The sequence below is a fragment of the Oryzias latipes genome, chromosome 6 (assembly GCF_053564925.1).
Source record: "Oryzias latipes strain Hd-rR chromosome 6, Olatipes_Hd-rR_3.1".
NCBI lineage: Eukaryota > Metazoa > Chordata > Actinopteri > Beloniformes > Adrianichthyidae > Oryzias > Oryzias latipes.
In genome coordinates this window covers 4,674,075-4,814,300 of record NC_136242.1, presented here as the reverse complement: position 1 = coordinate 4,814,300, position 140,226 = coordinate 4,674,075, and the positions used below count along the sequence as shown (strand labels likewise).

At 42.5% G+C, this 140,226-nt stretch overlaps 5 protein-coding genes and 1 long non-coding RNA gene across 20 annotated transcripts; 2 read left to right on the top strand and 4 right to left on the bottom strand.

The window, feature by feature from the left end:
* Nucleotides 1-7,646: 7,646 nt before the first annotated feature.
* On the bottom strand, nt 7,647-8,533 carry LOC144992388 (uncharacterized). The gene is made up of 2 exons (XR_013656293.1): nt 8,397-8,533; nt 7,647-8,092 (listed from the first exon to the last, which is right to left on the bottom strand). It is a non-coding gene; the product is annotated as an uncharacterized LOC144992388 (long non-coding RNA).
* A 16,244-nt stretch (nt 8,534-24,777) lies between these two features.
* LOC144992387 (uncharacterized) lies at nt 24,778-41,765 on the bottom strand. 6 transcript variants are annotated; one of them, XR_013656285.1, is made up of 10 exons: nt 40,544-40,676; nt 39,903-39,991; nt 31,050-31,257; nt 29,516-30,379; nt 28,390-29,446; nt 27,863-28,303; nt 27,455-27,779; nt 26,536-27,377; nt 26,384-26,433; nt 24,778-24,942 (listed from the first exon to the last, which is right to left on the bottom strand). XR_013656285.1 is itself a non-coding variant. In XM_078948287.1 (8 exons), exons 6-8 carry the CDS (start codon nt 27,018-27,020, stop codon nt 24,887-24,889), a joined length of 591 nt encoding a protein of 196 aa, XP_078804413.1. In that variant the 5' UTR covers nt 27,021-27,377; nt 27,455-27,779; nt 27,863-28,303; nt 28,390-29,446; nt 29,516-30,379; nt 31,050-31,577; the 3' UTR covers nt 24,778-24,886. The 6 variants fall into 6 exon arrangements, 1 of the variants encoding a protein (XP_078804413.1); XR_013656283.1 differs by lacking the exon at nt 39,903-39,991 and having other exon boundaries at nt 40,544-41,765; XR_013656284.1 differs by lacking the exon at nt 40,544-40,676 and having other exon boundaries at nt 39,903-40,038.
* Nucleotides 41,766-49,086: 7,321 nt separating this feature from the next.
* LOC101172140 (uncharacterized) lies at nt 49,087-50,455 on the bottom strand. 2 transcript variants are annotated; one of them, XM_078948282.1, is made up of 4 exons: nt 50,320-50,455; nt 50,172-50,235; nt 50,015-50,086; nt 49,087-49,907 (listed from the first exon to the last, which is right to left on the bottom strand). In XM_078948282.1, exons 2-4 carry the CDS (start codon nt 50,191-50,193, stop codon nt 49,108-49,110), a joined length of 894 nt encoding a protein of 297 aa, XP_078804408.1. In that variant the 5' UTR covers nt 50,194-50,235; nt 50,320-50,455; the 3' UTR covers nt 49,087-49,107. The 2 variants fall into 2 exon arrangements, with proteins under 2 accessions (XP_078804408.1, XP_078804409.1); XM_078948283.1 differs by having other exon boundaries at nt 49,087-49,880.
* A 16,072-nt stretch (nt 50,456-66,527) lies between these two features.
* cdhr5b (cadherin-related family member 5b) lies at nt 66,528-84,154 on the top strand. 2 transcript variants are annotated; one of them, XM_023955479.2, is made up of 15 exons: nt 66,528-66,682; nt 68,356-68,534; nt 68,625-68,681; nt 73,377-73,466; nt 73,551-73,640; nt 73,854-73,955; nt 74,040-74,225; nt 75,348-75,438; nt 75,520-75,617; nt 75,710-75,913; nt 77,312-77,422; nt 77,500-77,566; nt 77,957-78,064; nt 82,271-82,434; nt 82,651-84,154. In XM_023955479.2, exons 1-15 carry the CDS (start codon nt 66,592-66,594, stop codon nt 83,185-83,187), a joined length of 2,175 nt encoding a protein of 724 aa, XP_023811247.1. In that variant the 5' UTR covers nt 66,528-66,591; the 3' UTR covers nt 83,188-84,154. The 2 variants fall into 2 exon arrangements, with proteins under 2 accessions (XP_023811247.1, XP_023811248.1); XM_023955480.2 differs by lacking the exon at nt 77,957-78,064.
* Nucleotides 84,155-85,384: 1,230 nt separating this feature from the next.
* LOC101172882 (GRAM domain-containing protein 4) lies at nt 85,385-127,782 on the bottom strand. Of its 3 annotated transcripts, none has more exons than XM_004086264.5 (19): nt 127,640-127,782; nt 106,977-107,175; nt 106,802-106,907; nt 103,689-103,809; nt 103,521-103,588; nt 103,291-103,423; nt 98,751-98,776; nt 98,075-98,166; nt 97,905-97,996; nt 97,475-97,523; nt 97,194-97,265; nt 97,067-97,110; nt 96,870-96,979; nt 93,231-93,385; nt 91,686-91,830; nt 91,481-91,574; nt 89,993-90,083; nt 89,017-89,085; nt 85,385-88,825 (listed from the first exon to the last, which is right to left on the bottom strand). In XM_004086264.5, the coding sequence occupies exons 2-19, from the start codon at nt 107,151-107,153 to the stop codon at nt 88,718-88,720; spliced, it is 1,752 nt and encodes a 583-aa protein (XP_004086312.1). In that variant the 5' UTR covers nt 107,154-107,175; nt 127,640-127,782; the 3' UTR covers nt 85,385-88,717. The 3 variants fall into 3 exon arrangements, with proteins under 3 accessions (XP_004086312.1, XP_020557231.1, XP_078804404.1); XM_020701572.3 differs by having other exon boundaries at nt 93,267-93,385; XM_078948278.1 differs by lacking the exon at nt 106,802-106,907.
* Nucleotides 127,757-133,074, top strand: LOC101160882 (cytosolic 5'-nucleotidase 1B). Of its 6 annotated transcripts, none has more exons than XM_004086220.5 (7): nt 127,757-127,942; nt 128,034-128,076; nt 128,402-128,521; nt 129,446-129,581; nt 129,669-129,791; nt 131,259-131,401; nt 131,495-133,074. In XM_004086220.5, exons 2-7 carry the CDS (start codon nt 128,041-128,043, stop codon nt 131,729-131,731), a joined length of 795 nt encoding a protein of 264 aa, XP_004086268.1. In that variant the 5' UTR covers nt 127,757-127,942; nt 128,034-128,040; the 3' UTR covers nt 131,732-133,074. The 6 variants fall into 6 exon arrangements, with proteins under 6 accessions (XP_004086268.1, XP_078804411.1, XP_078804412.1 ...); XM_078948285.1 differs by having other exon boundaries at nt 127,808-127,942; nt 128,405-128,521; XM_078948286.1 differs by lacking the exon at nt 128,402-128,521 and having other exon boundaries at nt 127,808-127,942.
* The last annotated feature ends 7,152 nt before the right edge of the window (nt 133,075-140,226 follow it).

Genomic DNA, 140,226 nt, shown 5'->3' with positions numbered 1-140,226 from the left:
ACATCGAAGCTCCTCAGAATTTGTCTTTTGTATAAGGTTTGGTCTTCATTTTTTAGACATTTGATATAAATGTTTTAATATACATTTTTATATAAATGTCAGGACTCTTTTCCAGAACCTTTGAGTTACAGTGATGCATCTTTAGACAAAGAGAAGAACTGTTGAAGCAATCTTTAATTTAATGTCCAAATATCCTAAGTTTGACACGACTTTGTATGAATGTCTACTGGTTGTATTGTTTTGTGCATTACACTTGCTTTGATTGCTCGAAATAAACCATTTCAAATCAAATTAAAAAAAACTTTAGCGGCTCACATCTCTGTCTAAAGAGCAGCAGCTGTGGTTTGTTTGTCTCCTTCTATTTCTCACAGCCTTTTCATAACACAGCCCCTACTCAAAGCCCCAGACTCAGCGCTTTATTGACCAGTTTGACATGCTGGTGATGGTGAATCTCACATCAGAGTAACCCTTGTGCTATCCTAGGCACTTTAACATTGGGAGTGGGGTCATCTTGACCCACTAGACAGTGCTCTGAACCTTTTTTCTTCAATGATTTGTGATCTTCACTGGTGTCCATGGATTACATGAAATCTTTTCACCTTTATCCACCTTTGTCATGGTAGGGAGAACACGTCAATGGAAGGGGGGGGGGGGGGGGTAATCTCAGACAGCACAAGGGATAAGCCCAATGACCAGTGGCTCCCTCTACCAGACTTCCTGCTGTCAGGGAAATTTGGTCCATTTATGCAAAAGATTCGAGCAGTGAATGGATGTCACAAGAGATCAGTAAGGTTTTTTGAGTGCAAAGCCTCTAAGGCAGGGGTGTCAGTTTCACTGAGGGCCACATCAGCATAGTGGCTGTCCTCAAAGGGCCAGATATGACTTCTACATGTAACTAAATGTAATGAAAAATAAATGTAACTACTCCTTAATGTTAAATAACTCATTATTTATTTATTATAACTTTTTAAAGTGACAATTACAGTTGCATAGTAAACATATGTTTGCTTGTTACTCTGACGTAAATCCTTTTAAATTTGATTCTGTCAGGTTAGGTTATATGGTCAGTGTTTAAGACCTAATGCATAGTTGCCCAATCCGATATTTCAAGTCCGATTCCCCCTAGATATTAATAAATACACACCAATTTTTCATTTTTATTCTAACAAATTAAAAACTTTTATGCTCTCTGGGGCCACATAAAGTGACATGGCGGGCCACATTTGGCCCCCGGGCCTTGAGTTTGACACATGTGCTCTAAGCGAAGCTCCTGGCACCTGTCTGTGTGCAAGGTGTCTTTCTCTTAGCTTCTTCAATTATCTCAGACTGCCATTTCTTAAATACAGACATAAGATATACTGTATCCCTTGTTTAGGAATGTTGTGGTCATTTTGCGCTTTTTTGGAGATGCTGCACTGCAATGACTCTTCAGAAAGAGGTTTTTGGTCAGATGTGTTTCCATGCTTACCAGCTGCAATTCCATTATTCAAGCATAAGTGTTTTCTGAATCTGGGATATCTCATTTGTTGAGACGGCTCATTGCGCTACTGAAAAAAAACACAGACCAGCACTGTGCTCTTCCTTTTTAAAGTCCCAGCAGGGGCTCTGAGAAGCAAAGTTGCAGTTTGATTCATTTATAGAAAAGGAAATAAAACTTTCAGAGACGTTTTGACCCCATGTACTGGCAGGAATCCCCAGTAGCCTCTCTCAGCTGTGTGAGCCTAACATCAAGGTGCACAGATTACTTCCAGACTACATCATTTTAATTTACCAGTGTTTTCTGTAAAAATCTGAGGATATACCAAAAAACTGGCTTGTTGCAGCCTGCATGACACCCTGATCCAGATTAGTGTAAGGTCAGAGACTATGGGCTGCAGACAAATGTTTGTTCTGCATTTATGGTTTGTAGCTTAGGGCACCCAAGTGGAGATTGCTGACCTTTGCTGTGACGTTTATCTGGTTTCCTTTATAGCAAACTGAGTCTCCACAAGCACGACCCTACTATTAATGACCCAAGCTTGCAACAGAGAGGTAATTTAATCACAAGAACAAAATGTAAGTGAAGAAAAGCTCATTTGTTTGAGAAGTGCCAGGAAATAAAAATGATTTTTGGGCTCTTATCTTCTTCAGCTGAATGCAGGTGCCTACTTTTATATTTTTTTATTTATTTATTTTATTTCACAAAATTATTATCGATAACACACATATTGTTGGAATAATGTACATAAGTTATCTCATATTTGCTCTTGTTTGCAGAAATGTCTGTGTCCAAATCTGTTTCTCAGGGTTTATCCGTGTGAAAAGGTTTTGCAGGTCCAAAGATGCTGTGGGAACGCTGCAGAAGGCAGACATGTCGTAATTGATGTTTTATAATCCTGCTGCAGCTGTGCCTTCTTGTTTCCCCTCCTTAGAGCTCAGCGCATATGTAAAATAGGGAATCCCGACAAAGTTAATAAAATAGGAGGCAACAGAAATATTGCGCCAGAGCGGAGAGAGATTGTTACTGGGCATGATTCTTTGTTCGTTCTCCTCGTAAAAAGGTACCTTTGTCTTTTGTCTTTCTTTCATTCCTTCATGTTGTTATTCTGATGTTGGAGGTTGTTTTAACCCAACACATATGTTCAAAAACCTCTTTTAGCTGGTGCCATTTATGTTTTTGGATGTTCTTTTGAAACCCAGTTATAGTGTAGCTCAGAGTTTTCTCCAGAAAAATACAAACTCGGTTTGGAAAATGTTGTGAATAAAGGACAAGCCACTTGTTGCCTAAGGTGTGTGAAAAAACAACACAAAACACAAATGTGAAATGCAAAGGCATACATGTAATTCCTAAGAAAAATCTCAAGCTTGCCTATTTACCTTTTTGAAGCATGTAATTTAAAAAGACGATCAGTAGCTTAAATTTTTGTCAACAGTTGTTACAAAAAGTAGTCTGCCAGCTGGAAGTCCACTGGATGGAGCCATTCACCCTCACATGAAAGCAGGTTTGTTTGAAACTGAACGGTCTTTGACATTTAATGTCATATAAAAACGTTTCATGTTTAAAAATATATGTTTAATTCACAGGCGACAGATATATTATTGTTACATTCACCTCAAGAATTACATTGGAATTTAGTGCCTCTTTGTGTCTTTTCCTAATTGATTTAAAAAGAAATCATTATGATGCAGCGTTGCACAATTGCTAAACAACTGTTTTTTTTTTTTGTTGTTGTTTTTTTTTGACTTGTCCTGTCCAACAGCTAGGAAGGCAGATGAGAGCTGAGGGCCTCTTGTGTTGGACATATTTTACTTTAACAAGAGGGGTTATTAATCTTCAGACAAACCAAAGGTATGACTGAACGAACCCCTTTTGTAATTGAGGCCAAACTTTTATTCATTTCAACCATGATTGAAAATCTTTGGTGTTGGACCGGACGGAAAAGGAAAGAAGGGAAGAAGAGGGAGGGATGTCAGGGGGGGGGGGGGGGGGGGGGGTGATAGTGAGAGGGGGGGGTAAGACCATGAAGCAGCATAAAGCAGACAGGTTTACTGGTTGTTTATCATTACGGTACAGTTCAAATGTAGTACAAAAAGGGCGGGGCCTGTTCACACACACTCAAATATTATCAACACACCTGCTAGCTGCAAAAAAATGTTCACATGTCAACATGTACACAAAACAGATAGTGTTCACGAACGCATACTTATGCCTTTAAACCAACTAGTGTGAAATCTTTCATTCATTCAATCATGCAAACTCTAAGTGCAAAGTGAGCTAACACCTGTGCTCAGGTGAGTGTTTATGTTCTTCTAAAATGGATGGTGGAATGTGAAAAGAAGGAGGAGGAGCGCCCAGCCACCCCCACACCCAGACCCCCGCCACAGCAGCAGCGGCAGCCGGAATTCCCCCAACGCCACACGGGAACAGGCAGGGAGCGACCGCCCCCCGGGCGACCAAGACCGCCACCCAGGCCAGGGCCAGCTGGACCGCCACGAGGCCCCCATATCCAGAGAGCAGGGAGGCGCGGAGGGAAAGAAGGCGCCGCCCCAGCCCAGCCAGGAAAGCAGCCCCCCCGCCGCGCCGGAAGAGCCCAACGCAGGGCCCCACCGGAGAAGGACGCCCACAGCCCCAGATGAGCACCCCACCACCACCCAGGAGTTCCGGGCATCCCCCCGCCCCAACCCCAGGTACGAGCCAGGACCCCCCAAGGGAGACCCGCTCCGCACTCCAGGCAGCCACCCACCCGGCCCACGGTTGGTCCAGGGAGGAGCAAGGCAGGGGCCCGCCGCCCCCGCCCAGGAGGGGGGAACCCCGGGGAAAAAAGGTGGAAACCCTCGTCACGAGTGACGTCAGTTGGAAACTCGGATCCATCCACAGCAGCCCACCGGACCTCGTCATCCACGCTGACCGCGTTCGTACCTCCAGCCTCGCCACTAGCCACAGCTGCCTCTGAACCGACGTCAACGCCTCAGTTCTCCCAGGAATCAAAATAAACTTCTGCTTACCTGTCACTACCAGTCTCGCTCTCTCTGGGTTCCAGCATCTGGGTCCTCCCGCTTGGAAAACATGACAGAACGAACTGGCCCTACCCCGGACCCAGCTGACCCGGAAGGACTACGTTTCGCCGTCAGTCAACAGGGCATCGCCCTGGGCCGCCAAGCCGACGCCTTGTCCCAAATCGCTGCCGCCCAGCAGGAACTTTTTCGACGGCTAGACGGACTCACGCAAACTTTGATGGACGTTTCAGGGCAGTTAGCTCCGCCGGTTACCTCGGCATCACTTCCGGCCCCCGGTAACATCGTCACTTCCTTCTCCGGCTCGTCACCGGAGAACTTCCGCATACAGCCAGAGCCGTTTTTCGGCGACGTAGAGGCCTGTGGCGGATTCCTCCTCCAGTGCCGCCTTCTCTTCCAACAAGCGCCAAGGTACTATCAATCCGATCACTGCAAGATAACACTTATCGTTAACTCACTTCGTAACAAAGCCCTACAGTGGGCTCAGGCTTTCCTAGCGGTCAACCCCATCACTCACCTCACTTTCGAACGTTTCATTAATGAATTCCAACTGGCTTTTGACCAACCCAAGAAACAGGAGGAAGCTACACGTAAGCTACTAGCCTTAAAACAACGCAACCGTCCGGTTTCTGACCATATCATTGATTTCAGAAATTCTGGCGGTGGAAGCCGGGTGGTCAGATCCAGCGCTAAAGGGAGTGTTCTACCAGTCCCTCAACGAGAACATAAAGGATCATCTGTGTACGCAGCCCGAGACCAATACTTTTGAGGAGCTCGTCACAGCCGCCCTCCGCTCCGACGCTCGTCTGCGGGAACGACACCGCGAAAGACCCCCTCCATCTCGCAAGAGTCCGGCCCTGCCTACGCAGTATGCTTCACAGCAATTCGCTTCTGGTTCCCCTCCCGAGATCCGTCATAGCCAGATGGATGAACCGATGCAGGTGGGACACTCCAGGCTCACTCCTGAAGAACGTCAGAGACGTCGGGAAGAAGGTGCGTGTTTCTATTGCGGCAAGATCGGACACCAGGTTAATCAATGTAGGGCCCGGTTAAACCCCGGAGCCCCCCGCTAGAAGACAGGCCGCGGGTGGCTGATGTTGACTCTGATTCCAAAGCCTTCCTCCACTTACCTGTCAAGCTCGTTCACGTTACCGCAATCATAGAGTTACGGGCCTTAATCGACTCTGGGGCTGAACAAAGTTTAATAGATCACAGCCTTGTCTCTCGTCTAGGTCTATCCATGGAGAAACTTCAGGCCCCCGTTAAAGCTACCGGTTTGGGTGGTCAACTTCTGTCCATTATCACTCACTGCACCGAACCTGTTCAGCTTATCACTTCTGGCAACCATAGAGAGAACATTCGTTTTTTTGTTACTCACTCTCCTCAAAATTCCGTCGTGTTGGGGTCCTCTTGGCTTCAACAACACAACCCCCAATTCGATTGGAGCCGCCACACTCTATCTAAATGGAGTGATTATTGCCTTGCTAATTGCCTTAAATCGGCCGTTCCTACTATTGGCCAACACTCCGTTATAGACCTTTTTCGCAAAAACCGGAAGTACGTCATCAACGTGTAAACCTAGTTCCGGTTTGTGCTTCGCTGGCGGAGGAATGGCAGAGCCTAGAGTGTTTTCGAAGAGCCTGAGTTGTGTTCCGAAGTTCACCAGCACCGATGTGATGAAGAGTGTGAAGATGCAATCGTCCACTAAAGGAAACAAATTGGACATGGGATATAAATTCGTCCACGAAGAGTTTATCCACCATTACCAAGGTAAGCTTCAGCTAGCTTTAGCCATAGCCGCATCACCGGTAACTCTGTGTGTTTACGTCAACTGTAAATCCTGGTGTTATTAATTTGTAATATAAGGCATCGCAGTGAATATGTTGTGTGTATGTTTAAGTGAAAAGGCATGAGATTAACATAACACCCAAAAATTTGGTGAAGCTGTAAATAAGAAATGTTAAGTTGCCCGTATGCGTGTTCATTTTGCTGCGGTTGCGGCACTTTCTTCACTTACTAGTATTATTTTTCTGAAAGTATGGTGAGCAGAAGTCCTCTTTTCCTGGACATGTCCTCTCTTTTGATACTTATATAATAAAATAACATTGAACATAGATGAAATGTAATTATATTTGCTTCATGTATGCAGCTCTGAACACCAATTACTCTCGATGAAATATCTCACAAACTCACTTCACTCCTCTTTTTTACAAACTCAAATCTGGTCACCCTATTGACAGTTATAGTTTCATGTCATTCTGAACATTGATGTAGCAACATAAGTATGTCCTAATTTTAACCTATATAATTTATTGTGTCTAGATATCACTGGACGCAGAAAGTGCCAACCTGAAAGCTTTCGTCTGCAGTTGTGTGGCTGCTAAAAGATTTTGCAATCACATAGTTGCCATCCTGTTCCAGACCGCACATTATTCACAGCTGGGTCTGCAGGCTGCTCCACCCCCCTGGCCTGCACGAGTGGCTTGCAAAGATGGCACAGGTGGGTTTGTGATCATATTGTCATTATTTTTTAAGAACGTATGTGTATCCATAACAACTCTAAATTATTATAAAAACACCCCAAGTAGTTACTACAGACTTTAATTGCTTTCTGCCTTTTACTTATAAGGGAATCCATCCTGAACCGGTTAGTGAGCTGATGGTGCAAAAACCCAAAACAGTTGGCAGGGACGGTCAGAGGTCCACACTGTACAAGGCATACAGGTGATTAACTTTTTGTTGCTTTGTGAGCAAGTTAAGTTTTTTTTTTTTTAATCTTATGACTAACCAAATTATGGTTACAGCAGATATAATGAATTAAATTGAAATGTAGTTATGCACTTATGTCTAACTTTTGTGTGTTGTGTTTCTCTTGTGTAGGACCACAGCCAGATCCATATGATGGCATCTGGAAGCAGATTATGCCAGGTGCAGCCCCAACCTCTCATGGTTGTGTTGGATGGGTTTCTGAGATGGAATGAAAGAGAACTTGGATATATATTGTGGCAAATGCATGAATGCATACCTTAAATTACACTTATCTTGTCTTTAACAATCAGTTCAGCCTTCTGTCTTACTGTTGATCTGTAATGTTATTTTTTATTGTAAATGTTTGATGTTATTTGCATACCAAAAAATTAAACGAGGCACAATTTTGACCAAAATTGTTTTATTTGTTCATCTAATTTTTTTGTGTAGTCAGTCACATTTCAACAGAAAAATATTACGAATATAACAATTATATTTAATTAGATTTTAAGAATATGTGGAAACACTAAATTTTTCCATACTATTTGCACATTATACATTATTTACATACCAAACATTAATTCACTCTTCAAAACAAAAAAGTCCATGATAATTTGCCAAAATAATTAATAATAATAATTCTGAGGCGGGTGATGGCTGCGGTTTGTTCTGTTTCCTCCTTGCTGAATTGAGCTGAAAGCTTAAAAGGTGGAATAATGATCTTAGATCCAATGTCAGTTAGGAGGTCTTGAACGAGGAACTTTTGTCCGCCATGACATCGTCTCCTGGCTCCAGCAAAGGAACTTGGCTTCTAAGTCATGGATGTAATCCAAAGCCTCATCCAGAGCACCTGTGAAGATAAAGAAATTAAAAATCAGTCTTAATATATTAATGCTACCTTTCAACACAACACAGTAATCATGTTTTGAAAAGTATGTTAAGTATTTAATTACAAATACATTTCATTTATTTTTGTTAAGGAAATTACAAAATGACAAAATGCTCAAAAGTGATTAAATACATGTAATTAAAATAGGTGAGAGCATGAACATCTTTTATTATAAATATTAATTTGTTCAGGTAGAAATGCATGTATCCAATAACGGTACACATAGTTGACTAACGTTAACCAAACACATTATGAACAACCTTACCTGCAGGTGGGTGTGTCACGTAGTCGTGATCCATCTTTACTGTCTTAGCTTAGCCACCATGTCGCTAGTATCTTCACAGCTTAGCTGCATAGCCTGACGTTTGAGGTTCTGTCATATTCTGACTCCCTTCTCAAAGGATCAGTAAAGTTGTTCCAAGGGAAAATACTCGGGGCAACACCACTCTTCAGGCGACGAACGACGCAGCCGCACCACAATCCCGGAGCGAAGTTAGTAAGTGCCGGCAGCAGAGGGTGCTACCTGTGTTTACATTAAAACTATGCCCTTCATCTCTTCGGATCGCCTATATCCATTTGGGTTTCAGGTTTGGATCCACAGGAAAATAATGAAATGAAAGGTAAGGCTGTTTTTGGTTGGAAGACGAACAGCCTGGAACGCAACAGAGACTGCAACTCTTCGACTCTGCCATTCTTCATATCTGCTGCTACGCTAACAGGAAGTTGTTTTACACGTCATTGACGTATTTCCGGTCGAAAAATGCGGAAGTGTGAAAAAGGTCTATTGAGCCTGAGAAGGTAGACTTATCTCACGTACCCGAATGCTACCACGATTTACGTGCTGTTTTTAGCAAAGCTAAAGCTAACTCTCTGCCTCCTCACCGGCCGTACGACTGCTCCATCAATTTATTGGAGGGTGTCTCGCTTCCCAAAGGTAATCTGTTTAACCTCTCTGGTTCCGAGAAAGCAGCTATGGAGAGTTACATCCATGAGGCACTTTCTTCGGGACACATTGGACCTTCCTCCTCTCCCGTTGGCGCCGGTTTTTTCTTTGTTCAAAAGAAAGATAAGACCCTCGCCCGTGTATTGATTACCGTGGACTCAACCAGATCACCATCAAGGACAAATACTCCCTTCCTCTAATCTAGTCCATATTTGATTCCATTCAAGAAGCTCGTATTTTCTCCAAATTAGACTTGCGGAACGCTTACCACCGCGTCCGGGTCAAAGAAGGAGACAAGTGGAAAACCGCTTTCAATACTCCCTTGGGGCATTACGAGTACCTTGTGATGCCATTTGGGCTTACCAACGCCCCCGCTGTTTTTCAGCGCCTTGTGAATGACGTACTGCGTGACTTCATCAACCGCTTCGTATTCGTTTATCTCGATGATATCTTCATTTATTCCACAGACCCGGTTCAACATCAGGAACATGTCCGTCTGGTGCTTCAGAGACTTTCTGAAAATCAGTTATTCGTCAAAGCCGAGAAATGTCAATTCCACTCCTCTGTCATCCCCTTCCTTGGTTATATTTTCGGGGCAGGTTGTATTCGTCCCGATCCTCCTAAAATTGAGGCAGTTTCCTCATGGGAGCCACCCTCCTCTCGTAAAAAACTCCAGCAGTTCCTTGGTTTTGCCAATTTCTATCGAAGGTTTATCAGGAATTATAGTGCCATCGCGGCCCCCCTCACCCAACTCACGTCCACTACTAGGGCTTATGTTTGGAATGACGTGGCTCAGAGCGCTTTCGATACCCTCAAAAGACTGTTCGTGTCAGCCCCCATTCTCATCCAACCGGACTCTACCAGACAGTTTGTGGTCGAGGTGGATGCTTCAGACTCTGGCGTTGGGGCCGTGCTCTCGCAGCGTGAGGAAAAGACTGGCAAACTGAAACCATGCGCCTTCTTCTCAAAAAAACTCACGCCGGCAGAGCGCAACTATGACGTTGGCAACCGGGAACTCCTAGCAATCAAGTTGGCTATTGAAGAGTGGCGTCACTGGCTGGAGGGAGCGGTCCATCCCTTTATCGTCTGGACGGACCACAGGAACCTTGCGTACTTACGATCTGCCAAGAGACTGAATTCTCGCCAGGCTCGGTGGTGTCTGTTTTTTGATCGGTTCAACTTTGTCATAACCTACAGACCAGGAAGCCGCAACGTTAAGCCAGACGCCCTCTCCAGGATGTACTCTTCTACTGACAGTCAGGACACCACCTACACCAGCATCATCCCCGACACCTGCATCATAGGAAACTTAACTTTGGACATTGAAACCAAGGTACTGCAGGCTCAAGGTGAGGAACCCAACCATCCTGCCCCTCCCGCTGGGACCCTGTATGTACCTTCATCCCTCAGGTCTGAGGCTATAACTTGGGCTCATGCATCTCGAGTAGCGTGCCATGGAGGGATAGCGAGAACTCTCAGCCTACTCCGTCATCGTTTTTTCTGGCCCTCCATGGGTAAAGACGTCAAGGAATACGTCGCGGCCTGCTCTACCGGTGCTCGCTCCAAATCCTCATCTTCTCCGCCATCTGGTCTGCTCCATCCGCTGTCCACTGCTAGTCGCCCGTGGTCTCATATTGCGGTCGATTTCGTCACCGGACTACCCCCCTCTCAGGGTAATTCCGTCGTCCTTACTGTTATCGACCGTTTCTCTAAGTTTGTGCATTTCATCCCCCTGTCTCAGCTCCCCAGAAAACTGAAGCAGAAACTGCTGAGGTTCTGGTCCAGTTTGTCTTCCGCCACCATGGGATCCCTTCGGATATCGTGTCAGACCGAGGGCCCCAATTCGTGTCCCAAGTGTGGAAGGCCTTCTGTCCCGCCTTGGGTGCCACTGTCAGCCTCACCTCAGGGTACCACCCTCAATCGAATGGACAGGCTGAAAGGTCCAATCAGGAGCTTTAGACGTCCCTCCGTTGTCTGGCCGATCGGAACTCCATGGACTGGTCAAAATACCTTGTGTGGGTCGAATATGCTCATAACACCCATCCTTCCTCTGCCACAGGTCTTTCTCTGTTCGAGGCTGCCCTCGGGTACCCACCACCCTTGTTTCCATCCCATGAACTGGATCTGGCTGTACCCTCCGTGCAGGACCATCTCCGGAGGTGCCAGGATGTTTGGCAGCACACCAAGGCCTCCCTCCTTCGTGCTAAGGAGGTCTATTGCCAATCCGCCAATCGCCGCAGGGTGGTGGGACCCACCTACCAACCAGGTCAGAGGGTATGGTTGTCCTCACGGAATATTCCGATTCAGGCTACTTCTCGTAAACTGGCTCCTCGTTACATTGGGCCCTACGTCATAGATAAAATCATTAACCCCACCTGTGTCCGTCTTCGGCTCCCGGCGGCCCTCAAGGTCCACCCTTCGTTCCACGTCTGGCAGATCAAGCCAGTTATGGACAGCACGCTTTGCCCGCCTTCCACTTCCCCTCCGCCCGCCCGGCTCATCGACGGCGCCCCCGCCTACACGGCCTCTCGTGTCCTGGATGTCCGCCGCTGGGGTCGTGGCCATCAGTTCTTGGTGGATTGGGAGGGTTACGGTCCGGAGGAGCGCTCTTGGGTCTCCCGCTCCCTCATTCTGGAACGTTCCCTCATTGATGACTTCTTTCGCGCTCACCCGGATCGGCGTCCCGGACCGCCTGGGGGCGGTCGTTGAGGGGGGGTTACTGTCATGGTGCCTGTCGGACTCCTCCCCCTCCAACACTGCCAGCTATGCTCTTTCTAATCACCTCCAGCTGACACCACTCATCTCATCTACCTGCTGCTTAAAAGGAGACCCAACGCCTCAGTTCAATGCCAGTTCGTTAACCTCTATGGTGACTAGTCTGGTCTCATGTCATGCTAAGTCTCGCTACTGTCTTAGTCCTCGCTTTAACACTAACTCTGATCTCCTGCTCCAGGAAACCCTCGTCACGAGTGACGTCAGTTGGAACCTCGGATCCATCCACAGCAGCCCACCGGACCTCGTCATCCACGCTGACCGCGTTCGTACCTCCAGCCTCGCCACTAGCCACAGCTGCCTCTGAACCGACGTCAACGCCTCAGTTCTCCCAGGAATCAAAATAAACTTCTGCTTACCTGTCACTACCAGTCTCGCTCTCTCTGGGTTCCAGCATCTGGGTCCTCCCGCTTGGAAAACATGACAAGTTTACTTTTTTACTTTACTAAATACTTTGACTACTTTTACTTTTAAAGTTACGTTTAAAAATTAAAACCTTTTATTTTTCTTTGACTAGAACGCCACAATGGAGGGGTAAAAGAGCAATACGTGTCTTCGGAGCGGCATGTTGCATCTCCGTTTTAGATAAACATGGCGTCTAACTGAGGTGACCTGTCATGAGAAATGTATAGGTCTATAAATTAAGCAATCAGGAAAGTATTTTGTGCCTGTTTGTGACCTCCAAACTTTTTGCATGGCAACTAACTTTGACTAGATGAAAATGTACTTATGAACACTTGATAAGTGTGTCTTTTGTTCTTTCATGGTGTCTATACTCAGCTCAGAAGGACTACAATTGTGTTTGGACTGATCTTTTCATTTTCGTTTTAATAATGACACAGAATAAGCGGTTTTAAGTATAAAAGGAAAAAGCATTTTGAAATATTGCTTTTTCATTTGAATTTTGAGTCATTTCATGCAGCTTCATTTTGAAAATTAAAAAGCAATTCTGTTAATCCATTTTAATTGTCAAATTAGACATTTCTAAATGAATTATGCTACACATTTACCAGAGAACGTCTTGAAAATGAAATGTCAAATACCATTTTAATTTTAATTAAGTGACAGAATAAGCTGTGTTCAGGAAGGAAATGAAAAAGCATTTTGGTGGAATGCTTTTTCATTTTATTTTTGAGTCAAAAAATGCAGCTTCATTTTGAAAATGAAAAAGCATTTCTGGTTTTGACTTTGATTTTTATTTATGCTACAGAATCGCTTCCATATGATATGACTGCCATCAAACCGCCAAAAATATTTTCGCATCGCCAAAAATATTTTCCCATGCATTGTGTCGCATCTCTCTTTTTTACAATCTTTGATTTTGCTGACTACTCTGGACGCCAATCACAGAAGAGAAGGTCCACGCTGATTGGTCTAAATTCTATCCAATCAGGTGCTTCGCACTTAATTCGTCTCTAGGTAGACACAGACTACATGTTAAATTGTGGGACAGGAACGAACGGTAAGTATCGTTTAAAGTAACACTTTATGATAAATCATTATTACTTTCTTACTTTACTTTAAAATAATACTTAAAAAAAAGTTTTGTCAAGCTAGCTATGAACTATTGTCATTAGATTTTTGGGGGTGATTTTCAGAAGAAAAAAAAAAAAAACGCGGAAAATCATGGGAGATCATCATCATGAACATCATTCCAACAGCGAAAACACAGTGACACAACCATCTACTTGTCAGGTCAGCGATTATTTTATTTATTTATTTTTTGTGTGGAAAAAAATAGTTTTTAGTAATGCTTTTGAATGAACTATAAATATTACTTTTTTAGGAAAGCCACGTTATTACTAGCTTAAATCGGAGCAAGGGGCCTCATTTTGAAATTATGCTAAGGCTAACTTCATATTTGTACAACCCCTCAGTTATTGTGGTTTTGATTAATAAGTCTTCACTTTATGACTTAAACAACAAGGGTGTCGCTGGAGTGGAATCAGCAGCAAGACATCTCATTACCGTGTTGCTTAACACAATGGCTACAAATGGATCACCAAGGCCAGAAAGGAGACAGCCAGAGCCCCAAACTGTCTCTATCCAGCAAGAGATGACAAGGTTTGTCAATGCTATAAAACAATGGTTCCTTTAAAAAACATATGTCTATCTATTGAGAGAAATAAAGTTAACCTTTTTAATGATCTACCTAATATGTTTGATATTTTATCTCACAATTGTTGTTTATTTTCTTTCATCTTTATTTTTACAGATCTTTTCCAGGCTACTTTAAACCAGCACTTGCTCATGGAAAAAAGAGATGTTTGACACCTAAAGTTTACATAAATAAAACCGGCAAGACTTTATCATTTCGTTTTTATTTACTCGCCAAAAACATCTCCTACACACTGTTACCAACAGAGGAACTTGAACTCCTTCAAAGACAAACTGTGTGTCTCCCAGAGGACTCTAATCACTCGGAGGTACAGTTGTCAGTTTATTTTTGATTATCGCTAAGTTGTCTTTTTAATTTTTTTTTTTTTTAATATTCTCAATTCAATTTCTATTATTACTTTGTTATAAATAAAGATTTCAAAGTTACTGGTTGAAGCATTCCCAAAAATGGCAGATCTTTGTGGAGGATGGCTTTTGCATAAATCAGCAGGTTTGTGAAATAACTGTTGTTTTTCATTAGTTTGTTTCATCTATGATTTTGTGAAGTTATTTTACCTCTACAAAAAAATGAGTAATTCTTTTATGATATGTCATGTACAGGTCATTTATTTGTAAGATTCTGTAATCATGTTTCTGTTTACTCTCCCAATAAAGGGGGCAATGGTCTACGAAAGCTCATTTTAATTCCACCCGAAGCAGAAGGATATACTGCCAAAGCCCTCAAAGCTCAATCAGGTGGTGGAAAAACCACTTTATACATCATTCCTCTTCAAGAAACTTTAGACACTTCTCCTTTGCCTCTTGACTCACAACATTTTTCAAAGATGCCAAAGACAACTTGTTACCAGTGTAATGAAGTGATGCCTCTCCAGATGCTTGCAGTGCACATTCAAACATGCATTGGCAAATCTGTTTCAGATGAGACGGATGAGGATGAGGTAAGAAAGATTCTATGAAGTACAAAGTGAAGGTTTTGTTTAGTAAATATTTATTTATTCATTTTTAATTACAGGATTCTGACTTGTGCATTGTAGAGAACGAATGTAAGGTAAATAGAATATTAGTAGGATCCATGGTTAGTGTTTTTGGAACTACACTCGTGCTTTTTTACATTACCTGTCTTTTAATAGGTGGTGTGTCCAATTTGCTCCAAGAACTTTTCTGAGCAAGACATTGCAGTGCATGCTGGTCTGTGTGGAGAGAGATGAGATTTGTCTTTCCCCTTCATGCATGTAGGTGGGTTAAACTGTTTTTGATCAGATATGCCATCCTTATGTTGACTATACATAGCTTTGAGGGAGAAACACCTGCAGCAGGGGACCAAGACTCTTCTTTAGAGACTACAGTACATACACCACAAAGGTTAGTTTTTAATTAGGAAGATTATGGCCAAATTCAAACTCTTTCCCTACGGCTTCTCCCTACCCCTCCAATTGTAATTTTGAGATTTTGTGGTTGTCTGACCTTGTTTTTTTAAGGGGAAGGGGTAGGGACTTAGAGCTTTCTATCACTCTACCGTTAGGGTGATCTGTGTCACACTGTGATGTGTTGTGATGTGTGGATGTGCTCTGAAGCACAGAAGTTTACATTTCAGTAGCCACGGTTACATGTGCAAAATTTATTTGATCGGATCAAAGATCAGATTAAAATTCAACTGCTACATGGGCATACATCTGAATGACTCTGATCGGGGCAGAGTATTCCGAACGGCGTGTTCACATGACATTTTTATTCTGATCAGGCGTTCTTTCAATTACTTTTATCCATGTAAAAGCAGCTACTGTAAGCAATGATTTTTTTGAACCAACTCCCAATTGTTAAAGTGCCTAAAATAGCACAAGGGTTACAGTAGAAATTCAAGTTAGTTTTACTATAGTATATCCTACCAAACTACTGTTGTCTTTCTTCCATTTTCAAAACAATAAAATGGTTTTATTGTTACAGATATTTATGATTATATTTGGATGTGGTTTTGTCTCAAAGAACAGAAGATGTGTTGCATCACCTTGAGCAACAGGTCAACATGAATATGGAATTCCAACTGTGTGTGGACAGAGAGGGGCTTCCAGACAGAGGCATTCTGCAATGGCAAAGAAAAAAATCTTCATCTCCTGCTGGTACACTGAAGGTTGTGTACATTGGGGAGGCAGGAGTGGATACAGGAGCAGTGAAAAGAGAATTTTTGACAGGTGGTTTATCTACAACACCCATTGTAGCACAAACAAAAAGCTGTGTGCATAAACTGCAACTTGAGTCTCCCTGTTGTACACCAGATATGATTTCAGGTTGTTATGGTGCCTGTCAGTCTCCTCCCCCTCCTGCTCTGCTCCTGACTCCACCAGCTGGGACCAATTCACCTCGTCACTGCTTCTGCTTTTAAGGAGTTCCAGACCCATTAGCCAATGCCAGTTTGTTGCCCTTTATGGTGACTAAACCTGGTCTCAAGTCTAGCTCATGTTTCCTTGTTTAAGTCTGGCCTCGTGTTTAACTTGCCTCTCCCTGTCTCAGGATTCCAGCCTCCAAGTGTTCCCAGTGTGGATGTCAGTCCGAGTCCTCCTACAGTACGGTGGAAACCTCAAGCTCTGCCAAGCTGCGCTCTTACCTCCAGCCACGCCACAGGCCGCTGTCCTCTCCAGCTGCCCTCCAAGCCACACCAACTTTCCTGGAAGGAAAAAAATAAAGCTCTTTACTTACCGTTCACCTCCTTGTCCTCATTCTGGGTTTCAGCGTCTGGGTCTGTCAATCCTTCAAGTCATGACACAGGTATTGAGAACAGGTTCTTTGAAGGAGTTGAAGGCCAGGGTAAAAACCCCAAGTACTCACTGACAGACCTTGACAATGAATATTTCAGGTTAGACACAGAGTTCCTTCATATAATGGAATGTGAAACATACATTAACATTTGTGCATAATATATCTTTAATTTTTTTACCACAGGACTGTTGGTGAAATAATTGCGGTCAGCCTAGCCCAAGGTGGGCCAGCTCCAGCGTTCCTGAAAGAGTGGTGCTATGGATTCATTTGTACTGGAGACATGGATCTCTGCTCTTTGTCAAAGCAAGATGTGACAGACCAAGAATCGTCTCTCCTCATCACCAAAGTAGGAATCTGGTAGCATGTCAGAACTTTTACAATATTCCCCCTAAGTTTTGATTAAGAATTGAACATTTTCTATAGTCTCAAAAATGTTTATTTATCAAGATTTTTAATATTTTGGAAAAAAAGTTAAGAAGGGAGTTTGCTAACAGATCATTTTAGTCTGACTCACATGATCAAAGATCCAACTAGGATAAAAACCTGTTCACAAACAAGAATATATCTTTTTTCTTCTTCAAAGTATGCCAGAAAGAAAAACATACATTTTTAACTGGTTTCAAATCACAAAGCCATTTTTATTTCCAAAAAACTTACCAAAAAGCGTTTTAATAACAAAAACAATCACTCAAAACAAACAAATGTTTATACCAACTCCATATAATCTAAATTTAGAGGATGTTGATTAACAACAGATTCTAGTTTAGAAAGAAGCCTCTCCATCAATATCTGCCTCAATGCAGATATTGAGCTGCATGCGGCTCTCTGCCTTTTATTATAGTTTTATTTATACAGTACTTTCCCAAACATAAGGTGCAGTGACGTGCGGTCAATGGCTGGTGAGGAGATTTACAATTGCACTGAATATTTCACCGTTCATCCAACAGCAGCTATAACAGCTTATGAAATACACACAAGAAAATATTTGTCCTACATAGAATTTTTCTTGTATAGACATGGATATACCACTCTTCTTGTTTATAAATTATTCATGTGTACTGTAAACATATTAAAGTATTCAGATGTGTTCAGCATACATTTGACCCTCAGTAACTATTTCTGGTATTTTTCCAACTTCTAATTCTGGAGCTTTAATCATTTATCAAATGTTGTCTGTGAAAATGGTCGTAAAAATAAAATAAAGGATTTTACTTACAATTTTATCAACTTACTCCCATGTTATTTAAAACAAACAAACATTGAAAAACGTCTTTGGCCTTACTTTTTGAGTCCATGTGTCGCTCCTTCTCCACAAAAACTCTATGATCTGCTGGAAAAGTCTTCATTTTTCTTTATTCTTTATTTTATGAGACAGATGTTTTTAGTCTTTTTCTACGGCAGCAGTGTAGCTACAAAGCAGCCGTCAGCTCACATCTGCCCCCTGCTGGTGAGGCATGCCTCACCTGAAGCCGTTTCTGTGGGCGTGCAGCAGCGTTTTCACCGCACGTCTCTGTTATATGGTGTTAACATTGAGCCCTGCCGTCAGACATAAGGCACAGCGCTCCCCAGCCTCACCCGGAGATTCTGCTCCGTCTGAGATCGCAACACTCAAATTCGGCGATTTTAACCTCAGAAACTGTGGAAAATGTGCTGATTTGACTGAAAATGTATATTTAACACAGATCATTGGAAAATGATATTTACTTAATTTACCTTTTTCAATTTTATCACGATCATGACAGGTGAGGCTCTGATAAGGTGAAAGTCTTACATTTTCTCCAAAATGTACGGAGCGGCCCTAATGTGTTGTTGTGTGACTTCAGTAAAGAAGACCTAAGAGAGAACAGCACGGTACGGAGAGAGGTGAGGACGTGAAAGAAGACACCCCCCCCCCAATGTACAAAGGTGCAGATATGAGCATAATGCAGAACAACTTTGAATACTCTGGAAATGCAAAGAGACACGGATATGAAACTCAGTTTAAACTGCAAGCTATCAGCTACGCAGAAGAACACGGGAATAGAGCAGCTGCAGTTGGGTCCCTTGGCAGCGGCTCGCTGCATGTCTGCATTCACAGCTTGAAAAGAACAATTCTGATTAAAAGGCAAAAAAAAATCTTTTTTCTTTAGAAATGGATTTGTGGTTCACTCTGTGTTAATACAAAAGGATTGAGATACTTGCTGACACATTTGAACGGTTATCAGAAGAGTTATTGAGGCCGTGAAGATCTTAATACAATGAATAGGACATATGAATCCCTTGGAACATTTGATACATTTATTATTTTGATTTGATCCCTGACAATGAGAGAGGTCTCGTACACATGAGTGAATTGTTTTGGGAGAGATATGAGCTTTTGCAGGTGAACCATGGCGTTGTGCCGAACCATCCACATTATTTTGACAAAAGCACCAAGAGTGTTGAGAACGTCCGGTCTGATCAAGAAATGAGCCAAAGCAATTGAGAAAGATCTTTACCATTTTAGAAACAAACGTTCACATGGTCACACTTTCGGTCGGAATAAATCATTTGAGCATGCGCAGTAGTGTTGAAAATACCGTAGGCGGAAATGAGTCCCGTTGTAAACAAACTGCTGCCACATACATTAGATAGATAGATAGATAGATAGATAGATAGATAGATAGATAGATAGATAGATAGATAGATAGATAGATGACTTTATTAATCCCACAATGGGGAAATTTCATTTATCTTCATTTATCATTAATACAGCAGCTCGGTAATATACGAGACAATCTTTCAAACGTGCTTTTATTAATGTCATGAATATTATGAAGTGCCTGTTCGCTCATCATTTTATTTTTAATCTGTGTGGTCAGTGCTTTTGTTTGTGGAAGAACGGAGCTGGAAGAAGCCAGTGTTATCAAATCAAATCAAACTTTATTTATAAAGCACTTTTCATATAAAAATATAACACAAAGTGCTTTACATTAAAACACAACAAAATATAAAAACAAGCATTGACGAATTAGAAATAAATAAAATAAAAATAAATAAATAAATAGGACCCCCCTCCCCGTACCTAGCCCCCCACTCCTTTCACACCTCCCACCCCTTAAGTGATGGCAAGGACAATGAGAAATAGGCTGAGCACAAAAACAGGATGCTGGAAACGCTAATAATTGGAACCTCCCCCTCCGAGAACAGCCGCATAGACAGCCAAATGCAGCATCACAGGCGGGGACCGCTCCACCACAGCTAAGCAGTGATGCAGGTCCCCATCTTGAGCCGCTGTGGCTGAACAGCAGCCGACCCAGAGGGAGAGGTTCCAACTGATGAAGCACTGAAAATAAAATTGAATAAAAATGAGAATAAAAAAGTAAACATATTGATAAAAACAATAAAACATTAAAATAAGGTTAATTAAAATAACACGTTAAAAATCAGGTTCAAGTTCATAAAACAAAATAAAATGGATAGATAAATAAATAAAATAAAAATAAAAAGTACATATAAATAAATAACTGAATAAATAAATAAAAGTAGTAAAAAATTAGCTAAAATCCAGGTTAAAGAGATGGGTCTTGAGCCTTTTCTTAAAAGCATTTATGCTCTCTGCGGCTCTCAGGTCCTCTGGCAGACTGTTCCATAAGCGGGGGCCATAGTGCTGAAATGCAGCCTCCCCATAGGTTTTAGTTTTTACAGTTGGAATGGTTAACAGACCAGTGCCAGAGGATCTCAGGGTCCGCGAGGGTTCATACTTTACTAAAAGATCTGATAAATAACAAGGCGCAAGACCGTTAAGACATTTAAAAACGGTTAAAAGTATCTTAAAAAAAATCCTGAAGCATATGGGGAGCCAATGCAGGGATTTTAAAATTGGGGTGATGTGAGCCCGCCTCCTGGTCTTTGTAAGAACTCGTGCAGCAGAGTTCTGGAGAAGCTGAAGGTTCCTAATGTTTGTTTTTGGAAGACCGGCAAGCAGGGCGTTACAATAATCAACTTCACTCATGATAAAAGCATGCATTAGCATCTCCATATTAGCAAGAGAGAGCAGTAGGCGGACTCTAGCCAGATTTCTATGATAAAAACCAGTTTTAACCACCTGTTTTATATGGGGGATAAAAGTTTAAAAGCTTAGAGTCGAAGATAACGCCCAGGTTTCTGACTGTTTCTGAATGACTTAATGAAAGTTGCTGCAGCTTCAGAAAACTGTTTCTCTCTCTTGGCTTCAGGACCAATAACTAAAATTTCAGTTTTCTCCTGGTTGAGCTGCAAAAAATATTTGCCATCCATAATTTCACATCTAAAATACAGTTAAAAAGGGCTTCTATTGGTCTTGTGTCATCAGGAGACATAGCTATGTACAGCTGGGTATCATCAGCATAGCTATGAAAACTGATGTTGTGGCTTCTGATGACATTCCCCAGAGGAAGCATGTAAATGTTAAAAAGCAAGGGGCCAAGGATGGAACCTTGAGGCACACCACAATTAATTGACCCCAGAAAAGTGTGTGTCCATGCTTACTCTCTCCATGAGACACGATTCGAACCACTTGAGAACAGTCCCTGAAAGGCCAAGACTTTTAAGTCTGTTTATAAGGATCAGGTGATCAACAGTATCAAAAGCTGCACTTAGATCTAACAGAACTAGTACTGAGATCTGACCTGAATCCAAGGCACATCTGACATCATTAACGATTTTCAACAAGGCTGTCTCTGTGCTGTGGTTCGTTCTAAAACCAGACTGGTTTATCTCAAAAATGTTGTTTTGAGAGAGAAACTCATTCAGCTGAATAAAAACAAGTTTTTCTAGAACCTTACTTAAAAATGGCAAGTTGGACACAGGTCTGTAGTTGAAGGGTGTTAATACAAAATGATTGAGAGACTTGCTGTCACATTTGAACGTTTATCAGAAGAGTTATTGAAGCAGGAAGTCCGACTCTGTAAAGCTCTTTCTAACATTACCAAGTTCTCCGAATCCTGCACTCTGATTGGTTGACTCCGCCTCCTCTAACCCTCCCTGACACAGATCAGTTTAGACACAAGTTTCTCGCCAGGAATGTGTCAGAATTCAGAGCGCAGTTGTAGCGCACTTGTGATTTGGGCCAGCAGATTCCAGCACACGCAGAAGCACATTTGAGCAGTTGTAATCACAGATTTGAAGTTGTAACTCTAAATGAACACATGCAAATGGAAATTTGTCAGTTGACACCAGAAGATTATTACACACAGATGCAGATTTTTTTTGCACAAGTATTCACATTCTGTATTACAAGTTCTCAAATCAAATATACAAGCTCGTCCATTTTGGAACATTAATACCTTCATAGTATACTGTGATGCATAAAATTGGAGGGCTGTTAAAAACAAAGACGTGATGTTCAAAGCTGGGGTACTCATCCAATGTAATCTGCTTTACTGCAAAGGAGTTGGACATAATAGATGCAGTACCCCCACCCTTTTTGCCCTCCCTGGTTGAAAAAACAAAGCTAAAATTAGTTGGAGAGGCCTCTGTGAGAACAGTAGATGCATCCGTGCTCAGCCATGTTTCAGTTAAAAAGAGTCCATCAATATTACAATCATGGATAAAATCATTTATGATAAATGTTTTGTTGGACAACGACCGAATATTCAAAAGTGCCATGTTAAAAGGGGGGTAGAGTGGTTGTGGAAGCTGCTTCCTCAAGTTTTGGTGCTTCCTTTACTGGACGAAGGCAGTTAATGTTTGCTTTTCTCCCAGCACGTCCCCTCATGGAAGACCTGTCTGTAATAATGGTCTTAATGCGCTGTTCTCTCCGTCACGCAGCTGACCGGCTTTTCCAAACCCGTTGGTGATGGTGGATTTTTTCACGCTGCTTTTAACGATTGCTTTTAACTTGAAAGCTGCATCATATTGTAGTGGCGATCACGTGCACGTTGGGTCTAATGGCACTCTGCAGGCTGCAGCCAGGGCTTACTCAAGGATTCTGGGATGGGGCTGGGCATGCGTGTTTCTTTTTGTTGAACCATGACTGAAGTGTCTAAGACCTAAAGTCAAGTCCATGCTATTTGGCAGCTATGAAGTATGTTGAAAAACAAATGACTTGTTGCTTGGAGTTGATTCAAGCATTCAACCCATCCTCAGAGACCGCAAGTACATTCATGGCGGCCGCCACATAAATCTATAAATTAGCCGCGTTACTGAATAAGCCGCAGGGCTACGAGCGTAGGACAAGATTAGCGGCTAATAGTCCAGAAATTACGGTACCTTAAACCCTTGTGCTATCCTAGGCACTTTAACATTGGGAGTTGGGTCATCTAGACCCACTAGACAGTGCTCTGAACCTTTTTTCTTCAATGATTTGTGATCTTCACTGGTGTCCATGGATTACATGAAATCTTTCCACCTTTATCCACCTTTGTCATGGTAGGGAGAACACGTCAATGGAAGGGTGGGGTCATCTAAGATAGCACAAGGGTTAAATGCATTAATTATATGAACACATTTGCGAATTGATTGATAGATTCAAAGACATTCAGTAAAGGTGAGAATTATTTTTTCGTTGTTTTTGTGTTGTCTTTAAAAAAGCTCAATTTTCAGTTTGTTAATTTACTTATTCAAATATCGATTTGATCGATATGCTCTTCCTCATATGTGTCGAAAACACAATTTAATGTGTTATATTGGGAGAAAACAGGAACATATTCAATTTTATGTTGCTAATGTTCTAAACTAAAAATGGCGGATTTTAAAGTAGTTTCTAACCCACTAATTTCACCCAATTTCCATTCCGTTCCAGTAATTTATGAAAAACTGGTTATTTATTGCTGACTGTGGTTGTTTGCAGTCTTTTTCTCTGTGTGTTTGGACGGTCTGATGCAGACAGAAGCGGTCAAGCGCGGAGAAAAAGTCCAGTTAACTTGAGAATTTTATAAATTTATTCTTTAGGACCACAGCAGTTGTGCTAAAGCGGGGGTGTCAAACTCATTTTGGTTTGGGTGCCCCACCCCGTCTGACCCGTCTGATCTCAAGTGGGCTGCACCAGTAACGTAAAAGCAAAATAACAGCTTTGTTTATTGTTTTTTTACTCAGTTGGAAAAATGAAAAAAAATGAAAAAAAAAGTTGGAAAAAACATGGTAGCCTAATCACTTAGGGCCAATGGAGCTCAAATAAAATTAATTCCAATTAAAAAAAAGTTGATCTATTCAATTTTATACTGACTGAATATTTTAAATCTGAAACTTCAGCAATCCAGAAATTTTTCAGGTAATGCTTACTTTTACAGTACAGTACTTACAGTGTACTTAAGTGGTATTTACATGGTACTTATTGTGTAACTACTGGGTACTTACATGGTACTTTTTATGGAATTAACTGGGTACTTACAGTGTGTTTACATGGTACTTTCTGTGGGACTTCTATGGGATTAGGTACTTACATGGTACTTTTTGTGTCTACTCTGTACTTACATGGTACTTACTGTGTATTTATATGGTACTATTTGGTTCATACCTATGTGGTACATACTGCATCAACACAATCACATTATAATATTCTTACTGGGTATTTACATGTTGTGCAAAGGTGTCTTTTATGGTGCTTACCACATGTAAGAACAAGGTAAGTACAAATAAAGTACCTTGACCTTTAGGTCTGCACTCGCATGTTTCATAGTATTTACCATGAATTTACCACAGAAACTACCCCTTAAGTACAATGAAACTGGACTGTAAAAGAAAGTCAGCCCTATTTCCACTCAACTACATGGTACTTTCATTACTAAATACCGGGTATGTTCACTTGAATATTAATTGGTACTTACCCCTTAAGTACAATGAAACTGTACTGTAAAAGAAAGTCAGCCCTATTTCCATTCTATTACATGGTACTTTCAGTAGTAAATGCTGGGTATGTACACGTATTACCTTCCTGTCCAGTGTACATACACACTTGGTCTTCTGACCTCACCAAATGAGACAATGCTAACTTGTTGGTAAAGGTCAAGTAACTGCATTGTAAAAACATATTCTGGCCTGATTACTTCTTGTAACATGAGGCAAGTTTAAAGAGAAACAAGACAGCAGTGAAAACAAAAATCTTTAATATGATACATGTCTGCAGCATAAAAAGTGTCATCACAATAAAATTTGTTTTAAGTACAAAACAGTACAAAGGAGCATTCCAAAAAACACACTATTGGCCTGAGGGTCGTGCTTTTTGTCCGTCAGAATTCCTTCAGCAGAGTTTGGTAACGGTGCAGGACTTCTTCAGGGTTTGTAACTGCAAGAAAATTCACAATAAAAGCTCAAATTAACATAAAAAGCATAACGACTTTGATGAAGTAAAAAATACATTTTATTTATTTAATCATTTCTGTAATGAGTTTGATAAATCTCTGTGAATTATTTATTGCTTTGACTGCAATGCTTGAAATTAATCAAGATTTATCTTAACTGAAGCAAATAATTAAGTTAGATCAAAGTTAAAAAGTTTATCTTTCCAACATCCATATGTGGTCTTATCACCCTCTCATGGTGGAAAAAGTATTATCTGAGCTTCTTCATCCACTAAATCATCTTCAAATGGACACGCCATGCTGCTTCACCTCTCTGTAAACAAACTAACCTTCAACTAAACCTGCTCCAGACCAGGTTATGTTCGGAGCATGAGTTGCCATGGTAACTTGACCTACCCTGCAACATACCTCCATTTCTGGAACCGAAAGCTGAGGTTATCAACTTCCTTAGCCTCAAACTTATCGTGGGAGCTAGCATAACCTGCTTTCTGGAATACCCCCCTGGTTGACTCCAAGAAAAAAAGTGATAAAATAAAATTATGGATTTCTGTGGAGTTTGTTTGAACAATAATGAGTACTTGTGATGTTTTTGAGGTTATTTTTGGTAAGTTATTGAGAAACTGCTATTGTTTGTCTTGGGGGCATTTGGGTGTTCTTTATTTCTCTGTTTAGGGGGGGAGGGTTTTGGGGACCTTATTCATCTTGTACCTTTCACAAAGCTGTAAAATCGATGCATGCAGTGATTGCATGTATGTATTTATGGATGGATGGATGGATGGATTTATGTTTTTATTCTAAATTCCTGAAGTCGTCAAGGAGAATTTTAATTTTTCAGACGGCCCCTGAACGTCTCATACACCTCACCCTCTGCCTGTCTTAACTCTGGCGTCGAAGGTTCAGAGTCTCGGTTTCTGAATTCTGTGCTTCTTGTCCAACTTCCTCCAAACTACCTGAGTCCAAATAAAGGTGAGGAGAAGAATTATATTTTTTGAGTTACTCAGATGTGGCAATCAAGTTAAAAGAAATTGTGAAAAACTGTTTAGTTGGAATGAAAAACGCTCTAATCAAACCATGTTTGCTACATTACATAGTTTTAGTTTTTAGCTCGATTTCTCGTCATAAGCAGTTATAAGGTTGTTATCACGAGATGACAACTGTTTTCTAGAGATAACAACATAAATGTATAACTCATCACATCGAGAACACTGAATAAAAATGTATTATTTGGGGGAAATGTTTTTTATTGACGGTCAATAAAAGTTGCTAATGTTTGAAACTTAAAATGGCAGACATGAGAGTAGTTTCTGACCCACTAACTTTGCCCAGTTTCCACCAGTGTCAACTCACAAATGTAGTAATTAATGATAAATTGTATATTTATTGCTGACACATAGAGATGTGAAACTGTTGTGTAAAAGAATTCACCAGTCCATCGATCAGGAACGCCTTGAAGTATTTGGAGCTGGCAGACATCCCTGAGGGAACCGTGTAAACATCAGCAGTTAACTTTACAAATTTCTAATAAAGTCTAAGCTTCCACCAATTACCCCGTTAAACTAAACGGCATCTGCAGTTACCTGGGATGAACCGCTGGAGGTGGAGGTGGAAGGACTCCAGAGAGGTGGAGCCAACTGGAAGGCTGACCCCGCCCTTGGTCAGCCTGCACCCCCGGCCAGTCTTGGATGCAGCTAAGGTGCCGCCTCTGGGTGCTCCAGATCTCCTCAATGCGGAGAGCATCCAGCAACGGGATGTCCAGGGTGTCGCGTCCTGCCGGGCCACTGAAGGTGTCCAGAAGGTTTTGGATGAGGACTGCCGTCTCCTCAGCTCCACGTGTCCGACGACGACAGTGGAGCCTCCACTCCTCCTTGGAAACCCTCTGGATCACGTCCCCATCCGTCAGGCCAACCATCCCGTGTTTCCCCTCCAGCTCTGATCGCTTAGCCTGAGACAGACGGCAGGCATCTCCGGAGTCCACCTCGAAGATGCAGTGAGACAGCTGCCTCATAAAGGTAGGATAGAGCTGGTGGCTCTCAGTGGTGACACCTGAGGCAAAGCGGCGCATCCGGTGCCAGATGTCAAGCCGAACCACCAGCTGCCCCCACTCCTACAAGACAAACATCGAGAAACCTTTAGGACTGAACTGTGTGCAACAGTAGTGCAAACATAGTGAATCTGAAAACAAGGCGGCTGTCTTGGACACGCTTTCTCTGCTGCAGCAGTCGCGATCCACGTAGATGAGCTGGGGGGGAGGAACCTTGGCGAGTCCATACCGCCTCATCAGCCCGGCCGCCATCCTGGACAGACCCTCAGAGCCCTCAGAGCAGGTGAGGACGCTCATGAGGACGTGACTGTGCTTGTTACGAACGTTGGTGACCCAGGCGGCCGAGTCGGAGGCAGCTCCTGCGAGCTTCTTCGTCACCTGAACAGAGATGGGGGTTTTTTCAGAACAGACTCAGACTTCTGTTTGAGAATCCACAGGAGAAAACATTCCCAAACCTTCTTGGTGGAATTCATTTTCAAGATGGATTCAAAGGTGGACGTGATCCTGGCCTTGTACTCGTCCAGCCACGTCAGGACATCATAGCCGTACACCGTCAGCAGCCAGACGGGTGACGGAAGAGGAGGCATAGGTGAAGGTGGTGGAAACTGCCCCCCCACGCTGCTCAAGGCAAGGAGCCGCTCGCAGACGCCAAGGTAGTGGATCGCTCTCCGCATCCAGGAGTCCGAGTGCTGCTCCCGCAGGGTGTTGTACAGCCGGTTGGCACTGTTGCCCAACGTGCGAGACCTTAGCTGTGCAACCACCCTTTGGTCACAGGACAGCCTGCATCAACACAATCACAAGATGCCAACATGTAGACAAAGTTTCACACACAAATAAACACATGGTTCAATGTTGCCTCTTACTTGTACGTGAGTACAGCGGGAAACTGGCAGCTGCAGGTGGGAGCCAGCTGCCGTACGATCCCCTGTGACCACCCCCCGACCTTCTTCTTACACCGACGGCACTCCAGGTACCATGAGGTACCAGCCGTCGATGTCCAGGACCCTCCGGATGGTCCTGTACAGCCCAGCCTTCGTCAGTGGCCCGCCACACAAAGGCTGGGGAAATGTCAGCTGAAGACCCCAGATCCTGTGAGGCATCCACAGGAACAGCCGACATGCGAAGAACAGGTCAGGGGATGCGGGAGGTTGGTGGTAGATTGGGCGGGGTTGGGGAGGGTTCCACTACAGATTCAGCTCAGTGGTGAGCTTAGACCTCCCCGAGCTGTCTCTGGTGAACAGCACCCGCCTGATCCACTGCTGCTGCTCCACAGTGAGAGCTGCCAGCCAGGAGTCAGGCAGCAGCTGAAGAGACAAGATGCAGCAGCTTTAATGTATGACTGCTGTTAGTGAGACAGAGACACAAAAAGCTGCAGCTATTGTCGCATCACCTCTGCATCGCCAGCAGATGAAGATGGAGGGAGGACAGCTGGAGATGGCTGCTCCTCAGTCCCAGGTACGAGGAGAACCCTGTCCTGCTCGGCCCAGCAGAGATGCCACAGTCAGGGGAAGGAGGTGGAGCGTCAGGAACGAGAGGAACCTGTACTTCTGAGGCTAAAACGGAAGGAAGATATTTGGAAATTAAACAAAGAAACAAACCAAATAAGTGACTCAGGCGTGCTCAGCTAACTAAAAGTGAATGGGTGAAGTTTTAATACAGAAGTGAGAAGAGGTTGATTCATGAAAAGTTAATATCCTGCACTTAATGAAAGACGGATGCTGAAAGCAGAAAGAAGTGATTCAATAGGTGAGAGAGTGGTGTTGAGCTGCTGATCATCTAGTAGTTATGATGAAGCTGAAGTGGGTTGTGAGTGAGAAACAGCACTTAGACCCAGACAAAGTTTCAACCAAACACAAACTTACTGTTCTGTTTCCAGTTCATCTCCCATCAGAGAATTATTTTCAAATAGAAGAAAAACAGCAGTTAACATCAGCTGACACATCAACGTGTCCAACCTGACCTATGAATGTGTCTGTTCTGTTACTCAAACTCTATGTCAACTACAGCAGTGGTCCCCAACCACCGGGCCGCGGACCAGTACCGGGCCGCGGGACACTTGGCACCGGGCCGCGGGAAATTTTGGCACCGGGACGCACAGAAAGAAAAAACAATTTCCATTTTATTGTTTTTTTTTCGAAAAAAAAACGTTTTATTTTGAAAAGTGACCGGATTCTCTCTCAGTTAAAGCTAAAATTTCCCATCTGTTCATATGATGACTAACTGTATTACAACATGTGATCCTCTGTGATTAAGTACCGGATCTTCTTGGGGTCCTGAGACTCGTACAGGCTCTGCAGCGTCTCAAACTTAAAGTCCCCAAAGCCAACAAGGGCCTGTCCCTCCTGCCCAGGCTGAAGAGACCTCACCCGAGCCTCCTCAAATGCCTGGTGGAACCTGACTGCCTCCACAAAGTCAGGATAGGCTGAGGAGTAACGGATGAGGCCGTCCTGTAGGTCCAAAGGTTCTGTTACAGTATCACACCTGGAACTAAGACAAATGAACCTCAGACACCTCACCTTGTTGACCATAAGTGGGGACTGAGACGCTGTCCTCTCTTGCTCCTTCTGGTGGGAGGACACCAGGTTGATGGCGTAGCCCACGTCGTTTTCCAGCAGCCAGTGGAAAGTCTTGTCCTGGTATTTACCAAACTGGACCTTCCACCGGCTCAGCACCAGGGTGGGGTTATTGATATCCCCACCCTCACTGGTGACGTGGGCCCGTGCCTCCTTCTCCACCTCCTCCAGGGTTTTGGCCCTGTGGGTCTCCTTTTGGAGGCCAAGTTGCGCCTCATTTGAGGCTTTTAAAAGCAGCGTCCCATTGGGCGCTCGCCTGAACGCTGGATGTTCACTCTAAACAAAGCAAAGACAAGTAAACAACTCCAGAAATGTTGATGAGAAGTTAGAAAGATCGAATATGTCAGAGGAAATGTTAACTTACAGCCATTGTCTGCACAAAACAAAGTCACTCCAGTAGCAAAACAGAGGAAACTATCATTGCAGGTTCTGTTTTTTCCTTAGAAACTTTTAACTAGTTGTTAAATGAGAAAGGGCTCATGGATTACTTAGTAAGGAAGGTGCTTTGCGTTATAATCCGTTTACAATCAGCAGATGTTAATGATAATTATCCAGAACGTGATGCGCTAATGAGACGCCACAGAAAAGGGAGAAACGACGTTCCCACAAACATATCGATATCATAGCAGTAATTAAAACCATCGATTTCACTTAAAAAAAAAAGAAAAAACATTACTTACGTTTGATCGGGAAGACAGCAGTCGTAAAAGTAAAAGATGGGGGGCGGGATCTAGGAATCGGAACAAATCCGGCTCTCTGATTGGACGACCACAGTTTGATACTTGTAATCGGAACAAATGCTGCCATCTGATTGGTTGCGTAGTTGGAACGAAGTGTGAACAATTGGAACATTCAGAACAGAGAAAAGTGGGTTCAGGCGGGCGCAAGAATGACACGCAAATTCGTGAAGCGTTCCTCTTTTTCTCTTTTAAAAACCAATTTCACCCATGTCTGTGCCTTTATTTAGGGGAAAAACACTTAATGACAGAAAAAAGGATTCTATTGCTGAAAATGCTAATTAGGCTAACTATGCTAGTTATACTAAGGTGGCTAAAAGTGCTAGCTTAGCAATCAACATCATCAACTTCGCTCACTCAGAAAAACACATTGCTACATTGGGAAGAGGTACATGTTATAAGTTTAGAATAAATCCACTTTTGTCAAAATGGCGGCTTTTTGGTTGATTTTATCTCCATAGCAGTCTTTGCTATCACCCTTCCAATGACTGGATGTTCAGCTGGATGAGTACAAGGCCAGCATCACGTCCACCTTTGGATATATCCTAAAAATGGACTCTACCAAGAAGGTTTGGGAAGGTTTTTTTCCTGTGGATTCTCAAACAGAAGTTTGAGTCTGTTCTTAAAAAGAACTTCTCTTTTCAGATGACAAAGAAGCTTGCAGAAGCTGCCTTTGACTCTGCCGCCTGGGTTACAAACATCGGTAACAAGCATGGTCAGGTCCTCATGAGCGTCCTTACCAGCAGATGAGCTTAAGGATGTCTGCGTGGACCCTGACGCTCCGGACGAGGCTGCTGCTGTCACTGCTCTTCTAGAGGAGGCTGAAGACCCCATCATCTCTGGGTCGGACATCTCCTCTAGAACTGCAGCCCGGTTAGGTGACCCAGTTGGCACCAGCATGTCCTGAAGCTGGCCATGTCCCTGGTGGAGATCGGTCTGTCAGTGGTCCTGCAACAGCAGAGTGGCCAGTGTTGTCACACTCTGGGAACTTCATGCCTTTTTATATGATACTGGCACCAACGTGGCACAGAGTTTCAGTTCGGTACCCATGGGACAATGTCGGTAAATCAATTTCATTGAGAAAATGTTCTACAAGATGTGCAGTGTTGTCACACTCTGGGGAATAAAGATGTTCATAAAACTCTTTCATAATTTTACATATCATTTTGGATTCGAAATGTAAATTACCTCTTTCACCTCTAAGAGAAGGTATTGCATAGGACCCACTTCTCCCCTGAGCAAGTCGGGCTAGGAGGGATCCAGGTTTGTTTCCAGATTCAAAAAGTCTGTGTTTTGCATAAAACATTGTTGTTTCTGCTTTTTGGGTAATTAGTTGGTTCAAAGCAGACCTGGCTGCATCTTATTTCTTAAGCACAGATGGCGAGGAGGATTGTTTAAAGTCTCTCTCCAAAGTGCAAATTTGATGTTCCAGATCTAATTCTTTGGTGAGACTATTCTTCTTCTTTGCTGCTGTAAAAGAAATGATGGAACCCCTAAGAAACGCCTTGCCAGCTTCCCACAGAACAGATTCACTAACCTCTGGTGCAGGGGTGTCAAACATACGGCCCGCCAGGTGGTTAAGTCCGGCACACACATGAAGAGTAAAAATCATAAGGATGGTTAAAAAAGAAAGCAAGTTTCTAGTCCATTCCTGTGGCAAGTTATGATTTTTTAAAGAAATAACCGAAATGCGCAATTCCGCCACTAGGGGGACCAAAGGAAAAGCTTAACAGGTGAAACAACATAACTCTGCATGTGCCAAAAACGAAACCTAACAGCTCTGTGTCTGGGTAGGCGGTAGTTTGGTTCCCTGTGAGCCTCATCACTAGCTGCGTTTACATGGGCAAAAGTAATCGGAAAGAACGCCTAATCGGAAAGAAAATACGTCATGTAAACGCGCCATTTGGAATACTCTGCCCCGGTCAGACTCGTTCGGATCAAAATTTCTTTCCAATCGAGATAGGTGGGTTATACAGATCGTTTATCCGATCGTGGAGCATGTAAACGGTCATTCCGATCGTGTGTCACTACTGCTCTGGTTTACGTCACGCATAGACGGTGTTTCACTGTGAGAAAGCTTTGGAGCTCATACGGGACCAACCAGCTGCTCTGCGGACGCCCCGTGAAAAGCGCTGCGCCGCTCTCACCCCGCTGGCTCTCCCTTCTCTTTCACCCCTCACAAGGGAGATGCGGGGAAGGAGCGCTTGCCCCCCGACGCTCACTTGGTCTACTGGCACCCGAGTGAGCAAAACAGCTGGATTAATAACTTCGTGTCTGATGGGAGGAAGATGCTTTGTTACGTGTGCGTTTTTTTTGTTTTGTTATATGTGGGAGACTTCAGACTGCGGGCCGTCCCGCCGCTCTGGGTTAGCGGCTCCAGGACTCAGGAGAGCCGCCAGCACACGCAGCGAGTTTGGGGAAGCAGAAATAAATGTGGCTCAGTCCTTAGAATCGTTCAAACAATCCTATGGATTTGTGTTTCCAGTTGTGTCCCGACAAAATAAAGACTGATGTTATTCCCAGACATTTACGTGCAGCCAAGATGCAGATTGCAGCGTTTCATGGTCCTGGATTTTGTGTCCATCAGGCTAATGTTGTTAGCCTGTGTTTATAGCCTGTCCTAACCCTTCTTCCAGCACTGACCACATGGATTAAATAAAACGATGAGCGTACAGGCGCTTCATACTATTCATGACATTAATAAAAGCACGTTTGGAAGATCGTCTCGTATATTACCGAGCTGCTGCATAAAAGAAATGTCTGTGGCAGCTCTTTGTTTAGAATGGGACCTATTTCCTCATCCGGGAGTTTTTAACACTACTGCGCATGCCCAAATGATTCATTCCAACCGAAAGTGTGACCCATGTGAACGTTTGTTCTAATCGGAAAAAGTTTTTCCGATCCCATGTGCACAGGTGAATTTTAACCCGACCATTGATCCGATCAAGATATTCTGCCCATGTAACCGCGGCTACTGAAGGATGATCAGTAGTGACACCCTAATGACCAAAATGTTGTCAAAAAGAAAAAAAGATTGAAGTGAAGTCCTGAGCTTTCCAGGAAAATGGAAAGCGTTTTATTTGTTCACGGAGCTGAATGCAAACCTGCATGCTTGGTATGTCATCAACAGGTTCTCCAAATATATAACACTCAGCACCACTATGAGACTCACCATGAAGAAAAGTTTCACCATTTGCAGTTAAGAAAAAAAAAGATTTACCAACTATTAGCTGGACCGATAAATAACCATCTGGATTTACTGCAGCCGTGACATCAGTGATGGCAGTGACACCTAGCTACCTTATTGCAGAGAAATTGGAGCAAACATCCAATCCATTTTCTGATGGTGAACTTATTGAAAAATGCTGAAGGCTGCAGAAGTCTTGTTCCCAAAAAGCAGTCGACCTTAAACATGAATCTGTCAAGAATTACGATCAGATCCAACATCTCTGAGGAAACATGGGCAGCCATATGAAGGAATCCAGTCATTTATTGTATTTTCAGTCGCTATTGATGAAAACACCAACATCACAGATATGTACAGCTGTGCATATTTATTAAAGGTGTTGAAGAGACGTCACTCTGGAGTTTCTGGAGTTGATGGACACAACAACAACTGATGACATAGTCAGCTCTCTAGTTACTGTGCTGGACGATGTTGGAGTGAACTGGTCACATGAAGTAATTTTGGTCACTGATGGCACCCCATCAAAGGTCAGGAAGAAGGCAGGTGTTGCCACAAAATTCAGGCAGCAACCAGGAAAAGATTCTTATAATAATTAATGATAATAATAATGGACATTTCATTGTGTTTTGCACACTTGAATGACAGTAAATGTGTTGCTGCACAGGATTTAAATCCTGATATTGATGGTCTAGTGAAGTTTCAGGAGAGAAAGGAGGTTAACTCCAAACTCTTATGTTTACAAATGTTTGCAAGTTTAATTTAGTGTAATTCCAACATACAGGACGATCTAACACGCTGGACCAACCTGCCTTTGTCCCTTATGGGCAAGGTAGCCACGGTAAAAATGAAAATCTTACCCAAAGTTAATTATCTCTTCTCAATGATTTCCACACAACCGCCATTAAAATGGTTCAAAACATTAGACTCATCCATATCAAGCTTTCTATGGAACAATAAACCTGCAAGAATTAGTCTAAAAACTTTAAAATCCGCAAAAAGCTGTGGAGGATTAGAATTACCTAACTTCCACAATTACTTTCTTGCAAATAGATTACAATACATCTTAAAATGGTTAAAAAATAATCCAGAAACTAACTCATGGTTAGACCAGGAACAGGCGTTATGTGGAAAGATCAACCTGTCAGATCTTCCATTTATTAGCCAAATAGTTAAAAAACAGGATTGTTTCAAAAGTATTAATATAAATGCCACTTTAACAGCCTGGTGGGAATTTCTCAAAATATCAAAATCATCAATTCAACCGTGCAAAATGACACCCATCTGGAACAACCCAGACATCCTCATAAACAAAAAAATTATCCACTTCCCAGCTTGGCAAGCAGGGGGCATAAAACAACTAGAGCACATAATTATTGATAGAAGATTCATAACTCCCCAGGAACTTCAAGACAAACATGGAATATATAACTTCTTGGAATATCAGCAACTTAAATCAATTATTACTAAAAAGTTTAAATACAGAGACAACGATTTAAAGCTACCAGATGTAGTTGCCACTCTGATCAATTTCTCAATGAATAAAACTCTCTCCAAAATATACAAACTTTTATGCAATTTAGATAACAATATTTCACTTCCGACATCAAAATGGGATGCGGATTTGAGCATCAGCACAGATGAAAGTTTTTGGTCAGAACTTTGTCTAAACACCTTTAAAATGACAAAAAGTCAAAATCTGCAGCTAATCCATTTCAAAACTTTTCACAGAATTTACTACACTGGACAGAAGATGTTCAAGATGGGTCTCAGTAACTCAGACATTTGTCAGCACTGTGACAGTAATCTACCCGACAATTACATGCATGCACTATGGTTCTGCACGCCTGTCCAGGCTCTCTGGCTGCAGGTATGTGCCGATCTATCAGTCTGGCTTAAGGTTTCAATCACAGCTTCACCGTCACTTTGTGTGCTTGGTGACATGAGTGCCATCGATGTAGAAGGAGGATTAGGCTCTATCATTTTCATAACTCTTTGCATTGCTAAAAAAACTATTTTAATAAATTGGAAAAGCAAAAAAAATATAAATATAACTCAACACAGAAATCTGCTGCTTGATCATATCAGCTTGGAAAAAATGTCAGCCCAAAGTTCAAGTAACTTTGAAAGAATTCGGTCTCTCTGGTCTCCCATAGCTAACTCCGTGACTTAGGGGGTGGGGGGGGCCTGGTCGTCGCTGCTCCTTGCCCTTCTGCCGTGGGCCGGGGTGGGGGTCGGGGCCTCCGGTGCTTGGCGGGGGGTGGTGGGGGCTCCGTTGGTCGGGGGGTCGGGTCTGGCGCCTGGGTGGGGCGGGCTGGGGCGCTGCGTGGTCCTCTGTGCTTGGGTGTGGGGGTGCGTGGTGGGGGGGTGGGGTGGTGGTCTGGCTTGGCTTGGGGGGGTGGTCCCTTTGCCTGTGCTGGGGGGGGTTGGCGGGGGGCGCTGCTCGGGGGGGGGCCCAGCGGCGCTGGATGGGCTTCCCATCTACACCTGGGGCTGGGATCGGCCCTTCCCTGGCTCTGGGGCGGGACGGGACAACCCTCTTGGGGCCCCCGGTCGCTCTGGGTGTCATCCGCTTCGGCTGCGGGGTCTGGGGGGGGTGGGGTGGGGGGTCTTGTCGGCCCTGTCCTGTGGGGGGGCATTCTGGGGGAGGGGGGGGGCACTATTGGTACGGGGCAGGGGGGGTTGATGGGTCGGGGTCTCCGCTGAGGCAATCGGCGGTTTCCCCGGCCGGTTGGCTGCCTCGGTCCCGTCAAAGCCTGACCAGAGCTCTTCTAGGGCCGGCGTTTGGGGGTGGGGGCCTGGGCTTGCTCCGGGGGGGGGGCAGCGCTTTCTGGCTCCTCTCTCTCTGTGTGGGGGGAGGGTGCTGGGCTTGGGGTGTCGGCACCTCCGGGAGTGGGGCCCCTGGGCTGGGTGGGCCTGGCCCCCTTGCTGGGGGGGGCGGGCGGGGGGGGGGGGGGCCGTGTGACAGCTGTTTGACCACCGGGGGACAGTCTATCAGCTGTCCCCAACTTACCCCCTTCCTCATATAACCTCATAATAGGGTGAGGGGGTGGGGGGCTTAGCCTGCGATGAGCCTTGGGGGGGGGGGGGGTTTACTAGGCAGTGGCCCCCCTCCTATGGTTGCCGTATGGAGTGGGCCCCCCCTCTTTCGGTATTATTTGCACCTTAGACATGTAGGGCCCTTGGTAGGGGGGGTGCTTGGACATCACTGCCAGCAAGCAGCGGATGTCCTCCTAGCACCCTACCCGCCAATTTTAACTGCACCTTAGACATTTAGGGCCCCTTGGTGGGGAGGGTGAGGGGACGTCACTGTGAGTAATCAGGAGATGTCCCCTTAGTGCCCTACCCGCCAATTTTAACTGCACCCCCCTTAGTACACACACCCCTCCCCCCTCAATATATACATCCCAACATAAACACACACACATGCACACACACACCCTCTCAAACACACATACACGCACACACATATTGCAAGGAAGGTGGGACCTGGGTCCATCTGTCCCCTGCCTCTTCCCTGGTGGGGGGTACGGGCCCCTTTGCAACGGCGGCCGTGTCCCCGGGGTGCGGCTTCCTGGGCCCGGCGGTGCTCTCTCCGCGCGGTGGGGGGGTTCACATTACATCTGAGCCGGGGGTGTCTGGTCCCTGGGGGGTGGGTTCTGGTCCTTGCTCCTGAGTGCTGGGCCCCGCCAAATTTCCAACTGTGGCCGAGCCTGGTCGGGCCATATTTACAACACCCCTTGTGGGCCCTCTTTTTTTCCCCGGGGTTCCCCCCTCCTGGGCGGGGGCGGCGGGCCCCCTGCCTCGCTCCTCCCTGGACCAACCGTGGGCCGGGCGGATGGCTGCCTGGAGTGCGGAGCGGGTCTCCCTTGGGGGCTCCTGGCTCGTACCTGGGGTTGGGGCGGGGGGATGCCCGGAACTCCTGGGTGGTGGTGGGGTGCTTGTTTGGGGCTGTGGGCGTCCTTCTCCGGTGGGGCCCTGCGTTGGGTTCTCCCGGTGCGGCGGGGGGCTGCTCTCCTGGTTGGGCTGGGGCGGCGCTCTCTTTCCCTCCGTGCCTCCCTGGCCTCTGGCTCTGGGGGCCTTGCGGCGGCCCTGCTGGCCCTCGCCTGGGTGGCGGGCTTGGTCGCCCGGGCGGCGGTTGTTCCCTGCCGGTTCCCGTGTGGCGTTGGGGGGATTCCGGCTGCCGCTGCTGGTGCGGTGGGGGTCTTGGGTTGGGGATGGCTGGGCACTCTCCCTCCTTCTTTTCACGTTCCACCATCCATTTTAGAAGAACATAAACACTCACCTGAGCACTGGTGTTAGCTCACCTTTGCACTAACAGTTTGCATGACTGAATGACTGAAATATTTCACACTAGTTGGTTTTAAGGCATAAGTATGCGTGTGTGAACACTATCTGTTTTGTGTACATGTCGACAGGTGGACATTTTTGCAGCTAGCAGGTGTGTTTACAACATTTGAGTGTGTGTGTGGACGGGCCCCGCCCTTTTTGTACTGCATTTGAACCTTACCATAATGATTAACAACCAGTAAACTTGTTGCTGTATGCTGCTTCATGGTCTTATCCCACTTCCCCTCCTATTATCACCCCCCTACCCCCCCTCTCTCTAGCGTCCCTCTCTCCTCTTCCCCTCTTTCCTTTTCCGTCCGGTCCAACACCAAAGATTTTCAGAAATGATTGAAATTAATAAAGTTTGGCCTCAATTACAAAAGGGGTTTATTCAGACATACCTTTGGTTTGTCTGAAGATTATTAACCCCTCTTGTTAAAGTAAAATATGTCCAACACAAGAGGCCCTCAGCTCTCATCTGTCTGCCCAGCTGTTGGACAGGACAAGTTAAAAAAATAAATAAAATAAAAAAATAATAATAATAATAATTTAGTGTAATTTTGTCATCGTTTGGACGTTTACATTTTAGGAAGATGTTTCATTTTCTGTAGCCCCTCTTGAATTTATTATCAGGATTGCTTCAGTGTCAGATTTAAAATATTCAGGCTGTGTAAAATTGAATAAACCAATATTTTTTAAAGTGAAATTAATTTTATTTAAGATCCATTGGCCTCTGTGAATGAATGTGTAATAAGAAATGGTTAAGCTACCATGTTGGTTGAGGCATGTTTTCCAATTGGGTAAAAAATCAAGAATAAAGCTGTTATTGTGCTTTTACGCTACTGGTCCGGCCCACTTGAGGTCAGACGGGTTGAATGTGGCCCCCGAACCAAAATGAGTTTGACACCCCAGCTCTGGTGTATCATTTGTGGTGATATATAATTCCCATGGGTCTTCCAAATATTTTATAAATACAGGGTCACTTAGAAGAAATAGGTTCAAACGCCACTATCTTGATAAACGATCATAATAAGATGGTAATAACTCTATAAAGACCGAGGAGTGATCTGACAAGACACACAGATTAATAGAACATACAAGGGTATTATCCAGGATAGATCTGGAGACAAACAGAAAGTCAATTCTAGAAAAAGACTGATGAGGCCTAGAAAAGAAGTGAAATCCCTTACATTTGGATTACAAATCCTCCAGGCATCAAAGAGACCCAGATCATTACATAGCCCATTTGTTGCTTTTGCCATTTTAGAGGGTGGCTGGGTCTTAGGTGGGCTGTAGTCAGAGCTGGGCATCAAACCTGTGTTAAAATCTCCTCCTATTAGAACATGAGAGGGACAAATAGGTGAAACTTCTGCCAGAATTTTTGAATAAAATGCACTGTCATATACATTTGGAGCATCTACATTACCGAGCAATATTTGCTCGCCATACAAGATTCCAGTTACTGCTACGTAACGCCCCTCTCTATCTTTAACAATTTTTTCCACAGTACCTGCCCCACCCAGTCGCGCTGTAGTTTTGAGTGTTAATGGTCAGTTAGGTGAGTTTCCTGTAATAGGGCAATTTGCACCTTTTCTTTTTTAAGCAAAGTGAGAGTTTTACGCCTTTTGATAACGTGATTGATTCCCTTAACATTAAGGGTTAATATTTTTTTTAATATTTTTTTAATCACTAACAGTTTGCATGATTGAATGTTTTAAGGCATAAGTATGCGTGTGAACACTATCTGTTTTGTGTACATGTCGACAGGTGGACATTTTTGCAGCTAGCAGGTGTGTTTATAACATTTGAGTGTGTGTGTGGATAGGCCCCGCCCTTTTTGTACTACATTTGAACCTTACCATAATGATTAACAACCAGTAAACTTGTTGCTTTATGCTGCTTCATGGTCTTACCCCCCTTCCCCTCCTATTATCACCCTCCTACCCCCCCCTCTCTCTAACGTCCCTCTCTCTTCTTCCCCTCTTTCCTTTTCCGTCCGGTCCAACACCAAAGATTTTCAAACATGATTGAAATTAATAAAGTTTGGCCTCAATTACAAAAGGGGTTTATTCAGACATACCTTTGGTTTGTTTGAAGATTAATAACCCCTCTTGTTAAAGTAAAATATGTCCAACACAAGAGGCCCTCAGCTCTCATCTGTCTGCCTAGCTGTTGGACAGGACAGATTAAAAAAAAAAAAAAAAAAAAGGGTTAATATTTTTGTGTTACTCATTACACACAATCATCAGTCCAGCATGAAGTAAAGCACCATGAAAAGGAGAAAAGAAAACATTCTCAAAAAATAATACAGTATCTGGATCTGCTGTGCTGGCAAAAACACTACCATCAAACAGTGACGGCCAAAGAACAATTTCACACATCTCGAAAAACAAAAGAAGAAAAAAAAATACCAAAAAGGAGTGGTATAACGATTACAACTGTCAACTGTCCAAAGAAATAAAAAAATAAAAAAAACACTAAATTGAAATTGTAAGGAGACTCCCGATGCAGCCAAAAGTTGCTTCCGCTCCACAGGCAAAAAAACAGGTTTTAATCCCACTCCCGCTCCACCCACCTAAACATATTATGACCACCCTTAGCCATAAATAAAAAAAATAAGAACCCCCGTCATACCTGTGTGTGGAAGCACTCAGGTGACAAACACACTTGTGCATAATTTGTTTTTAATGTCTCTACGTTACTGTAAGAAAAGGCACTTACGTGGGCCATGTTGGTCAGTGAGTCCGTTATGTCCTCAGCCCAAAGTCTTAACAAAAGCCTCTGAATCTTTTGAAGAGAACTTGTGCTCAACACCATGGTGCTTCAGCGCAAGTGTGGCAGGGAAACGCATGTTGAAGCGGATTCCTCTCTCAATGAGCGCGCGATACACATCGGTGAAAGCGCGCCTCCTTTTGCGCACCGCTGGCCGTCGTACTCCAGCACTGGTGCCGCTTTCACCGCTGCCATGATCCGCTGCTTGTCACTTGAGTTGTGAAGCTTGATTATAAGCGGCCGCGAGGCTCCTGTGTGCCCGGTCCAGCTTGACGCGCGTGATCGCGTTTGGTCTCTTATCCAGACCGAGAAAGGAGGGCAACCAAGTTTCAAAAAACTGAATGGGGTTTGCACCCTCTATGCCTTCTTTCAGGTTGACAATTCGAATGTTGTCTCGTCTGCTTCTGTTCTCTAAATCAGTGTTTTTCAACCTTGTCTGAGCCGCGGCACACTTTAAGCTTAAAAAAAATCCCGCGGCACACCAGCATCCAAAAATGAAAAAAAAAGGAGAAACTCATAGTCTGTATTGATCTACAGCCCCTCCACAATCTCACATGCATTTTTGTGATAATTATTGCAGAAAAAGCTGGAAACTGCAGCTGTTTTTCTAAAAGATGCAATAAAAGTTAAGTTAGAAGATTTAAAAAAAGTTTGAAGTGTGTTCGTTGTTTTCAAGACGTTTAACAACAGAACTCCTTTTACGCTGTCACTCTCACAACCCAATGCATCATGGGAGATGTAGTGCATAAAAACGGCCGGCGGAGATCGCTTTTCGGAGCTTCATGGTTTTGTTCACTTGTTCCACGGTCTGATACCGGATTCTGTGGAAAGCTACACCGCTAAAGACGAGCTTTAGCTGGTATTTTTGTTAGAACTGAGCGACTTTACGAGCTAAATCGGGACAAGGAAGTGAAGACTTTAAGCACTTCTGATTGGGCAGACTGATGACATGTGATTAAGCCTTCAAGAATGATTGGTGGAGACAGGTAAAGGGGCGGGACTTTTCCTAAATACAGCCGGAGCTGCAGCTGAATCGCGCTGCCGTCATTCTTATCAAAATGTCTTTAATAAAATAAAATAAACGCAAAGAAAAAGTATTTTATGATCGTTTATATTCCTAACTCCTCAGTGTTTTATCAGGGCCTGTTTGGATGAACACAGAGCTGATATCCTGGAGATGGAAAATGTTTTTAGATCAGTTAATGAGGGCAATTTCTTACGGCACATTAGTGTGCCGTGGCACACGTGCTTGAAAAACACTGCTCTAAATCATCCACGCAGCTGATCAGAAGAGCGATTTTCTTTTCTGCGTCCAACAGCCGCTTCCCCAGTCCTGTAACTTCCTCCTCCACATCCGAAACCCGCTGCTCCACGGCTGTGATGCGTGTTGAATGGTCATCCAGTGTGGTGGAGATTTTGTCCAATGCCTTTGTTGCTCCAAAACTTTTGGAAATTTTCAATATTAGAGCCTCCACGTCTTCTGGGGCCTGAAGATGATGCAAATCATCCGCTAGCAAGCCTTCTTTGTGGCTATTGCTAGCACTAGCATGATGTGCCGTGCTCTTTTTAACTTGAAGTTTTGATTGTTTCGACATGGTTCTTTGTTCGTATATCCAATATGTCACTGAAAATTATTAAGACAACTCTTCGTACACCCACCTGAAGGCGATAATGGTGGTAGCGGTTATTAAATCTTTATAAGGGTTGGATGGGAGCAGGATCACAGCAAAAACACGTCTTCTAGGCTGCCATATTCACCGGAAGTCCCAAGTTCCTGCAGTTTAACAGAAAACTAGTTGTTGGCCTAGAGTCTGTCCTTGTGCACTTTAAGTCACCCATCTCCTTTTCCCTGTACCCCTGAGAGGAGGAGCAGGGACCTCAAATACAGGTTCCCACAAAAATAAGACCAAGCACAGGACATCTGAATGTTCTCCCTCTTCTTTCTGTTCAGAGGAACTGGACTGTCCCCGGGATAACCACTTGGTAAGGAGCTTGAACGGAATAAGCTCCTCGGACGAGCAGGTTCACGTTCCTTAAATGTTCATAGATCTAGACCAGTGGTTCTTAACCTGGGTTCGATCGAATCCTAGGGGTTCGGTGAGTCGGTCTCAGGGGTTCGGTGGAGCCTCTGCCATGGAGGTTAAGACTCACCGACTCATCATGTCTACACACAATGGTATGCCCTGCTTGGCCATCACTGGCTGCAAATGATCACGTGACATTGCTTGGCTAATCAGTGATGCGAGGAATTAAGCGCATTAAGGAGTGATCCAACGTGTGAATGATGTCGAAGTACATCGTGTAATTAATTTCTTCATATTTTAATCCATACAAACTATGTAGAGCAAAATAATGAAGGGGTCAGATGAATATGTACAATATGGATTCTCATGTATCACGGAACGGGATGGGAGTCAGCGTCCTATCTGCATGATTTGCAATGCCAAGTTGAGCAACTCCAGCCTCGCACTGGCAAAACTTAAGGAACACTTATAGAAGCTGCATGGAGATGGAGAATATAAGAACACAACGCTTGCAGAATTCAAGGGGAAGAGAGTCAGATTTGATGATAAGGCCACTCTGCCTGCTCTTGGATTTGTTCCCGTTAACAAACCGATCCTCACAGCATCATATGAACTTGCGTACCTCATCGCAAAGCAGGGCAAGCCACACACCATTGGTGAAACACTAGTAAAACTAGCTGCGTTAAAAATGGCGAATCTGATACTTGGAACAGCGGCCGAAGGTAAATTATCCCAAATTCCTCTTTCAAATGACACCATCAGCAACAGAATAGATGAGATGAGTAAAGACATCTTGGCTCAAGTAGTCGCAGATCTGATTTCAAGCCCGGCAAAATTCAGCCTTCAACTTGATGAGACCACAGACGTTGCTACTTGCTAACCTAAGCCAGCTTGCTGTTTTTGTGCGGTATGTGAAAGACGACATGATAAAAGAAGAGTTTTTATTTTGTTAGCCTCTTACAACCACAACTAAGGCAGCTGATGTGAAGAAGCTTGTGGATGACTTATTCAGAGACAATGATCTTTCGTGGGATATGGTCACTGCAGTTTGTACGGATGGAGCTCCAGTAATGCTGGGAGGAAAGTCTGGTTTTGGCGCGCTAGTAAAAGCCGGTGCACCACACATCATTGTCACACATTGTATTCTGCACAGGCATGCGTTGGCAACAAAAACCTTGCCTCCAAAAATGGCAGAAGTATTAAAAACTGTAGTGGAATGTGTGAACTATGTGCGAAATAGTGCTCTGAGGCACTGCATCTTCAGTGAGCGGTGCAAAGAAATGGGCGCTGAATTTGAGGTACTAATGTACCATTCTAATGTGCGGTGGTTATCCCGGGGACAGGTGCTGAATCGTGTTTTTGCCTTGCGTGTGGAATTAGCCTTGTTTTCGGAAGAGCACCAACATTGTCATGCAGATTGCTTCAAAAAATCTGAGTTCATTCTCATTTTAGCATACATGGCTGATATATTCGCAGCTCTCAATCACCTTAATCAGCAGATGCAGGGGGGTGGAGTCAACATCATGGAAGCAGAAGAAAACCTGAAGGCTTTTCAAAAAAAGCTACTATTATGGAAACGACAAACAGAACAATAATTTTTCAAACTTTCCCCTTCTTGACAACCTTGTAAGTAAGTCTCATTTAAAAGGTAATTGACTTTACTACAACTCTCAAGTCCATCAGAGAGTATTAAAAATAAATAATAAAAAAACCGCTGGGCAGTGTAAGTGTTTTGATTCTGCTCCTGACTCATAAGTGACCGCCAATAATTTGTCCCCAATGCCAGAAAAAATTACTAAACATTTGATGCGCGTGGAGACTTTTACCCTCATGTTCAAAATGGCTTAATTCAGATTATAAAGAGAAACACCGGACGTTTCTGGAAGAATGGGAAGATTCTTACTTTTTTACTGAACAGAATGGCAAGTAACTATGTTTATTATTATGACATTTTGGAAGCTGTACAATTGTTCATGGCAAAAAGAAGAACAAAACTTATCTCAGGGAAAATTAAAAACTCTTCCAAAAGTAGAACACATAAGTCCAGATCTGAGGTCTTTGCATTGGCTGTTGCTGGTTTATAAAGCTTTGAATGGTTTAGCACCAAAATACATGACTGACCTCCTGACCCAGGATGTACCAGCCAGACCTCTCCGGTCATTTGGATCCAGTCTTTGGTCAGTTCTATAGTCAGACAGACATAGAGAAGCTGCATCCAGCTTCTATTCTAGAAAAGACTTCCAGAAAGCCTTAGATCATCTGAAACACTCAGATTATTTAAATCCAGGTTAGAGACCCACCTGTTCATTACATCACCGGCAATTTCTCTGCTGTTTTCTTGGAGAAACTGATCAAATCTGGTTACATCTTCTTCAGAGTTTGGTGCTCCCGTCCACCTAACCAAACAAACCCAGGACCTACCTTTCATAGGCAGACGGCGACCACACCCAGTCCAGCTTCTCATTGTGTACCGGTTTGTTCTGTAAAGACTTGTCATAAATTCTTTTTTTTTTTTTTTTTTTTTTTTTTTTTTTTTTTTTTTTTACCTTGTCCTGTCCAACAGCTGGGCAAACAGATGAGAGCTGAGGGCCTCTTGTGTTGGACATATTTTACTTTAACAAGAGGGGTTATTAATCTTCAGACAAACCAAAGGTATGTCTGAATAAACCCCTTTTGTAATTGAGGCCAAACTTTATTAATTTCAAACATGTTTGAAGATCTTTGGTGTTGGACCGGACGGAAAAGGAAAGAGGGGAAGAAGAGAGAGGGACGTTAGAAAGAGGGGGGGAAGGAGGGTGATAGTAGGAGGGGAAGGGGGATAAGACCATGAAGCAGCATAGAGCAACAAGTTTACTGGTTGTTAATCACCATGGTAAGGCTCAAATGCAGTACAAAAAGGGCGGAGCCTGTCCACACACACACCCAAGTGTCAAACACACCTGCTAGTTGCAAAAATGTCCATCTGTCGACATGTACACAAAACAGATAGTGCTCACACGCATACTTATGCCTTAAAACCAACTAGTGTGAAACATTTCAGTCATTCAGTCACGCAAACCGCCAGTGCAAAGGTGAGCCAACACCCGTGCTCAGGTGAGTGCTCATGTTCTTCTAATATGGATGGTGGAATGTGTAAAGAAGGAAGGAGAGCGCCCAGCCATCCCCACCCCAAGACCCCCACCGCAGCAGCAGCGGCAGCCGGAATCCCCCCCACGCCACACGGAAACCGGCAGGGAACAACCGCCGCCCGGGCGACCAAGCCCGCCACCCAGGCCAGGGCCAGCAGGACCGCCGCAAGGCCCCCCAGAGCCAGAGAGCAGGGAGGCACAGAGGGAAAGAGAGGGCCGCCCCAGCCCAACCAGGAGAACAGCCCCCCCGCCGCGCCGGGAGAGCCCAACGCAGGGCCCCACCGGAGAGGGACGCCCACAGCCCCAGACGAGCACCCCACCACCACCCAGGAGTTCCGGGCATCCCCCCGCCCCAACCCCAGGTACGAGCCAGGACCCCCCAAGGGAGACCCGCCCCGCACTCCAGGCAGCCATCCGCCCGGCCCACGGTTGGTCCAGGGAGGAGCAAGGCAGGGGCCCGCCGCCCCCGCCCAGGAGGGGGGAACCCCGGGGAAAAAAGAGGGCCCACAAGGGGTGTTGTAAATATGGCCCGACCAGGCTCGGCCACAGTTGGAAGTTAGGCGGGGCCCAGCGCTCAGGAGCAAGGACCAGAACCCACCCCCCAGGGACACCAACACCCCCGGCTCAGATGTAATGTGAACCCCCCCACCGCGCGGAGAGAGCACCGCCGGGCCCAGGAAGCCGGCACCCCAGGGACACGGCCGCCGCTGCAAAGGGGCCCGTACCCCCCACCAGGGAAGAGGCAGGGGACAGATGGTCCTAGGTCCCACCTTCCTTGCAAAATGTGTGTGCGTATATGTGTGTTTAAGAGGGTGTGTGTGTGCATGTGTGTGTGTTTATGTTGGGATGTATATATTGAGGGGGGAGGGGTGTGTGTACTAAGGGGGGTGCAGTTAAAATTGGCGGGTAGGGCACTAAGGGGACATCTCCTGATTACTCACAGTGATGTCCCCTCACCCTCCCCACCAAGGGGCCCTAAATGTCTAAGGTGCGGTTAAAATTGGCGGGTAGGGTGCTAGGAGGACATCTGCTGCTTGCTGGCAGTGATGTCCAAGCACCCCCCCTACCAAGGGCCCTACATGTCTAAGGTGCAAATAAAACCGAAAGAGGGGGGGACCACTCCATACGGCAACCATAGGAGGGGACTTGTCATAAATTCTACTTTACTTTCTTCATAAATGGTCCTTTCCTGTTTCCAAACTTCTGCTTCCCGGTTAACCACGGGGTACGTTCGATTTTAACTCTGCATCCTCCAAGACAACGAGATGCAATGGCACTTAAACTGCAATTTTACAATTTATTTCGATTTTTAAGAAGTGAAAATCTAATCAATGGGAGTGTTTTTACAATGGAAACGTTGGTTTATGCCATATAAAATACATTTGAATCGCCAATCTAGTGAGCATCTAGTTTTTTGCAGAGACTTCTGGGAAATTTCCAGGGCACTGGATTGTGGGAAATGTAGATGGTTGGCACTACAAAATGGCAAACACACGACAGAGTGCTCTATATAGTTAGTTTTCGGACATTCCAATCCAGTTTTCAGACTTCAAAGCTAAAAACAAGAATTATTTAGAGACAGACAGTGGTAAGAAGAAAGTAGGAGGACTGGCGGTGTTTATTAACGAGAGATGGTGCAACCCGGCGCGCGTCTCTGTGAAGGAACAGCTTTGCTCCCGTGACATTGAGGTTCTCGCTGTGGGCATTCGGCCGTTTTGCATCCCGAGGGAGTTTTCGCATGTTATAGTTTTTAACGTGTACATCCCTCTATCGGCTGACGCGGAGGCAGCCTGCGAGCGACTCCACGGAGCGCTGACGCGTATGCAGACCCGGCACCCGCAGGCGCTGCTTCTAATCAGCGGGGACTTCAACCATGCCTCGCTCTCCTCCATTCTCCCCACTTTCACTCAGTATGTTAAGTGCCTCACTAGGGACAACAAGACGCTGGACTTACTGTATTCAAAGATTAAGGACTCATAGGAATCCAACCCTCTCCCCGCACTCGGTCGCTCTGATCACAACCTGGTGCACCTGCTCTCTGAATACAAACCCAGGGCAAGAAGAGAACCACCCCAGAAGAAGTCAGTGAGCGTGGACTGATGAGGCCAGTGAGAGATTGAGAGACTGTTTCCAGACCACGGACTGTGTGGTTCCGGTTCCTAAAATGGGGCACGCTAAGGAGCCAAATCACTACAGACCAGTAGCCCTGACCTCCCACTTAATGAAGACCATGTGTCCTCAGCCACCTTCGCTCAGTGGTCAGCACCGCGACGGATCCGCTACAGTTTGCCTACAGGCCGAACATCGGGGTGGATGACGCTGTCATCTACCTGCTGCACCGGGCGCTGACTCACCTGGAGGATGCCAGAACCGCTGTGAGGGTCATGTTCTGTGACTTCTCCAGCGCCTTCAACACCATCCGGCCAGCTCTGTTGAGAGAGAAGCTGGAAGGGGCTGGAGTGGACGGACGACTGGCTGCATGGACGACCTACTACCTCACCAGCAGGCCACAGTATGTGAGGCTACACAACTGTGTTTCGTAGGTGGTGGTTTCCAGCACCGGGGCTCCTCAGGGGACGGTGCTCTCAACCTTCCTCTTCACCCGTTATCTACAACACTGGCAGTTGTCACCTCCAGAAGTTCTGACAACTCAGCCATTGTTGGCTGTGTGCTGGGGGGGACGAGCTGGAGTACAGGTCAGTCAAGGACTTTTTGGACTGGTCTGAGCGTAATCACTTGAACACCAGTAAGACAAAGGAGATGGTGATTGACTTCCAGAGAAGAACACCACAATTCACACCGGTGAGCATCCAGGGCTCGGACATTGAGGTAGTGGACAGTTTTAAGTACCTGGGTGTTCACCTCAACAAGAAACTGGACTGACAACACCGATGCCCTGTATAAGGGCCAAAGTCGCCTCCACCTTCTGAAGAGACTGAGGTCCTTTGGAGTGTGCAGGCCTCTCTTAAGGACTTTGACTCTGTGGTAGCCACTGCCATCCACTACGCCTTGGTCTGTTGGGGAGCAGGCAGCACAGAAAGACTCAAGCTTGTCAGGAGGGCCAGTTCTGTCCTGGGCTGTCCACTGGACTTTGAGGAAGTGGGTGAAAGGAGGATGTTGCACATTTTAAATACCCATTTTTGCACCGAACTGCTGTAATTGAATTTGGGATCAAGAATCTTATGTTTCTAGTATCAATCTGACACTCATCTTTTTATCTGCAACCCAAGTCTCCGGAAAAGAAAAGCAGGACTGGACTTTACCGCTTACTTTTCCTGAGATGCAGCAATGTGGTCATGAAATTAGACTAATGCACGACATGAACCATTACAAGACAAAATGAAGAATCAACATTTTTTATTCAATCGGACACAGTCTGGTTGCTGGCGGCGTCGGACACAGTCTGGTTGCTGGCGGCGTCGGACACAGTCTGGTTGCTGGCGGCGTCGGACACAGTCTGGTTGCTGGCGGCGTCGGACACAGTCTGGTTGCTGGCGGCGTCGGACACAGTCTGGTTGCTGGCGGCGTCGGACACAGTCTGGTTGCTGGCGGCGTCGGACACAGTCTGGTTGCTGGCGGCGTCGGACACAGTCTGGTTGCTGGCGGCGTCGGACACAGTCTGGTTGCTGGCGGCGTCGGACACAGTCTGGTTGCTGGCGGCGTCGGACACAGTCTGGTTGCTGGCGGCGTCGGACACAGTCTGGTTGCTGGCGGCGTCGGACACAGTCTGGTTGCTGGCGGCGTCGGACACAGTCTGGTTGCTGGCGGCGTCGGACACAGTCTGGTTGCTGGCGGCGTCGGACACAGTCTGGTTGCTGGCGGCGTCGGACACAGTCTGGTTGCTGGCGGCGTCGGACACAGTCTGGTTGCTGGCGGCGTCGGACACAGTCTGGTTGCTGGCGGCGTCGGACACAGTCTGGTTGCTGGCGGCGTCGGACACAGTCTGGTTGCTGGCGGCGTCGGACACAGTCTGGTTGCTGGCGGCGTCGGACACAGTCTGGTTGCTGGCGGCGTCGGACACAGTCTGGTTGCTGGCGGCGTCGGACACAGTCTGGTTGCTGGCGGCGTCGGACACAGTCTGGTTGCTGGCTCCAAGGATAAATATTGTTTCCACCTCACTGGTTTCCAGTTGCACTAAAAAGAATAGAATTGAAATCACACCTGTAGAATTTATACCAATTTTACTTTTATTACAAGTATTTAGCTCATTAAGACACCAAACCACATATTTATCATTTTTCAAGTCTGCTCTTTTTCAGATAACTCACCTTCTTTAACAAGAGCTTTCAACCTGGAATCTACTGACTGTAGAAGCCCAAGGCTGTTCCTCAACTCCCCATCTTTAGAGGGAGAACAGTCAAGGAAAGAATAGACGCTTGAGCTCAATTGTTTGATTTAGATCATGTTTAGTGGTTTTTATCTCACCAGTCTCTTCCCAGCAGTTCATAATCTGCTTTCTGGTTTTGTCTTTCAATTGGTAAGCTTAAAGCTTTAAAGAAAGAGGAAATAAAAAGTTGGAATTTTTAGTACGCTACACTTTAGATCAAGAACAAAGAAATTACAAATATCATACCTTTTCCAAGGCAAACAGCCAGAACAAAAAGGGCCACCATTGACTCAGCTACCATCTTGCCAGACACCGAATGAGGAGCCAACAAACAAGATGAGTTTAAAAAGCTTCTCCTGCAGGTCACACAGCTGATGCTCATTACATCAAATTGTCTTTCTCCTCAGAGCAGCCAGACTCACAGTTTGACTCATATGATAAGGCATTACACAATGTATTGGTCCTGCCAACAACAAACTGACTTACTAAAAATAGCAGATTTTTAAGTGAATCACAATTATTTTAAATTTAGATTAATTTGTAACATTACAACGTGATAAAAAGTTGCTCTATCATTTTACCTTCAACAACTTTTTTAATCAGATCAGTGTGTTCCTAGTTGTCGTGCGCTGACAACAAAAAACATTGCGTGTACATTTTGTTCTAGGCACATTTTTAAATGACTGACCTCAGGCCAGTCATGGTTAGGAGTCTGACACTAAACACTCATGCCATTCTGAAGATGAGGAGGAAAGAAAACTCCACATCTGGTGCTCATTTGTTTTTTTGGCCTAATCTTTGAGACAAGATAAAGATAAAGATACCATAAAGATAAAGCTTTATTGTCATTGTACAGTCACACTTGGCTACGAAATTGCAAACTGTCCCACATTGGTGCAAAGAGAAAAACAACAATCATCTCACATACAAAAGAGTATATAAGAAATACATATACCTATATAAATATATACATATATATATATGTACACAAATATTTATACAAATATACAAATATGAAAATGCACACCAGGGGGGTATTCCAGAAAGCAGGTTATGCTAGTTCTCACGGTAAGTTTGAGGCTAAGGAAGTTGATAACCTCAGTTTTCGGTTCCAGAAATGGAGCTATGTTTCAGGGTAGGTCAAGTTGCCATGGCAACTCATGCTCTGAACATAACCTGGTCCGGAGCAGGTTTAGTTGAAGCTTAGTTTGTTTTCAGAGAGGTGAAGCAGCATGGCGTGTCCATTTGAAGATGATTTAGTGGATGAAGAAGCTCAGATAATACTTTTTCCACCATGAGAGGGTGATAAGACCACATATGGATGTTGGAAAGATAAACTTTTTACATTGATCTAACTTAATTATTTGCTTCAGTTAAGATAAATCATTTTTTGTTAGGTCACCTTAAAAATAACACGTACCAAGGGATTTTGGGATATCGTTCCCTATGCCTGTCTGGACGGATTTGGGTTTAAGTGTGGGTTTTTGACAAAATGTGTGTTTAATTGTTTAACTGTTTTAGCTGTTTTACTGTGGTTTGCCGAGTTATTTTGTCCTACTATGCTTACGTCTCTGCACCATAAGTGAGAGTGAAGGAGAGGATGATGAGTTTATATAGCACTCCTACCTCATTTGATTGCAATCACAATGCCGGTTAATTCTTTTATGACTTTATGCACTCCGTGCATTTTTTTCCCGTACTTTTAATTGTTATAAAAATGAGCATATCTGCCGGCTCAAACTTAGACATATGAGAGTTCAAGAATTACAATTAATTAAGATGGAAAAAAGATTAATTGAATTGGATTAATATGACATTTAGTTAAAAAATATGTAAATTTGAGTTTTAAAAAAATTACTAATTTTTATAGACGTAAGAAATTAGGTTGAATACATTTAACTCAATAATTTGTTACCAATAGAACTAATTCATGTAAGTTGGCAAAATTGGATAAGTTATATTTATATGCGTCACAGGAAAATGGAAATAAGATCAGAAACTCGTGCGTTTACTTTTTCTGTTCTTCTACTACAAGCAGAAACTCTTTCTTTTACTGATGCAGCAGTGTTACTTTATTGATGGACGTATAATCTTCATACGCCGTCATTAAAATCTCAGACTCCGCCTCACTGAAGTGTCGCGCTCTCTTTTTTTCTCCACGCGTTTCCATGGTGACTCCGTTAATCGGCGATCCATTGAGAATGTCTTTATGTACATGCCGCGCACGTGCATTAAACCAGGGTTACCAAGTCGCGCGTAATTACGCCAACTCATATCGGTCTTTTGGAACCGACATACCCCGAGTAAGGGGTATGTTAAACATGCTTCCTGGAATACCCCCCAGGTGTATATACGGGATCTACATTCGTCCTTCTCCTAGAGAGACTGAACCATGTGTGTGTTCATGAGGGCCGTTGCTCTGTTGTAAAAACTGTCTCTAAGTCTGTTAGTCCGTGACCTCAGCACCTTCAGTCTTTTTCCAGAGGGCAACCATTTAAACACCCGGTGTCCTGGGTGTGTGCAGTCTTTCGTGATGTTGCGTGCCCTCCCAAGACAGCGAGTGTTGTAGAGGTCCTTCAGTGAGGGCAGAGGGTAACCAATGATCTTTTGGGCAGTGTTTATGACCCTCTGTAGAACCTTCTTGTGTGCCATGGTGCAGCTTGAAAACCACATAGAGATGCAGTATCTCAGCGCACTCTCAATGGAGCAACGATAGAAGGCAACCAGCAACTCCCTCTTCAGGTTGACCCTCCTGAGGATCCTCAGGAAATGAAGACGCTGCTGTGCTTTTTTCACTACCTCTGTAGTGTTTGACCTCCATCGGAGGTCTTCATCAATGTGCACAACGAGGTACTTGAAGCTAGGCTCTCTCTTCACCCCCTCCCCATTAATGACAATGGGCTGCAGATCAGACTTCTTCCTCCCGAAGTCCACGATCACTTCTCTTGTTTTTGAGTTGTTTAGGACCAAATTGTTGTTTGCACACCACCCCACCAGCCTCTGGATCTTATCCCTGTATGCCGTCTCATCACCACCGGAAATAAGTCCCACCACCGTTGTGTCATCGGCGAACTTAATGACTGGGTGTGTGCTGACACAGTCATACGTGTACAGTGTGTACAGCAGAGGACTCAGTACACAGCCTTGTGGGGAGCCGGTGTTTAAATTCAGGGCTGTGGAGAGATGAAGACCCACTCTGACTCTCTGTACGCTATCAGAGAGAAAGTCTCTGATCCAACAGCAAGTGGTGGGAGGAAGTCCAATATCGAACAATTTTGCTGACAGTCTGTCCGGCAGTATTGTATTAAACACAGAGCCAAAGTCGACAAAGAGCAGCCTAGCATAACTCCCTTGTGTTTCCAGGTGGGAAATGGTGGGAAATGGAAATGGGGGGAAGGGTTAGACAAGCATATATTGGCAGGATCAACTAGGTATCCGGGGGAGCTGGAGCACAGGAAGGTGGTGGGGGATCCCCGCTACCCGCTCAGACTTTCTCAGGCGCGTGCTTTTGGACAAGACAGCTGCCTGAGTGGACCCGGATCCCCCAGTGGGTCCATGGACCCAGCAGCAGGGCCCGCAGAAGCATTTATTGAACCTGGGCCGGTCCACATGCCTCCTCAATTGAAAACGAGATAGGCGCTCAATGTAGTTATACATGCAGTGCAGTGACGTATGGATCAGAGAATGTTCGATTGGCCTTTCTCTATGTCACTCAAGTGATATACTTCACGGCGATGACGATAAGTTGTTTATGGCCATTTAATTTTTTTTAAATTATTTTTTGTTTATTTATTTTTGATGGCCAACGATCTACCAAGCTCATCCTTCGTGATCGACGTGATGAGCACCCCTGACATGGAACATAAAGAACTGGTTGAATATTCTAAAAGTATTTTTTTTTAAAAACAATAAAACTTGTTGTCTAACCAGCAAAGTATATTTTAACCATTGACTGTATATGAGAGCTGGGGGGTATTCCAGGAAGCATGTTTAAACTACCCTGACTTTAAGCCTGAACTCTGGCTGAAATCCGCCTGAACTTGCTTACTCTGGGTATGTTAGTTCCAAAAGACCGGATATGAGTTAGCGTAATTAAGCTCGACTTGGTAACCCTGGGTTAATGCACTTGCACAGCCACTACATAAAGACATTCTTAATGGATCGCAGATTTCCGGAGTTACCATGGAAACGCGTGGAGAAAAAAGAAAGCGCTATACTTTAGTGAGACAGAGTCTGAGATTTTAATGACGCAGTATGAAGATTATACGTCCATCAAAGAAGTAATACGGCTGCATCAGTAAAAGAAAGAGTTTCTGCTTGTAGTAGAAGAACAGACAAAGTAAACGCACAAATTTCTGATCTCATTTCCATTTTCATGTGACGCATATATATATAACTTATCCAATTTTGCCAACTTAAATGAATTACTTCTATTGGTAACAAGTAATTGAGTTAAATTTATTTAACGTAATTTCTTACGTCTATAAAACTCAATAATTGTTCATACAACTCAAATTTACATATTTATCTAACTAAATATCACATTACTCCAATTCAATTATTATTTTTTCCACCTTAATTTATTGTAATTCTTGAACTCTCATATGTCTAAGTTTGAGCCGGCAGATATACTCATTTGTATAACAATAAAAAGAACGAAACAATATGCACTCAGAGCATGCATTCATTTAGGAATTTTTCAACATTATCATTATAGCTATTGTAAGCAGTGGTACAATTTAAACTCATTATCCTCTTCCTCCCTCTCACTCATGGTGCAGAGACTTAAGCAAAGTGGGACAAATAACTAGACAAAACAGTAAAACAGCTAAACAACTAAACACATTTGGTCAAAAACCCACACTTAAACCCAAATCCGTCCAGACAGGCAAAGGGAATGATATCCCACAATCCCTTGCGGTGCCGATCTAACAGCAGCACCAAAGTTACACCTACTTAATTGAATTAATTTGAATGAAAGTAAAATATTTGTCTGATAACTACGTGTTATTTTTAAGCTGACTTAACTAAAAAAATTATTTATCTTAACTGAAGCAAATAATTAAGTTAGATCAAAGTATAAAGTTTATTTTTCCAACATCCATATGTGGTCTAATCACCCTCTCATGGTGGAAAAAGTATTATCTGAGTTTCTTCATCCACTAAATCATCTTCAAATGAACACGCCATGCTGCTTCACCTCTCTGAAAACAAACTAAGCTTCAACTAAACCTGCTCCAGACCAGGTTATGTTCAGATCATGAGTTGCTATGGCAACTTGACATACTCTGAAACATTCCTCTGTTTTTGGAACCGAAAGCTGAGGTTATCCGCTTCCTTAGCCTCAAACTTACCGTGGGAGGTAGCATAACCTGCTTTCTGGAATACCCCCCTGGACTGAGTTAGTGTGACGTCACCCAGAAAAAATGGTTTACTTCTGGCTCCAAGCAAATAAAGTCCATTCAGTTGCCATTTTTTGTGTCATGGTCACATGTTGGAGCCAAATGAAATCAGTAAGCAGTGATAGGTCTGAGTTGTCTAAGTCATCGTTCCTACGGCAACCACTCTCGCCAATCACGAGTGAGCTATTTGGAAGTTGAAAGTGGGCTTGGGAGAATCTGTTAATCCAATGTTTCAAACGTTGGACCCATTGAATGTATGGGAGAGCTGGACTGAGTGATTCCACTCTTGTTCCAAACAGGAAGTATAAAAGTAGGAAGTAGGCCTCTTGGAACTAGCGGGTGCGTTTGGAACATGAGGAGAAAGGGTTCACTCAGTCCAGTTCTCCCATACAGTCAATGGTTACATTCCCAAAACCTTCAGGGAAACACTCTTTTTAACTACTTCAGGTGATTTTAACCCTTGTGCTATCTTAGATGACCCCACCCTTACATTGACGTGTTCTCCCTACCATGACAAAGGTGGATAAAGGTGGAAAGATTTCATGTAATCCATGGACACCAGTGAAGATCACAAATCATTGAAGAAAAAAGGTTCAGAGCACTGTCTAGTGGGTCTAGATGACCCAAATCCCAATGTTAGGATAGCACAAGGGTTACTGTGACTCTGCCTCCTGCAAATAGGGGGAAACAACTGTTTTTCAACTAGATAAACATGATTAAAAAAATAAATGTTTCTGATTTCAATATCAGCTTTTTATTTTTCAGCTCAGTAAAGGGAACTAAGACAGGAGCACTGTTTCTTTAATTAAACTTTCAAATCATAGCAGTAGTACAACCAATCTGGTTTGAAAAGACATTTTTCTAAAACATCCTGTTATTTCTCAAACCTAAAGGTAACATCTTGATATTTCTGTGGTGCTTAACAAGTGAAAGTAATTCAGGATTTACAGACAGAGGAGGATCCTTGACTTCGAAACAAGCATCCTGAGGACGAAGCCAAATGAAAGGGAAGGAAAACATGTTTTCTGTGTGTGCCACACCACACAACAGTTCTGAGCTGACGCCGTTGATGCCGAAGCAGCCTCCTTTTCACTGGCGCAAAGGAGAATGAGATTCATTTTTAAAATCAAGCAAATTGGAACAATTAATTCAGGATGAAGTCATTTAACAGTGGAGAAATGAGCTGAAGACTGTTTGCCTGGAGCCTCATTGCTTTTAGTTACACTAATATCACTGGGCGTCCCACAGTTCTGACACCAACACTTTACAATGGCAATAAAATCAAGATCCTCAGCGGATGACTAGCATGACTAAGCCGACAGATGCCCTGTTTGCTTTAATAAAATAAAATCAGTTAGCGGATCAATAGTGCGTTCTGACGTGTGGGTGATTTCATGGGAACAAACAGCACACATCTCTCAGAGGTCATTAGGTCTCATTAGGGAAGTCGAAGCCCGTAAATTAGGGAAGTCAGCAAACTAACGTTGCTTGAAAATTTACACGGTAAATAATCATAGCAATGAAGATGTGCTGAGGGGTCGATATGTGAGAAAGTACAAAAGCAACTGGAAGGGTCCTGACAGGCATTCTGCAGCTCCGCAGTGCTTTTGAGAAAGGCATCAGAGCAGGTAAGTCTGGTACTTCTGCTGTCTTTAAGCTTTACTCCACACAGGTGCTGCTTCTTTGCGGTCAATGCTTGATGGTGGGATAATGCAGAACTGCATGATGTGGCTGTGGTGGATAACCATTTGTGGTTTGATTTCTTCCCACCTTGTATGAGTCAAACAGTACTAAAAAGTAAAGATTGAGCTGAACGCTGTGTTGTGTAGAACAGGAATGTTTTAGTTTTACCCGTGTAGAACCTCGGGTTCATTTAGCTCAGGTCACTGCTTAAAGTTTCCCATGGCGCTCCAGATTCTTTGGTATTTTGCTTGATTTTATCCTTAATTTGATTAACGAAACTATGTCTAAGTTGTCCCTTAGATGTGAATGAGAGAGTGTGTGTGTGGTTGTGTGTGAGTGTGTAGCCCTGCGGTGGACCGGCGAACCATCCAGGCTGTAGCCCGCCTTTGCCAACAGTGGCTGGGAGTGGCTCCAGCAACTAACTCAATGACCCCAAAAGGGATTGACCGGGTTTAGATAGATGAGTGGATGGATTTCATTAAAAACAAAAACAAAAACTTCTGAATCGAAAGCCCGACTAAGTACAACTAAGGACATTTGTCTCTTCAGGAAATCCTCCCCCTCTCAAATCACATGATGCCATCCATCAGAGCTCCTCAGGTGTTCCTGCTGCTGGCTTTCCTGCATCTCAGCACATCTCTTCCTGTCAGGTAACGTCGCATAAACTAATGGGATCACAGTTTGACATCAGATGACAGGATTTGCTGGAAAATATTGGTGAATGTTAGTGCAAAGTTGAGAACATCTTCTCTGTTGACAGCATTGGACACTCTTGTTAACATAGTTTTAAGAGAATAGAAGTCCTTAGTTTGCATTTACGGTAACCATTTCATGCATTAAACAACTTCAGCTTTTCATCCTTTTTGTTTTAAATATAAAAGCAATTAAACGGAAAATTTTCAAACAGATTCCAGATTCTTGTTTCAGTCAAAGGAGAGAAGCCTCTTTGTAGCTCAGATGTCCTATCAGCTTATTATAGATGTCTTAAAAGACATGTGTCAAACTAAAGGCCCGCAGGCCAAATGTGGCCCTCCATGTCATTTTATGTGGCGTGTGAGGGCATAAAAGTTTTTAATTTCTAACAATAAAAAATAAAAATTGGTGTGTATCTTACTTGATATATTGGATTGGGCAACTGTACATTAGGACTTAAATACTGTCCATATAACCTAACCTGACAGAATCAAATGTAAAAGGATTTATGCTAAAGTAACAAGCAAACATGTGTTTTCTATGAAACTGTAATTGTCACTTTAAAAAGTTATAATAAAAAATAATCAGTAATTAACATTAAGGAGTATTTACATTTACTTTTTTTTCATTTAGTTACATGTATAAGTTATATGTGGCCCTTTGAGGACAGCTTTATGCTGATGAGGCCCTCAGTGAAAATGAGTTTCACCTCTGTCTTAAAGGGATCATTTTTGGAAAGATAAGGCTGTAATACAGTAGAATGATTTTTATGGTTTTTCGACTTTCTTGTCTCGTTGCTGATTTCTGTCTGCTTCCTGTGAACCCTTTTCTTTCAATTTTCTCAAAAGGTCTTGACCTTTGCCAGGCCACAGTTAAAGATCACCATAGTGCTCTAAATCTGCCTTATCTTGAATAAATAAAGCTTAAATAGATAAAAAGAATGTCCAGGATAAAGGTTCTCAGACGATCATTGGTGATAATGGTTTTGTAACATATGAAAGGTGGAAGGAGGCCGTTGTTGTTGATGAAGCGACGCCACTTTTTTTCTTTTTTACCTTCACGTGTCCCACAGGGATGAAGATGAAGCACGTTTTTTGACACAAGTCAGACACCTGAATGCACTGTGGTCTTTGCCAGAAACAGCAGCAGAGCCTCTACTTGAGGCCACTTTCAGGTGCGTTCACACACACACACACACTGGTCTGCGACCTTCTGACCAAAAGGATTGAATGGATGCTTTCTCATTTACTAAACGATTAACATTTACTCATCTATTCACGATAAGAAGTCAGCAGAAAAAACTGTCAGTGTTGCAGGAGAACGTGTGACTCTCTTTCAAAGCTTAATGCTCAATAACTTTTGATTTTGAAGTTGTTCAATCTGTTTAGTACATTTTCAAACAGCTAAACGTTAACAACATAACCATTATAAAAGAGACTTCCAGTGTTTGATAACTACAGGTAACTTTTAGTGCAGCTGCTGAAGCTTTAAGCAAACAAGCAGTGATATCGTCTCTATCTGGATGCTGCAGAACTCCGGATCACACTGATCAAGGGGAATTTGCCTTTTTTTTTGGAAGCTTAAACCCAATAAAATGTTATATATTATTTGACACTGAAGAACCTTCAGGGTCAAATTTGGCCACTGTATTTTTTTTGTTTGTAAAAATATTAATTTTTAAATTAACTTATTTTTGGCTGTTGATAATTATTGCTACCCAACATTAACAACAACAACAAAAAAGTTAAATGAACTAAAAGAACCTTGATGAAACTTGCTCTTGGGTTCTTCAGAGTTGAAACATAGATATCAGAAACCCTTCAATGGCTGTAAGAAAAACCAAACTGAGACTGCATTTGGAAATATGATGCTCACTCATTCAGATCATCAATTTTTCTCTGCTTGTTTTTCAGGCAGCTTCTGTCCTTTGGTTTAGATCGCAGGAGGCAACTGGGAGACATTGAGTTCTCAAACCGATACTCTGAGTTTCTACGTTCTAAAGCCAAACACAGCTCCATCTGCGCCTTTCTGCGCCGCATGCAGGGAGTCAAACAGAGGTGTGAGATACTTTAGTTAACATTTCAGTCAAAACAACAGAGACAAGAGTTTAAAAGTACAGAATAAAAGTGACAGGTAGGACACTACTTATGGTCAAAATTCACTAAAAACGAGACATCGTTCGAAAAAAGATGTCCCTTGGGATCATTGTAAAGACCCATCACCATGAAAATGTTCCTGTGAGATTTTTCTGATGATAGAGGACATCTACAAAGAAAATCAAGCTTAAAGCTGTATTTTTGAGAATTTCTCTATGTATTTTGTTGTGAATCAGGAAACAGATGATAAAAAATAATATTTGTGATGTAGAAAATATGCTGGGCGGACCACAAATAGATTCATGAAGGTCTTTGTTTTCCTCGTCTGAGCTGGAATCTGGGGGGTATTCCAGGAAGCAGGTCATGCTAGCTCCCACGGTAAGTTTGAGGCTAAAGAAGTGTACAACCACCGCCTTCGGTTCCAAAAACAGAAGTATGTTTCAGGGTATTCTTAGTTCCCCTGGCAACTCATGCTCTGAACATAACCTGGTCTGGAGCAGGTTTAGTTGAAGGTTAGTTTGTTTTCAGAGAGGTGAAGTAGCATGGCGTGTCCATTTGAAGATGATTTAGTGGATGAAGAAGCTCAGATAATACTTTTTCCACCATGAGAGGGTGATAAAACCAGATAGGATGTTGGAAAAATAAACTTTTTTACTTTGATCTAACTTAATTATTTGCTTCAGTTAAGATAAATCAATTCTTTTTAGTTAAGTCAGCTTAAAAAATAAAACGTAGTTTTCAGACAGTTATTCTACTTTCATTCAAATAATTCAATTAAGTAGGTGTAACTTTGGTGCTGCTGTTAGATCGGCAAGGGATTGTGGGATACCATTCCCTTTGCCTGTCTGGACGGATTTGGGTTTAAGTGTGGGTTTTTGACCAAATGTGTTTAGTTGTTTAGCTGTTTTACTGTGTTTTGCCGAGATATATGTACTGTTATATTTAATTCTTTCTGCACCATGAGTGAGAGGGAGGGAGAGAGAGGATGATGAATTTATATAGCACCACTACTGTGCACTGGTATAATGACTTATGCAGAGATATGGTCTATGGTGACGTGATTCAAATCTGATTTGTTTCATTCATTTTATTGTTATAAAAATGAGTAAATCTGCCAGCTCAAACTTAGACATATGAGAGTTCAAGAATTATAATTCATTAAGACAGAAAAACTTTAATTGAATTGGAGTAATATGACATTACATAAATATGTAAATTTGAGTTGTAAAAAAAATATTGAGTTGGATAGACCCCTAAGAAATTAGGTTGAATAAATTTAACTCAAATACTAGTTGGATAAGTTATATATATATGCGTCACAATGAAAATGAGATAGAAACTCATGCGTTTACTTTGTCCGTTCTTTTTCTACAAGCAGAAACTCTTTTTTTTGCTGATGATGCAGCCGTGTTACTTTTTTGATGGGCGTATAATCTTCATACGCCGTCATTAAAATCTCAGACTCCGTCTCACTGAAGTATAGCGCTCTCTTTTTTCTCCATGCGTTTGGTGACTCCGGAAATCGGCGATCCATTGAGAATGTCTTTTTGTACTTGAATAGAAAGGGAAATGTAACTGTGACTTGAGTCTGATGCTTCTACAGCTCACACTTTACTTCACGTTGACCTCTGACCTCATGGAAACCTCTTTCCACAGTGGTGTTGGAGGAGACGTGGAGAAGGTGAACTTGCTGCTGAAACAGTACATGTGTCCCTCAGTCTACAACAACTGGCCCACAGACCTGTAGCAGCTGGAGGAAGAGCCAGAGGTTTTCTGACAGGATGAAGATGCTTTCAAATCCATCTCTGTACATTCGGTTATTGTCATATTTTCATGTAAAACATGTTTTTGTTGTTAAAACAAAATATGTCATGAGGAGTTTTAAAGTGGTGCGTGTGTGTGTATGTTTTTTCCCAAACAGCATTCAGACACACTGAGCATTTACATGTGTCAAAGGAAGTTAAAGAGCAGTGACTCCAGAATCGAATTTAAAATCGAGCTGGTTTCATAATTGGGCCTGAAGGTGCCATAATGAAATTTGCTTGTGCTCTGTGGAAACAGACATGGAAGGAGATGCAAACATGACTAGAACAATTGCATTAGCTGCGATAATGCAGGTAATGCTGCATGCTGACGCTGTTTGCTAAATGCTGTAACCCTTGTGCTATCCTAGGCACTTTAACATTGGGAGTTGGGTCATCTAGACCCACTAGACAGAGCTCTGAACCTTTTTTCTTCAATGATTTGTGATCTTCACTGGTGTCCATGGATTACATGAAATCTTTCCACCTTTATCCACCTTTGTCATGGTAGGGAGAACACGTCAAAGTAAGGGGGGGGGGGGTCATCTAAGATAGCACAAGGGGTAAAACAGCTAGACAGTTGAAGAAAACAGAGATGCAGTTTGGTTCCTGTTCAGACTGATCTGGTTTGATCAGCAAAACCATCCTATAAAGGAGCTTGTGTGTTCAGTACATTTAATAATTACTTGAGCTTCAAAGACGGTCTTGATAGGTGACGATCTGTTGAGGGAGGAAATTTCCTGGCAACTGAAACATTGAGGCAGTCTTCACTAGCACAGGAACCTTCTTTTAGGTGAAGCTTTGATTGAATAGGTGCAGCAGAATCCCACATAGCTGATCTGCACACACCTTCTGGACTGTGGGGCCAACACCACCTGGACCTACAGCCAGGTTTCTGTTCGGACTCTCCGATGTTTAGTAGATGCTGGCAGGCCGGAGGGGATGCATCAGAACTAAGATTAAGAATCTTTACTGAGTTGGAGTTCTTTACGGTGTGTATCTGTGTCTGACACACAGAATGTGGATGCCCCATTGATGATGGCATCATTTCTGAGTCACGTGTGTAGTTTGATGATCCCACACCAGTTCTTGTGTGGCCCTCATGGCAAACAGCTTCAGAACTCGCATTAAAAAACGCCCCCCCCCCCCCGACAAAGGTTACTCATTTCAGGAAACTTAATTCTAGGTGTGCAGCACGTGCGGGGTGGGGGTGGATGAGAAGGCACCGCAAATGCAAGGGCAGGACTTTAAAACACTAAACCAATAAGAAAAGTCCACACATTTATACACTCAAAAAAAGGAAATTACCAGCCAATAAACTTAAACTTGAACGAAAATTTAACTTGTCATTTCAACCAAAAAATGTCATGTTTGTAAATCACATGTCGATTGTACATAAAAATAACCTATTTAATAGTTACTCATTTCAATCATGTTGATCCAACATAAAACCATTACATTGGCTTATGCCTAGATATCCTCACGATATCACGAGATTATGCGAGATTCCTCAACTACACCTGGCTGCGGCCTGAGGAACGATCAATTTCACCGAATGCCTGAACGCTCCAGAATTTGAACCACGCCCACGTTGAGCCCATCTTCTTCGCATTTTACAAGTTTCTATGTGCAATATAGCCACCTCAGGGAGGTTAAAGAGGGCATAGTCTCATTTTGTTGAACCAACATCTTTCAAATTAGTTACAGCACTCCAAAAAGAGTATTTGGGCTGTAGTTGGAAAGATACACTTTTTTACAATGATCCAAGTTTATCATTTAGTTTGGTGAAAATAAATCATTTTTTTAGTTCATTTAACTTAAAAATAACACCTAGTTGTCTGACAGTTATTTTACTTTCAATCATCTTAATTCAATTAAGTTAGTGTAACTTTGGTGTGAAGCTGTCATGACGTCAGAACATAAGGCAGCGCAAGGGATTGTGGGATACAATTTTATATGCCTGTCTGGGCAGATTGGGGTTTAAGTGTGAGTTTTTGTCCATGTGTTTTGTTATCTAGCTGTTTCACTCTGTTTTGAATAGTAATTTAAACTGTTATGTTTATTTCTTTCTGCACCATGATTTAGAGTTTGGGAGAGGATGATGACCAACCCTCTTGTGCGGTAAAGCAGCGTTTGTCCCAATACTCATTACACATGAACTCATGCCTTGTTACATGACACATTGCTGGATCATTCATGTCTATGACATGGAGATCACAAGGCCTGTTGGTTGTTTCTTTACAAAAAAGAACAAAATTAAAGAAAAACGAAAAAGGTTTAAGTTTAAATCAATATGTGAAATTGAGTTGGATAGACGTAATAAATTAAGTTGAAAAAACGTAATTAAATTACGTGTTTTCAATTGAAGGGATTTAGGTTGAACCTAAATACATTCAGTTGACCCAACCTGGGTGCATTAAGTAGGACCAATATGATTCATTTTTGTTCAAGTAAAGCTATTAATCAGGTGGAAATCCTTTCCATAATTGTTTTATGTTCATTCAATGTGAAAGTTTTTGAGTGTATTCTTATGCTGTAACTCAGCTACTGAAGTTATGATCTACAGTATATCCTTGAACCCAGGATGGATCCCACTACAGAGGAGTTCAGCCATTTCACCTATTTATTTATAGTTTTATTACAGAGTTAAACAATAATGGCCATGGAACTAATTTTAGAGATATTTTAAGTCTTCAGCCTTGGCAATCACCCACCCTTGGCCTAATGGTAAGTCTGCACAACAGGGTGGAGAGGCGGAGCTGATGTGCTCGTCATCACAGCGCTTGGCTGCAATCGCCTTGCTGATGCTAGAGTAGTTCAGGAGTTTCATTACTGCTTCTGCATTCTTTGCTCACTTTTTTTTAGCCGCGTTCTAACATCCATTACTAGCAGTTTTGGAGTACAACAATACAGAGTCTGAAACGGAAACAAATTCTGTAAACTCTGCTTTCTTCTATCCTAAATCACTGCAACAGTCTAGCAGAATGTTGTAGAGGACTTCAGGATTCCTTCTGCTGAGGATCTGGATGGAGATGCAAACTCCATCTTCCAGCAGGACCTGGTCTCTGCCCAGACTATTGAAGAATTGAAGATGGACGAATCATTGGCAGCTGCAAAGTTCAGGACAAACAACGACTCAGCAAGATCGTCAGGACTGCTAGCAAGCTAGATCGTTGGGGCACCTCTCCCGATCCTGGAGGAGCTATACGAGCAGTGCTGCCTACGCAGAGCAAGCTCCATCATTAGGGACCCCCAGCACCCCTCTCATGGACTGTTCTCCCTCATGCCATCTGGGAGCATCAGCAGCAGATTGAGCCGGATGCTAAAAAGCTTCTTCCCACAGGCTGTGAGGCTGCTGAACGGACTGTCCCCCTCATGGATACATGGTCCCACATACTCCACTCTGCAAAAAGACCCAAAGGATTACCCCCAACCCCCCCCACACAACCCCAAGACATAATACATGGATACAGACTAACAGCCCCCCCATAAACAAGACTGCTGTTAAACGTACATAGTCACTTTAATCACACTGAATGCTGGTCTCTATTTGATTTTACTTTATTATATTTCATTTGTACTTATCCTATTTTGCTGCTATTTTATTCTTGGATTGTTATTTTATTGCTATTTTTTATTATTGCTTGCTTCTTTGCACTGGTCATGCTAGAAACAACATCTCGTCTCACCTGTGCATTTTGTAATGACAATAAATCTGGAATCTTGAATTGTGAAAGTACTTTATTTTGATTGATGTCATGTGATCATATTCTCTGTCTTCATATTCCTGCAAAAACTTAGAAGTAAAGAATGACTTCTCCACAGTTCTATCATTTTCTGAAATTCTGTTTTTGTGGGTTTTATGAGTTAGAACCCTAATTTATGTAAAAAAAATAGAAATGTTTGAAATCAATGAAATGGTGGTCCCTGAATCTTTATGCTAATAAAGTTTGGTTTTTTAAATATAATTGTGGAAATGAATCCACTTTTCCAGGATATTCTACATTTTTGGAAAAGGTCTGTACATCAAATATAATCTGGTTTTATTTGAATTACGTGGACTAAATTGAATTATACTGTTTGTGATTACCAGATATTTTTTGCTTTAGTTTAGCACTTTGAGACAACTGTGAACTGGTACTTTCAAAATAAAGTGTATTTGAATGAAGATAAAAGAAAAGGAACTGTCAAAGATGAACCAAAACTTTGCAAATGCACGATAAACCCTGAAAAGGCTTAGTGTGTGCGTGTGTGTGTGTGTGCGTGCGTGTGTGCGTGCATGCGTGCGTGTGTGCCTGAATGTACTTTGTTATGGAACTGAAAGGAGGCAGCAGGTCACATTTTTCCAAAACCACCAAACTGCTTGTGACTCTGAGGCAGATGGTCACTTCTGTTTAAAGGTCAACGTTTCTCTTCATTGCTGCTGCCCTTCTGCTCCATATTATGGTAACATAATACTGAAGGAGTAAATGAAAATATCAAGAAGTGCGTTGAAGAAAAAAATTCCTCTGCTGTTTTAGTGAATTGTCTTTTAGCTTCTCTTTGGTTTATTGCAACTTGCTTTCATTTTACAGCCCAGCCTGATGTCTGTTAGTTTTTATGTTAGGTGTGTCCCATGAAGGGCAAAGGACCAAAGAGCTGATGGCAGAACACAATATGAAAGTATTGTAATGTGCTTCTCATCAAACCCTTAAAAATAAAAGCCAATCAGTTAAGCTGATGCTGTATATGACTTCTCAGCAAACAGGTGCCCATGAGGGTTTTTATGATGGGTGAAAGTCCACTGCAGCTATAACATGATCACGGAAGCAGAGCGCAAACACACTGGATCACAGAACAGACATGGACAACACTTCTCCTCGCTTCGCTTTGCTCACGGCCTTCAGTTTGTGGTTCTTGATTTTTCAGTTTAAATCCACTGAAGCAGTTGATAGTAAGTTCAGTTTATTTTGCCTTTCCTGAAACTCTGTTTCGTTGTTTAGAAACCTACTGATGTATTTTGCAATAAATGGTGTGTAAGTGACAAAAAAAAAAAGATGTAAGATTTTTTTCATGTTCATTTTTATAGAAAAAATGTAATAGCAACACGATAAAGACTGACTTCAGGCATCTGCACCAGAACTGTTGAGTAAAAAAAGGTTGGAAAGTGAAGGAGCTTTCTAAAAAAACATCTGTGGATTAATTGAGCTAAAAGAGCTCGTGTTCTGCTGAAAGCTAGAAGGAGTAAAGCCTTAGTCATCGCCGCCGTTATGGGTGGATGAAGCATCGTAGTTTGGATGGGCGTGTGGTTTACATAAGCGGTCAGTAAGGAGTCAGTTCTCACACTTATGACTTGAGTGTGGCGTAATGGCACCGTACAACAGCTTCACCTGTACGTCAGAAGTGCGTGGAACTTCTTATAAATACTTCTCAATACACTTACCACACACATAACAATGTCTAATGTCTCTTGAGGTGACCATAGGAGCCTCAAGGGAACTGCAAGATACACTTCTCCTAAAGATGTGGCTGCTCCTCTCTACGTGTTGATTCAAACGATATTGTTTATACTGTTTAGTTTTTAGGAAATTATATTAGCTGAACAGTTGGGGAAAAAGGCTGTGACAGTTCAGCAACTAACAGGATTATTAACGTCTATAGGAATGGTAGATGCTATAGGAAGCTGCTTTTGTGCAACGTTGTTCACATCTGTTGTTTGATTATCAGTTTCTTCAGCCTCTTTATGTCATTTGTTCTGCCAAAGCATCAACAAATGATGGCGGATGTTGTTCCCTTTACTTTTGAAAGATCTAACAGATGATCATAACTTTGATGTGCCAGGAGGACTTGGTAGATCAGTAAAAGGTTGATTTCCTGCCTCTTGTTAAAAAACAAGTTATGTTTGATTTCTTCCATTGCAAATAAAACAGATGAACTAAACGCATCTGATAGCACCAACCCCCAATGCACAGAAGTAGAATTACGCTTTTTTTTCATCATGTTCTAATAAACGTTCCAAATGTCACTTGTGAGGACTCCTTTTGGGTGAATTTTCCAAATGACAGACCTCTGGAAGCTGTTTGGTTGCATATAGACCTTATATAAACAAGTGGAAAAGTAGTTATCCCTTCACAAACTCACTCAATGCATCTTAGATTTTCTTTGTTTTGTTTTTTTGGCCTGCTTCTTTTCATTAAGTGAAAATGTTTTGGATTGAGCGACACTTTTCTAAAGCTCTTTTCATGTAAAAGCCATATGCAGCTGTGTGAAGAGTTTGCTTTAACCTGAGATACCATGAACCAGGGTATTCCCATAAGTTAGCAGCTTGTCTTAGCTACAAAAACCAACTACCATCAAAGAAAAACATCATAAAAAAAGTTTTACTACTGTCAAAGATTTCAGGATTTTAAATCATAGCAATGCCACGTTGCAAACAATTGAATAATTACAAGGAAGCTGTGCTGTGAATTACAACAATAAAAACATCATTCTTGTCATTAATTATCTCATGAGTTGCATCATGACTAGAAAACATGGTCCTTTGAGAGGACTTTTCACTGGATTTTCTCTGTCGGGACAAAAGGAAAGATGAGTCTGTGACAGAGATAATGTCTTCTCTCCCAACAGTTTGCTCAGCTCCTTTTAGCATTCCATTTCCAGAAAACAACAAAGTGGACGATGTTGTGCTAACAATCACTGTCCAGCCAGATGTGACACTTGACTTTGCGCCACCTCCTGCAAACCCAGATAACCCGTTTAGACTTGATGGGAACCAGTTGAGAGCTGTCAGAGTCCTGGACTATGAGGTACTGTTTCTATATGACTGAAGTGAAGCTCCAAACTCATACACTGAGTAAAAAGTCAATGTGTCAATTTTTTTTGATTGTTTTTTTCAGACGGTGAAGAACTATGCGGTCCAGATTTCATGCACACAGACAAACACAGGTCTTTCGGTAAGACTCCATAAAGCAAATGTGTTTCCCAGCTACTCAATCATAATAAGCTCTAAAATAAAGTTTTAAATCAGAACTCGGACTATTTTATATTATCAATACATGGGAAAAAGCACAGCTTAGCTTAAGTAAGAACACAAATTACATGTTACATTTTTTCTGCGGGTTTTCAAGCAAATTTGCACGAGCATTGTGCAAGCTCATTTAACTAATTTGGCATTTAGCTATTTTATTTGCAATATGCTAGCTGTTTTATCTAGACATGAATTTAACCCTTTTACTAGGTTAATGTTTTTTGTGTGTTCTAGTTGTTTTTTAAGATGATTTGCTGCTGAACTGTTATTTTAACAATATGCTAGCTGTTTTGGCTATTTTAGACATTCTTCCAGTTTTTCTAATTATCCATAAACCTTTAATTTTGCATTTTCAGCTATTTTGGGCATTTTATTATTATTTAAGCTACTTTGAAACTTGTACCTAGCATTAAGCAGATTCCTTCACAGTTTTTAGCAAAAGTTTTTAGTTATCAAACATTTTTCTTAAGCAAACTTCCACTACTTCAATGACTTTGGTGTCAGGCAAATTGCTTTTGTATTTATTGCAATTAGCTTCAGCATCTTCAGCGACCGCAATCAGCTTATTTACACTTGCATAATCACAAGTAATACCATTAACAGTGGGGCAAAAAAGTATCTAGTCAGCCACTAATTGTGCAAGTTCTCCCACTTAAAAAGATGAGGGAGGTCTGTAACTTTCATCATATGTATAAAAATCCATAAATTACATTTTCTGATTTTTAAAAAATGTAATTATAAATTATAGTGGAAAATAAGTATTTGGTCAAAAGCAAAAAATCAATTCAATCCTTTGTTATATGCCCTTTGATGGCAAGACAGCTGTCAAACGTTTTCTGTAAGTCTTCAAGAGGTTTTCACAAACTGTTGCTGATATTTTGGCCCATTCCTCCATGCAGATCTCCTCTAGAGCGGTGATGTTTTGGCCCATTCCTCCATGCAGATCTCCTCTAGAGCGGTGATGTTTTGGTCCATTCCTCCATGCAGATCTCCTCTAGAGCAGTGATGTTTTGGTCCATTCCTCCATGCAGATCTCCTCTACAGCAGTGATGTTTTGCTCAATTCCTCCATGCAGATCTCCTCTAGAGCGGTGATGTTTTGGCCCATTCCTCCATGCAGATCTCCTCTAGAGCGGTGATGTTTTGGCCCATTCCTCCATGCAGATCTCCTCTAGAGCAGTGATGTTAAGGGCTGTTGCTGGGTAACACAGAATTTCAACTCCCTCCAAAGATTTTCTACGGGCTGAGATCTGGAGACTGGCTAGGCCTCTCCAGGATCTGCAAATGCTTCTTAGGAAGCCTGTCCTTCATTACGTGTTTGGGATGGTTGTCATGCTGAAAGACCCAGCCACGTTTCATCTTCAATGCCCTAGCTGATGGAAAGAGTTTTTTTACTCAAAATCTAACGATGCACTGCCCCATTCATTCCTTCCTTTACACGGATCAGTCGTCCTGGTTGCGTTGCTGAAAAAAAGCCCCGAAGCATGATGCTTCCACCCCCATTTATACAGTAGCTATGGTGTTCTTTGGATACAGCTCAGCATTCCTCCTCCTCCAAACACAAAAAGTAGATTTCTTTCCAAAAAGTTCTATTTTGGTTTCATCTGACCATGGGACATTCTCCCAATCCTTTTCTGGATCCTCCAAATGCTCTCTAGCAGACTGTAGACAGGCCTGCACATGTACTGGCTTTAGCAGGGGGACACGTCTGGCACTGCATGGTTTGAGTCCCTGGTGGTGTAGTGTGTTACTGATGGTAGCCTTTGTTACTTTGGTCCCACCTCTCCACAGGTCATTCTCTAGGTCTCCCGTGTGGTTCTGGGATTTTTGCTCAATGTTCTTGTGATCATTGTGACCCCATGGGGTGAGATCTTGGGGGAATCCCCAGATGGAGGGAGATTATCAGTGGTCTTGAATGTCTTCCATTTCCTAAAAATTGCTCTCACAGTTGATTTCTTCACATCAAGCTGCTTACCTGTTGCAGATTCAGTCTTCCAGCCTGGTGCAGGTCTACAATCTGGTTTCTGGTGTCCTTAGACAGCTCTTTGGTCACCATAGTGGAGTTTGGAGTGTGACTGTTTGAGGTTGTGGACAGGTGTCTTTTATATAGACAACCAGTATAAACAGGAGCCATTAATACAGAAGAAGTTACAGGTCTGTCAGAGCCAGAAATCTTGCTTGTTTGGAGGTGACCAAATACTTATTTTCCACCATGATTTACAAATGAAATCTTTACAAATCAGACAATGTGATTATCTGGATTTTCTTCCTCATTTTGTCTCTCATAGTTGAGGTTTACCTACGATGAACATTACAGGCCTCTCATCTTTTTAAGTGGGAGAACTGTAACAATCGTTTCCTGACTAAATGAATTTTGCCCCACTGTATAGTTAATTCAGAAATCTTGTTGTCTTTTAGTTTAAAACTGTATTATTCAAATTAATCCGTGATAAGAAAAATACTTTTTAATAACCATTCAAAGATATGAAATTAAAAAAAATAAGATAAGATAAAATAAAATTAATAAAATTAGCATCTAATGAGATGAAAAAACGTCAGAACCTGAAAGGTGAAATCCCAGGCTACACTGTTAATTAACATAACGCAAATCTTCGGAATACCATGCAAAACTGCATTTTATTTCAGGTGAAAACATTTTAAAAAGTTTAAAAAAGTCACTGAAAATATTTAGCATAACTGTATTGCAGTTTAATCATGACATTTGGACCCAAAATTTTCTTTCTTGAAACGTTTCATCCCTCTTCCATGTGGGTTCATCAGTCTGAGTGGGGATGAGTTCAAGCCATGCAGGCCCTTTTTAGACTGATGAGCAGTGAAAGTCCAGACGCCATGACTCAACAAGACCATACCAGAAACTGGAGGTGTAGGGCCCAATATGCAGGAGGATTGGTGGCAGAGACTCAAACATCAGTAAATAAGCCTAAACAATAAAATAACTCGTGGAGAAACAAAAATATGACAGAGCAGACGACGTGACAAGGAAGAACTGAAAACCAGACACTTTAAATACATTGAGGACATTTAACCAAGAGGGTTGTGAATTATTATCTATCAAACAGAACATGACCAAAACCAAGAACACAACTAAAAACAAAACAAACGAATGCGCACAATCTTCACAGACGACCTCAACTGGATGAATGAAACAAAATCAAGCATCAACTATCATGATCCATAGTTTGTGCAGCAATTAAACAATTAAAACTCTACATTAAGTCTCTTTTGCATATTCAATATGATGTTCACCATCTACTAAGCATGACATAGCTGCCCTGTTTATGTGGTAAATGGCGTATACTTATATCGCACTTTTCTACCTACAAGGCCCAAAGCGCTTTCCGGTCACTGACCCATTCACCCAGTCACTCACACAATATATAACTTGTATGGAGATCTGAAAGAAGCTCATAAAATACTGACAAAAAGGTTTATTTTAAAGGATCGATATCATACTTTTCTTAAGCCTTTCTATATCCATATTTTTGATAATACATCCTTTGGCACACTAAAGAACACATTTTCTATGAAATAGGAGTTATTTTTAGCAGCTCATCAACTCGATCTCTGAGGCACCGCCTTTTGCTCCATTTCATGACATCAACCTAGAGTTGTTCTTGGCAGCATGTCTGCATCTCTCCCACCAAAACAAACAATATCCGAACAAAGATGGATGTGCATATTGTGTATAATAAAGGAAAGGGCTTAGCCGATCACCTCCAGCTCAGCGTAGAAAGTGTGTGCGTTATTCTGGGGGCGGTGCTGGCAGCACAGACTCTTCCTGGAACGGACGGTTCCTCACTTTCTGATGTCATAATGCTTTTTCTCGTTTTTGTGGATTGGGAGGGTGCTCAGAGATGTGTGAATAGATCAAAATACCACTTTGGGGTTGTTTTCTATGAGGAATTAACATTATAATACATTTAGAAGCTCCAAAAGTTGATTTTGCATAGGCCCTTTAAACGAGATGGCAAAAGACATGAAATGACAACAGAAGCAACACAAGTCTATATGAGAAACGCTTCACCTGAACTCAAACAACTGCAAAGGTTGTTCAAAAAACGTGTTTTTCTTAACAGTGTTTTACACGTATATCTTTTCTGTTCAGACATTTTCAATCTTCTTTATTCATAGCTTGTGTTTTTACAGGCATATTGTGCCTTTTCTAACACATGAGGCCAAAGTAGGGAAGAAGTAGGTGAGGCGCAGGCAAGTCGTTCAGACTTTCAACCGCCCCCCCAAATGATGCGCTGCTCATGTGCTAAGCGCACGCTCCTTGTACGCATGTTACATGCTTGCAGCCCAGGCTGACTGGTAGACATTAAGACATCAGACTGTTGTTTGTGTGGTCATCCTACGGCCATCCTATAGATACTACGCATCACCTTTGTGCACGTTGAGTCAGGAGCCGGCACTCGCACCTCACTGACAACTAGAGTGTGTTGAAAGGACACTGTACAACAGCATCACCCTTACGTTATTAGTGTGTGTAGCTTACATTATCACTTACCACACACACACACACGACAACCTGTACGCGTCACCCCTGTACAAGCGTATGTGACTAAGGCATTAAGGGATGACATGTCTTGTGTTTTTTGAAGCTCCCTCTTACCTTCGTTGTCCTTGTGGAAAATGTGAATGACAACCCTCCAGTCTTTGACCAGAATCTGTATCTTGCTGACGTCGATGAGGTAGGAGGAGGATGAAGACACAAACCATTAGAAACCTTTAATGGGATGCATTGAAATCTGCCTCACACATCTTTCTCTTTTTAGCTGTCTCCCATAGGCTTTACCATTGGTCGCTTTGCTGCCACAGACCTCGACCAGCACCCTCAGCTCTACTACACCCTCACATCTGAACCTGTACGACTCCCTTCATCACTGGATGTTTGCTTTTCTCTGACGGTTTTAGAGAAACATCGATTGTCTTTGTTGGACTCGGCAGACATGACGCAATCAGTGAAGCATTGCAAATGCCTGCAAATTTGTTTCAATCCATAAAAATATGACTTCTGAATACATTCCGAATTTAACAGTAACATATAATCCTTGTTCGTTTTTTTTTTTTTTTTTTAGAGTGCATTTAAACTACAATCCCCTACAATTCCAGCAATAATGGTGGATGCAACTCTCAACTATGAAAAAGTCAGAGAATACCAGCTGAAGCTGGTAGTTCAGGTGAGTACTATCTGAGGATCACTTTATCTTTTCTTTCAGTTCTGGGAAAAAGATTTTTGTGTTTTCTTAAACATTGTATTTTAGGACACACCACTTGCCTCTGCACCTGTCGGGCCTTCATTCAGTGCCACCGCAACCATACAGATCAGCATATCTGATGGAGATAACAGACCCCCCTGGTTTCAACCATGCACAAAGTATGAAGTGGGGGGAGCTGTGATTTGTGAAAGTGCAGGATACACTGGAACGGTTAACCTGAATGAACAACAGGTAGGTGACCTGAAGGAAAGAGTAAACACTGATACTTGATTTCATGTTTTCTCACCATGAGTGTTCGTATTTTAACATCACAAATGATCGAGCCTAAAGAGAAAATTTGACCCTATAGAACCACTAATACCACTAGGATATGTGTTATACCCATTTTTGAGACCCCAATCTCATCAGCAGGATCCAACTTTTCCTTAAAAACTCATAAACAACTTGGTCCATGTTTTCCGTCCTGTGGTTCTTTATTATTCCACTAGGGGCAGTAGAAGGGCTTTTCCTGCTCATTTCAAGATTGCTGCCTCAGTGAACTCTCAAAAACACTTTAGGCAGGAAAAAGTTTAGCTAATTGTCAAAACTGGTGAGAATACCTAATGTATTGTAAAAAAAAAATTAAATGACTACTTGCTGTATTGAAAAAAAAAAGGTGAATTTGTTGATAATTAACTCTTTATAATACAATTATGGCATCTTAAAAATGTGTGGATCAAATGTGAGACAGTTGATAAATAGGGTGTTTTTTTCCTCAACAATCATGGCAATGTTTTTACATCTTAAACTAAGATTGTCGGGAACAAAACCTTACCAAATCAACCGACGGACCTGATATTATCTACATCTCATAAAATATATTGTATTTTTTTATGGATTGCTTTAAAAGGGTTTAAAGATATTTAAAAAATCTCAATAACAAAAAAGTCTGAATTTTCTGTCCATTTTTTTATGTAGTGGGCTTTACAGGGTTAATTCTCTCAACTTTGCACATGGAAAAGAGTCCATCAGAGGAACAGACCTTGGTAGATGTTCTGAAGATAAATGCATGGAAGCAGATGGTTTAGACGCGTTAAGAGGAGGAGTGATGATGTTGGGGAAAAAGTGCTAAGCTACAGGAAAGAGGAATAGAGGAAGATGATGTACATGGATGTAGAGATGGAGGGCATGAGGGTGTGACGGAAGAGAATAGGATAAGGAGGCAGACCCCTACAGGGAGGAACTGAAAGACAGAGGAGAACTTTGAAAGATGAAGACATTCCCTCCGTCTGATAAAGAGGTTAAAGCAGCTGTTAGCAAACCCAACAAGCTCTCTCTGAAGTGGACTTAAAAGAGCTCAAACATTCTCCTCAGACTGGAGCGTTATCTCTGAAACCAGGACCGGTACACGCCATTGATGGAGACACTGGAATAAATGAGGAGATAACATACACATTCCTGAGTGGTAAGCAGCGTATAAATAAAAAGTGCCTTTTACTATCACAGAAACCAAGTGTTGCTTCCTGACTGGTCGTCTGTTTTTCAGGGAATGACGAGGGTCTGTTTGCAATCAACCCAAGCACAGGTGACATCACAATGTTGAGGCCAGCTGACGTACTCGGAGAAATTAACCTGGTAGTTCTGGTGAGGGAAAAAACAAACTTCTCACTTATTTTGGAATTGTCAGAAGAACCTTTACCACTTCATCTTTTGACACAACATTCCTTCTACCAAAGGCTGCTCAGAAGATTAACGTGGATCAGTTCGCCACCACCCAGGTGGGGATTCGTGTTCAGGAGAAGAGCCTGCATCTACCACAGTTTCAAAGGCCTCTTTATGAAGGTCTCATCACATCAATGGGCTCAGTGGCACTAGACCTACAGGACGACAAAAGGGCTCTACGGATCCTGGCCACAGATGAAGACTATGCTGTCTTGGAGGTAAAACTTAGTTTTTCTGAAGAAATCATACAGAATAAATCATTTAGCATTTTGTTTTTTTATAAATAGTGCATTTTATGAACTGTAGTACTTTCTTGACAGGAAAATGAGACCCAAATCTGAAAAAAAGAAGATTATTTTAAAAAGTGCACAAACATTTTACTTCTTTACTTGTAAGTTTCTTAGGTGTCGCCTAAAAACCAAAAAACAAACCCTATTCCTTTTCCAATATTTATTTTGAGAAAGTGATAATAAAAGTCTAGGGTTAATAAACAGAGGTGGGTTACAAGTAGTTACATTTACATAGTTACATTTAATTGAGTAACCTTTTGTAAAATCGATTTTACTACACCATGCGTTTTACTTTTGCTTGAAAAGTATAAGAATAAAAAAAATGGTCTACAACCCAAAATACAGGAGACCAGGCTTGATGGCAGAAAAGAAACTCAAACCTCACAAAACTCATGGAAAAACAGAAGACAAAGCAGAAAACCAGACACTTCAATGGACTGTGGGTAACTAACTAAATGATGACAGCTGTGGACCGTGATTAACCTGGAAAAACTCAATGGAAAAACCAAACTAAACCACAGAACCCTTACACTCTTACTCTTATTCATTCTTTTTTTAACTTTTTCATCTCGGTAAAATGTGTTTCTTTTATTCTAGAGAGGCACAAAAGTATGAAGATTCATAACAATAAATTATTATTACCCCCTAATTTCATTATAACTGGAAAAAAGAAAGGACCCGATCCAACATCTGTAACAAAAGAAAAGTATATTTTAAAAACTAGATATTGATTATTGGCCTCATGCTAAATTATGACGCATGGTAATATGGATGAATGGATGGATAAACGGATACACGGACAGACAGATGGATGGATGGATTAACGGATCGATAGATGAATGAACTGACAGACAGAAAGACAAATAGTATTGTTGTGTATCACAAATGAAAGCCTTGTTGTCACCGCATAGGCTGTAAACAAGGGGATGCTACTTTTCTGTTAAATCAATTTTCATTTTATTTTCATTATCTGAAAAAATATTACAATTTACACAATAATTAACTAAATGTATATATTTCTAAACTGTTACTTAATCCTTGATTTCATTATTTTTAATAGTATGTTTTTGTCTCTTACTGGATTATTTATTTGGATAACTACCTTTTACTTTTATCTGAGTAATGTTGTTTCAAGGTAAAGCTACTCTGACCTGAGTAGAATTTTTAGACACTCTTCCTACCTGAGGTCATCAAAGAGTCAAACGGATAACAGTGTTTAGTGTCAGGAGGCTCAGCTATTGGTCAGACTTGATTTGTGGTTTCTTCAATGCTTGGATTTTTCTGTCTTTTTTTGTCGATTCTATAAATATTATTTGTACTTCACAGGGTATAAATCCTCACATCACGTATTCATTTGAAGAAAGCGAGGACTTTGTTATCATCAATGGATTCTTGTTCCTGGTCAATGATCTGACAGATGACACCTTTCGTTTGACTGTAAGGTTAAGAAAAATAGAACACCATAAACCTAGCTGGGATTTATCACTTATCTAATTCAATTTTTGGATTCTTAGGTTGTGGCAAAAGACACATCCAATGATGAAACAGCTACGGCCCAGCTGGTTGTGGAGGTAAAAGCAGGTAAGGGGTCTGTACACTTCATGGAAATATGGAAATATAAAAATGACAAAATCCACAGTGATGTACTGAAAAAATATATATTTTTCATGTCCTCTCTCCATGTACACCAATGGCATCAATATCAGCCAAGATACATCACCTCTACATGTCAGTTTTCATTCCATCAGTGAACTTTTTCAGTTCGATTTTCATGCTGCATTCCCTCTGGTCTGCACTCATGGCCTTCTTTGAACAAACTAGTTTCTGTTCATTAACAATTGATATGAAACCATGCTTCTGGGCCCATTTGAGTCCGTTATTTATTTCCAAACTCATAAGGTTGAAAATGCAGTTTTTGTTCCGAGTAAAACACCCGGAAACAACAACATAAAACCAAGATATTTCTCCCAGGTATCACCACCAGCGCTTTGCCTCAGAGCACTACAGACATACCGACAACCACGGGAGGCATCATCAACACCGGAACGACAATTTCAGCCAGCAGCCCCAGTTTAACAAGTGTGTGACCCTTCCTCATTCCTGATTAAGTAATGTCAGTTTCATTTTCATTTAACCCTTGTGCTATCCTATGGGATCAAGATGACCATTGACATGTTCTCCCTACCATGACAAAGGTTGATAAAGGTGGAAACATTTCATGTAATCCATGGACACCAGTGCAGATCACAAATCATTGACGAAAAAAAGTTCAGAGCACTGTCTAGTGCAGTGGTGGCTAACCCTGGTCCTCAAGAGCCTCAACCCTAATAAACTACCTTAATATGGCGGGGGAGGAGGGTTGTAGAGGGTAGGGTTATGGGGGGTGGCTGTGGGTGCGCGGCGATCTCTGGGATTCTCGGGCCGGGTGCCGGGGCTGGCTCGCGGGGGCAGGGGCGCCGGTTGGGTGGTCGGCCGCCCATGGATTCTCGGGGCCCTGGTGTCGTCCCTGGCCCTTGTCTCGGTGTCCGGCGCCCGGTGGCCCCCATGGCTGCCGCCTGGTACGGCCAAGCACTCCTATCCTGTGGCCTGGGGGCCAGACGCCGGGTTCGCTTACGCCTTTGGGCGTCGGGGGGGCCCCTGTAGGGGGGCATTCTCTGCGCTTGGCTGGGTGGGTGGGCGATCCCCTCCTCCCCCCGTCCCGGGCTGCCTGGGTCCGGTGCCTGGGGGGTTCCTGGCCTGGGGGTCTCTCCTCCCCTCTCCTGGTCTGGCTGTGTAGGATCTGGTTCCCCTTATGAACACACGGTTCACGTCGGCAGCATGCATGTATCTCCACCCCCACGTGCACACTGCCACACTGCTCCCTGTCTGCTTCATCCCTCCTCCTTACCTACAGTGTATTGATGGACAGATATTTTCCGCTCATCTTAGTGTCAGATTTTCACCTTTGATGTAACATTCGTCTTTCCAGCAGATCTGGTATAATTGTTACAGCTCAAAATAATAACTTATTCAAATCAGTGCTTGTATCCCCCACCTTTTCACCTTTCTTCCTTTTACTCTCTTCCACCCCCCCCCCCTCACATTCTTACCCTCTCCCTCCCCACACACACTAAATGTAACAAATAAGTAAAAAATAATACAACAAAAAGGGGTTTATACAAATTTACACCCTAGTTTCTCGAAGCTATATAACCTCTTTTTGTGATAGTAAAACCTGTCCAACACAAAAAGCCTTCAGCTCTAATCTGTTTGCTCAGCTGTTGGACAGAACAAGTAAAAAAAAAAAGAAAAAAAAGAGCCTCAACCCTGCTGGTTTTCCAGCTCTCCCTCACCAGCTTGCTGCTGATCAGCTGACTCAAGTGATTCCACATCCTGATTGACTGAACACACCTGATTTAGGTTATCAGCATCAAGCAGTCAAGGGGGGGATGGAAAACAGGCTCTTGAGGCTCTTGAGGGCCAGGGTTGGCCACCCCTGGTCTAGTGGGTCTAGATGACCCAACTCCCAATGTCAAAGTGCCTAGAATAGCACAAGGGTTAAAGGGTCTATACCATGCAAAACACTTTTTTTTTACCTTTCAAGTGTAAAAACAACCTCAAAGCAGTAATTTGTTCATTCGTTCAAGCATTTCTGAGTATTCCTCTAATAATCTGCTTTCTGAGCATCAGCCCCTCCTAACCGACGAAAATGAGCAGGTTCTCACATTGTGACATCACAAAGTGAGATCAGCCCCTTCCAGGCAGAGTCTGCGCTGCCAGTACCGCCCCCAGGCTAACACACACGCCCCCTTTCTCCATGGAGCTAGCGGTGATCGGATAAACGCTATCCTTTAAAATGCACAATATGCACATCCATCTATGCAAAAGTTCGGATGTTGTTTGTTTTTGTGGGAGAAACGCAGACCCGCTGCTGAGGTCGACTCTAGTATGACGTCATGAAATGGGCGGCACCCACGAGGAGAGAAAGGCGGAGCCTCAGATATCAAGTAGTTTTTTTCTGGGTAGGAAAAGAGCTCAGGAAAATAACTAATACTTGATAAAAATGTGTTCTTTCATGTACCAAAGGTAATATATTATCATACACATGGATATAGTTTACTGTAAAAGGCTTAATAATAGCATATTACATGCCCTTTAATTGACCAGCAGAAACTCTTATCTGACTGAGCTTTGCTCTGCTGATTAACTTCAGCCTCATCACCTCTTTCATGGACAGAGTTCAGACGGTCAAAGTTCCGGCTGCTATTGGTGGCTCTCAAGAAATGTGAAAGTGTATCAGAACAGCTTCCTTTATGGCACCAGAAATGCAACAAGAAGGCATTATCAGATTCCAAAAGCTGAGACGAGCTTTCTTAAAAAAATCTCAACTTTTAGAGCAATGACAGCTTGGAACACTTTTTAATGAGGTGTATTTCTGAGTAAAATTAAAATGAAATACACATTTTAAGTGTGTGACTAACTTAAAGCTTAAAGACTCGGGGTGCAGGAACTGTTTTTTTTTTTAACCCTTGTGCTATTCTATGACCCACCCGTACATTGACGTGTTCTCCCTACCATGACAAAGGTGGAAAGGTGGAAAGATTTCATGTAATCCATGGACACCAGTGAAGATCACAAATCATTGAAGAAAAAAGGTTCAGAGCACTGTCTAGTGGGTCTAGATGACCCAACTCCCAATGGTAAAGTGCCTAGGATAGAAAAAGGGTTACAGCATTTAGCAAACAGCGTCAGCATGCAGCATTACCTGCATTATCGCAGCTAATGCAATTGTTCTAGTCATGTTTGCATCTCCTTCTATGTCTGTAGCACAAGGGTTACACATTTAAAATGTGAATCTTATGTGTTTATATTATGTATATTTGGGAATACCAAAAAATGTCATTGATATTTATTATGACTATTGTTGTTGTATGACGTGTTTCTTATGATGGACCTCAGGAAGAGCAGCTCTCTGATAAGCACAGCTCATGGGGATCTAAATGATAAACTGTAGTCTGTCACTTCAAAAATGTTTCCAATAGAGTTCAAGCAAACAAAACTTTAAAGAATCACATTTTGGAGCCGTGGAAGTTTTGTTTTTGTCGTTAACCTTGTTGCTGTCCTTTTGTGACGGCGGTTTAAACAGCAGGACTTTTGATAGTGCACATGGGAACCTGTTGTCCTAATATGACTGCAAACCAAACTGAAGACTGAGGACTGAAGCCACGTTCGCAAAAAGCCAAAAATGTCCAACTTTAATACCATATCCAAATCTTAAACATTCCTGCTGCTAGAGACTACAAAACAATTAAATAAAGGATCATTCACTTTATGAGAACAATAACATTGAACCTATGTGCAAAAAGAAACACAAAGTGCTTTGTGCTTCACATCTTTCAAAATGAGGTTGCAGGTTTGTTACTGCAACTCTCAAGTCCTGCTCAGTATTGAGCCCAGCTCTGTTGGCAACAGTAGAAAATCTCCCAAAGATAGAACATACAATGGAAGCAGAATGCCCCCAGCCTTCTGCTCTGTGAGTGGATGCTCCGTCTCCACACCCAGCAGAATTCTGTGCTGTACCTCATCCTAAGGGTGGAGTCTGAGTGATTTCAATGAACTGATCCTCCTCAGCAGAGCACTAACCAGCAGCTGCTGCATTAAATGGATCTATCAGCCAGTCGTATCATTGAGCACTGTTGTCTGGGAAATATTTGAGAAAGAATCCTCGGAGGGAAGACATGTACAACGTAAATTATCCTTTATAAAATATAATTAAATAAATAAAGGGTCATTCACTTTGTATGTTCTCCAACTGTGGGGCGCTCCTTCCTGGGAGGGGGAATACGTTCTCTGACCGTGGTCGGAAGAAGCAGGGGAGATCTTCTCCAGGGCCGAAGGCTGTACTTTTGCACTTTTGTGAATTAAAAAGGACGCCATCCATGCGTCAATATCAAATCCAAGTTCCTTATGGGTCAAAGTTCAACGTGGTTTAACTTTCAGTGCGCGCTTTGTATGTAGAGCTCAGAAATGGTTGCACAGACTTATATAACGACGGATGAATGCAAGAGTTTTGAAGGCAGAAGCCCAAATCATGCATATACGCGCGTTTACATTGATTTTTCTCTGAAAGTGGTCACTTTAACGCGCATTGCTGAGAGTGCTGTGAATGTAGCTTTACAATGAGAGAGTGACTCACTGTGGCAAATCTGTGGCTTTTATAGATAGATTGCTGTCACTACACTCATTTTATGGTAAATATTGATCACCCTGGAGCACCAAACTGGTCTTTTGTTCTGGCATTGACAGTCCCTGCAGGAGGCTTCGGAGTGGAGGACATGGCAGCACTTGGGGCAACCTTGGGGGCCCTTCTCCTGGTGTGTCTGGTGGTCATTGGGGTTCTAGTCCATCGCATGCAAAAGGGAAAAGCCAACTGGAGGAAAATCTATGAGGCCAGCATGTTCAGGAGCTCAGTAAGTTTAAAAAGATGAATAAGTATCCAGAAAAAGAGCATGGTGTTGCTGTATTTTACATTTTTATTCTATAAAGTCAACAAAGTTCTTATGACAAGTTTAATTATAGTTATTTTTTACGTTTAAAGTCAAGGGGTATGCGTGAGAACCAGATTTGACTCTGGTGCAGTAGTTTCTGGAGATCATCAACGCAACATCTGGTTTTCTTCCTTCCAGCTGAGACAAGGCCCGAGTGACCAGAAAGAGGCCATCCAGTACACCAATGAGGCCTTCCAGATGGATGAGGGCGGGGATGGTGTGGACTCCGGTGGGCCAGCGGGGGGTCTGGGTGTGAAGGCTGGAGAACAACCAGCCCGTGACCAATACTATGGAAAGAAAAGTTCTGCACCTCTGCACAACCTTCTGCCTGAAGACACCAGTGACACAGACTCCAACAAGACCGACAGTGAAAAGGAGGTCAAACCCATCCTGACCAAGGAGCGGCGCGTGGAGGAGGGCTACAAGTCAGTGTGGTTTAAGGAGGACATCGACCCGAATGCCAAGGAGGAGGTGGTCATCATCCCAGACAACAACGACCACGACAGTGAGGATGAAGACAATAAACCAAATGCCAGAGAAGATGATGAAGAGGGCACTTCATACAAGAGAAAGATCGCCTTTGCTGACGCCGATTTGGACAGTGGACTGGAGTTGAAGATGGGGGATCAGGAAGATGACTCAGACAGCGGCAGAAGATCGAACACTAGCTTGTAAGAACGGCGATAAGAGGACAACACACCAGCAGCCATGTGGAAGTTTAACCATCAACAAACACGCCTATTTATACAAGTCAGAGGCGACACAGCCTGGAAGAAATGCATCAAAAGAAACCTGGAAACACAAATAATGAATTGAAATTATTCAACCTAAAGCTGTTTTTCTTTTCTGAAAAGCACTTTGTCTTACATATTAAAGCGCTATACTGATTAATCAAAGACTCAAGTAAGTAAATCAGTTAGTTTTTCTCTATATAAATGTAACTGTAAGAAAGTGATCGAAGGTAAAATGTCTTGATTTTTTACAGTTTTAAGAAAACCTCCCTTCATACAGGAATCATGGTCTGAGCTGCCGTGGAGCACGGGACAAACTGGCAAAGGTGGATGATCAAATGAGTGGCTGTCACCAGCACACTGGTTGATCATTAACCTGTATTGCTCAGAGCTGGCAGAACAAACATGCCTGATAAAAGTAGACCTGCAAACAGAACAGTCAAATAACTGAAAAGAGAAGTGTGTCATGATGCTGATAGTGTCAATAAATCCTTATCTGTTCATCACTTACCTCTCTGGGGCTGTACGGCAGATTAACAGAACGATTAAACCTTTAAATCGTTGATCAATAACCCACTGGAGAAACCTGAAAATGATGTCTTCCCTTACTGCCTAAAACCTCTAACCTCTAATCTCCAGCTGTCATAAATTAACAGCATTTAAAGTCCCACGTCCATCTTTTTTTAATCTTCGGTAAAAGCGTCCCAAGTGATCTTTTAAAGAAGATTAGCCAAAATCCAAAAACCTGTTTGTTTGTTTTCTAGAACAGATGATCTGAAAGGTCCACTAAAACGTTAACAATTGTATGGTCAGTTTCATTTGTATTGCTTTTTGTTAAGCTGCAGGAATCTTGACATTTTACACCTCATTTCTTTAAAACACAAATAAAATACAACCTTGTAACTTGAAAATCCTTTCAGCAGCAGAAGCTTCATTTTCTGTCACAGCCCACAGAAAGACGAACAGGAAAAACCTTTTCTTTTCAAAGATGTGATGACTCCTGTTGTTCACCCTAGTGTGACACGAGTTTGCTTCTGAGATCCAGTCTGGGTGGAATTGAGGAGAGACTCACTGAAAAAAAGCAATAAAAAAATTTAAAATATTTACTCATAGCAACTTTAAATTATTACTTTAGACCTCATATGGACGTGGAGGTTTAGTCTGTATAGCATCTGTTTGACGAAAACAAAGTCTGGATGTCTGCAACATACGAGCCATGTTCTCTGGTCTGATATCTAGTAACGGCCTGCTTCATTGTCAGTTTTCAGTTCTAAAATTGAATCTGCACGCTATTTCAATAAGGAGGGATCTCAGGAAAGCAAAAAAAGATTTATTTGTGACACAAATATGTGCATGAAATAGTCCATAGTCGTAAGTGGTTAGGCTCTGGAAGGATGATGTCTTTATCCTAGAGGGATAAGCTCGGACCATACATGGATAAACGCCAGAGTTTGGAGCGGGCTTCTTGCCATTCCAATACCTTTGGAGGAGACTGTCTGACAAACCACAAAGCTTTTGGGAGAATGTTTTCTGGACAGATGACAGAAACTGGAGCCTATTTAAAAGCAGCAGCTCTATGATCACCAAAACGAATAGTACCAAGAAAAGAAAACACAGTTGTGAAACACGGACGAGGCTCAATTATGATATGGGGCTTCTTCATTGTATACAGCAAAACTAATCATACATTCATCTGCCTATTTGCAGTTTTAAACTTGCTAGTTTTGAGGTACATTAAAGATCATTTCCTTTCTTACAGAAGCCACCTTGAAGAAACCCTTTTAGGGATTCATACAGATTTAGTAGCTGCTCTATCGCATCCAAGTTGCCATGAGAGCCGGCGTGAAGCTTGTTCAAAACCTGGCTTAATAGAAATCCCCAATCCTCCTGCTATGGTGTGAGCTCATCTCTACCATTTCAGAGCAGATGTCAAGACCAAAACCATTCATACTTCTGAAAAATGTATCCTTAGCCTGAACTCATTTGATGGGTCTTTTTATTTCATTTTCACAGATTCCTAGTGAAGCAGAAGTTGTAATATAACCCAAAATGTCATGTCTACGCAGGTCTCAGGAGGTTAAAGTTACTTTAATCAATCAGCCGACTTCTTATGGACAGGAAATGACACAGAAAACAGAAAATGCACTAAAGGTTTTATTGCAGGAACAGAATTATTTTCCATTAAAACAGAAAAAGAATGATTTTGGGCCTTACTGTGTGTTTGTGAACTGTACCAAACAGTCACCAAATCCAGAAAGAGCTGAGTCCTGCAGCACCTCAAAAAAACACTGGAAGCTGGTTTCACAAAGGAGCAATTTTCCATTTACGTACTTGTAAGAAAAAGTTTGGGTTTCACAACAAAAATAAACATTAGTCTCTAAATGTTTAGTCGGTAACCCTTGTGCTGTCTTAGATGACCCCCCCCTTCCATTGAGGTGTTCTCCCTACCATGACAAAGGTGGATAAAGGTGGAAAGATTTCATGTAATCCATGGACACCAGTGAAGATCATAAATCATTGAAGAAAAAAGGTTCAGAGCACTGTCTAGTGGGTCCAGATGACCCAACTCCCAATGTTGAAGTGCCTAAGATAGCACAAGGGTTAATGTTAAATCTCTATTAGATCGAGCATTAGTTGACCCAAAAGACACTTACTTTCCTTTGCTCCACCCAAATTGTGACTTAGGAACTTTGGGCAGACCTAACTCGAGTCCATGGGCCCCTAGTGCAGATCACACCAACGAATCACTTAACACAAAAACATGCTAAACACCACCCCATTAAAACAAATGCTAAACAAGTAATTAAAAAAAACAAAATTACATTTTAGAAATCGTAACACAATTCCAGAAGAAAACAAACAATAAAAAGGAAACGCCTCAGAAAACAAAAGCAATTTCTTGAAATCAAAATGGTAAAAAAATAAAACAAAATAAGAAGCTAGAAAAGGGAGATTACTGATTGAAAGAGGATGTCTGTTCACCTTAGGCTTGTGGCCACGCCCACTGGAAAAGTTCAGTGATCGATATATCAGCCCTTAAGCAGAACTTAAACCATCCAATCAGGGATGACCCATAATACCTACTTTACAGGTTTATTATTTAACATTTCATTTTGATTTTCTGAAAGGTTTTTATTTTATCTATTTTTTATTATGTTTTTTCTTTTTCTTGTCGTAGCGATCTTTTAAATGCTTTTGCGTCATGTTCTTTGTTGAAACAAGGACACACACCTTAAAGTCATCTCAAAGGTGACTTTTCTGTTGTATATATGTCTCTACAGTGCCAAACATAGCAGGAAAAAAGGGAATCAAAATGTATCGAACGTGTCAGAATAACTGCAAACGGGACAATGATTGTTGGATCAGACGGATTAAAAAACAATGTTAGCAATAACAAGGACAAAATAAAGAGTAATAACTGATCCAAAAGGCATTAGAGTGTCATCGCCATTCCAGAAATGACAACAAAAAGAACATTTACACAAAACCCAAAACACAATGAACACAGCAGATTATACATAGATTAGGATTAGCAGGGATTCTGTAGCTCCCTGATTATATTATTAAGTGTAGGGCTTCTCAGGTCCAAATGTGGTTCATTTTTCACAAACACTTGTCTAAATAGATTTTTAAAGGTTACAATGTCTAAATCGTTAGCAAACATGAACTGTTATGACAAGAAAGGCTGTTATTCAAAAACATGACACTTTACTCCCTAGGATCTCATCTTAATCCGGACAATCCTCAGAAATCAGAAACGCTCTTCTTAAATATTGAAGGCATCAACCGTATCCTGAATCCCGCGAATAACACTTTTCAAGCGTTGCGATGGTCTCCAGTGTTTTTAACCTGAAGGGCATCTTTGTCTTACACTTGCTGGGTTTGCAAACGTGCAGGTACACGATGAGGAGGAAGTGGTTCGTCCACCAAACAGAAGCAGGAAACACAGAGGCAGAACACAAATATTTTAAATAAAATTAAAAAGGGGCGAACTGCATTCTCTATAGTGCTGCAGGATATGAGATTAAAGATATAAGATCTATCTGTCCAGGTGTTTCTTAACTTCTTTAGTTAAGTTTTCATCATCTGGAGTGGTAAAAAAGACATTTTTCTGGACAGAGTGGGCTCCGTCATAAATTCAGCTTAAATGACACTACTGATGACATCATCGGGAATCACATTTCCCAGCGATCTGGGTGGTCCTGCGACCCCAGCCATTTCAAATCACTTTGAAATGCAAATGCTGTGCAGCTGCAGGTGAACAGCTAAACACGGAGTCAGGTTTCAAAGGCATCTCCGTCATCAAAGAGTCTAAAGTGAACACACCACCAAATGGATCATTTTGATCCAAATCTCAATTGAAAACAGACTAAAACTCGAGCAAATGCGCCCGTTATTTGTGCTTCTCGTTTTGTTAAAAAGACTTATTTGCAATTGAATGATGCTGCAGACATTCAGTGTTGGCTTACGGCAGTCAGCTGGGCCCAACGGTGTGAACACAGAGCAGATGCACGGCCCGGAGGACCGGGAAATACTATCAACCAACAAAACACCAGATTTACTGATGAAAAGACCCTGTTTCAGGTCTATAGAAATGCCCTGCAATATGTAAACCTAATGCTAAAAAACCTACAAAAATAAGATAAAATAGTAACTTTTGTCGTAGTCACATGTACCCGTACCGGGGGGTGGACCTGTATGGGTACTGTGGGTTTTTGGGTTGTCCACTTTAAGGGACGTCAGTAAAATGGAACGTACCATTGTTGTGCGTGTGGTAAGTGTACTGTGAAGTATTTGTAAGGATAATGTAAGTTAAACACACTTATGGCGTTCAGGTGATACGGTGCCCTTACATTGCACTCTAGTCGTTAGTAAAGGAGTGTGCACGTGATGTGTAAAAGCACACAGGACATCTGTAGGATGTCAACACAAACTACACTCCGATTGTCTAAATGTCTAATGTTAGTCAGCGCAAAGAGGCTCCTGCACAGACCGCGAGGTTTGCAGTGGTTGAAAGAAATCAGAATCCATTCAACGTGCCTGCGTCTCCTCAGTGGCCAGTAGCATACCTGTAGAAAAATATGCAGGAACGCCTTTTCTCTACGGACTCACCATGTGGTCCACCTTTTTAGATTTTTGTGTGGGCCGCTTGCGTGCCCCGAACAGGTTTACCTATGTTTTGCATGCCGACCCCTAAGGGCAGTTGTGAATGAGGCATTTGGTGAAGCTTCAAAATAAGAAATAAGTCTTTAGATGATCAGCAATTCAATAAGTGATAAATAATGTACTTTTCCTTAAAAAAATATGCCGTTCATGAGAGGATATGTTGATGAGCAAACAAAAGTGAGTTTTGCATAAAAACTAAGAAAGAGAAGTATTCTACCAGAGTACACCGAACAAAATACAATCCTAAATTCTCTGACTGGTGCCCGACAACAATCCCATTTGAGACAACCAATGCAGTGCATGACAGTCTACGTGTCTGTGTTGATGGATGCATCCTGACAAACAATCTTCATGTACTGAGAGAAAATGGCACCAAAGGCCTCATCTCTGTGGATCATCGCACCGAAAACCATTGGCTGCAAAAGAACACAGAGCAACGGGGTCAGCTTTTCTCCGTAACACAACAAGAAAGAACAATGATTGCATTCTTTTCTGACAAACATTGCTGTGTTTACCTCATCTTTAATACAGTGAATCGATTAAGTGCAAATGTATGTGTATATGTATAATGCTGGAACTAAGCGCTGCACTTGTGTACGGCCCTCACCTTTAGGGTGGATGGTGTTGCCACGGAGATGCCCATCCCTGATCCAGGCAGCACGGACAGCACTTTGTACTGTGTGAGGAGCAGAAAAGACATTTATAAGTGCACACGTCATTTCTTTTAACACAGTTAGAGTCTGTCTAGAACTGTCTAGAACCTAACCCTAACCCTGAATAACCCTTACAAGAACCATTCAGACAAATTCTTAAACGTGTAAACGTGTGGTTTATTCATTCAGACCAATCCTTACAGGTCATTCCCTTGTTGACAACTTTTTAAGCTTAAAAAACCTTTTTGGTGTTCCATTTTAAACCTAAATATTAAATTGTCAAAATATTTTAAGTATATAAACATTATATTGTAACCTGAAACCTTCAAAGAAACAAGAAAAGGCCATCCGGTCAACAGGAAGTAGAGTAGGATTTCCATTTTTCAGTCCAGATGGTGATCAACAGACAACCCTGACAGCCAAAGTCAAATGAAACTTTCCTTCAAGCTGCTTATAGCACTGATGGCAAAAATAACAACCGTACAGGTCAGAGGTCAGGGAGGAAATGAACTTTTCATTTTGTCAGACGTTTCCAGTCATTTTACAAGTAACACAAATGCAATTGAAAATAAGTTTTTGCCGTGTCTTGGTATTAATCACAAGGTGTTTCACTTTTTATTGCGCTGGTGAAACACCAGCTGGTAACAGGAACAACAGAAACTTGGCACATAGGTGGACAGACGTCTACAATTTATCACAACAGCAAGATCTCTGTCCTTCAACTGTCTCTATGATAAACATGACAGGATCTCTGTCATATTTTATCATCAACACCAATGTTTGATTTCAAATAGTTTGTTGTCTGTCTGTCAGTCTTGCTGACCTCAGTCTTTAAAAAACAGAATAAATATCTTAATTATCGGGACAGACGTTGAACTAGAATAAAACTGCAGCTGGTGAAGACACAAGAAGGATGCAGCGCAGACTTACTTTCTGGATATCGGTGATGTCTTTTAGTTTGATGACTTTGTTTCTCTTAGATGATCCAGATCTAGAACTGGAGCTCTCAAAACATAGATGACTGAAAAAAAAAACATTTTTTCAGTTTTTATTTCAAAAGAAAAGTCAGAAATGTCCACGTTGAAAACTTGCACATTAACGCAGAGCTATAGGGTACAAAACGGGCGTCCACTGAACGCGTGTTTCCAGTTAGCCCGAGTGTAAGTTTGAGAAGTCAGGGACTCAGATTAGGCAATGATGTATAAATTAGGGATGGGCCGTTATAATTTTCCTGGCCAACACGATAACCAATATTTCCCCTGCAACTGTGGCCGATAGTCGATATTTACTGATACCGATACTACAGTAACACAAAGTTTAGATTTCCTTTTTGTTTCTTTATTAGAAATCCACTTGAATGAGGTTGAATGAGAAGTGAATACGGAGTTAACATTTTAAAAACAAGTGAAATGATCCCATTCACTAGAAACACCGGGTTTTCCAAAGGGTATTGCGGTTCCCTGGGTTTTCATTTCTGTGGGAAACTGATCCAAATGGCTCTTTGAGTGGTAAATGTTGCCGACCCTTTCTGTAAACCATAAGCTTCCCATTGCCAGAGATCTATCAGGAGCAACATGTGTCCCTATCAAAAATTACATTTACCTGAAAATAGTCAATTACTGACTATGACTGTGAACAACAGAAGCTTCCCAATTAATTAGGAACAAGTATATATTTCAAAAATAAAGTGTTTCTGAAAGCAGTCAGAAGAATATCAGTAGATGTTTTAAGAAACCAACCAATACTGATAAACTCAAATTACGCAAATATCGACCGATACCGATTCTGGCACCGATATATCGCCCATCACTAGTATAGCTGGCATGTCTTCTGCTAATTATTAATTCACAGTAGTGCCAACTGTTTGAAAATTGATCATGAAGGAGATGTTAATAAATGACACCAATTCTGTCATGCATGTATGTTTGTAAATCTGACTCTTATTTGCCGGTAGGCCTCACCACACGTCACTGCTCTGATGATAGTTCTATCTCATCTGCATGCAGGTACTCCTGATCCCTTTATGTCAATGGAACAAACTCTTATACGCTTTTCTGGAACTGGAGATTCACAAGAGTTTTTCTGCTAAACAAAAGCAAACTCACTTTGAAGCATTTTCACCTTCTATTTGGGACAGACATCTACCGGTCGGTCGTCTTCATGTTCTGCAGGTCCTGCATGTTTCCCTACTTGAAACTTAGTGCATCAGCTCTGCAGCCTGAGTTTTTAGTTAGGTTTGTTAGAAACAACAAAACCCGAAGACTCAATGAAAATGATTGCCTTGCCTTTACAAAGGTCAACTCCTAAAACAGTGGATTATTAGCCATCTTTAGCACTTTCAGCAGCAAACTGAAGTGAATATCCAATGAAACAAGCACCAAATATCAGTGTTAGGCCGTCTGTGTTGTGCATATGTACCTCTCTGTGAGGTAAAGGACGCCATGGCGAATGTATTCTGTTGGGGATTTTCTGTCTCTGTTGATGAGGTAGCAGCGCCAGCCGTTCTCACACACTGAAATGACACAGCAGTGAATGAAATACTGTTCAGAACAGCAAAGTAAACACTGCCAACTGGGATTTTCTCTGATTAGCGACAATGACTATGAGGCAGCAGGTCCTTTACCTGCCAGAGGCCGCTCACTCTCTGGCAAGTTAAAAACTTCATGAAAAGGTTGTTTCTTTGAGTTGTGAAGCCGTCCTCCTTCCTCGTCTCGGCCGACGCCCTGGGGAACTCCTCCGGTGACAGGAGATCGCCTTCCTGTCAGAGCCTGAGCAGACGGACATGGATGAGTCAGGACTGCGTGAGCTCAAGCCAGAGGTTGGTTTTACAGTAAAGGAAAAACACAAAGAGTTTAGTCAAGAGTTCCCTTTGGGAAGAATTTGAAGACAGATTATAAAAGTTTTAGGAATCCTGAGGACATTTATTATTCGAGTGACAACAATCACAGAGCCACACCTTAGAGCAAAGGTCTGCAACATGCAGCTCCTTTATTCCTCTTTTGTGACTATTTGGCTTTGAATAAAAATGTAAATGATTTGAATGAATATTGGGTTGTAATTTTGGTTGATTTATTTTAGGCATGGAAGTCTTGTGTTTGGATTTTTAACGTATCATAAAACTAAATCAAAATGACGGTTAAATGTTTAATCTCCTGTCAGGGTGGATTTCTGATCTGCTGCATAACAGTGTCTAGCTGCTGCTCAGAGGCAATGTTCTTTAAGTAAATCACCGCATTTCTGTGTATAGGGCTTTTTTGAAATTGGATTCTTTGTCGCTGTCATATATATTTTTGATATGGTAAAAGAAGAAAAAGGATGACAGCGCACTAAAGTCATATCTGTAGAAAAAATAAAAGTTAATATTTAAAGATGAATATAACACTCTTATGATTTAATTGTACATTTTTAGAAGCTTGTTTGATAAACAAATGAGTTAAAAAAAAACAATGAAAATGGTGGTTTTTGTGTTTTTAACATGTCCTTTTGCGTTTTTCTCAGGATGGACAACATTTATAAAGAAAATTAAGATTAAAATTGCATTTGTGAGCATTTCTTCATCCAAATGTTGTGAATCTGGAGCAGATGATAAAAAGCTGCCTGAAAAAGATCATATTTGTTACATAGAAAATATGCTGGGCAGGTCTCAAGCTCCCTGCTCTGTTCTATTCTGATAGACTTGCAGACAAATAGATCAATGAACATCTTTGTTTTCCTTGTCCGAGCTGGAATCTGGATCTAAACTGTACGGCTCTCCATTTGTGATGGACCACAAATGTGCGGGGCTGCAAACTACGAATAAACTCCTCTGCAGAAACTATGTCCTAGATGGCCCTGCTCGGGGGGGGGGTTCCTAGAAAACATCACAGGTTTTTGGATTTTGGCTAAAAATGGCAGAATCAGGATTAAAAGACCACTGGGAACACTTTGAAAATAGATGAAAAGATGATTGGCGTGGGACTTGAGGAACTTCAAATACAGATAATTCTCAGATAAAATCTGCAGGTCAGTTATAGAGCCCATCAATATACAATGCAGATGATCTGAAGTGAACTGGATGATGATTTAGTTCTGTCTGATGGTTTTGCTTTGTGTGTCACGCTTTGAGGCAGCTGCGGTGTGATCTGGTGTCTTATGGATGTGCGAGTGCTTTTGAGCGCTTTAAACTAACCCGCTTGCTCCCTGGGAAGCTGCTGCGCTCCTTCACCTGAAGATCCGTTGGTAAATTGGTCCATATGATGTACGCAGTGTCGAAGCGCTGCCTCAGCTTTGGACAGCTCCTGAGGAGGAAGTCAATGAGGAAGAACTTGATACCTGCATACACACCTGAGTAGGAGAGAGACACTGATCAGTTCCACAGCACAGTCTTTAAAAAGGAAAATGTAAACAGACTGACTGCAAATATACATGAAAACTAAAATTCTACCAGCAATAATTAGCCATAAGAAAAGTAATAATGTGTCATTTGAAGGAATGGTTTATTAGATCTCATACTATAGGTTTACAGTGGTATGAGAAAGTTTGGGCACCTCTGATAATTTCTTTTTTCATAAATCATTGGTTGTTTGGATCATCAAGTTCAGTTAAATATGTCATATAGCAGATGAACACAGAGATATTTGAGAAGTGAAATGAAGTTTATTGGATTTAAAGAAACTGTGCAATGATTACTTAAACAAAAATAGACAGGTGTGTAAATTTGGACACCCCTGTTGTTTTATTGATTTGACCTTTAGCAATAATTGTTGGAACACAAACTTGTGTTATAAGCTCATTGACCCTTGACCAACATGGTCAACCTCAAAACACCTGTCAGATGACCTGAAAACAAAGATTGGTCAACATCATAGTTTAGGTGAAGGATCCAAAAAGCTTGCTAAGAGATTTCAGCTGTCAATTTCCACTGTGAGGAATAGAGTGAGAAAATGGAAGACAACAGGCACAGTTCAAGCAAAGGCCCGGAGTGGCCGGCCCAGAAAAACCTCAGATAGGCAGAGGTGAAGGATGGTGAGAACAATCAAACTCAACCCACAGACCAGCTCCAAAGACCTACAACGTGATCTGGCTGCAGATGGTGTCACTGTGCAACCATTTAAGGCACTTTGCACAAGGAGATGCTGTATGGAAGAGTCATGCGGAAGAAGCCTTTTCTGCGCACATGCCACAAACAGAGTGGCTTGAGGTGCTAAAGCACATTTGGATACCTTAAAATCCTTAAAAAACATTTTTCAGGTCTAATTGTTGGGACTATTGAAAAAAAAAGTCCAAAGGTCCATGGGACTTAACTGCTCTTTCAAAAACCTCCAAAACATTTCTCTAACTTTGTATGTTTGTTTGCAAACTCTTTCACCCCCTTGTGCATTCCTAAAAGCTACAAAAACCCATGGATGACAGACAAGATCTACCAGCAGCTCTGCCAGTCTTTCTGATACCTTCTGTGAGCAGAGCAGTCCTGTGGCTTTTACATGTTCTAGGGAAAAAATACAAAACATTTAGTCTAAGCTAAACTTCAGTCCTCTATCCATTTATAACAACTATTGAAATACTGTAAGTTCATCTCTGTGATGTGAAAGCTCAATGTCTGTCTAAAGCTTCCTCTGAGAAATACATTCTGTATTTGACAAATGGCTGTTATTTTAAACTTTTATGACAGTCTTAATCCAAGATATTTGACTTGTTTTATAGAGAACAATTGTTCATAAACTCAGTTTTGCATTATGGTTCTTTATTGTCATTACTGTAGATTTAATTGGTCTCCTTTTTTGTATATTAAATATTAACATGTGATGTTGGAATGTTGTCATGGATGCAGTGGAACTGCCCTTCTTTCAGGAGTGATGAGGCAGAACCAGCCTCCATGTAAAGGAGGATTTCTCTGTCTGTTTATCCAGAGTTGTAAAATAAAAATAAAAACATCTATTTAATGCCACTTCACTGCTTCAAATGAACCACAGTATACCATAGTCCAGGTCAATACTCAATTCTGATTGGCTGCAGGGTGTCCATTATAAAGTGGTGATGGACACGTAAAAAGAAGCTCCAGTCACTTGGCCTGAACGTTCGATGTTACTGTGCTGGCCAAAACGCCACAACAGAAACTGGGAACATATAGGTCATCTTTCTGTCTTGCCTATCTTATTGCTTGATACAGAGTGAATGTATGTTTATAAATAATTGCCAAATAATTAAAGAAATTGTTTGTTGATACACATTTGATGATGACAGTTAATGGAGGATTTCTTTAATCAAATTGATCAAGGAAACTTGTAGACCTTTGCTTTGAAACCTACCTTTGGCTACATCTGGACAAAAACAAGCTGTAAGAGATCAACTTTCCCTCGGAAATGATGCTTTGGATCGCTTAACATGCTGTTAAGCATATATACCACTTCCTAGCTGTTGCAACGACAAAGTGTCACACCACAAATTACATAGTCTGCTTCTTGTGAAAAATGATTTAAACACAAAAAACAACAAGAATAAAGAACTGAATATTTATTTATTCCATAAGTGACCATGGTATAAGAAGGATGATGCCATTACCAGAAATGAATGGATGATGCGTGAACCGTCTGACTCAAAGCGGTGGATGGTTGATGCCTAAATGCATCATCCATTAATGTTTATTAATAGACATTTATCCATCACTTAACTTATCAATCCTAGAAATGAGTTGATTTCTTAGCTTCACACTGTGATTTTTCCTCTGTGGTTGCTGAAGGTGGACTCTGCTTTAATGCTGCAGCTTAAAGTTTCAGACCAAACCTTTGGGGACGGAAAACACAGGCAGGAGATCTTTGTTTTCTATTTATGAAATACATTTTCCGAAAATGTAGCTCCTGCATTAAGGGAAGGCCTGGTATGAGTGAATGCTGTAGTAACAGTTGATGAATATGTGAGTTTGTGTGAGTTAGGTACCACCTGGTTCTTGTTCAATGTGATGCAGAAAAGAGTGTGGGAGTCTATGTGTGTCTCATCAATAGTTGTAGATGTACAGTAGATGTACAGTCAGCTCTAGAAAAGGTGAGAATGTGTTTGGAACCAGACTCGTCTGAGGCTTTGACGCTACAGTCATACTAAACACCATTTCCGTGTCAGGGGTGTCCAGTTTCAATTTAAGTCAAATTTAAGTCCTGCGGCGAGTTTTGGAACGGCGATCAGGCGTGCTGATCTAGCAGCAGTGCATCTCAGACGTAATAGCGGATTTTGGGTGTCACATCGCAAAGTTTTCAGAGTCTGAACTCTGGTAAAGAAGACGGGTCACGTCAACCAATTGGAGACTCAGCTTTGGCCAGTCACATGTTGATGATGTTATCAGTGGGTGGAGTCCAAAACCAAACTAGAGGAAAATCTCAATGTTCTTCTCCTTAACTTTAAGAGATTTTTCCTATGCATCCAGACAATAATAAAAAAAAATTCCTCTAATTTTATTCTTGTTTATATTTTTCCCTCCTAGGACTAATCATTTGTGTCTTCCATGCATTGAAAATGAGATAAACAGTCAATGCTTCCGAGCACTGAGGCTAAAAATGTTCAACAGTAGCGTCTCCCACATGTGTCTGGAGCCTCAAGTTTATTAACATACTTCTGGCAGAGCGTTGGGCAGCAAATTTGACGTGCGACAAAATACAGGCAGTGGATGCAGATTTGATGTGCAAATCACATTCGCTGTGGATGTAGCATAAGAATTTGTTCCTCTCCGGTTTGGTTCCTAAGAGGTTTTGGACCTGACCGATTACAATTACACATAGACCAACGGCTGCAGATTTAACACGCTCTTTAAACAAAGTCCATAAAGGTAAAGAAGTACCTATGAGGAATCCCAGCAGCGGATATGGCAGCAGGCACGAAGAGACAAAAGCCACCCACAGACCAACGTAGAGCTTCCGAGTCAACTCTGGCTGGACCCACATGAACAGACTTCACAAAGACAATTACAGTTTAACGGCCTGTCAATTACATCTCAGTCTGACATGGAAAAATACTGTATTTTGCAAACAAACCCACTTCTTAAATTTCTCCAGGATGTTGGCCATCTTTCCAAACAAATTCTGTGAGAATAAAATACTGATAAATAAAGGCAAATGGTGCTTTTGACGCAGTCTAATGGCTGGCCCCTCCTCCTTGATCGGACCTGAGCTTTCTGTGCAACATCCAGAACCAGCTGGAACTTCTCAGATACCGTCAGATCTTCCTTTGGAGGCTCCTGGAAAACATGGTAGTGCTGTAAACATTTGCATTAACAAAGAAGTTCAGTCACATACTTGACTCCTACGGGATAATAACCTTTTATATTGGTGGTTTGGAAACGGCAGTGCAGTCAAATTACAGGCTAACTTCTGCATTCCTTTAGGAGAGTTTCATTTGTTTGATTTTCCAAAGCATTTGTTGTGACAAGAAAAAGTAAACACTCACCACTGGCTCAGAGACTTCCGGAATGATGCTCCACGTGATCCTCCAGCCTCTGACAACACAGCATTACGAGACCATGCAGACATAATCAAAGTCTCAAGATGGTGCTATGAAATGATAAAAGGTCTGTGAGCTGTCTAAACTAGTCAGAGTCCTGAGGAAGTCCTTTCAGGATACAGATGGGATTCAGGGTTTAGGATTCAGATAAAAATGTCCTCAATGACTGCACAATCAGAAACAATCCTCAACGAAAAAGTACATAATGGGGTTTATTTTTTGTACAAATGGATCAAAATCACACACAAAAGCTAGAAAGATCTGTGGTTTATGGCCAAGTTTACTTAGAATAACAACTTGGTTGAGAGATCTACTGAGCCTCAGACAGCACATATTCAGATTTTTGTCTGGATCAGTCTCATCAAAAGTTACCAACCTAGAAATAAGATAATTCAGAGTGAGGCGCAGGATAGCGAGAAATAGAAGCATTGGGATGGTCCAGCCACGCCACACTGCATGCATGTAGATCTGTGGAGAAGACATACGGTGTGGGCAGGACTTCTGCTTTTAAGGAGACCTGCTTTCATTGATTATGCAACAACTTACAACAAAGGCAAAGGCTGATGTGTAGATGGAAGACCAGCAGGACAAAGCTGAGAGGCTTCTCTTGAAGTTGGTCAGGGGTCGGAATCCTCTTTCTAGAAAAGCCACAGCATTATATCCACCGAATCACAAATAAATATTGTTATAGGTCATTAAAGACCCACTCCAGTGAAAACAGTGATATTAAAATGTTTTTCTGAGGATGGAGAACATATATGACATACATATATAAAACTACATTTCTGAGTATTTCTTTACTCAATTGTTGTGAATCAGACTCATCATCAAAAATCATTTGTGACATAGGAAATACGCTGGGCGGGTGACAAGCTATTCATTTGATACCCATCTTATTGGTATCAAATAAGCTGGACACAGGAAAATAGTACTTTTTGTTCAAACTATGCTGATTTTTATTTTAATAACTGAAAATAAAAAAATGTAAACAATAATTGCATTTTTGGCTTCCCTGACCCCATAGAGTTTAGAAAATACTCAGTACTTCAGTAGTTTTGCCATTAGGTGCTGTTTTACTCAAATAATAATTTGGATGACTTATTTTAGTTCTACTCAAGTTATATTTGAAAGGAAAGCTACACTCAAGAACCTGGCCTCTGCTCAGTGATGTAAACCCCCTCCCTGTATAATGTATTCCAAATGAAATGTGACAAATACTCACTTAGCCGTCTCATGTTTTCAGTCAATCTGCAAATCAGACACCAGAGAAGTTTGCTTAAACCAAAGCATAGCCTTTATAGGTAAGGCAAGAACAATGCAAAACTGTTGCCTTTGAAGTTGGTTTCAAATTCAAAAACAAGTGACAGTGAAATAACAAATTAAAATTATTGAAGGTCATTTATGCATCCAAAGTATTTCTAAGTTAATGCCAAGAGTGTGCAAAGCAGTAATGAAGAACCTACAACATGACATACATTATTTTCAGCTGTTTCACACTTTTTGTTATGTATATAATTCCACATGTGTTAATTCACAGTTTTGATGCTTTCAATGTGAATCTACAATTTTCATCGTCATGAAAATAAAGAAAAGTCTTTGAATGTGAAGGTGTGTCCAAACGATTGGTCTTTACTGTTTGTGTTTTCTTGACACATTCGACGGGGTAAATCACACCAAACTTTTTATGAAAAGGAAAATTGAGGTGTAGCATGGTATATTCTAAGATTACTAGCCTTCTGGTATGCCCATCAGAAAAGTAGAGTTAGGTGGGGATCAGGTGTCTCTTCCCCGTTTGGTATGACCCATGGGGTAAGACAGGGAGGTGGTGTTTCATCCCCACTTCTTTTTAACTTGTACATAGATGACCTGTTGAAGGATCTGAATGCCTGTAATACTGGTTGCATGGTTGGTGGTTTTAGGGTAAATCATTAGATGTATGCAGATGATTTCGTAGTTTTTAGTTGAATTTGGTTTTAAAAATTATATCTTATCCAATTTCAGTAAAGGTGCTGTGACGATTTGTCGTACAAGGGATGATGTTGCATTGAATTTTCCTGCTTTTAAACTTTTTGATTCTGAGCTTGATGTCTGTAACAAAGTAAACTATCTTGGTCATATCATCAACAATAAACTTACAGATGACGATGATATCCACAGACAACGGTGTATTTTACAAGCTCAGGCAGGTTTTATTCATGCTCTGACAATGTCAAAATCCTCCTATTCAAAACTTATTGCACACCACTGTATACTGCCCACCTGTGGACAGATTATAGGGCATCCAGCATGAGGAGGCTACAGGTTGCCTATAATGATGCCCTAAAGATATTAATATCTTCTTCTTCTTTATCAGCAAAACAGATCATGGTAGATGTTTTGGAGATAAATGCAGGCAAGCAGATGGAGATGGTTTGGACACGTTGAGAGGAGGAACAATGAGGATGTTGATAAAAGGATTCTGTGGTTGGGGAAAGGGGTCTAGAGGAAGATCATGGAGGAGGACGCAGAGGACAGGTTAGAGGAAGACAGATGATGGTTGACCCCTAAAGGGACCAGCCGAAATGCAAATATGTGGAAACATTAAAATTTGGCTCTGCTAACCACGTTCACAGCATTGTTGCACACAGGCCATTTTCAGTGGAACAGAGGCTTCTGTTTGTGGCCACAGTGCTGCTGCCATCTTCTGGTAAAATATGAAATATTATTTTTGATTGGATGTTTGTTGTGTTTTTGTTAATGGTGCTGACAGGATATGAAAGTCTTTTTTTGAAAGTGTTTGCAAGTTGAAGGCTAGATCATGGACTATAATTGTTGATGCATCAATCTGCAGTGGTAGAAGAAAAAAGCACCAGACTTTTAGAATCCCTAATCTCTTCTTAACACAGTGTACTCATTTCATATGAATACAAATTTGACATACATGTATGATGTATTGTAATATATATATATATATATATATATATATATATATATATATATATATATATATATATATATATATATATATATATATATATATATATATATATATATATATATATATATATATATAGTATATATTTATGTGATATATTTTACTCATTCATTCATTCATCTTCTGCCGTTTTATCCCTTTTGGGGTCACGGGGCTGCCAGAGCCTGTCCCGGCCACTTGAGGATGAAGGCAGGGGACACCCTGGACAGGTCGCCAGTCTGTCGCAGGGCCACAATCACACACCCATGCACACTCACATTCACACCTAGGGACAATTTGGAGAGACCAATTGACCTATGAAGGATGTTTTTGGATGGTGGGAGGAGAAAACCCACGCATACACGGGGAGAACATACAAACTCCACACAGAAAGGTCCCCCATTGATGTTCTGGTTCAGCAGCTGGGCCTTCTTGCTGTGGGACAAGAGCGCTAACCACTGCGACACCGTGCAGCCTTTGTCTGTCTGTCCTAATCTACTAAAAAGGTTTTTGTTTTTCTTCAAACATACAACAGTATAATTATGTCCACATCTCCAAAACCATACCTCTAACCTCGGTCACACACTGATTGCTTCCCACACAGTTTGTTACAGACTCTTCCATTTCTCACCTGACTGGTTACTTGCTGAAACTTTTCTTATGTGGAGAGAACTTTATAGGCAACCCAGCTTTGTTTTTACCCCCAAAGCTTTCCTCTTCAAAGTAGTATGAACAATCAAAACCTTCATGTATGTTTCTGTTCAGGAAAAATAAACTGCATCCACTGCTGGCTGGTTAAAATATAATATTTGGGAGCTGTACTGGGATCAAAGTACATCCAAGCAGCTGCTGGTTATTCTTTCTAAGCAGCAGAAAACCCCTCCACATGTGAAAACTGAAAAAAACGGAACCTGTTTTTTCTGTACAGCCTCCATACTGTTAAAGATTTCCATAAATCGTGAATTTGGGCTAAGGCAGGGGACGGACAGTTTGCCAGTCTGTCGCACGGCCACAATCACACTCACACATTTATGGACAATTTAGATTTACCAATTGACCTATGAAGCATGTTTTTGGACGGTTGGAGGAGAAAACCCACGCATACACGGGGAGAACATGCAAACTCCACACAGAAATGTCCCCCATTGGTGTTCTGTTTCAGGTCACCCAGCCGGGAATTGAACCAGAGGACTTCTTGCTGTGAAGCAAAAGCGCTAACCACTGCGCCACCGTGCAGCCCATGTTATTCTATATTTTATTATGTCACCATTTTTTACTGGTTCTAGCTAGTTATGGATGAGTATTGGGTATTGAGTATTGAGCTGTGGGTATTAATGAAGCTGTTATACTTTCCCTCCTTCATCATTAATGTAGCTTCTGTTGTTAGATGTGGAGATCTGAGAGCATTTAAGGACAACACCAAAAGGCTGATCTAGCAGTGAAAGCTGGTCTCTATTTTATTGCTATTTTATTCTAATTGATTGGTATTTTATTGCTTTCTTTCTTTCCACTGTCATACTAGTAAGGAACAACATCTCGTCTCCCCTCTGTATTTCTTCGCAAATACTATATGTGAAATCACAATAAACAAATCTTGAATGTAGCATGAAGCTGATGTAGAAAGACACTAGAATAGCATGAGGTCTGGCATGAGCTGTGGTCTAGCATAAGGTTGGTGTAGTATGAGCTGTGGTGTAGCATAAGGTTGGTGTAGCCTTAGCTGTGGTCTGGCATGAGGCTGGTGAAGGATAAGGTTGGTGTAGCATGAGCTGTGGTGTAGCATAAGGTTGGTGTAGCATGAGCTGTGGTGTAGCATAAGGTTGGTGTAGCATGAGCTGTGGTCTGGCATGAGGCTGGTGAAGGATAAGGTTGGTGTAGCATGAGCTGTGGTCTGGCATGAGGCTGGTGAAGGATAAGGATGGTGTAGCATGAGCTGTGGTGTAGCATAAGGTTGGTGTAGCATGAGCTGTGGTCTGGCATGAGGCTGGTGAAGGATAAGGATGGTGTAGCATGAGCTGTGGTGTAGCATAAGGTTGGTGTAGCATGAGCTGTGGTCTGGCATGAGGCTGGTGAAGGATAAGGTTGGTGTAGCATGATCTGTGGTGTAGCATAAGGATGGTCTAGTATGAGGCTGGTGTAGCATCTCTTCTTGAGTTTTTTAGATTTTTCTTTTCAAGTTATAAATTACATTATCAATATGAATATTAGGCTACTCTTAATCTCCTCCTTTCCTGGATGTAAAGTCCTTTTCTGTATATTTCCATTTTTGAGCATTTTTGCTTAGGTTTTCCTTAAAGTAAATTAAAAGTAAAAAATAAAGATTGCATTGCAATACTCACACAGTCATATACTAATGTAAGGAATTATTTCTATAAAACGTGTAAGTAATCTGTAATGAAATAAAGTTGTGTAACATTATGTGTGAATCTGATTCAATCCAGACACACTTTTAGCTTTGAATGTTAAAGGTGCAACTCAGGTTTTAAGTTTCTGACCAGATTGTAGCATCCACATTTCTGCTTAGTATAATACTTCCAGAGTGTCCTCAAGGCTTACACATTTATCCTCATGTATACATACATTTTGGTGAACAGGGAAGTAAAGCTGTCTATACATTTTCAAGGACAACAATGACTTTGGGTTGTCTCTAGCAAAGGGAAAGTTTTCTTCCTTTTATAGAATGATCACCTGTTGTAGTGCACCTGATTCATATGTTTTATCCAAATAATCTTAATTTAGCGAGTATAAAAGTATTCATGTTTGTGATCATGCCTTAACTTCTACAGAGGCTTTTTTTACTCCACCGTACCTCCTGGCACTCAGTGGCTCCTCCGGCTCCACTGTCGTCTCTTCCGGCTGGATGCGAAAGTCTTCGATGGTGATGCCAAAACGATCATGGAGGAATTTCAGGATGCTGGTTGACAGGTTTACTATCTGCTTATCTGTTGGGAAGAAGAACGTTGCTCGAGGAAGAAGTAGAGAACTTTCAGAACTTTTCCTTTTGAGGTGAAACAGATTAAATAAGATGGTGAATCCCACCTGAACTGCAGTTTTCAAATGGAGGACCAGAAGGGGCTTTAGGTGATCGAGATGGAGAACACTCCTCTCTGTGCTCAGACAGAAATATGGGAATAACAGCAGTGAAGGTTGATGCTTCGCTTGTTCCCCCACAGGTTCCGGTTTTTCCATTTGCTTTTATTACTTCACCTGGAGTTCAGAACTTCAGTGGTCTTCTGCTCCAGCTCCATGCGCCGGCTGCGCTCCTTCTCTAACTCCTGCTTCAGTGCATCTTCATTACATTCTTCCTTTAGCTTCCTCAGCTCCTCTTCTGAAAACAGAGACAGGGCACAAAGTAGAAGTACTGTTATGCCTTAGTCTCTGCTGCCCTTTCAGGTGGATACTGGCTGGCTGTGGATGGAAACATGCAAACCTGTACGGGTCACACAACTAGTCCGGATGAAATTTTAAGATTGTCGACCCGGTGAGCCTGTAAGATGAAAATGTTCAGGCACATTTTTCTACGGGCATGCTCCAGGTGACAGGTTGTAACAAACACTTTAGCAACACGTAAGGATAAGTAAGATTGATGCATGGGAGATGTAGGCACATGAAACTCATTTTTCATCTTTTCAACCCCCCTGAACCCTGCTCACAGTCCAGGGAGCCTGTTAGTGTGGTTTAGGTGAACAGAGCGTGCTCCTTGTGTGCAACCTGACTGTTAGAAATTAGAAAATCATAGTGAAGCTCATAAGGAACACGGTCAGTAAGGAACCACTGCGCGCACCTCCAAATTATAAAGGCCACCAACAGCATCACCTGTACGTCGTGAGTGCGTGTAACTTACATTATCCTTCAAAATAAATAATAATAATGGATTGGATTTATCTGTGCTTTTCCAGACAGTCAAAGCGCTTACATTGTGTCCATTATTCATTCACTCCTCATTCATACTTGGTGATGGTAAGCTACGGTTGTAGCCACAGCTGCCCTGGGGCAGTGGCGTGGCTGCCAGTTCACACCTTAGGCCCCTCTGACCATCACCGGGACATTCATACACATTCACACACCAGTGGAGCCACACTGGAGGCAAGGAGGGTGAAGTGTCTTGCCCACGGACACAACGACATTTTGGCTGGTGGGAGCGGGGATCGAACCGCAAACCCTTCAATCATTGGACGACCCGCTCAACCGCCTGAGCCACTGTCGCCCACAAATATACTCCATATTTACAATATACTCCATGATGCGCTTACAACAAAAACAATAATGGTACGTTCCATTTTCATGATCTCCCATAAAGTAGCTGCATGAGCCTCAAGGGAACTGCAAGACACACCAGTACTCCTCTTAAGATATGACCAGGCCTGTCTACAACCCTTCACGGGCCCAGACAACCAAAAGAACTGCAGCATCCAAATGGATCAACCCCGTACATGTGACTAAGGCAGTGTTTTTCAACCAGTGTGCTGCGGGAGATGGTCAGGTGTGCTGTGGGAAATTGCCCTCAATAACTGATCTAAAAACATTTCCCATCTCCAGGATATCAGCTCTGTGTTCATCCAAACAGGCCCTGATAAACACTGAGAAGATGAAAGATCGTAAAATACTTTTTTCTTTGTGTTTATTTGATTCTATTAAAGACATTTTGATAAGAATGACGTAAGACGATTTAGCCGCAGCTATAACTGTTTTCAGAAAAGTCCCGCCCCTTTAACTGTCTCTACCAATCATTCTTGGAGGCTTAATCACATGTCATCAGTCTGACCAATCAGAAGTGGTTAAAGTCTTCACTTCCTTGTTCCGATTTAGCTCATAAAGTCTCTCAGTTCCAACAAAAATACCAGCTAAAGCTCGTCTTTAGCGGTGTAGCTTTCCACAGAATCCGGCATCAGACCGTGGAACAAGTGAACTAAACAATGAAGCTCAGAAACGCCAGTTTGTCTGCGTTCGGTGGCTGTTCGCACTACATCTCCCATGATGCATTGGGTTAAAGTGACAGCGTCTCAGCGCACAATAAGTCATCCTTGTTAAACGTCTTGAAACCACAACGAACACACATCAAACGGTTTTTCAATCTTCTAACTTAACTTTAATTACATCTTTTAGAAAAAAAAAGCTGCAACTTCCAGCTTTTTCTACCACAATTATCACAAAAATGCATGCGAGATTGCGAATGGGCTGGATATCAATACAGACTATGAGTTTCTCCTTTATTTATTTATTTTTTTGGATGCTGGTGTGCGGCGGGATTTTTGTCAAGGTTAAAGTGTGCCGTGGCTCAAAAAAGGTTGAAAAACACTGGACTAAGGCATTACCAGTTATCGGTTTAAACTCTACTCCAACTAAGTTTTATTTGAAACAGTGGTATTCTACGGAGCCTGTGTCCTGACATGGAAAAAATTAAATATCTAGTTCCCACAAATTTATATCTTGTTCCCACAAATTAGTATTTCATTCCCACGAAATTCTACTTCGTTCCCTCGAAATATTTAATTCGTGCGAACGAAATGATTATTCACGTCAAAACTCATTCATAAACATGGATATGCTCTCCGTCCTGCCGCAAAAGTCGCTTTCAGCGGTAACTTCCGTGTCTCTGTGAATATCCTACGATTTAGGATGCCCAAGCTTTGTGCTTCGCCACACATCATCCATGTCTTCAATGCAATGTAATGAGACACACACAGACAGAAATGTATAGGTATCTGCTGTAAATCCAAATATTGCTCAAATCCGTGTTTATGAAGCTAGGAGCTAAGTTCAGTAAGCGAAGCAGCAATGCGTGTTTATGAATTATTTATGACGTAAATAATTATTTCGTTCGCACAAATTAATTGATTCGTGGGAACGTAATATTTTTTTGTGGGAACAAGATACTATTTCGTTCGCACAACTTTATTAATTTGTGGGAACGCGATATATCTTATTTTTTCCATGTCAGGACACGGGCTCCGTAGAATCCAGATCTTTGAAGGGATTTGTGGTTTGTCCCTCCATGTCCAGAACCAAGAACCCAAATCTGTAGTGCTGCAGACATCAAGTGAATGAACAATGATCTGGGTGAAGCTATGGCAAAGTCTGAGGCTACTAATTCTAAAAAAAAATAATCCTATTGTTTTTGCCAAAATTAGTGACAGAGTTTAGATTTCTGGACACAATCAATTTTAAACAGGATGTAGATTGGAAACTGGAGGCAAAAGAAATTGGTGGCATTGAAAAGAGTCACTCTGATGAAGTTATCATGATTAAGTAGAAATCATTCAGTTAATTTCAATCAATATTTTCTGCTTAGCTTCCCAAACAAGAATTTTTAAACTCACGTAAAAAGTGTTTCTCTAACAAAGCAATTTCAAGGTGTCCTTTGATCTCATTTAAATCTGTCTTTGCATCATCTTGAAGAGAGGCTGAAGACGATCCTCGACTAGCCTGAGAGAAAGAGAAAGTACAGTCAGCATGCAACCCCCTTTTGGAGCATAAAGAGTAAATGTTCTGCACCTGGATCTCTGCTTGCTGCTCGCCCTCTGCTTCATCTGGCTCTCGGGATAATATCTGAGGTTTCAGGACAAGATCTTCGCTGCTCTCCACATCAGAATTGCAGGGTGAATCTGCCACATCCAGGAATTCATCCCGCCTCTGGCCTCGGAAGCGGATTTTGTCCAGACGCTTTCGCATGGTGGACGGAGAAGAGTCTTACCTGAAAATGAGTGATGGCAGGTCTTTAGAAGTATCAAATCCATAATTATTAATAAATTATTAAAATAATACATTCCCATTGTTCTTTTACATTATCTTTAGTTCTGAAGTAAGTCTGACGTTTTCAACTAAAAGCATATAAAAGTCAAAACCATTGACTGTATGTGAGAAATGGACTAAATAAGTGAGTGTTATGTCATCCATAGATAAATGTTTACCTCAAGTTCCAACAAAATGAAGTCAATTCAGTCGACATTTGTTGCGATACAGACGCCGTCATGTTGAAGCCAGACAGTTTCAGTAAGCAGTGATTGGTCCGAGTCAACAAATCTATGGCAACCACTCTAGCCAATCAGGAGTGAACTTGTTGCCAAACATTTTGAGTGCTGGACAAGAGACCACAACATGTTTTGAGGAACCTGATTAGTCAGTTTATAACTTGAATTACTTGAAGAAAAAATATCACAGAAAAATGAGGATTATCAAGAACATGTTAAAAAGAGATTTTAGAGAAAGAATAGTTATTCTGACCAATAGAATGACTGAGTAACAGCTGTTTATTTCTCTATAGAAGTCTATGGTACTTCCTTTGCAACGCCAGGGGGGAGGGGTCACTGAGTCCAGTTCTTATATGGCCATAACCTTAAACTGTCTGATCCAGAAAAAGCCAGGAAGACCTGACTGCAGAGATCAACGTTCAGAACCACACAGGAAGTCCCCCATATACCTTGAAATTATTTTTCTAACTAGGGACCCTTTTTTGTTGTTGTTTTTTCTTTTAAGCTTTAATAAATGCTTTCTCTAAAGTTCTGAACTCTTTTGTGTTGGGTTAGAGTAAATTTTTTTAATTTCTGCTTCCGGCAGATAACACCAGGCGCCATCTTGTTTGCAGCCAGGTCCCTCTCAAAAAAGAACAAACCACCAAATCACACTGACGTCAAAGACAGCTTCCATTTGTAGTAATCACAAATAAAGGTCAGACCTCTAAACATCATTTGCATTAGATAACATTTATAACAGTCATTGCCGTTTTATTCTTCGTTGTCTTTACTTGACTCCTCATTGCACATTATTTAATAGTTTGGGTTGGCCATCACCATTAGGCAGATGGCAATTTCACTGGTTACAGTTTATTTTTAAATGTATTTTTTTGACCTGCTCCTTATTTAAAAGAGTATTTGGTACCTTATACTTTACAAAATAACCTATGCCACATTCATCAGGTTTTTTTCTGTGCCAAGAATTAACAAACAGTCTGGCAAACATTTATTTTGTTTTAAGGTATCAAATGATTGGAACAACCTTCCTCAATGATTATGTTCCATAAGATCCTTCCCAGTTTCCAGAAAAGCTCCTTTGGTTCATCTTGAGCACACGTGCCACTGTTCTTAGTTTTATTACTTTATATTGACATAATTTTAAGGTGTGTTATTTTTGTGTTTGTGTCCCATTCATTAAATGGAAGCCACTATATATTGCTTTGTAAGCTTTTCTTAGAATCTGTTATGGAGGAGGACGGGTGTACATTGTGAGATAGTGTGTTGTGCATGAATGTGTGTGTGTCATCTGTTTTTGTCAAATTAGTTCTTTGCAGATTTTTGCTCTGCCGTACTCGTCTGAATTTGTTTATGTAGTGGAAAGGACCCACTTGAAAACTAAAAGTTTTATCTCAAGAGGCTATATCCTCCCATTTCTGATTGAAAATATCTAAATAAGTTTAAAAAAACCGAGGGCCGTAACCAGTGGGGGTTTCGGGGAGGAGCTTGATGAAGCTGCAGATGAAAACCAGAGATGGGAAATAAATGTTGTAATCATCTATACAGGCAATGCAGATTTCTGCCTAGACATCTAAAGCACTTCGTGCAGCCCTCTGCTGACCAGCTGTTATATTTTCCAGCAAGACCTGCTCACACTGCGAGAGGAATAAAATGGTGGTTCCTGAGGAAGAGGAGAGACAATAGCTCCAATAACCCAGACGATCTGAAAACAGTTATTTAAGAAGTGTAGGCTTCCATTACAGCTGCACAGTGCCACAGACTGATGGCCACCATGCCACAGAGCATTGAAGCAATAATGCATACAAAACTAGCACCAACAAAGTTGGAGAGCATGAGAATGAACATGGTCTTCAGACATTTGTGATGAAAACATCCTTTTCGCATTGGTCTGACATGATAGTTTACTTTTTTCCGACACCATGGATTTAGTTTCAGGACTATAGGCCATTCATTCATTCATCTTCTGAACCTGATTTGTCCCTTTTGGGATCACGGGTCTGCTGGAGCCCCTCGAGGCAGAAAGGTCCCCCATTAGGGTTCTGTTTCAGGTTCCCCAGCTGGGACTCGAACCCGGGGCCTTCTTGCTGTGCCAACCGTCAAGTTTCATGTACAAAAGATACCTTGTTTTTCCTCAGATGCTACTTTACATGATAATTTTTTTTGCCCCTATAGACCATCATTATCATCAAAATTTTTTAAAGCTTTATTTTTAAGCTTTTTAAACCAACAAAAAAAGTGAACTTTTTTCTCGTCACAGCTTTTTTAGCTGTACCTGATAAAATGTTTTCTGTGTTTAAAACATGAGATAAAGAGATTACAGGGCAAAGGCAAGAGGCCTCAGTGCCATAAATGAGGGGAAGTTTACTTTATACGTCATTCTGTTTGAGGACATGTTTGAATTGAACTTCATGTCAGATAAGCCACGGGTGGTTTTAAAATGCTCAGACCAGTCTTTCATCTCCACCCTTTAACACAAGAAAAGATGGATGTGAAAAAGAAAGAATCCTGAATGTGAGCAGAGAACCTGTTTAATAATACTGTTTAACAATATCTGAGCCAAACTACACAGCAGCAGGTTCATCCAGACATATGGAGGCTTCTGCCTCCTTAAGAAAGAGGACGCCTAGACAACAATGAGGACTTGAAAATCTTCTCCATCGAGTAAATGACAGAGACAAGACTTCAGGAACCTGTCAGCCAGGTCCATCTGAATGTTAATGTGTGCCATGTGTAATAAGGATTTCTAGAATAATTTAAAGATATATTCTGATGATAATCAATAAGCACTTCGTCTTTGTTACCTGATGAATGGTAAAGTAAAATTAGCTTTAAAAAGACTATGATAAATATGTAAATAAATAGTTGTGGGATTATAAATGTGGTTTTTCAATCCCTTTCAAGCAATTAAGCCAAATCTATTTGACAATCATAACATTTAATTGAATCATTGTGTCATGAACTATATGTACAAGTAAAATATATGTTGTATTTATGATTAGCAACAATGATAATGTTTAGGCCTGTACAATAAATCGCAAATTTATCGTTGTCACGATATCAAGCTGTGTAAGATGTATATTTCGCAAAAGACGGTGAAAATTGCGATAAATGGTTACCTTAAATGTGCCAAAACAATCTTATGGCAGCTTGAAGTATTTAACAAATCCAATAAATCTATTTAAGCATTTGACCAATCAGATGGACCCGTTGACATTGTTGACCAATTGGATGGAAACCCTTTCATTTTAGATGCTCGCCTCCTACATAGGCTTTTTTAGAGTTTCATTTAAGTTACGTTGACTTTTATCTAAATTCAAGTGTTGCAGTGAAATTAAAATTATATTTTTGGTTGTTTTGCTATTTGTTCATGTATCCCAGTGCTTCTCAAATGCGATGCCAGCGGGGGCGCGCAGTAGTAGTGGTTTTAAGCATAGGTAATACGGGCAATTGCCCGGGAGAAAAAATTTAACGGGGGTGTAGGTACCATAACCATCCGGCCTGCAATAACCGTTCGGGGTCCTTTCGACTAAGGATAACGTCAAACTACGGTAGCCCCACTTGGACAAACTACATAGCGTGGAGATCTCCTTGGGCTCTAAATATTTGCAATGCACTTAATAATAATCATAATATAAAAAGCAGGTTTAGAAGATTGTCTCACTCTATGTCGGAGCTCTGTTTGTTTACAACGGAATAATATCTTCTTCTATGGTAATACCGTATTTTGTCCAGACCAATCACTATCTGATACGTCATCGGAACAACGGACAGCCAATCACATAATGTGACGTCAGCACTAGTCGAAGGACCCCGAACGGTTGTTGCAGGCCGAATGGTTATGGTACCTACAGGGGCATTAGTGACAGTGTTTGGAAAAAAATCTGCGCCACTCATGGTTTCCTATTATCTGTTATATGACAGAGTTGGTAACAGCCTGAAACTGAACTGCCGTCCCTGCAGCTGCTCCTTTCACACGCGGCTCGGGTGTGGTAGAAGGAAAGGGGAGGGGTAGGAGGTAGGGTTGTGCCGATGGACGATATCATCGTCCATCGTGATGGGTGACTGACATCCCGATGGAGAGACCACCATCGTGATGCCACGCCCCCGCCACGTTGCGCGTCGACACCATAAGCCGCGGTTACATGTACAAAATATCTTGATGGGATCAATGGTCGGATTAGAATCCAACCGTGTAGATGGGCCCAGAAAAATGTTTTCAGAATATAAAAACGTTCACTAAGGTCACACTTTCCGTCGGAATAAATCATTCGCACATGCGCAGTATTCGCACATGCGCAGTTTGAAAACCGGAAGGGGATACAACTTCCGCCGAGCGGCTTTTTTTCCAAACTTTATTGAATGTAACAATTCAATACAAAACGATAACAGCACCGAGCGGCTATATATATTGACATGTCAGCTCGGTAAAATACGAGATGATCTTCTAAACGTGCTTTTAATAATGTTACGGTTATTATCAAACACCTGTTCGCTCATCATTTGAATTTTAATCCGTGTGGTCAGTGCTTTTTCTGTACGGAGCCAGGATTAGCAGTATGCTAACACGGGCTAACAACATTAGCTTTGGGTGGCGCTGCACGTAAACGTGTAAGAATAACATCAGCCTTTATTTAGTCGGGACACGACTGGAAACACAAATCCACGTGATTGTTTGAATGTTTTCCAAGGACTGAGCGACATTTCTGCTTTGATGCTCAAACCGCTGTGTGTGCTGACGATCCGAGCTGTGCTCAGACACACACTTTAGACCCGGTTCTGAGTTCGGTTGCTTGTACCCCTAGAGCTGCGGGACGGATCGCAGTCTTAAATCTCCCACACATACCGCTCATGTACCCCCCCCCCCCCCCCCTTCCCATCAAACACAAAGCTTTAAGTCCGCGCTCCGCCGGTCCACTTCACTAATTAAGTGCGGGAGCGACTACACTTCTTTTCTATCTTGCTTGTTACTTTTTCTGTTAAAGTCACTTCTCTCAGTTTATACTGGATCATCGCGGATTAACCATTAGTTGGGAAATAAAATGAAAAAAGCAAAATAACGAATAGCAGTTATATAAGAACGAAAAATGTAAAAATACCCCCCCCCCCGACGATGTCATCGTCCATCCCGATGGTTGACAGCAAACATCGTCAACGGCCAAATTAGGGGACATCGCCCAACCCTAGTAGGAGGCTCAGACTACGAGGTGGATCGTGCACACGGAGCGCTGCCTAGATTGCGCAACACCAGGATCATCTCGTGCCTTTAGATGACTCAGCTCATGCTAATAATGCCATTCTTTATGAACTATTGTAGACATTTTGATGACGTGTCTTTATTTTCCATAAATGTACTCTTTGTCCACCTGTCGTTTAGTTGGTGTCAGTATTTGACATGAAGACAAGGGGGGATGGAGGAGTAGGAAAGGGGACATTTTCTTTTTCCTAGGAGGGGCTTTGCAAAAAATAATTGAGAAGCACTGATGTATCCCAAGTTATATCGTCATCGCAATATTGATCAATAATTTTTCCTTATATCATGCAGCCCAAATAATGTTATTTATTTTGTAACCAGTTTCTTGTTGTTGTTTACCTTTTGGCATTTCCTTTAAGGGGTCGCCACAGTGAATCAGCTTTCACTGATTCGCACAGGTGGTTTGGAAGGGATTTTTATGCCGGATGCCTTTCCTGACACAACCCTGCACTTTATCTGGGCTGGGGATCGGCACAGGGAGACCCAGACTTGGACCCCTTTGTGGTTATTAAATATTGATAAATTAAACAGGCTTGATATATCTATATTTTGTAGGGCTGCACGATATGAGGAAAACTTGCGATATGCGATATTAGTGATCAATACTGCGATAACGATAAATTTGCGGTAAATAAACAAATAGAAAAATAAACAAAAACATCATTCCCATTTCATTGCAACAGTTTAAAAATTATACTCCAAATGACCCTCATCGACATGGGGGACAAACGTCAGGGTGGCTAACCCTGGTCCTCAAGAGCCTCAACCCTGTCTGTTTTCCAATTCTCCCTAGACTGCTCGATAATGATAACCAAAATCAGGTGTGTTCAGTCAATCAGGATGTGAAATCACTTGAGTCAGCCAATCAACAGCAAGCTGGTTAAGGAGAGCTGGAAAACAGGCAGGGTTGAGGCTCTTCAGGACCAGGGTAAACATAATTGGCCTCCATCTGATTGGTCAACAATGGGAAGGCGTCCATCTGATCAGTCAAAGCATAAAGGGATTTTATTTGATTCGTTAAATGCTTCAAGCTGCTAGCCAGAAGTTGAGGCAGGTCCTGGGTGGTCAGGATGAGCTTCCAGATGACTGGGAAACTACAGCAGAGATTATCAGGGAAACAGGTAGGAAGGTGCTAGGTGTGTCATCTGGAAAGAGGAAAGACGGTAAAGAGACTTGGTGGTGGAATGAGGAAGTACAGGAATGCGTCCAGAGGAAGAGGTTGGCTAAAAGGAAGTGGGATGTAGAAAGGACTGAGGAAGGTAGACAGGAGTACAAGGAAGCGCAGCGTAGAGTGAAGAGAGAGGTGGCAAAGGCCAAACAGAAAGCTTACGATGAGCTTTATGACAGGTTAGACACAAAGGAAGGAGAGAAGGACTTGTACAGGCTAGCCAGACAGAGAGACAGAGATGGGAAGGACGTGCAACAGATAAGGGCGATTAAGGACAGAGATGGAAAGGTGCTAACAACCCAAGAGAGTGTACAGAAAAGATGGAAGGAGTATTTTGAGGAGCTGATGAACGAGGAAAATGACAGGGAAAGAAGGGAGGAAGATGTGGTTGTTGTGGAGCAGGAAGTAGCAGAGATTGGAAAGGATGAGGTTAGGAAGGCTCTGAAAAGGATGAAGAGCGGAAAGGCCGTTGGTCCTGATGACGTACCTGTGGAGGTATGGAAGTGCCTAGGAGAGACAGCAGTGGAATTTCTAACAAGGTTGTTCAATAGGATTTTAGAGAGTGAGAAGATGCCTGAGGAATGGAGGAGAAGCGTCCTGGTCCCGATCTTTAAGAACAAGGGTGACACGCAGAACTGCAGCAACTATAGAGGAATAAAGTTGATGAGCCACACAATGAAGCTGTGGGAAAGAGTAGTGGAAGCCAGGCTTAGGAAGAAGGTGGAGATTTGTGAGCAGCAGTATGGTTTCATGCCCCGTAAGAGCACCACTGATGCCATTTTTGCTTTGAGAATGTTGATGGAAAAGTACAGAGAAGGTCAGAAGGAGCTGCATTGTGTGTTCGTAGATTTAGAGAAGGCGTATGACAGGGTGCCGAGGGAGGAGCTGTGGTACTGTATGAGGTCGTCTGGAGTGGCAGAGAAGTATGTCAGAGTAGTTCAGGACATGTATGAGAGAAGTATGACGGTGGTGAGATGTGCTGTAGGTCAGACAGAGGAGTTCAAGGTGGAGGTGGGACTACACCAAGGATCAGCTTTGAGTCCTTTTTTGTTTGCTATGCTGATGGACAGGCTGACAGACGAGGTAAGACAGGAATCTCCCTGGACAATGATGTTTGCGGATGACATTGTAACTTGCAGTGAGAGTAGAGAGCAGGTGGAGGAACAGCTAGAGAGGTGGAGGTTTGCTCTGGAAAGAAGAGGTATGAAGGTCAGTCGTAGTAAGACAGAATACATGTGTCTGAACGAGAGGGATCAAGGTAGAAGCGTTAGGTTACAGGGGACTGAGGTGAAGAAGGTGCAGGAGTTTAAGTACTTGGGGTCAACAGTTCAGTGTGATGGGGATTGTGGAAAAGAGGTGAAGAGGCGAGTGCAGGCAGGTTGGAGCGGTTGGAGGAAAGTGTCAGGAGTGTTGTGTGACAGAAGAGTGCCAGCAAGACTCAAAGGAAAGGTGTACAAGACAGTGGTGAGACCAGCTCTGCTCTATGGGTTAGAGACGGTAGCAGTGAGACAGAGACAAGAGGCTGAGATGGAGGTAGCGGAGATGAAGATGTTGAGGTTCTCCTTAGGAGTGACCAGGTTAGACAGGATAAGGAACGAGTACATCAGAGGGACGGCTCATGTTGCCTGTGTTAGCGACAAAGTCAGAGAAGCCAGACTGAGATGGTTTGGACATGTTCAGAGGAGGGATAGTGGATATATTGGTAGAAGGATGTTGGAGATGGAGCTGCCTGGCCGGAGGGCAAGAGGACGGCCAAAGAGGAGATATATGGATGTCTTAACAGAGGACATGAAGTTGGCTAACGTTAGGGTAGAAGATGTTCATGATAGAGTGAGGTGGAAAAGGATGATTCGCTGTGGCGACCCCTGATGGGAAAAGCCGAAAGAGAAAGAGAAATGCTTCAAGCTGCTAGAAGATTGTTTTAACACATTTTGAGTTTGCGATTTATTGCGATATTCGCCGTCTTTTGCGATATGCATATTGCAGAGCTGGATATTGCGATAACGATAAATTTGCGGTATATTGTGCAGGCCTAATATTTAGTTTTTTTGGGGGGGGGTCTTTTATCCTTTGTTTTAATTGGTTGAAAAAAAACAAAATAACTAACCAATAACTTAATAAAGCACTGATAGTCTTGTCTGTATTGTTGATAGCTACAAACTCAACTTTTAGCTTAGCCACACAAATCCTGCCTTTTTTAAATAAGACAAATAGATTTGAAGATATTTTTTGACGTTTTCAGTCTAAACAAAAAAATCAAAACAAAACAAAATATATTTTTAGCTTTAAAAATAAAGGAAGAAAAATCCTTTTGTTGAATGTTTCACAGACCTGAGTCACCAGAACAGGTTAGTTTAGAGGGCAAAAAGTGAAATGAAAAAGTTAATACTGCAGATGTAAGATCAGCTGACAGAACAGCGGAAGGGCGCCCACTGAGATTTCAGAGAGAAAAGTTCAACCCTCTGGCTTCTCTGCTGTCTCCATGCAAGTGGAGAAGATTTCACAGCACACTGCAGAGAAATGAGGGTGTGGTGGTCTTTGCCAGGGATAGGCTGTTTAACAGGTCCAACTGCATAGAAACAGACTCGAGCATGTTTGAACAAATCAATGTCAAGAGGTGCAAAGCAGAGGAAGACAGAGAATCAGTTCATTAATAGTCCTATCCAAGGCATGTCAAAGTGGGGAGTGGGGTCATTTGGAACCCACAAGACTGCACGCTGAAGGCTTTTTTTCAATGATTTTTGATTTTGACTGATGTCCATGGCAGACGTGAAATCCTGTCCACCTTTGTCATGAAACGGATAACACGTCGGTGTAAGAGTGGGGTTTAACAAGGGCTCAAACACACTTTAGTGCCTCCTGAACTGATCAGATTAGTCTGCTGTTCTGATTCCACCTCCTTCTGTCTCCTTCAGTGTTTCTTCAGGAGATATTCTGTTACAAAACAGATTCCCACCTTGCACGCCCATGAGTCGAAGTGTCCTTGGGCAAGACACTGAACCCCACCTTGCCTCTGGTGGGAGGTTGGCACCAGTGTTCGGCAGCGGAGCCGCCATCAGTGTGTGAATGTGTGTGTGAATGTGTGTGTGCATGGGTGAATGGGACTGTGACTGTAAAGCGCTTTGGGCCTTCGTAAGAAGGTAGAAAGCGCTATATAAGTATACGCCATTTACCAAAACCTCTATACCACGACCTTCAAGCTAAACTATTATCTCACTAAGGCAATATATTACCACCAGATGGAGGCCTGTTCTCCCCTTCAAACTCCAGTAAAAAGCCATGTTTGCCTAGAGGGCATTCAAAATTCACGATTTATGGAAATCTTTAACAGTATGGAGGCTGTACAGAAAAAACAGGTTCCGTTTTTTTCAGTTTTCACATGTGGAGATGTTTTCTGCTGCTTAGAAAGAATAACCAGCAGCTGCTTGGATGTATACCAATGCTTTGATCACAGTACAGCTATTTTAACCAGCCAGCAGTGGATGCAGTTTATTTTTCCTGAACAGAAACATACATGAAGATTTTGATTGTTCATACTACTTTGAAGAGGAAAGCTTTGGGGGGTAAACAAAGCTGGGTTTCCTATAACGTTTTCTCCACATAAAGAAAAGTTTCAGCAAGTAAGCAGTCAGGTGAGAAATGGGAGAGTCTGTAACAAACTGTGTGGGAAGCAATCAGTGTGTGACCGAGGTTAGAGGTATGGTTTTGGAGATGTGGACATAATCATACTGTTGTATGTTTGAAGAAAAACAAAAACCTTTTTAGTAGATTAGGACAGACAGACGGTGGTGCAGTGGTTAGCGCTCTTGCCTCACAGCAAGAACGCCCCTAGTTCAAGTCCCGGCTGGGGGACCTGAACCAGATCATCAATGGGGGACCCTTCTGTGTGGAGTTTGCATGTTCTCCCCGTGCATGTGTGGGTTCTCTCTGGGGACTCCGGCTTCCTCCCACCGTCATAGGTTAATTGGTCACTCCAAATTGTCTATAGGTGTGAATGTGAGTATGCATGGGTGTGTGATACGTGTGATCCTGTGACAGACTTGCGACCTGTCCAGGGTGTTACCTGCCTTCGCCCATAAGTGGCCGGTTATAGGCTCCAGCAGCCCTGTGACCCCAAAAGGGACAAACGGAAGAAAATGAATGAATGAAGAAAAAAAAGGACAGACAGCCTGTCATTGTAATATTTATCTGTTACAAAACTATATCAGACAAAGTCAATAGACTTCCAACAATATAAAACTATATCTATTTTCTGGATGTTGTTCTACATGTGTCAGGTATCACACCTTTGGTTGAACAAGGTTCTAACTCAACTTGTATTGTGGCTAAATTCGAACATTTCAAACAGAAGGAGTTGGTGAAGGGCCGCGGACGGGAACTGAGAGGCACGCATTACAGCGTTAATGACCAGTTCCCGGCAGAAATCCTCCGTAGAAGGAAGATCCTGTTCCCGCTGAGGAGGAAGCATCTTGCTGCTGGTTCGAGAGCGATTGTGGCCGTTGACAAACTTTACGTGGACGGCCGGCTGTTCCGGGACCCGGAGATCACCCCCTGGCTGTGCTGAAGGCTTTCAGATCCGCGCTGAGAACATCTGCGCTGCCCAGAAGAAACCCGCTAAACTTACTTCAATGAATGGAAAACCGGATCATCAATAATCCACACCTCGATCTCAGGAAAACAGTCTTTTTTTTTTTTTTTTCGTCACCTCAGTCCCACTGATGTTTCTATTGTTGTTTTGTTGTTGTTTTCGTTTTCCCTTCTATCTCTTTTTTTCTTTCCTTTACTCTCCCCCCCCCTCTCCCCCCTCATTATATGTAAATCACCTGGAAGCAACTCATCCTCGGTAAGTATTTATTTATGCACGGAACGGGCGCGCGCACACACAAGCGCACACAGGGGCGTGCACATGCGATCCCGCACACACACGCCGACATACTGCAATCACCTCACACAGGCTCTCATAGGACGCACGCGACACGCAGCTCACATAGCCAGAAAACGTTCACGCGCACAGCGCTTCTCAATGCGGGCATGCGCACACGGACTGGTACACAAGCACTACTTAGCTTTACACCTTTTCAGTCAGAGCAGTTATGAACAGTCTTAACATCGTTAGCTGGAATGTGCGTGGACTTGGCTCTGAGCCAAAGAGACTGAAAGTGTTAAATCACCTGGATGGTCTAAAAGCAGATATAGCTCTACTGCAGGAGACCCATTTATCAAATTCTTTGGATCACCTTATGTGCTGCTTACAATTTCCAGTTATATACTCTGCCAGTTACAACTCCAAACAACGAGGAGTTGCTGTTTTAATTAATAAAAATCTTAATTTTACTCATAAGGATACAGTTACTGACCCAGAAGGCAGATTTGTAATCATTAATATATCCATTCAGAATAAGGACTTTTGTATAGCGAGTGTCTATGGTCCTAATGTTGACGACTCTTCCTTCTTTCACAGATTCTTCACCTCACTCTCAGTTCACTCTGACTCCACAATCATTATAGGAGGAGACTTCAACCTTGTTTTGGACCCTGAACTTGACAGACTCAGCACAGCAGCAAATCAGCGTACATGGCGATCTGCAAGTATTCTAAAGCAGTACATGAATGATCTGGGTCTCTGCGACGCGTGGCGCTCATGTCACCCAAACACTAAAGGGTTCACCTTTTTTTCTCCAGTTCACTATTCACACTCCCGTTTAGACTATTTATTAATCAGTAACTCTCTTTTAAAAAATATTCAAAGCTCCAATATCCATCCAATTATTATCAGTGATCATGCACCAGTCTCTGTAAACATTTCTAGGGAAAAATCCACACCCTCTGGTACAACCTGGAGGTTTAATACGTCTCTGTTAAAGGACCAGGAATTTCTTGAATTCTTTAAAAAAGAGTGGGCAACCTTCTTAGACTTCAACAATACTCCAGACATCCCACCGTGCGTTCTTTGGGAAACAGCAAAGGCAGTCATGAGAGGGAAAATCATTTCTTATTCAACGCACAAAAAACGCAAAGAGAAAGCAGATTTATTAGAATTAGAAAATAAAATCAAAACCCTGGAGACTGCTTATGCTGCTTCTGCACAGGAACACATTCTGAGAGATCTGAAAAATTTAAAGCTGCAGTTAAATGACATCATTAATAAACAAACACAATTTCAAATACAAAGGCTACGACTTGAAAGATTTGAAAACTCTAATAAATCTGGCAAATTTCTGGCTAATCAGCTTAAAATTAACAGAGAAAAATCATCAATCACCTCTATTATGGACCAAACAGGAAATGTCACCCATGACCCGGTCAAAATTAATAACGCATTTGAAAACTTTTATAAAAACCTGTACACACCGCAGATCAATCCGTCAGAGCAAAGTATTGACTCATTTCTTAATAATGTAAACCTACCCAGGCTAAATGAGGATCAAATCACAAACTTAGATTCTCCGCTCTCGCCGTCTGAACTTAATGAAGCTCTGTTACTTATGCCCAATGGTAAAGCACCAGGGCCTGACGGCTTTCCTGCTGAGTTTTATAAAGAATTCTGGGAACAACTGGCACCAACATTTTATAAAACTGTCACATCTATTAATGAGAGCCAATCAATGCCACCTAACATGAACTCAGCCAACATAATTCTTCTTCTAAAACCAGACAAAGATCCCACTAGTCCTTCAAGCTATCGCCCTATTTCTCTAATCAATGCAGATGTAAAAATTATCTGCAAAGCACTAGCACAGAGAATAGAAAAAAATCACTCCTCACATAATTCACTTCGACCAGACTGGATTCATCAAAGGCAGACACTCTGATGATAATGTCCGTAGACTAGTTAATATAATAGACTTTGCCACCATTAAAAACCAGGAAATGACGGTACTATCGCTGGATGCTGAAAAAGCCTTTGACAGAGTTAATTGGAAGTTCCTTATTGCTGCCCTCCAGAAGTTTGGTTTTGGAGAAGCATTCATCAATTGGATCAAAATATTATATCACAACCCCAATGCATCAGTTAGAACTAATAAACAGACTTCAAACAGGTTTTTTCTTGGAAGAGGAACCAGACAGGGCTGCCCACTCTCTCCTTCTCTTTTTGCTATATTCATTGAGCCTTTAGCTGCAGCAATAAGACAGAATGAGAGCATTATAGGAATAAAAACCAAACACAGCCATCATAAAATTAGTCTTTATGCGGATGACATATTACTGTTTTTAAGGAATTTACATTCTGTAAATGAAACAGCAATGATCATAAATGAATTCTCCTCCATATCAGACTATTCCATTAATTGGAATAAGTCTGTTTTATTACCACTCAACAGGAATATGGAACAAAGACTCACAATTCCAGTTAAAACAGGAAATATCAAATATCTGGGTATCTACTTTTCCCCCAAACTATCAGAACTGGTGCAGCTAAACCACACCCCATTACTGAAAAGCATACAGGACGATCTAACACGCTGGACCAACCTGCCTTTGTCCCTTATGGGCAAGGTAGCCACGGTTAAAATGAAAATCTTACCCAAGGTTAATTATCTCTTCTCAATGATTTCCACACAACCGCCATTAAAATGGTTCAAAACATTAGACTCATCCATATCAAGCTTTCTATGGAACAACAAACCTGCAAGAATTAGTCTAAAAACTTTAAAATCTGCAAAAAACTGTGGAGGATTAGAATTACCTAACTTCCACAAATACTTTCTTGCAAATAGATTACAATACATCTTAAAATGGTTAAAAAATAATCCAGAAACCAACTCATGGTTAGACCAGGAACAGGCGTTATGTGGAAAGATCAACCTGTCACAGCTACCATTTATTAGCCAAACAGTTAAAAAACAGGATTGTTTCAAAAGCATTAATATAAATGCCACCTTAACAGCCTGGTGGGAATTTCTCAAAATATCAAAATCATCAATTCAACCGTGCAAAATGACACCCATCTGGAACAACCCGGACATCCTTATTAACAAAAAAATGATTCACTTCCCAGCTTGGCAAGCAGGGGGCATAAAACAACTAGAGCACGTAATTATTGATAGAAGATTCATAACCCCCCAGGAACTTCAAGACAAACATGGAATAAATAACTTCTTGGAATATCAGCAACTTAAATCAAGTATTACTAAAAAGTATAAAATTAAAGACGACGATTTAAAGCTACCAGATGTAGTTACCACTCTGATTAATTTTTCAATGAATAGAACTCTCTCCAAAATATACAAACTTTTATGTAATTTAGATAACAATATTGCCCTTCCAACAAAAAAATGGGATGCAGATTTGAGCATCAGCACAGATGAAAGCTTCTGGTCAGAACTTTGTCTAAACACCTTTAAACTGACAAAAAGTCCAAATCTGCAGCTAATCCATCTCAAAACTCTTCACAGAATTTACTACACTGGACAGAGGATGTTCAAGATGGGTCTCAGTAACTCAGACATTTGCGAGCACTGTGATAATAATCTACCCGACAGCTACATGCACGCACTGTGGTTCTGCACTCCTGTCCAGGCTCTCTGGCAGCAGGTATGTGCCGATTTATCAGTCTGGCTTAAGGTTTCAATCACTGCCTCACCGTCACTTTGTGTGCTTGGTGACATGAGTGCCATCGATATAGAAGAAGGATTAGCATCTATCATTTTCATAACTCTTTGTATTGCCAAAAAAACTATTTTAATAAATTGGAAAAACAAGAAAAATATAAACATAAGTCAACACAGAAATCTGCTGTTTGATCATATCAGCTTGGAAAAAATGTCAGCCCAAAGCTCAAGTAACTTTGAAAGAATTCAGTCTCTCTGGTCTCCTGTGGTTGACTCCATGACTTAGGGGGTGGGGGGCTTGGTCGTCGCTGCTCCTTGCCCTTCTGCCGTGGTCTGGGGTGGGGGTCGGGGCTTCCGGTGCCTGGCGGGGGCGGTGGGGGGCTACGTTGGTCGGGGGGTCGGGTCCGGTGCCTGGGTGGGGCGGGCTGGGGCGCTGCGTGGTCCTCTGGGCTTGGGTGTGGGGGTGCGTGGTGGGGGGGTGGGGTGGTGGTCTGGCTTGGGGGGGTGGTCCCTTTGCCTGTGCTGGGGGGGGTTGGCGGGGGGCCCTGCTCGGGTGGGGGGGGCCCAGCGGCGCCGGATGGGCTGCCCATCTGCACCTGGGGCTGGGATCGGCCCTTCCCTGGCTCTGGGACGGGACGGGACAACCCTCTCGGGGCCCCCGGTCGCTCTGGGTGTCACCCGCTTCGGCTGCGGGGTCTGGGGTGGGGTGGGGTGGGGGGCTTGTCGGCCCTGTCCTGTGGGGGGGCGTTCTGGGGGGGAGGGGGGGCCCATTATTAGTACGGGTCGGGGGGGCTAGCGGGTCGGGGTCTCCGCTGAGGCAATCAGTGGTTGCCTCGGCCGGTTGGCCTCCTCGGTCCCGTCGAGGCCTGACCAGAGCTCTTCTAGGGCCGGCGTCTGGGGGTGGGGGCCTGGGCTTGCTCCGGGGGGGGGGGCGACGCTTTCTGGCTCCTCTCTCTCTGTGTGGGGTGGGTGGTGCCGGGCCTGGGGTGTCGGCGCCTCCGGGGGTGGGCCCCTGGGCTGGGTGGCCCTGGCCCCTTTGCTGGGGGTGGGCTCGGGGACGGCTGTTTGACCACCGGGGGACAGTCTACCAGCTGTCCCCAACTTACCCCCTTCCTTATATAACCTCATATTAGGGTGAGGGGGTGGGGGGTCTAGCCTGCGATGCGCCTTGGGGGGGGGCTACTTGGGAGTGGCCCCCCTCCTATGGTTGCCGTATGGAGTGGGCCCCCCCTCTTTCGGTTTTATTTGCACCTTAGACATGTAGGGTCCTTGGTAGGGGGGGTGCTTGGACATCACTGCAAGCAAGCAGCAGATGTCCTCCTGGCACCCTACCCGCCAATTTTAACCGCACCTTAGACATTTAGGGCCCCTTGGTGTGGAGGGTGAGGGGACATCACTGTGAGTAATCAGGAGATGTCCCCTTAGTGCCCTACTCGCCAATTTTAACTGCACCCCCCTTAGTACACACACCCCTCCCCCTTCAATATATACATTCAAACATAAACACACACACATGCACACAAACACCCTCTCAAACACCCATACACGCACACACATTTTACAAGGAAGGTGGGACCTGGGTCCATCTGTCCCCTACCCCTTCCCTGGTGGGGGGTGCGGGCCCCTTGGCGATGGCGGCCGTGTCCCTTGGGTGCCGGCTCCCTGGGCCCGGCGGTGCTCTCTCCGCACGGTGGGGGGGTTCATATTACACCTGAGCCGGGGGTGTTCGTGTCCCTGGGGGGTGGGTCCTGGTCCTTGCCCCTGGGCGCTGGGCCCCGCCAAACTTCCAACATGGCCGAGCCTGGTCGGGCCATATTTATAACATCCCTTGTGGGCCGCCCTTTTTTCCCCGGGGTTCCCCCCTCCTGGGCGGGGGCGGCGGGCCCCTGCCTTGCTCCTGCCTGGACCAACCGTGGGCCGGTTGGGTGGCTGCCTGGAGTGCGGAGCGGGTCTCCCTTGGGGGGTCCTGGCTCGTACCTGGGGTCGGGGCGGGGGGATGCCCGGAACTCCTGGGTTGTGGTGGGGTGCTCGTCTGGGGCTGTGGGCGTCCCTCTCCGGTGGGGCCCTGCGTTGGGCTCTTCCGGCGCGGCGGGGGGCTGCTTTCCTGGCTGGGCTGGGGCGGCGCTCTCTTTCCCTCTGCGCCTCCCTGCTCTCTGGCTCTGGGGGCCTCGCGGCGGTCCGGCTGGCCCTGGCCTGGGTGGCGGTCTTGGTCGCCCGGGGGGCGGTTGTTCCCTGCCTGTTCCCGTGTGGCGTTGGGGGAATTCCGGCTGCCGCTGCTGCTGCGGCGGGGGTATGGGTGTGGGGGTGGCTGGGCGCTCCTCCTCCTTCTTTTCACATTCCACCATCCATTTTAGAAGAACATAAACACTCACCTGAGCACAGGTGTTAGCTCACCTTTGCACTAATAGTTTGCATGATTGAATGAATGAAAGATTTCACACTAGTTGGTTTAAAGGCATAGGTATGCGTTCGTGAACACTATCTGTTTTGTGTGCATGTTGACATGTGGACATTTTTGCGGCTAGCAGGTGTGTTGATAATATTTGAGTGTGTGTGAACAGGCCCCGCCCTTTTTGTACTACATTTGAACCGTACCGTAACGATAAACAACCAGTAAACCTGTCTGCTCTATGCTGCTTCATGGTCTTACCCCCCTTCCCCTCCTATTATCACCCTCCTACCCCCCCCTCTCTCTAACGTCCCTCTCTCTTCTTCCCCTCTTTCCTTTTCCGTCCGGTCCAACACCAAAGATTTTCAAACATGATTGAAATTAATAAATTTTGGCCTCAATTACAAAAGGGGTTTATTCAGACATACCTTTGGTTTGTCTGAAGATGAATAACCCCTCTTGTTAAAATAAAATATGTCCAACACAAGAGGCCCTCAGCTCTCATCTGTTTGCCTAGCTGTTGGACAGGACAAGTTAAAAAAAAAAAAAAAAAAAAAAAAAAACTTGTATTTTCCTCTCAGACAAACACAGAACAAACATTGATGCTTCTTACCAAGCATTTGAAAAAAAGAGACCGTCAAACTTTACAGGCTTTCACTGGTAAATCAGATGCTACGCAATTCAACATTTCAAGCAGATATGCAATGCAGAAAAGTTCAAAAGTGAACTGCTGATGGAAACAATTTATTGATCCAATACAGAATTTGTTTGAATAGGTCCTACATGAAAATGGAAGATGAAAAACTTCAGCTTCCACTCACTTTAGCGAACGCCAAAGAAAATCCGCTTCCATCCTCTCCTCTACATCCTCCTCCTTCATTCCAACCACCCTCATGTCCTCCTGTTCTACATCCATGATCCTCCTCTTTGATCTTCCTCTAGTCATCTTTCCTGTAGCTCAGCATCCTTTTACTATCATCATCACTGTTCCCCATCTTCATGAGTCTAAACCATCTCCATCTGTTTCCCTGCATTTATCTCCAAAACATCCAAGATGATCCTCTCATTCCTGGCTCAAAGCTGATCCTTGGTGTAGTCCCACCTCCACCTTCAACTCCTCTGCTTCACCTCCAGAACATCTCACCTGTGTCTTCCAGCTCTCATCCATGTCCTGAACAACTCCAACCTTCTTCACTGTCACTGCAAACCACAGCTGCTGTCTCTGGATCATCCTGTCATAGACTTTCTCTGGATCTACAAAGACACGATGCTGCTCCTTCTGATCTTCCCTGTTCTTCTCCAGAAACATCCTCAAAGCAAAGAAAGCATCTGTGCTTCTCTGCATGAAACCAAACTCTCCACAAATGTTCACCTCTAACCTCAACCTCCTTGACTTTTTCAGAAACTTAATTCAGTTTTATTCCTCTGTAGTTTCTCTGAACGTCTCCTTCTTTCTAAAAATGAAAGCTAATCATTCCTCATCATCCTCACTCTCCAAGATCTTGTTCAACAGTCCTGTCAGAATCTCTTCTGCCATCTCCCCTAACCTCTTCCAGACCTCCACAGGTATGTTTTCAGGACCAACTGTCTCTCCACTCGTCATCCTCTTCTTCACTTGCTGCTTCTTGCTCCTCAGCATCCTCCTCTTCTCCTCTGTGCTCTCTGACACGTTCCTCCTTCATCAGCTCCTCAAAGTTCTCCTTTCATCTTTCCATCACATTTGTAGAGGCCGTCAACACATTTCCATCTCTGTTCTTGATCCAGCTAACCTGCTCCTTCCATCTCCGTTCCTCTCTCACCTGTGCAGATCCGCCTCTTCCTCCTTTGTGTTCAGCTTCACTGTGTGCTGCATCCCCCCGTCTACGTTTTCATTTCTGGTCTTTTAGCAAAGTCCACACCATCTGTCCTGAACACTAAACATCTCCATCATTTCTTCATCACCTGCTGCATATCCTGCCTCATCAGAGGCTTCATTTCTTCCTGAATCGCTCCTCACATGATGCCATCCTTTCCTCCTGCTTTCAGCCCTACACCTTACATTGGATGCCCTTCCTGACAGACTTGGGATGGCACATGAAAGTATTGGATTGGCCCGCTTATGGCGAAGAGGGTCTAAGGGCAGGGATGCCCAGCTTAGTTTAGTCTGTTTAGTTAGTTCATTTTAGAATTCTCCTATGAATTTTATGTATTTATGATCCTTGTGATTCTATGTTTACTTTTATAATTACCGGTACACAATGAGACGACAGATAAAATTGAATTGAATTGAATTCCACCAAAGACCACAGGAGGCAGGCCAGTTAAGGAATAAAGGAACAAGTCTCATTTTCTGCTTTTAGACTTAAAGTAGAAAATTGCATCTGGTTTTAAGGACATTTTCAGTGTTTAATTTCCTATTCATAATAACCGAGAGGGATGAATTTATAATAATGTTGTGTTTGACTCAAGTCCCCCTCTGATCATCTTTTGATCGATTATAAAATCGTTTCCGTGGTTATCACTGAATGTCAACATCTGAAAGTTTGAAAGTTTTCAGCTTTCAAAGAACTAAAGTCTCGTAAATAGTTCAACATTCTGTGTCTTCGGTACACAGAAGGTAGTTTGCTAAAACAAACCGTCAACGTAACAATAAAGGAGTTGAAACAAAAGGTGGATTACACTTCAATACTTTAATTGTGCGCGTGCACGCAGTATGTAATCACAGTTGCCGCTTCACCCGAAAACCTCCTACCTGTGGCTCCTTCAGGGACTCGAAGGAACCGGAGCTCCTGACTGGACCCAAACACACCAACACCAACGATGCAGCGGAGAGGAAGACCATTCTCACCTTACAGAGGAAGGAGCCTTTTCTTCTTCTGCTGCTGCTGTCAGAGGTTCAAACCCCGGAAATGGCTTTGAGGCCGGAACCCAACCTCTCTACACCCGAACCGAACCTCTCTGGGGATGTTTCTACCATCTAACCCGACGGCGAACCCAGTCCTGAGAGTTCCTCTACCTGACACAACGCTCACTGATGTGGGCGGGGCCGCTGGGCGTGCGCGTGCAGCTGCCGCAAGGAACGGAAGTGACGTCGCTGGGTCTGAAGAGAAGTGTCGGGGATCAGGAAACAACAAGGGAATTGCTCTGTGAGGTAGAAAAGCCCCACTAAAACGTTTTTTTCAGGCACTGGTTGGATTTGTGCCGCTTTTCTGGTCTAACAGACTCCGTTCTGTACACTAAAGGAACAGCATGGTCTCCGTGGTCCTGAACACGGATGTGAAGCAGGTAAGACTTCGTTTAAAACATAAACTTCCACATCTGTGACTCCAAGCAAGCAAAGCAGCAGTGAGACATGATTTAGCTCTGGTGCACCTCGCTCTCTCTCTCTCTCTCTCTCTCTCGTGAACTGAAGCTTTAACATGTAAGTAGTGATGAACAAACACTGGACCTGCAGTCTGCTGTACGGAAAAGACTGTTACTGTTACGGGTAAAGATGAAGGGCAGGGGGTTACAAACCCTCCTCCTCACACTGGAACATGACCACCATGATTGTTTTTATGGTCAGCGTCCTCCAAAGGGACGTGACCATGGTGGGTGTGTCCTCTGACAGCAGGAGGATGCTGGTAATGCGGTGGTTGTCGCGGTGACCTCCCGCGCTCTCTTTGAATCAGGACTGGAGGATGATGATGCTGGAGTCTGGAAACTCAGCCTGGCTTTTCCGCTGCTGCAGGTCAGAACCCGGCTTAACCCTGTCTGATAACGGGGATTAATCAAGATGATCTATTCTAATATTTTTTCAAATGTTGTGATGTGATTTATGTAAAGGTGCTCAATAGCCCTGAGCACAGTGATGCTATTGTCACTAAATGTTCTGTACTGACTCATCATGACTCTGTTGTCCTGCTACAGCAAAGATGATTTTCCTGCAGACGCTGCATGTCTGCATTTAAAGCACGAAGAGATCATTTCTCATTCAAATGCAGGAAGAAGAAAAAAATTAGTAGTTCACAAAACAAAACGACTGAAATACTTGCTGTCACATTTGAACGTTTATCAGAAGAGTTATTGAGGCTTCAAGTCAGAATCTGTGAAGACCTTTCTAACTTTACCAAGTCCTCTGAGTCCTGCACTCTGGTTGACTCCCCTCTCCTCTACCCCCCCTCTACCCCCCCCCCCCCCCCCGTTCCATTATCGGACACAGATCAGTTTTGACACAAGTTTCTTGCAAGGAATGTGTCAACAGTCCGAGCACAGTTGTAGCGTAGTTGTGGTTTGCGCCAGCACACGCAGAAGCACATTTGAGCAGTTGTGATCACAGATTGGAGGTCGTAACGCTAAATGAACACAAATGGGAATTTGTCAGTTGTGATTTTGTTTGTCAGACTTTACAGCAGAAGATTTTCACACACAGATGCAGATTTTTTGCTGTGTAAGTTCTCACATCAAATCTACAAGTGCGTCCCTTTTGGAACATGTTTACCTTCATACGCCCCCCCTACATTTGGAGAAAATGTAAGACTTTTAAGTGTGCCTTATGGTCGTGAAAATACGGTAATTAGAGCTGATCTTGGATCCCTAAACAGGAGAGTCACACTCTGATAAACAGATCTACCGTACATGAAATAATGACACCTTTTTCTGTTGCTGTCCTCAGGCAGTTCAAAAAGTGAATGATTGTCTGCTGGAAAAAAACCCAGCTGAATCTTTGCTCCTGGACGTCCTCCTAATCACCACGGACAGCCAGCATCAGAAGCTCAGTTCTCTCCTCATCAGCAGCACCAAGCATCATGGTAATCTGAGGTGACGGTGTGCAGCCGCTTGCCTCCGTCTGCCGCTGTGCTGCTACATTTGTCTCAGTCTTTATTCCTCTGCTTCAGGTCTTGGAGTTGGAAAGTTTTGTTTTGCCAGTGAGGAAACTTTTGTCGACTCTCTCCTGGAGAATAATGTTCAGCTGTTTCTGTCCACAAACAAGGATGAAGTGCAGACGGCATCCCAGAAAGGTGATTTTAACACTTAAAAATCCCAATTTACCATAAGGATTAAATCATTTTTAGTACATCAAAGTAGCTTCAGGTATTTGTTTAGTCACTGTGCTGACAGAACACTCACAAATGACCACTAACGTCGTCAAATGGGCTTTTAGTCCATGGCGTTCACACCGGATAAGCAGGAAGGGGCTTCTTTTCTTCTTCTGTTTCTACTGCTTACTAGTGCATGTCCACCACCTGCAGTTGGAAGAGGCTTGGTGTGAAATGTTGAAGCGGTGCAAATCTCACGATTTGGACACAAAATGGAAACGGTCTGGTTTATTGCTAGCACCGCTGCAATGGCGGATAAGGATCAGCATAATGTCAGGAGAGTGGTCTTGGTTTGTCTTTAATTGAAAACCAAACGCAGATGTCATCAGGCTCGTCGCTGTGCCTTGGTTCACCGGATGAACCAGCTACGCTCTGAGATAGGTGAGTTTCACCACCTGCTCCAGGTCCTGCGTCTGGATGACTGCCCCTTCCAGCGGTACTGCCGTCTCTTCTGGGCCCAGTCCAGTCCAATCCACGTGTCTCTACTGAATCCAAGTCCCTGACTGGTCAAAGTTTGACCTGGTTTAGCTGGCAACAGGCATTCAGTAGCCATGGGTTCTGTACATAGCACCAGAAAGCGGTCATAGAAACGTAGCCACACGGTAATGCGTCCACACGCGTTTACGTAGACCTTTCATTGGAAGAGGTCACCTAAACGTAAAATGTAGCTTTAGACTGAAACAAAGGGAGATGTTCATGTAGAGCCTTTAGTGTGCTACTAAAGGCTCTACATGAACATCTCCATCTCGTCAGAGTCACACATTCAAACTGAAACAAAGACTTGAGTTTTTTTGCCTCCTAACATTATAGTTTATTTCTTCAAAAAAGCCTGATTCAAAATTATAGTTCATTGTGTTGGTGGTGCTCGTAGCTAGAAAAAGTAAATTGATCAACCCACAGTAGCCCATATGTTTACTCTTCTAGGCCTTCAAAATAAAAGCCCAGGGTAAAGAGCTTAACCCTTTAGCTCCAGTGTTTGCATTCTTTTGACTACTGTAACTCTTTAAGTTTTTACACAATTAACGTAATTACTGTGGATTTTTAAGTGGCAAAAGGCATCCTTGTGCTGATACACAACAGGAGTGAAGTATTTACAAAAGAGACATGAATCAGCTGATTCTGACGTAGAGTTTGACGTCGTTTCTGCGCAGCAGAATCTGTTGATTCCCGGTTGAAGAGTTACGGTATGTGGCATCTGTTATTTTGATGTCGCTGGCGACATCTCTGGTGTTAAAGGGTTAAACTGGTCCCCTGGCATGATGCTTATTTAGACATTTGCAACCAGATTTTCCGACCTCTTTTCCTACAAACTGAAGCTCATGTGCTGCTTGGGTTTTGACAGAAGTTCAGGAGAAGGTGAAGTCTTCATGTTTACCTGTGTTGGTTCAGGTGTTCCTTCAGCAATGCTGGAAGCTAGAAAGAAGGATTCATCCGTTTCCTGTCAAAGAGAAGACCTCAGAGTGTGGCTTGATGAAGATTTGATCTCACTGCGGGATTCTGCCTCAGAACCTGGAAGCAGACACTCTCCTCAGGTACGGTGGCTGCTTGGTCCTCTCATCTTTGGTTCTTCCCAAGTTTGAAACACTAAAAGAAAAACCTCAGGATCCGTTTTTCCTCCTTCATAGAGATTTTTGGCCAAACTGGGCGAGATTCGACAGAGGTTCAGCGTGTCTGACAGCCCGCTCTGGATTTCCCTGGTGATCCTACATGGGAGCAGAGAAAACTGTGGCAAACGTCTGAAGACTCTGCGGTCTCTTGGCGTCAGCGTGGATGACGTGTACTGCCTCGCTGGTGCACCCTCTGAGCCGCTCCTGTCTGTGCTGCAACCGCACTTCAGGTTTAACTGCTGCTTCATGGACTAGAGGGACTAACATGATGAAGACACCACGAGACCGTCTGTGGAGCAAACTCAGATCATGAACTTTGTATTTGAATGGGGGTTTAAGCCATTTTCCTCTTTGAATGGGGTCAGTTGAAGTTTTGTCACTGCACTTTAACACCTGCTGTTTTCCTTCCTCAGTGCTGCAAAATAAAGACTGCAGGCCTCAACATACAGTGAAACCTTACTGACTAAATATATGTTCATATGCCCCCCTCTCCTCAAACATTTGTAAGTGTGGATCATTTAGTCTTTTTGATGACAAGTTCAAGTTTCTTTTTTAACCACTGACTATATGAGAACTGGACTGAGTGATTCCTCCCACTGGCATTCCAAACAGGACGTTCCAACCAAGAATCCAAAATCCCATAGACTTCTTTACAGAGATAAACAGCTGTTATTCATTCATTCTATTGGTCAGAATAACCATTCTTGCTCTGATACTTTCTTTAACATGTTTTCTTGATAGTATTAATTTGAAAAAATTAGTTTTTCTTTATTCTAAGTTATTCAAGTTATAAACTGATGCCTATATAAAAGTAGGTGGTTCGTGCTGGCCCCCATGGTGAACGTTCTGGACATTTGATTGACAGATTCTCCTGAGTCTACTTTAAAGTGGTAGAGGTGCGGACTTCCAACAAGTTCAAGATCAATCGCTATCTAATGACATCATCTAGCTCCTACATGGAAGCGTCCATATTGGGAATAAATGGCGACTGAATTGACTTCATTTGGTTGGAACCAGAACTAAACCATTTTCTATGGATGACATCACACTACCTGAGTCCAGGACTCGCATACAGTCAATGACTTTTATGATTGCACCAAGCTAGCATCAACCATGTAGCCAGGATTCAGCTAAACTCGTCCATAATTTCCTGGAAGTAAAAATGTGAAGATCAAACATAAAAACAAGATTATTTAATCCTAGATAAATTTAGCCCAAACTCGGCTGCTAATAAAACAAATGAAACTGGTTTGATTTAGATCAACAAGGAGTTATTGCATAATGTTAATCTGGTCCTGCAGTTTATTTACTGATAAATATGCTGAAGAAATACTACAACACAATAAGTGCAGTCCTGTGTTAAACTTGTTTGGTAAAAAAAACATTTTATAAAAATGATCAAAAACTGATGCTATTTTGTCAAACTAAATTAATTCAAAAGAATTATAATTTCCTTCATTTCAATAGAGTTTGAGAGTATTATCTCAAAAATATCAAATCTCTGGGATTAATGTTAGCAGTGCGTCAAAATAATGCAACAGCAGTCACTAAACTATCTGAAATATTTGAGTTCAAACAATAAATGTTGTTTTACTGTCTCTTCAGTTCTCTGACTTATTGTCGCCATCTTAATTTCCCCATTTTATTCAGCATATGTGTTCATGTTTGAAAGAAACTGCATTTTGCCTTGAAGTCAAAGTTGTCATTGAGTTCCCCCAACAGTTTTTTAGAGACTGAGTCTTAAGTTAACTCTAAGTTCCTACGATTTAGCCTCCCTGCTTGACACTCCGCATTAAGGGGCTGGGTTGGGGGGTTAAACCACCAAACGGTTCCTGACCGTGGCTGTGTCTGCAGCTACCAGTCAAGTGTGGAGAACAAATTTGACACACACATGTGTGTGTGTCAACTCATTCAACTATCAAATTGTTCAGCTTCTTAATCTGTTTAAATAACGCTTTTTAAATTCCCATTAAATTGGTTTACAGAATCTTCAAATGCCCCTTTTTCAACTAAACCTGTCAGCTCTACAAAACAATAGAACTCAAGAAGACTTTCAACTACAGAAACCATTCAACTTTTAAGCTACTCAGCAGACTTTGGGCTCTTGAACTTGTATTTTTATTTTGAAATTTCTCTATGGTTATTAAGATATTGCAGGGCAAAGTCGACACGTCATCTTTGAGTCAGTTTTCAGTTATGAGTGTCTAGTGTAAATGGACAGTCCTCTCATTGCACTCGAGTCAGCTACGGAGTCCCACAGGGCTCAGTTTTAGGACCCATCCTGTTTATGATTTACATGCTACTCTTAGGAAACATAATCAGGAAACACAGCATTAATTTTCACTGTTTTGCAGATGAGTTGTATTTATTCATGAAATACTCGACTCGCACCCCCAGCCGTCCCCCGACTCCGTCTGGATGAAGCTCGTCTGCTGGACTTTAAATATGTAGTTGTAGTGTTAGATAAGTTAATTATTCTTTAAGAGTTCTAGTAAATCGCCTGTCCGTCCTGGGGGAGGATTCCCTCCTTCATGTAGACACCCCTGAGGTTTCTTCATTTTTTCCGGAATCCAGTTTTTTAGGAGTTTTTCCTTACCGCAAAGGGGGGTCTAAGGGCAGGGATGCCAGTATAGCTTAGTCAGTTTGTTAGTTTAATTTAGTATTTTTCCCATTGAACTCTATGTATTCATGATCCTTTTGATTTTATGTTTTACCTTTTCAATAACCGATACAAAACCCATCGAGACGACTGTTGTTGTGAATTTGGGCTATACAAATAAAACTGAATTGAATTGAATTGAATTTTTATTTTTGCTCTAATTATATTATTTTTTTCTCAGTGTTCTTAATGCACCATAACTTTCTATTCTATATTACTCTATTCAGAATGTTCTGAAATAAGAAGATTGGGACAAACGATTTAAATCAGTGGGATCCAGAAGGACTGTCTTAACTGTACCTAAAGTGTTATCTCAATAACTTCACACATCTTCTTTCTGCCTGTGCTAACAGAGTAAGGACCATGGTAAGAGTTGTTGGGATGAGTTGTGTGCCTGCACTTCCTCACCAGATTTGTCTGAAAACAGAGTTAGTCTGAGGTGTTTTCTGCAGCCCGAGTTTTCCCATTGAAGAGGGTTGATTTGGTTTTGGGGGAAAAACATAGCTGGAGGAAAGGTTTGCCCTTTCCTTGAAGTGCCCATTGAAACAACTGAATTACATCCTGGTGTCTATGCTGAGCCTGACCTCATGAATTGGTTTTCTCTTCCCTTAATTTCATCAGCAGATCGAGTCTATTTTTACCTGTCTTTGGGCGAAGTGCTCGCTGTTTGACTTAGAGCTGCATTGATGACACTGCCCTCATCTTGGGACATGTAGCCGTATTCTCACCAATACACTCATTTTCTATGTGCGCTCTGTCAGTACCAAGTAGAACCATGTTCTGAAAGGCTGTAAAAGTCCTCTCAGAATGGGAAACTGTTCCAATATTGAAAAATCAATGTTTTAAATAGTCATCCATAACAAAACTTACATAAAGGCACACTGATCTATAAATCTATGTTAAATAAAGATAACTTCTCATTTACTGTAGAAGATGACAGCAGCCAGTGACACCAACTTTTCTGCTCTGCAATGCACAGTTTTGACACAAGGTGTCAGAAACGAGCTCCTAAATTAAACTTCATGAGAGGAGCTCTGTAAGGGGACAGGGCAGCCGTAAGACCCTGGTTCTTATCCTGCTGGGACCTTTCTGTGGGAAATTTGCATGTTCTCCTTGTGCATGTGTGGCTTTTCCCCCAGGTGCTCTGGCTTCCTCCCACAGTCAGAAAAACAGACTTTAAAGGTTCATTAGTATCTCTTAATGGGGTAGAACAGCTGACCCCAGGACGGGAGATTGCACCCCACGCACTCATGGGCTTTAGTGTCCTTGAGCAAGACACTGAATCCTGCATTGCTCCTGATGGTTACAGGTTGGCGGTGTTTGGCAGCAGAGCTGTCATCAGTGTGTGAATGAGTTTGTGAATAGATGAATAGGACTGTGACTGTAAAGTATACACCATTTACCATTCAAATTGCCCCTGAGTGTGAAAGTGAGTGTGTGGGCCTTCAACAGGCTGGCGACCTGTTCAGCTCCCAAAAGGGATTCAGTAGGTTCTGAGGATGAATGGATGGATGGAAGTCTTGACACCCCCACAGGTTTTGTGATGGGAAAACAAGTCTTTAAAGTTACACTCCCATCATCTGTTGATCTATTTTCAAAGTTTTCCCAGTGGTCTTTAAATATTGTTATGCTGTTTTTAGACATAATTTTAAAAATCTGTCATTTTCTAGGACATAGTTTCTGCAGAGCAGCAGGACTTCATCAGAAATTCACCTTGGAGTTGTGATCCTTTACTCATTTCCCATTATGCTTTTTTTTACAATCTTTCCGGCTAAGTCACACCCCCAATTTAACATTAGCGATGCAACAAAAGCAGTGAGCAGTATCAGAGCTGTCCAGCTGTACAGTTTTTTTTTTAACTTGTCCTGTCCAACAGCTGAGCAGACGGATGAGAGCTGAAGGCCTGTTGTGTTAGACATGTTTTACTGTTTCAACATGGGGTTATGAGTCTTTTAAAACACCAGATGTATATTTGAATAAACCTCTTTTTTATTTATTTATTTATTATATTTGTAACATTCTTTTGTTGGACCGGACGGGAAAAAAAGAGGAAAGAAGAGAGAGGAGTGTTAGAGAGAGGGGGGGGTAGAAGGAAGGATGATTATAGAAAGGGGGTTAAACCATGAAGTAGCATAAAGCAACAAGTTGCTGGATGTTTATATTCTTTATGGTGAGGTTCAGATACAAGACAAATTCAGAAGGGGCGGGGTCTGTCCACACACACACACTCAAATGTTATAAACACACCTGTTGGCTCCAAAAATGTCCACATACAAACATGTACACAATACAACTAATGTTCACACGCATACTTATGCCTTCAGACCAACACATGTCAAACATTTCATTTCAAATAGTTGGCCTAGATCCCAATTTTGGAGAAGGCCAGCCTCGAGGGTAAGGACCAGAACCCACACCACAGGGACACGGACACCCCCAGCTCAGAAGTGGTGTGATCCCCGGTTCTTGGTCTTACCGGAGACCACATGGAACCCTCTCCCTGCATGAAGAGAGGGCCGCTGGGCCCAGGATGCCAGCACCCAAGGGACACGGCCGCCATTGCCGAGGGCCTGGTTCCCCCCGCCAGGGATGGGGTAGGGGACAGGTGGTCCAAGGTCCCACCTTCCTTATGAAATGTATCCAGCCATACAGTTTAGATCCAGATTCCAGCTCAGGCGAAGAAAACAAAGACGTTCATAGATCTATTTTCTGACAGTGGAAGCATTGGAATAGAGAGGAGCGGAGCTTTAGAAACACAATTTTAAATGTAATTTTATTTATATATGTCCTCCATCATCAGAAAGATACCTCAGGAACATGTTAAAATCACCCAAAACACCATTTTCATTGGAGTGGATCTATAAATAGACAGGTGTACTGGTAAGAATGGTAAGCAGACAGCACATTCAGGACACATACCTGACCATGAGGTCACATATTTAAAAAAAACTAAACCATTTTCACCAAAGAACTGCTTTACAAACAGAAATGCAAGAATTTCTTGAGGCTTTGGTGTAACATTTATTTAAATTTTAAAATTGTTCAAAAATCCCCTTCCGCCAAAATGTTAATAAAAGACAAAAACAACATTTTCACCGGTGAAAACATTTAACAGATTTGAACACAATCCCATTTTCCTTTACAGACTATTATGACTTATGCTATTTTGGAAATGTTGTGATTGTTGTTTTTACTTGTTTGTCATTGTGTTCAGCAGAATTGGGTTGTAGTTCAGCTTTCAGCATTTCCCTTCAGGGGTCGCCACAGTGAATCAGCTTTCATTGATTCACACATGTGGTTTAGGCAGAGAAGCCCTTCCTGACACAACCCTGTGTTTTATCCGGGCTGGGGACTGGCACAGGGACACCCAGACTTGGATCCTGTCAAGGTTAACTGCCGGTAAATAACGAGACGGGCGTCAGAGCACAATTTCCCTGGAAGAGAGCCAAGAAAGACAAAATTTAGAAACCCTGCCAAGCAGCTGTGAGACTCTCCTGCAACAACCACCTCTTTAAATGGAGTTTTGGGAAGCCCTTAAATACAAAAGGGAGGGGTAAGTCTAAGGTCTGCACAATTTATGTGGGGTTAGAACATTTGTCATTCTTAGTTTGGGCTGTTTGGGCTGGGAAACTGCTAAACAATTGTCAACTTGAGTAACAACTGCGCTGCATACGTTTGCTGTGCATTTCCTTTCTCAGGACAGCGCTTGAGCTATAATCTCAGAGTGGTGCGTGGGAAGTTTTCTGTGCGCAGAGGGGACTCCTTCAATCTCAGCATATAGTTCACACGGAATTTAAACACAGTATAAAAGAAAAAGCAGTTACAATGATAATTAAGTATATAGTTTCTTCAACAGGCCCCTTGTGGCAACATTGTTAGGCAGTGGATGAAGCTCATTGTGCCCCCCGGGAATTGAACCCTTATTTCCCAATAACTTTTATGTGTGTGAGAAAGAGGCCAGACACAGCTGCTGCAGGAGCAGAGAACAAAAAGACTTGATGCTATTTGAATTTTCTGATGCAGTCACAAACCCATCTTTTTTAGCTGAGTCGGCACACCTGTTGACAACTGGGCATTCTGGTCTGAGGCTTAAAAATGTGTACAGCTTTGACTTTTTTTATTAGGAGGCAAGCAGGAAAAAGAACAAAACTGTCAGTTTGCCCATGGCACTTTTTGAGCTTCGTTTTATCAGTGGATGGATTAGAGCAGGTCTGCCCAACCCTGAGATCTACCACCCTTCGCCGATGATTACCTGGATCAGGTGTGTGCTTGAACACAACTGAACAAGCTGGGCAGCAGCATGAAATACAGGGAGGGCTGGAACAAAAGCAGGGTGGTAGATCCCAAGGCTGGTCAGCTCTGGTGTAGTGGTTAGCACTGTTGGTCCTGGATCAAATCTCAGATGGGTTCCTTTCTGTTTGCATGTTGTCCTTGAGCAGGTGTGTGTTTTGTTCGGAGCCCACCCACAGTGTGTATTTGTCTGCGTGTGGCGCCCTGGGTGTACACCACCTCCTCTATGGTAGCTGGAGAGGGTCATGAATCACAAGATGCTGCAAACAGTCATCACAATCAGTTCAAATCATGAAGTCATGCCAGCTCCTTTTCTTCTCAGCACAAGAATAATATCACAGAAACTATGAGGAACTTTGAAGCAGAAAATTCTAGCAAGTTTTACTTTATAGGGAAGTAACAAAGTATGACAGTAGATAGATGTTAATAAAGTTTAGATTACAAAAGCATAAGTGTGCATTTTCCTATATGCAGATGGTTTGAATCCAGAAAGGGAGCAGGTGCTTTCTCCTCGTAGACTGGAGAGATAATCTCTTATATAATCCATGTTAGTCTACGGGCCAAAACGAGCCTTAGGTGTACACCTATGTGAATTTACTCTGTTCAATTCAACATCATTAAATAAAATGTCAGAGTGTACGATAAAAAAAACACCTAACAAAGCAACATGGCAAGTGTGTTTTAAGGAACTGCAACACATTTAATTTTTCTCTTTCTAATTCAAAAATTGATGCTGGTGGCTCCTCATAGAAATAATTCAGTTGAACTACATTACAGGTCTACATCCAACTGAGTCATTTGTTTTAATAAGATGGTTTCTCTGATTTTTTGGAGTTTATTTTGAATGTATACATTACTGCAGATGGGCTTCATCCACGTGGAGTAACATGTATTGAGTTTCTTGGTGTATGGATTTTTATGATGTTGTGTAATGATGCATGTATTCGTTTAAAGCTGACCCCAGAAAGAGTAGTATTTGGTTTAGACTAATGAGGATCAATCAATCAATCAATCAATCAAAGTCTGTCTTCATGACAGCCGTTCTAGTCTGACTGCAGGACAACGAGTTGGTTTTGGAGGAGAACAGACACATTCATTTACACATGAAACATCTCATGTCTCCAAACATCTCAGTGACAGTCTGATCATTGCTCTGTCTGCTCTTGAGGAGACTTTCTTTCTAAAATACCTCAGATGTAAGGGGATACAAACGCTGAAACGGCTTTGTGTGAACAACAGAGAACTATTACACAAAAATGCTTTCAATGTCCCGGTGGTCTTTTTATCGCGATTATGCCATTTTTTGAAAAAATCGATAAACCTGTGTCCCTTTCTATGACTGAGTTTCTGCAGAGCAGCAGGAGTTCATTAGAAATTCACTAACTCTGGTTGTGGGGGGGTAGGGGGGACTGTTGGTGTGGAGCAACCCCACCCCCTTCCCGTTGATGAGAGCTCTCTGTTTACATGCTCTCTCACTAGCTTACACCTAACATTACCGCAACAAAAATGGCGACCAATATTTGATCTATCCAGTCGTACAGTTTGGATCCAGATTCCAGCTCAGACGAGGAAAACAAAGACATTAATGGATCTGTTGGTCTGACAGAGGATGCATCAGAATAGAGCATCCACTCTGATGCCCAGACTATTTTCTATGCAACAAATGTTCTCTTTTTCAAATGGCAATTTTTTTGGTCTGCTGCTGATTCACAATTTGAATAAAAAAAAGTTCAGAAATGCAATTGTGAGCTTGATTTTCTCCAAATTTGTCCTCCATTATGAGAACAATGCCACAAGAACA

Excerpts from the sequence above, each read along its gene's own strand:
- LOC101172140 (XM_078948282.1), bottom strand. The coding sequence starts at position 50,193 with ATGAACTGCTGGGAAGAGACTG. Across the intron at positions 50,087-50,171 it reads GAACTGCTGGGAAGAGACTG|ATGGGGAGTTGAGGAACAGC; the intron begins GTGAGATAAAAA and ends CTCCCTCTAAAG. Across the intron at positions 49,908-50,014 it reads GAAAGCTCTTGTTAAAGAAG|GTGTGATTTCAATTCTATTC; the intron begins GTGAGTTATCTG and ends TAAATTCTACAG.
- LOC101160882 (XM_004086220.5), top strand. The coding sequence starts at position 128,041 with ATGGTCTCCGTGGTCCTGAACACGGATGTGAAGCAG. Across the intron at positions 129,582-129,668 it reads CAGCAGCACCAAGCATCATG|GTCTTGGAGTTGGAAAGTTT; the intron begins GTAATCTGAGGT and ends CCTCTGCTTCAG. Across the intron at positions 131,402-131,494 it reads GAAGCAGACACTCTCCTCAG|AGATTTTTGGCCAAACTGGG; the intron begins GTACGGTGGCTG and ends CCTCCTTCATAG.
- LOC144992387 (XM_078948287.1), bottom strand. The coding sequence starts at position 27,020 with ATGCGCCGCTTTGCCTCAGGTGTCACCACTGAGAGCCACCAGCTCTAT. Across the intron at positions 26,434-26,535 it reads CCTCCAGCGGTTCATCCCAG|GGATGTCTGCCAGCTCCAAA; the intron begins GTAACTGCAGAT and ends CGGTTCCCTCAG. Across the intron at positions 24,943-26,383 it reads CGTTCCTGATCGATGGACTG|TTACAAACCCTGAAGAAGTC; the intron begins GTGAATTCTTTT and ends ATTTTCTTGCAG.
- cdhr5b (XM_023955479.2), top strand. The coding sequence starts at position 66,592 with ATGGACAACACTTCTCCTCGCTTCGCTTTGCTCACGGCCTTCAGTTTG. Across the intron at positions 73,467-73,550 it reads ATCTTGCTGACGTCGATGAG|CTGTCTCCCATAGGCTTTAC; the intron begins GTAGGAGGAGGA and ends TTCTCTTTTTAG. Across the intron at positions 75,439-75,519 it reads AACATACACATTCCTGAGTG|GGAATGACGAGGGTCTGTTT; the intron begins GTAAGCAGCGTA and ends TCTGTTTTTCAG.
- LOC101172882 (XM_004086264.5), bottom strand. The coding sequence starts at position 107,153 with ATGCGAAAGCGTCTGGACAAAATCCGCTTCCGAGGCCAGAGGCGGGAT. Across the intron at positions 97,997-98,074 it reads CATCAGCCTTTGCCTTTGTT|ATCTACATGCATGCAGTGTG; the intron begins GTAAGTTGTTGC and ends TCTTCTCCACAG. Across the intron at positions 90,084-91,480 it reads GTCCTTTACCTCACAGAGAG|TCATCTATGTTTTGAGAGCT; the intron begins GTACATATGCAC and ends TTTTTTTTTCAG.